The sequence below is a fragment of the Lactuca sativa genome, chromosome 6 (genome assembly GCF_002870075.4).
Source record: "Lactuca sativa cultivar Salinas chromosome 6, Lsat_Salinas_v11, whole genome shotgun sequence".
Classification (NCBI taxonomy): Eukaryota; Viridiplantae; Streptophyta; class Magnoliopsida; order Asterales; family Asteraceae; genus Lactuca; species Lactuca sativa.
Window position 1 is genome coordinate 98,466,208 of NC_056628.2, and position 144,179 is coordinate 98,610,386.

Here is a 144,179-nt window from a genome sequence, read left to right on the forward strand (position 1 = left end):
TCTACTATCTCTGTCTGAGATAATGGATAAGGGAACACCGTTCAGTCTTACAATATCCTTAATGTAAGTCCTTGTAAGCTTCTCCATCTTGTATGTTTCTTTGATCGGCAGGAAGTGTGCAGACTTGCTTAACCTATCGACGATGACCCATGTGGAATCAAGTCCACCCGTCGTCTTGGGCATCTTGGTTATGAAGTCCATAGTTCTCCGCTCCCACTTCCATTCTGGTATCTCCGGCTGTTGTAAAAGACCGGAGGGTTTCTAGTATTCGACCTTGACCTTTGTGCAAGTAAGGCATTTACTCACAAAGGTAGCAATCTCTGCTTTCATGTTAGGCCACCAGTATAACTTTTTGAGGTCCAGATACATCTTATCTGATCCCGGGTGCACGGAATAATGAGTGTTGTGCGCCTAGTTCATGACCAAGTCTCTGAAACCACCTAGGTTCGGGGTCCAGATCCGGTCCATGAAATAATAAGCTCCGCCACCCTTAACCTCCAATTTCTTATCCATCCCTCTTAGGGATTCACCCGCCACATTTTCAGGCTTCAAAGCGTCAAGCTGAGCTTCCTTAATTTGGGTGGACAAGTGTGAATGGATAGTCATAGTCAATGATTTGACTCTACGACCAAAATATTCCTTCCGACTCAGGGCGTCAGCTACTACGTTGGCTTTACCAGGATGATAACGAATTTCGCATTCGTAATCACTGGATAGCTCGACCCACCGTCGTTGTCTCATGTTGAGCTCCTTCTGGTCAAAGATGTGTTGTAAGCTCTTGTGGTCTGTAAAGATAGTGCTCTTCGTTCCGTACAAGTAATGTCTCCAGATCTTCAGAGCAAACACAACTGCTCCTAGTTCCAGATTGTGGGTTGTGTAGTTGACTTCATGTGTCTTTAGCTGTCTCGAGGCATAGGCGATGACCTTACCCCGTTGCATCAGAACACATGCGAGCCCTTGATTCGATGCATCGCAATAGACTACGAAGTCTTCTATTCCTTCGGGAAGGGATAGTATTGGTGTGATGCACAAGGCTCGTTTGAGCGTTTGGAACACTCTTTCCTGCTTCTCTTCCCAGTCAAAGGCCACACCCTTCTGGGTCATTGTTGTAAGAGGTTTTGCTATGCGGGAGAAGTTCTGAATGAACCTGCGATAGTAGCCAGCGAGGCCTAGAAATTGACGAATTTTCGTAGGCGTCTTCGGTGCTGACCAGTTCTCAATGACCTTGATTTTGGAAGGGTCCACGTGTATTCCCTCTTTGCTAACCACGTGCCCTAAGAATTCGACTCGTCGAATCCAAAATTCGCATTTCGAGAACTTTGCGTAGAGCTTCTCCGTCCGTAAAGTTTCGAGGACTTGTCGCAGATGTTGACTATGCTCCTCCTTACTACGAGAGTAGATAAGTATGTCATCAATGAAAACGATGACGAACTGATCCAAGTAAGGACGACACACCCGATTCATTAAGTCCATGAATATTGCGGGCGCGTTTGTTAATCCGAACGGCATCACTACGAGATCGTAGTGCCCATAACGAGTTCGGAAGGCTGTCTTCGGAACATCCTCCCCTAGCACTCGTAATTGGTGATATCCGGATCTGAAGTCAATTTTTGAAAAGAACCTCGCCCCTTGCAGTTGGTCAAAGAAATCGTCGATCCGAGGTAAAGGATAATGATTTTTGACCGTCAGCTTGTTGAGCTCCCTGTGGTCGACGCACATGCGAAACGATCCGTCTTTCTTCTTGACGAACAAGATTGGAGCTCCCCAGGATGAGAAGCTTGGTCTTATAAAGCCCTTGCTGAGTAGTTCGTTAGGTTGACCAGACAGTTCTTGCATCTCTGCAGGTGCTAGACGATAGGGCGATTTGGCTACTGGGGTAGCCCCTGGAACTAAGTCGATTCGGAACTCGACTTGACGTTGCGGAGGTAATCCTGGGAGTTCTTATGGAAAGATGTCGGGAAAGTCGTGTACTACTGGAATGTTCTGAATGTCCTTCGCTTCTTGTCTCACATCGACCACATGAGCAAGGAATGCTGTACATTCCTTTCGTAAGAATTTCTGAGCTTGGATACTCGAGATGACATGAAGGTTCGTGTCGGGTTTGTCGCCATAAACTACTAAGGTTTCGCCAGACAGCAGATTAAGGCGAACAACCTTTTCTTAACACATGATATCGGCACGATGAAGACTCATCCAATCCACGCCGATAATGACGTCAAAACTTTTAATTGAGCCCGGCATAGGATCGATAGAAAATGAATGGTTATCTAAAGTTAGGGTACACCCTATGAATATACTGCTAGTGCTCTCTGTCTTTCCATTAGCCATTTCCACAGTGAACGATTCATTAAGTGCTCGTGATTTTTGCCTAAGTAAGTGAGCAAATTTTCGGTTCACGAAACTCCTCTGCGCTCCACTATCAAATAGAATGCATGCATAAGAGTTATCGAGGAGGAACGTATCAGTGACCACTGTGGGGTCGGGAACCGCTTCCTCATGGCCTATGGCCAGAACTCTTGCCGCTCCACCGGTAAACCCTGCCTTTGGTCAGTTTCTCTTCAAGTGGCCTACCTCGCCACATCCGTAGCAAGTTTGGCCCACTCCAACACAAGGGGCTTGGTTGATTGGTTTCGCCGGAGCTTTACAGAAACGGGCTGTATGCCCCTTCCCGTTGCAGTTCAGACACTGCATCTCCCGGCAGGCACCAACATGATGGAAGTTGCACTTGTTGCACTTAGGCAAACTTCCAGCATACTGCTTTATCGGAGCAGCAGTGGCAGGTGTTATCGCAGCATGTACTGCCACGACCTGCCTCTTCTTGGCAGCCTTAGCCTTCTTCTTGTCATCCCAAAACTTCCGCTTGGAATTAGTGGTTCTTGCAGGTTCTGAGATGGACAGGGTAGTTGTTGCAGCCGGGGTACGAACCCCATGGTCTATGAGCCGCTATGCCAATCGCTTGGCACTATCAAATGTAGTGGGGTGTGATGCCAAAACATTTCCCTGGTATGGGGGCACCAGTCTCCATATGTATCTTTCGATTTTCTTTCCCTTTGAAGGAATCATGTTGGGACAGAGGGCCACCAGTTCACAGAATCTGGCGGTGTAGGCGACTACGTTGGAGCCCTTCATGGTTAGGCCCCATAGTTCTTTCTCCACATTTTGGATCTCGCCCCTCGGGTAGTATTCCTCAATCATGAGGTCTTTTAAAGATCCCCAGCCCATATCATTAGCCACTATTAGAGATAGTGACTTTACATGGCTATTCCACCATGTTAGGGCTTTAGTTTCGAAGGTGCAAGCAGCGTACTTCACCTTGCTATCCTCGGAAAAAGAGCAGATTTCGAAAACCGATTCAGTTATCTCGAACCATTGCGAGAGGGCAATGACTCCGCCAGTCCCATTGAAGGATAATGGATTGCAGTTCATGAAGTCCTTATAGGAGCACTCTCTTGAGCGCACATGAGCTTCAACTTGAACCGACTGAACAGGGGTTCCTCCTCCAGTGGAACCAGATGAATGATATTGGGCCATGGCTGAAGCCACAGCCGCAGCTACGACAACATTTAGAGTTGTCGTGTCGAACTGAGGAGTAGGTGGTTGTGGAGGTGGAGGAGGTGGTGTTTCGTTATTTGGGTTTCTCCTTGGATTTCTGCGAGGCAGCATCTTTGATCTATAAATTTATGAAGATGAAAGCATTGATAAGAATTCAATGGAAGAATTGATGAGAAAGACTCATGGACTAACTCCCCATAGCTGAACAATACGATTGAATGAAGACCTAAACTAATAGATGATCATATCTGGATAATAATTCCTCATAAGATTAGGTACCTGTCAATATTACTGGTATTACAGATGTAAAAAGTTCGGGAAAAATGGCCTACAGTAAGAGGCCTTACATCAACCAAAATGGGCAATTTTGACAAAATTACAACCTAACCAAGACCTAACAGGCCTATGATTTACAAGATAGGAAAATAGACCAAAGTTTTACATAAATAGGTTATATTCAAAAAGAGAAGTTGATAAGGATCTATCGGCGACAAGAACTGCCAGAGTGAGTCCTTGATCCTGACAGAAGGTGTTCTAGGTCCCTCATACACCTATCAGCCCTTGCTTGCTGAGCTTGAAGTTCTCTGACTTCAGCTCGCGTTTCAGTGAGTTCCCTCTGAAGAGTTGCATTATGGACCAGAGTCCTTTCATGAGTAGACTCTAGTTGGCGAATGTGGAAAGTGTTAACACTAGTGTTGGCATCAATCTCCAAGATTCGATTGATAGATGATTGACCCAGTATCATGTTCCGAGAAATCCTACGAACCATGATGGGTAGGACTCTGTCAACAGAACCTCCATTAATGAGGTTTTAGAAACTTCTGTCTCCATTGTAGGGAATGGGTTGACCCTGTTCATGGCTCCACGTATTCAAGTTTGTTGCCCACAGAGGTGTGGGTCCTTGAAATGCGGGTCGAGGGTTGTTATTCGGGGCTTGACCTACTTGAGGTAGGTTATTGACTTCGGGCTCGGAGTCAGATCCATCCGAGAAGCCTTCTACTTGATGGTCATCCAAAGGGATTTAATGCTCATCATCGGACTCTGCCTCAAGCCATCCAACATTTCCGTTGGGTGGAAAGTACAGGTCTCCGGGAATGTGGAATCCAGCCATTAAATCTACGCGAGAAGGGAGGTATAAGAATCTAGCACATAAGTAACTTATAGTAATTGTAAAATACTCCTATAGTATTTTAAGTTTAGTGTAATGTTCTAGTGTTCTCATTGTGGTATTGTTGGTAAGATTTTAGACTTGTTGCAACCACACAACCACACTTAGGCACATGCTAGTCAACCCTCGGATAATATAGTTTATTAGGCTACATCTTCCCAATTTTGACTATATGTCTCTAAGTCCACCTGTGTTGGTCAACAATCGTAATTCTTTTGTACTGTCCTAGTGACACTGATTTTAGTATGAACGCAGGAACGTATACTTAATTAAATATTTTATTATTTATAAGTATAAACTCATGGTCAGAGTATTTTAATCCCAATGTATTTATAGTTAGTATATCTTTTATTGGTTGATATACTCAATTCACTATAAACAATGCTCTGATACCAATCTGTCACACCCTAAAACCATGAATGGCAGAAACATTTTGGGGCGGAGGACGTCATGTACAGTATCAAAACAATGAGTAGTAGTAAAAAAGCTGTTGGAATAGTGTCTAAGGCTGCAACCATAGCAGCTTGACAAGATGATTTATTATGAGAAAATAAATATTATTAATATATTATAAGTATAATATAAGGAATAATAATATTATTGTTTGATTAATATAAGTCATAAATTAATTGGGAATTAATTTGGTGACTTAAAGAGATTACTTAAACAAAGGGGTATAAACTGTCAATTGTTTGATATTTACACTTTGGGCTGTAAATCCTTAAGGAATGAGGGTTGGACGATTTCTAGGCTAGGATAAGCCTCAAATTCGTCCAAGGCTTTTTCTTGGAAGGGATTTAGATTGCTTTGAGTAATAGTTATCCAGCCAAGGTTTTTGAGTGAAACTCAAAGAGCCTTACAAGTATAAATAGACCCCATGGGAAAGGGAATTCGATACCTTCTCTAAAGAAAGGAAACCCTGGCCGAATCTTCCCTCTCCTCTCTCTCAAATCATCCTCTTTGCTATTTGGTTTTTGTAAGCCATTAGAGGAGTGACAATTGTGACTCTAGAGCTCCAAGACAACAAGATCAAACAAGTGATTCAAAGGTAAACTTCCAGATCTGATTTTGTATTGTTCTTATATCTAATTAGCTATTATAAGTCTTGGATTCAAAGCATGTTTAATTAGAGAAACCTAGATCCAAGCATTAGGGTTTGCATGTGCACATAGGAATGTTCATATGGCCAAAACCCATCAGTGGTATTAGAGCCTAGTCTGGTTTCTATTAAATTATTGCTTGATTGTTTGTTTCTTGCTTGCAAATTTCGAATTTTGTGTTTCTGAGTCATGGACTCGGCGAGTCCCATGGTGGACTCGGCGAGTTGACCTGACTCGGCGAGTCCCATGGTACACTTAGCGAGTCCGAGCGTCAGGAAAGGATAAAAACGGGATTTTTTGGTATTTATCTTATGGAAACTTGCCTTAATCATATTAGATCAACCCTAATCCGATTTTTTGATATATATGACTATAATCTTGATCTAATTAATAAATTATTTAATTTCCTTATGTCATAATTAATTAATTATTTTGATTAAATATGGTAATTATCTTGCAAGAAATCTTAAATAAATCAAATATGGATAATTGTGGAATTAATTGTTAATTAAAATTATTTGTTATTTGATCCTCCATGTTTTAAATGTTTAAAACTTGTCCTCACGTTTTAAAATTTATGTTTTGTGATTAAAAGTTTAATTTAGAGAATTTAAATTTCAAACCCTAGAATTTTACAAGTTTAAAATACAACCCTATACTAATATAATATTACAAGATTAATATATATATATATATATATATATATATATATATATATATATATATATATATATATATATAACTAAAATGTTAGTCTTACCGTTAGTAGGCCTCATTCACGAAGCCGATCTATAAGGTGGGTATACGGTTGCAGCCTATAAAATGGCACTTAATGGGTGAACACTCTCACCCACCGCTTGCTTGATCGGTGGAGGGTCGTTAGCCGAACAGGTAGGATAGGGCAACCTCATCATCTGATTAAAAGTATAATAAGAAATATAAAGTAACTACATATTTTTAAAATTTCCTAATCTTAGTTACTTTAGGAAAAATGAATTGATGCAATCCCGTGAAATTACACTTTCCACCCTTGCTAAGAAGTTAATGGGGCGTGTGTGGTTTAGCAGCACACTAATTTGTTCTAAGCAAAGGTAGCAAAGGGTGATTCATTGTTTATCATAGTTCAATGGAGCGTGTGTGGTTTACCGGCACATCGAATAATTGATCGTTACAATGAAGGCACCATGTGAATTTGCATGGTAATTCACACTCGGTTTGTGATCCTCGGTATCCCAATCACAAACAAGAGGGGCATATCGAGATTTTAAACATGCCATTGAAAAGTTTCAATGAATCTCATCCAAACCTAGGAATTCTCAATGCATTTAGACTTAAACATAGGTTTTATGGTGCAGAATTAGTGAATCGTCATTCACTTACCTTCAAAATGTTTGCATGTTAGATTACGGTATCCCTTTTCTAATGTGTAAATATTGTTGTTGGATCCTAGCCCTAATTTTCTTATTGGGTGACCATTAGGGATTCAAATTGTAATCTATCTTTGTCCTTTCTATTTGTGGATGTCGAACGCAAACAATGATGCTGCTAGTTCATTCACTTTGATGAGCCTTTGTCAAAAGGTCACCTTCGATGGAACGAACTTTAGCGAATGGATACGATACATTCTCACGATTGCTCGCTATGAGGATAAGGAGTATGTCCTCGATGAGAAGCTCGAGAAGATCAACCCAGAAATCGCTACTCCGGCTGAAATGACCGCTTTTGAAACTCATGAGCGTGATGCAAAGAAGGTACATTGCATCATGATAGCCACTATGAACTCCGAATTCCAGAAGTCCTATGAGGACATGTATCCATACGAGATGCACCAAGACTTGTTGGAGAGATACCACCAAAACGCAAGATAAGAGCGTTACGAGATTTTCACTAACATGATTTCCGCTAAGATGGGTCATGGAGAGTCTCTTACCGTGCACCAACAAAAGATGCAAAGGTATGTCGACCATCTTCGCAAGTTGAATGTTGACTTTGGGGAAGACTTGGCGATCAACATGGTGCTTCACTCTTTGCCTCCAAGCTACAATCAATTTAGGATGACCGACCACGTGAACAAAGAGGAGGTCACCCTAAGCAAACTCCAAGGTCTCTTGAGGGTCGCTGAGAGCAACTTCAAGGACAAGTCTGTTGCACCAACTCCCAATCTACCCGCTGCTCCTATCTTGGCTATTGGATAAGGAAAGGGAAAGAAGAGGAAGGCTTCGTCTAAGAACTATCACAAGGTTAAAGCCCGAGATGGTGCCTCTTTTAGTGGAACCAAAGTTGATCCTGCTAAGCTCTGCCCTAACCCAAAGGAGGCAGAGTGCCACCACTGCCACAAGATAGGACATTGGAAGAGAAGCTGCCCAGAGTACCTGCAAGCCATCAAGGAAGGAAAGATCAAGCAGTCTTTCACAGGTATATACACAATTAAATCTAACGATTCATCTCATGCTATTTCTAGGGTTCTTGATACCGGTTGTGGTTACCACATTTGTTCTAATGTGCAGGGACTAAGAAGAAATGGGGATGTGGAGGCTGGAAGAATAAATCTAATCATGGGGAACAGAAGATCGTCGCCTGTGACCAAGATTGGAGTGTATTCTTTTGTGCTTAGGAATGGTTTTAAGTTTAGATTTAAACAATTGTTGCTATTCGCCAGAAATGGCTAGAAACATCATTTCATTTCATGGGTTGTTTAGACAAGGTTTTAGATTTTCTTATAATAATGAGAATGGTTCTATTTTGGCTTATCTAAATGGTGTCTTTTATTTTGAATCTATACCATGTAATGGAATCTATGAAACTGTCATGATTGTTGATAACTTAGGAAATGATGTTTTGAACATAGATTCTTCCAATAGTATGGATAAAGCATCCTTGTGGCATTGTCGCCTTGGACATGTCAACAAGAAACGCATAGCCCAACTCCAAAAGGATGGAGTGTTGGAGTCATTCGACCTTAGGGAAGATGACACATGCGAGTCTTGTTTGCTTGGAAAGATGACTAAGTCACCCTTTACTGGTTCTTGCGAAAGGGGTGAGGGTCTATTGGGCCTAATACATACCAATGTATGTGGACCGTTTAGATCAACCACGAAGGATGGGAGCCGCTTCTACGTGACTTTTACCAATGACTATAGTAGATATGGGTATATCTATTTAATCAAGCAAAAGTCAGAAACTTTTGAAAAGTTCAAAGAGTTCAACAATGAAGTGGAGAAAAAATTGGGCAGGAAAATCAAGATGCTTCGATCCGATCTAGGAGGAGAGTACCTAAGTCTTGAATTCCACGATTATCTCAAGGAGTGTGGAATAGTTTCACAATTGACGCCACTTAGGACACCATAATTGAATGGTGTGGCAAAAAGGCGTAATCGAACCTTGTTGGACATGGTTCGCTCTATGATCAGTCGTGCTTCACTATCAATCTCTTTTTGGGGGTATGCCTTAGAGACTGCCGCCCATATCCTTAACCAAGTCCCTACTAAGAAGGTTGCCAAAACACCTCACGAGATGTGGACAGGGAAATCTCCCTCGTTGGCACATATCAAGGTTTGGGGTTGTGAAGCTTTCGTAAGACAAGATACTCACGACAAACTTGAACCTCGATGTGAGCGATGTATTTTCATCGGCTACCCACAGAAATCCTTTGGATATCTCTTCTATAGACCGAAGGACAATGTAGTCTTCGTTGCGAGGAGAGGAGTTTTCCGAGAGCGAGAACTCATAAGCCAAGGAGACAGTGGGAGGCAAATCGAGCTTGAAGAGATTTAAGAGTCGATAGAGGCAGGAACCTTTACCACTGGCACTCAACCCGAGGAGGAAACTCCGGTTGAACCGATTGACGTATCGTTACCTCTTAGACGTTCCGAAAGAGTTAGATTTCAACCCCAGTTGTATGGTTTTCATATTACTACCGAAGGGGACACGTATATTAGTGATAGTACACTAATAAACCTTGATGAACCTAATGGCTTTAAGGAAGCCATGGCAGGCCCGGAGTCTGCAAAATGGAAAGAGGCAATGAATAGTGAGATCCAATCCATGTATGATAACCAAGTTTGGAATTTGGTTGATAATGTACCCGGACGTAATACCGTTGGGTGCAAAGGGATCTTTAAGAAGAAGACCGACGTGGATGGAAACGTACACACATATAAGGCGCGATTGGTTGCGAAGGGCTTTACTCAAACTCCTGGAGTTGACTATGATGAGACCTTCTCACCAGTTGCGAAGATAAAGTCTATTAGAGTGATGCTAGCTATTGCCGCATTTCATGATTATGAGATTTGGTAAATGGATGTCAAGACCGCTTTCCTTAACGGAAAGTTGGCATGGCTCAGCCAGAGGGGTTTGTGGATTTGAAGCATCCGAATAGAGTGTGTAAGCTTGAGAAGTCCATTTATGGACTTAAGCAAGCATCTCGCAGATGGAATCTTTGCTTCGATGAGAAAGTCAAAGAGTTTGGATTTGTACGAAGCGAAGATGAATCATGTGTATATGTCAAAGCCAGTGGGAGTATAGTTAGCTTTCTCGTTCTATATGTCGATGTCATATTATTCATAGGAAACGACATCCCGACTCTACAGGAGGTTAAGTCCTGGCTCGGGAAGTGCTTCGCTATGAAGGACCTCGAAGAGGCTTCCTATATTTTGGGAATAAGGATAGTAAGAGAGAGAAGTAAGAGACTAATAGGACTTAGTCAGAACACTTACTTAGAGAAAGTACTAAAACGTTTTAGTATGGAGAACTCGAAGAAGGGAGAATTATCGATACAAAGTAATGCCAAGTTGAGTAAGACTCAAAGTCCGAGTACCGAAGCTGAAATAGCATAAATGAGTCGAGTACCATACGCTTCCGCAGTTGGCTCAATCATGTACACTATGACTTGTACTCTCCCTGATGTAGCCTTTGCTTTGAGCATGATTAGCAGATATCAAGGGAATCCTGGCAGAGCTCATTGGAGTGCGGTGAAGAATATCCTTGAGTACCTTCGGAGGACGAAGGAATGGTTTTTAGTCCTTGGAGGGAGTGATAACTTGAAGGTGCGAGGGTATAGTAACGCCAGTTTTCAGACCGACAGGGACAACTCCCGTTCGCAGTAACTTGGAAAAGTTCCAACCAGGAAACCGTAGTTGATTCAACGTGCGGATCAGAGTACATTGCAGCGAGCGAAGCATCAAAGGAGGCAATATGGTTGAAGAACTTCATTAGTGATCTTGGAGTTGTACCTGCCATAAAGGAGCCCATGGAGATTTTCTGTGATAATGAAGGATCGGTTGCCTTGACCAAGGAACCGAGGGATCATGGTAGATCTCGTCATATCGATAGAAAATATCACTTTATTAGACATCGTGTAGAAGAAGGACAACTCGTCGTAAAGAGGATATCATCAGAAGATAACCCAACAGATCCGCTTACGAAGGGACTGAGTAGGGTTAAGCACTTGTAGCATGCTAGGAGTATTGGGCTGAAGGATGATATTAGCATAGATTAGATAGTATTAAAAACATGTAATAGATAAATGTAATTAACATTTGATGATTAAATAAAGGAGTTTTATTTATGAGTAATGTTACTGTCTAATGTTAATTGTTTCACTATTGTTTCTCTTTGCATGTTTTGACTTCCAGAATACTTGAGTTTATTAAGAATAATCGAATTATTCAAATTGTCCACAATCATTCATATGTCGGAAGTAGATATGAATGAAGATTGTCATGAATCGGTGCGTAGATTGTCTAAATGGTATTAGACATAGCAAAAGATTGCTGCGACGTTCATGAGTGCTTATGAACTGGTTTTGAGCATTGGAACAAACCCGCGCTTGCTGGAATCACCTTATGGAATATGATATAAAAGGGGTGATCGTAAGACGATAATATCATATAGTCTTAAAACCTAGATATATGGTTTGTTATTTGTTAATTGGTTGTACATTGATAATGCGAAAACGCATCAGTAACTCGGTGTTATAAAATGCATTGTTGTGTATAGTTGATTAATGAATAAGTAAATGCATATAAGTCGAAGTTTATCTGTGACTTTTATCCTAAGAGGTTAAAAGCGATATCTCGGCCGCTCGATGATTTGATTTGACTTATGTGCCGGGCTCGGTCAGAACTGAATTGATGTGTTCGATTAAGTTCTATGTCGAATAAATCGGAGACCGAGAAACCTGAATGCTTGACTAATTATTCCATAGAATTGTTAGCATGATATCTAACAGAGGACTGTACGATCCCTTATCTAAAGGACAAGATTTATCAGAGTTTGACAGCGTCTTTGAGAGCTACGATTGCAAATCGAATTGTACTTGTGCATATAGTTACTAGACTTATCCAAGTGTGAGACTGTTGGAATAGTGTCTAAGGTTGCAACTATATTAGGCAAGTAATTGACCCGATTGTGCATGGTCCTTTTGGGTTGCCTTCACCATAGCAACTTGACAAGATGATTTATTATGAGAGAATAAATATTATTAATATATTATAAGTATAATATAAGGAATAATAATATTATTGTTTGATTAATATAAGTCATAAATTAATTGGGAATTAATTTGGTGACTTAAAGAGATTAATTAAACAAAGGGGTATAAACTGTCAATTCTTTGATAGTTACACTTTCGGCTGTAAATCCTTAAGGAATGAGGGTTGGACAATTTCTAGGCTAGGATAAGCCTCAAGTTCGTCCAAGGCTTTATCTTGGAAGGGATTTAGATTGCTTTGAGTAATAGTTATCCAGCCAAGATTTTTGAGTGAAACTCAAAGAGCCTTACAAGTATAAATAGACCCCATGCGCAAGGGAATTTGATACCTTCTCTAAAGAAAGGAAACCCTGGCCGAATCTTCCCTCTCCTCTCTCAAATCATCCTCTTTGCTAGTTGGTGTTTGTAAGCCATTAGAGGAGTGACAATTATGACTCTAGAGCTCCAAGACAACAAGATCAAACAAGTGATTCAAAGGTAAACTTCCAGATCTGATTTTGTATTGTTCTTATATCTAATTAGCTATTAGAAGTCTTGGATTCAAAGCATGTTTAATTAGAGAAACCTAGATCCAAGCATTAGGGTTTGCATGTGCACATAGGAATGTCCAAATGGCCAAAACCCATCACAAGCAACAACATCATCCATTGCATTAATAATATAATTTCATACATGTGTGTTCTGTCAAAGTTATAGACACCAAAAATATACATATCAAAATAAAAGATGAGTCTTGAATGAACTCCATCTTCTCAAAAGCCTGGCACACGTACCTGTCTAGTGGTGACCTAAGAATACAAGTTATTTTGAAAGAGAGTATCAGCTTAATGCTGGTGAGATCATAAGTATATTAATGTCTGAGTTTGTATGAAAACGTTTGAAAGTTGTTTCTGTAAGATGTTTTGTACAATGTTTTGTATAATGTTTGAACTCTCCTAGAAAACCCAATGTTTCCTACTAATTGTAGCCTTCTACCAAGGCATCTCGTGTCCGTGTGTATGTCTCTTGTTAGAGTTTGTGTTTCGCAATTCGGACTATCATTAGCCAAAAATATAGTTACTACATTACCGTGCATCGTGTGAATATTCACGAAGTGAATGTATTGGGAAAATATTATCGTACCGTAGTATTTGTAATAAGTGACTACCGTGGTACTAACTATCTTAACACAAAAAGGTGTTCCAAATAACATGTGATCGACCTGTATCCTGCTACCGACTCTAGTAAAACGACGATGTAAGACGCCGTAAGAAATGACATTTGGCACCCGTAGACTTGCAAGTCCCACTGTAGCGAGCAGCAAGATGTAGGATAGTCAATCCAATATAGATATATACGCAAACTCATACGCTCTCCAATTAAGGAGATTCGGGATACAAGAGCAGGCATGGCAGGAAGTGCCATGACCCGCTCAATGGTTAACATAACTGCATGAATGTATATTTAATAAATGTGCTAACTGAAAGTGTAATCTTTCTCTGTCTAGCCTGTATGTGCTGAAATGTTCTGCGTGTGCTAGCTGTAATGCATGTTCTCTCTATCTAGCGTGTATATTAATGTACTGTGTGTACTAGTTGTAATGTATGTTATCTCTTTATCTAGCATGTATAGTAATGTATTGTGAGTACTACTCGAACTAATTCATGAATGAACTGACTATTTGTATGTTTCATTGTTCTAGTGATAGTATTAGTATCCTCCTGTGTTACCCCTATGGTAACTTACTACTGATGTAACTGGTACGTATGAACATGGAAGTATACCCTTGCTACCCAAGGGTACTGAATGAACTGGAAGGACCTTTATGACTATATATATACACATGATATATAACTAATATTTAAATGACCTTCGGACGGATACCCGATATCCCACCAGAACACATCTCAAGCGCGAAAAGGAAATAGGGCGGGCAGGCCTTCCTAAGCCTTTTAAACATTTCTTATATAACTATACATACATAGACATGCAATTGATAATAAGTATAAAAGAGTTTCAGTAAAAGTATTTCATAAGTAAAAGAGTTTGTAAAACAGTTTGAAGCAATACGGTTTGATAAACTGTTTGAACAGTACGAAATCACCGGTTTTGTAGTTATTAATCACATGTGATTGATGTAATAACTATAAGTATTTAACTTGTATTCCCCCCATAAAGCATTTAAAAACATTTAAATCATTGATTAAGGGGTATGAACTCACCTGTAGAGAGTGGTACAGATGAACTGAAGATGTAGGATCACTAGGTGACAAGTGAAGTCTTGAACACACTTTATAACCCTAGTTAACATATAATACCACATATATGTATCCAATTAGTCTTAGACAACTAATTGATAATGTTAAGACATCCTAGAACATAATAAACACTTTATATAAGTGTTATAAGCCCTAAGGATTGCATCTAAGTTGTTGTGGGACAAGGCTTGTGAGTTTAGCATTCTAAGGGACCAAATACATGAGTTTACTCTCCAATAAACCCCACACAAAGAGTTTACAGTCGTAAACCCTTGAGTTCACGGCTGTGAACTCCTAAGTTTAATGTTACTTGGTGTTTTGAAGTTCTAAATGATCCCTAGAAGCATTCCCACTTGGTGGATTAATTCTTGGAAGGGTTTAGGACACTTATACACTCCTTTGAGGAGTTCACGGCCCCAAGGCCAATTCCTTTTGAGTTTACTGCCGTGAACTCATATGAAGAGGGGTGTTTTTATTCTTTCAAGTCCCATGCTCATGTAGGATAGGTTCTAGACATTTATCTAAGGCTAATGAAGGCCTTAGGCACACTTTGGTGCCCTTCCTTGATGTTCACGGCCCAAAGACCATTTTCCTTAGAGATTACGGCTGTAATCTCTCATGTGGATGGGCATTTGATGATTTAAAGTCCCTTAATTCACTAGAAGTAAATCAAGGCTATTGTCCAAGGCTTTAGGAGTGATTAAGGCACTCTTTGTCCTTTCAGTTGGGAGTTCACGGTCCAGGAACTTCTTGGTCCGTGAACACCTAAATCTTGGTGTTCTTGGATGATTTCTAGTCTTAACAACACTAGCATAGAAGCCTAAGGTGGTTACATATCACGGGGAAAGGACTAGGCATCATTTAACCCTTGTAAAAGAGTTTACTCCCCAAGGTGTTCTTGGGCGGTAAACTCTCAAATCCTGTGGTTTTGTTATGATTTCTATGTTATTAAGCACTTAATAAGCTGTATAATACAACTAGAGAAAGGTACTCACGATTTAGGACGAAAACCCGAAGATCCGTGAGAGAGAAATGGCTTTTCTCTAGTTGGAAATGTAACTAATGAAATAATTTGGTTAAGAATCATATATATAGTCCTGGAATTTTTGGTAGAAAATATTTTTATTCACGCAATGAACTCTAATATCGAGTTCTCCCTCTTGTGAAAATATATAGTCCTAATGCATCCACTCTCCTGATATCTCCTTAAGTGTAAATCCTGAAATACTCAAACTTATACGGAAAAGTCTGAAAATTTACTGTGACTGTTCTAACTTCTATTGACTTGATAAAGTTCGTACATAATGGAAATTTCGGGTTGTCACATCGGCCTCCTCCCTGGCCTGTGTCTTGAGCTCGATCTCCCTCTTCTGAGCGTTTGCCTAAAGCTCGGAAAATGTCCATACACCGAGTTCGCCACGAACTCGCGAATGTCCCTGCTCAGAATACTCAGGTATCAACTCATGTGTGCCTGATCTGTGGACACCTGCTCGGGGCAAGACATCGCCCTCTTGTGAAACATTCTGGTAATCTTGGTAACAAACTTAGTACCCTCCTTGAGGGTCAAGAACTCCTGGGCCAGTCATTCCCTTTCCACCGGGGGAACGTACTCATCTCAAAACATAGCGGTAAACCTCTCCCAGGTCACTGCAACAAGCTCTGCAGAAGTGAAGTGTGCTGTCACGAACTTCCACGAATCCTTCGCCCCCAAGCGAAGCTGATTCAAAGCGAACCATACCCTCAGATGCTCTAAACATGAACATGTGTACAAGCACCCCACAATATCAGAGATCCACCTCATCGTGGCTATCGGATCCTGAGTTCCATCGAACTCTGGTGGCTTCGTGTTGCTGAACTCCCAGTACAGCAACGTGTCACCTCCCTGAAGCCTGGCAGCAACAACGGCTGCAGTGGCTACAACAACAACAACATCAGTAAGAGAAGCGTACCGCTCATCAAAAGTCTCAATCAGAGTGGTCTTGATAGACCTCAACATCTCTGGAATCTCAGCTCGGATGGCAGTAGCCGCCTCATCATGAATGATCTGGCGGAGCTCCACATCGCTCGCAAGCCCCTCGCTAGTCCCTGGCCTGTGGCGTGTCCCAACCATGATGTCTTTGAAACACAACAAAAAAATTATCAAAGACTCGCTCAAGCATACTCGCACTCGATAACTCAACCCTACTTGCTCCCCAGCATCCTAAGGATTCCTACTTGGACTATTCACTGACCCGGTGTTTCCAGTAGTACGGGTCCTATACTACCTTCCAAACTGCATTAGTATTCATTCCAAGTTCCCCTCCACGGATCTCATATGACAAGTACTCTATCTCTTGCTTCATACACAAGCTACTCTCACTGCTAGCTACTCTCTCTCAAGCATCTCATAGCAGTAATCTCCCTAATCAGACAACTCTAGTCCTAATAAGAATACTTAGCCTACTCTAGCGTCCATATTAATCATAACATATCTCATGACACATAATATGAGGGTAATTTTGGGAAATCACCGTTTGGGCGCTGAATGATCGTACACATTGTTTTCCTCTATTTTATTCTCAATCTTTTTACTCTTAGGAAAAATCATTTATTTTATGAAAACTTTCTCAAATCCTCAGTTTGAGTTCGAATACACCCGAAGGTGGATCTGAATCCCTCAAACCAAGGGTCTGATTCCAAATTGTAACACCGTGAAATTTCAAAACAATTTTTCATTTCAAATTAATAAAAATACTCCAATCACATATTCTCAAAAACGTGTATCATTGGTTTTTCACTAAAGATAAGTAAGAATCACAATCCCCAAAATCCGAAAACGTCGTCACTGCAAGTGTGTATTGATCATGTCGGCGCGTTCCCACGATCATCACTAGTACCTGAAACACATACACAAAACACTGTAAGCATAAATGCTTAGTGAGTTCCTTAAAAATACCACGTAGACACATATCAGCCACTCAAGGCTATAACTCTGATGACCCTCTAGTCGAATATCTCTGTGGGACCCTCTTGGTCCCATAACTCTGTGGACCCACTGGTCCTAACTCTGTAAAGTCTGAATCATGCATATCAGATATCACATAGAAATCACAACACATAAATAGCATACAAGATACACTTTCACATAACTCTGATTACCACTCTAGGTGAAGTATAGCAAGAAGACTCACCTCAAAGATGTCGGATAATCACTCGCGCTCAATCCTCCGAACTAGCTTCCTCCTATAGCATAAATACATCTCTAATTAATACCTTCCTGAATTAGTTTGACTAATTCCCTTAAGTCAACACAAGTCAACTATGGTCAATGTTGGTCAATTGCCACCCTTTTAACCCAACTTCTCGAGTCAGGCACTGACTCAGCGAGTTTAGACGTGAACTCAAGTCCCCTAAATCCCCCTCTAACTCATTGAGTCACTCTCCCAACTCGGCGAGTCATCAATTGTGTGAGTCACAGGACAACCCGGTCCGACTTGTCGAGTCTACTCATGGACTCGGCGAGTTCATTCAATGCTCAAATTCAAAAGACCTTCTGAGGTCAAATCTGTTCCTCTAATCCATAGATCCGACCTTCCTAAGCTCATTGAACACGTAAAGGTTCAATCTTGATACTCATGCAACATCTAAACAACCCTATTTGATGAATTAGCCCCAAATGCAAAATCCTATGTCGATTTCTTCCATAACTCATCATAAAGAAAGATGGATAAAACTATCTGGACCACTATGGGTCCATATCCGAAGTCTAAACATGATAAGGGACCATTTATCCAACAAATAATCCCAATAAAGGGGTATAGAAAACCCTAGGTCCATGGATTCTTCCACAAAACAAAAAAGAATCGATATGCTACCTCACGGATGATCTCCTTTGCTTGAGATCCACAGATATGCAACCTCCTTGGTCTCCTCTAAGCTGGAACCACCTTCGTCTTCCAAAACCAACCCACAAAGATCAAATAATGGCTTATTTCCTCTCACAAACGCTCAAGCACTCTTAGGGCTTCTCTCAAGGGTCTGGTAGCCACAAATGGTGGCTATAAGGGTCCTTAAATAGGTCCCAAACCCGAGAAATTAGGGTTTCTTTCGTCAGCTCTGAGTCGGCGAGTGTATTCCCCTGACGCGTCGAGTCTAATCATTTTCCATGTCACCCATTCGCGACCTGACTCGTCGAGTCTAAGCACCAACTCGTCGATTCACTCAACACAACTCAAATTATAATATAAATTAATGTACATGGGAACCCGGGTGTTATAGGATGAGGAGATGAGAAAGACCCGGTACCACGACATGTTGTGGCATGACATCAGGAAGCATGTCAGCTACATGGCATGTCCCACCTTGGATGGCATGATTACAAGGGTGAGAGAGCGGAATCTTGATTTGGAGCACATTGGGAAGAGGATGGCAGATTAGCTGCATACCTTGGATGGCCCCAGGAAGAGACCCAAAACTTCTGACTAGCATTCAATAGGCCAGCAGAACCAGAGTCAGTGCAGCACCTGTGAAAAACTGCACTAGTGTGTTTGTCATTCCAGAGGTTAAGCCTGCTACAAGTGTGGCAGTGTGGGTCACATCAGCAAGGATTGCCCCCAAGAGGCGATCCTATTGTGTTTTCACTACGATCAAATGGGCCACGAGAAAGCTGACTGCCCGATGATGAAGGGAGGAACAAGGAGTGCCTCTGTCGTGGTTACTTTGAGGATTACTGATGGACGATAAGGTAGGGATTTTGTTGTGAAATCGAGGGAGATTAGGATTCTAGCAGGACAGGTGGTAGGAATGTATCTTTTACTCAGTTTGGTACTATTTGTATTCAGAAATTTCGTTTTTCGCATTTGTTGAGGGTAGTGTATATATGGGTTATCTCTCTCTACTTGTATATGGATTATATATTCAAGAAATTTCATATGCCTATTGAATGCCGAGAATCGTTAGTAGCTAGTGTAACATCATTTCCTTTATACTAGTTCGGAAGTGTTCAGTATCATCATGGTTACTGTCTAGAACAGTTATGGGGAATTACGTGACTATCTGTGTAAAGGATTTAGTAGTGTGGTTATCCATAATCGTTCGGATTCGGTGAGGTTTAATCTTTGTGCTCGTGTTAGCTTTTGGAAGTGCCAAGAGAATTAGTCTATCAATAAAGAAGTTACTCTGAGCATCGACTAGTTGGACATTAAGTTTGAGGGGGGACGCCAGGTTAAGCATATGGGGCCTTCAATATTGGGATTCAGAAAGCGTTCATATAGTTTTCAGTAATGGTGCGGTCTTTGGGGTGGGCAAGTAATGGATCACTATCCAATTTAAAACATCAGTAGTCAACGGGTCTATCGCATGAGGAAAGGAGAAATGGGAATCCTTTAATTCTCGCGTGCCATGAATAATAAGTTGAATCTAAGTGGGGGAGAAATGATCATGTATTTAGAAGCAGGGGTGGTTTTGGAACTGGGATAAGTTTTGCAACCTTGTCAGGAAGAGAGACAAATCAAGCGGCTGTAAATATTGAGGGCAGTGTAAGTTGGAAGTTTGGGAGACTTTCCAACATTAGGATTGAGTTCTTGTAATGGTTGATAGCAGGTATAAGGAATCAGGTTGGAGATTCCAGTCAGGACATGAGTTGATTATGGGATGTTGAATGTGTAAGTGCTTCACCTTGGATGTGTTCGGATTAGAGATCAGTGGTAAGACAATCATTTCCTTATGAGGTAGCATGGGAAGTGTTGTCAGACTGCGGGATAGACGTATCATTCATCGGCAGCCAGATAGCATGAGGAATGTGAAGGGACTGCAGGGTGGCCCGTAGCATTCATTAATTAGTAGGTAGTGTAGAAGTGGTGTAAGACTGCAGGGTGGTTCATAGTATTCACCAGTTGGAAGATGAAGTAGAGCGTATAGTAAAACTGTGGGGTAGACAATAACATTCATTAGTGGTTGGTTAGTATGGAAGTGTAAGACTGTGGGATGGCCGTAGTAATCACCGATCCTATTCGGCAAAGAGAATGTGATAGATTCATAATTCAGTCACAGTTTCCTCTAGAAGATTTAGGCCAGGGTGGGTCAGTCACACGAAGGTAAGTAGGCTAAGGTATTGTTGGATTTGGGAAGCGATAGGTCGATGGAGACCGAGAGTGCTGTAAGACTATAGTGGTTCAAGTAGCATTCATATTTGTATTAGGTTCGGTGACGATGTGTAGTCAGACGGTATAATGGAGAGGATCAGCAGGAATAATGGAGCCATGAGTGGCAATATGGTAGGGCAGATTCTGATAGTCGAAGTTCCCTTTGAAAGTTGCAGGGAGTGACCATGAGCTAGTTATTGGGCTCGCCAACCAGGTGGGGAATCCGGTATCCTAGATGGGTGGCAGATAAGTTAGGACTAGGTTGGTCTTGGTTCGTTTAGAGAGTCGGCAAGAGGCAGCATGATGTTCATACATAATTTGTGAAGTGCGGATTCTCGTATGGGAAATAGCTTGTCGATCGAAGATGCTAAGTCACTTACAAATGGATTGAATAATCCCAGATTAATGAATTTGACTATGTCGTGCAGCTCTCATTTGAGTCTAAACGTTTCACGGATGACTCTTCTACGCGAAGGATCATGTGAGCCTCCTTGCATGTATGAGTATTCTATAGATAGTTATGTACAGGGATTTCGTTTCTGTGGGTGGCTTCAAGATAATCAGGATTGGAGGTGTGTGTGTTTGGTTGGGTAATCGATGAGGTTTTACTATGGTAGTTTTTGGAGCATAGGTGGTCCACCAGGTAGACAGACCATTATAGGTTACAGATCTTAGAAAGATAGTACACACTCTTCGTATGACAGTAAGGATTTATTCCTCATCAGGATGGGAATATCTGAGTAGTTAGCTTTGGTTACCTTAGGAGGCTATTGATTGCGCGGGATGACGATTGTACCTATAAGATGGCGGGTGTTAGCACCGTGGGAATCACCAGTTGGTTCAAGGCAAGTAGGAGGAAACCGCAGGTACAACATGTGAGATGTTTGCGGGTTAGGTGACTGTAGCAGACTTCGAGGATGAAGTCTAGTTTAAATGGGGGAGAATTGTAACACCCGGAAACCAGAAGGCCAATAAAGGAAAGAAAAACCCTAAATCAAGAAGGGAACACGTCGAGTTGAGGCAGAAGAACTCGACGAGTAGGAACGAATTTGGGAAACGGGTTCGGAAACCTACTCGACGAGTTAGAGGGACCAACTCGACAAGTTGGTATGCGTTTGGGAAACCCTAAATGTGGGGTTTAGCACTATATTTAAGCATCTTAACCTCCACATATCAACCTCCTTTGCAGCCTCCATCATCCCAAATCCTATCCACGAAACCTTAATACATTTTGAGTGTTTTGAGCCATTCTTGGTGCTTTCTTGAAGTTTTGAAGATGAGGGGACTTGAGGAAAGAGCAAGGAAGTAAAGGAGAAGAGTAGATCTGGAAATAGATCTTCATTTCTGGTTCACCTAAGATATAAAGCTATTATCTTGCTTACTCAGTGTTTAGATCTAGTTTTAGGGCTTTTTCTTCATATTTTGGTTCTATAATGGTGGCCTTTGGGATTTAGATGTCCCCTGTGGAAGCAACCTTCAGATCTAGAGCCATTGATGTAACGACCCAAAAATCAAGGGTAAAAATTTCATTTCTAATATAGCTAAAACATTGATACGATTTATTTCAAACATTTCAAATCATCATTAAGTAAAACATTTATCAAATTTCATCCCAAAATCATTCATTGCGGAAATCATAGGTGTGTGCACTATGATCAATCCGAGATCTTCTTTATTAAATCGATGATACCTGAGATAAAAACTATAAACTATAAGCACAAAGCTTAGTGATTCTCCTAGAGCATGCCCCACACACAATCCACATAACACATACCATATTAGCTATAAAAGCTACATATATCACATAATCCATGCATACAAACATATTGGTTGCCATGAAACCCTCCAAGGTCTTATACCATGTGCCATGAGAACCCCCACATGCTGACAATCCACTGCCACAGGAACCCCTCGGTGTATCTACTACCAAATACAAATCATGCAAAATAAACATATTGGGATACCATGGAAACCTTCCAGGGTCTTATACCATGTGCCATGGGAACCCCCACATGGTCACAATCCACTACCACGAGAACCTCCTGGGGTCTTGCATGCAAGCATTACAAAGACAACTAGCATATCAAATACCACACAGTCAACAAGCATACCACATATAACTAATTGCCATGGGAACCCCCACATGGTCACATACATAGTACATAATGTATCGATAGCACATTCATAATAATCATCACAACTAAAAAAAATTGGACGGCCTTGGTGCCTTAGACCCATTGGTTTGGGGAGAAGACTCACCTCGCACTGTAGAAGCTTCCCACATGAATTCCTTAGCTGCAGCCCCACCAGCTTCCCGAGCTGTCACTACCAATCAATATACCTAATTAGCAATTAGGTCCCATACCATAAACCTTAATCCATGCATGGGGTAAATTGACCATTTTACCCCTAGCCCAGTATGATCCAAAACAAAGTCCCAAACCCAAAACAAAAGGAAAATGTCCACAAAACCATCAATGGCCCAATTTTCCAAATTAGGACAGGACCTTTCTAATGGACCTTATACTAAATCCCAATATTCTCCTTAGTCAATAATCATACCCCCAATTGGACCACGAAGGCCCATAACAATCTAATCCAAGGATTGGCCCAAACCGAGGCACACAAATGTGAAATCCATTTCTATATTGGGCCATAAGGCCCATTTGGCCCAACTATTCCAATATTGGCCCACGATACATTCAGACCCAACAAACCGCAAAACCATTAGCGCCCAAATTTCCGAAGTCCACTATGGCCCAAGTCCTCCTGAGACCGTAAGCCCATCATACTTCTTCTCTACACTTAGCGTACTGGGAAAATGGAGTGTATAGGCAACGTACTACATAGTACTCCTAAATATGAGCTATACTTAACGTCAAAACCCATAAAGTCACTAAATTGGTGACTTTGCATGCCCCAAACAAACCCAAACTCCAAAAAAGTCATTCTACTACCACAAATAGCATCAAGGGTTGCAATCCCAAGTCTAAGAATTGAATTTGAACCATAAAGCTTCATCCTTGGGACCAAAAAGGAACCAAAACCCAAAAATGGTAGATCTATGAGATGAATGATGAAGTTCAAAGCTTTATACATTCATAAAGCTGAGAATGAGTCCTAAAAGCTAGATCTATAAGCTCCTCCTTGATTCCCATATTTGCATCAAACTCTATCTTCTTGAAAATGGATTAAACACCCCAAAAATGGACTCCATAAGCTTAAAATGCCACCATGGATGATATATGATGATTTCTAGGGTTTAGAAGGGTGGAGGTTGAAGATGTTAGCGTTAGGTTATGAGATAAGGGGCTTAAATATGGTCTAAGACCCTAAAATAGGGTTCTTCTGACTGGAGTACGCCCAACGTACATATGGTACGCCCAGCATACTCAGGGGGACATTCACAACCATCCTAGTTAGTACGCCCAGCGTACTACCTTCTTTACCAGTATGCCCTGCATTCTCTTTGTGTATGCCCTATATACTCGGCTAAGCCAGAAAACCACAAAACTTCTGAAGGCCATAACATCTTCATTATAAGCCTGATTCTGACGATCCTTATATCCACAGAAAGTTGAGGATAAGCCCTACACTTCTAACAAATCAAAACCTTTCTCAAGACCTTCCGAACAAAAATCCATTTTCCACAAAAGCCTAAACTGCCACTTTACAAAAATACCTTGATGCTCCAAAACACGAACCAAACACCCAGTTCACTTCTAATACATCACCCGCACCCAAAGGGGCCTAGATTTTACCTTCCCAAAATCCATAATCCTTATAATGACCTACCTTCATGACACAACCTCAGACTAGGAGTCAATTCGGAACAGAGCATTACAGTTGTGGGACTCCATGGCATAAAGGTGTGAACTTTATGGCGATGGGTGTCCCATGCAACTTGTGAATCACTTTTTAGGGCCTTTTGAGCTAAGTAACCCATGCATAGATGTAAAGTTAGTACCTTTACATGATCTATCGACCCTAGGGGACCAGATCAAAGATTTGGAAGCATTGAACCTAATTGAAAATGGTTGAATGGATTTGGAGTATGGGGAATTCGATAAGTTGTTCATACAACTCGGCGAGTTGGGTCTTGGTTCCCCCAAACTTTTCTATTATCGACCAACTCATTGTGCCTAGGATATGACTCAACAAGTAGGACATAGTTCCTGGAGTTTTGAAACTTGAAGAACTCAACGATTTCAAGGAAGAAATCAGTGAGTAATGAGTAAAAAGTCACGACTCTGTATTAGGAGGAAGTCGGTGAGTTCATGAAAGAACTGGACGAGTTGGATTGAGATTTACAGGGTTTTATCAATCATGGAATTCAGCGAGTTGATGGACCAACTCGGCAAGTTGAGTTAACCAGAATGTTGACTTTGACCAAGATGTTGACATTGACTTTGAAATTGACCAACGTTCACCTTGTAGGGGTAAGAAGTAATGAATGGGTTCAAAGGGTTGAGTAGAGTCCATATATGGAAAAGTGTATGTGAGGGGCATAATGGTATTCTACCCTAGTAAGGACTTATGCTTAAGTTTTGAGAATCCATAACTTAATTAGTTTATATAATGACTAGTAGCTCGGGGAGCTGAAGGATCAGCAGTTCGAGGAGTGTCAGCTAGTGACTAGAGGATTATCCATAGGACTTCAGCAGCGCAAGGTGAGTCTCCTCATTGTGTGTATGGGTCTAAGGCACTAATGCTGGCCCATTTAGTTTATGAATGGTCGGAAGACCCGGGGGATAGCCCTATCCATCATGCATGAAAGACCAGGGTGTGGCTCCTTGCACACAATATGCTATTTGTATGATAGGAAGACCCAAGGATTAGCCATAGGTAATAGGTATGAAAGACCATGAGGTGGCTCCTGGCACACTGGATGCTAAGTAACTATGTAGAGTAGTATGTATGCTAGTTTTCTTTGTGATTGCTTGCATGGAAGACCTTAAGGTGGCTCCTGGCACTTGTCACTAAGACCTAGGGGCTGGGCCCCGACTAGGAGAGAAAGACCACGTGGCGGCCCGTGGCATAACGACAAGACTATTTGCGGCATATAATATCTTATTTGATTATGGACATGTTTGATATGTATGGATTAGTAGATACGTATGGTATGTGGTATTTTTGGGAACTCACTAAGCTTCGTGCTTACTGTTTATAGTTTTGGTTTCAGGTACTTCGTTTTCAAAGAAAAGGAGCTCAGGACGATCGCAACACATTTACGCATGTTATTGCGCTTTATGTGATCTTTGGGAATTCTACTTTGATAATACTTTTCTATAACATTCTTTAGTTATTTAAAATAATTGTTTTTTATTATGCAATGAGTTAACACTATGGGTTTCAGACTACTAGTTTTATACTTAACTGAAAATGATTTTTTTTGGTCTTGAATTTTGGGATGTTACAGAAGTGTGATTGGAATTTTATGCTACAGTTCGGTTTATAGGATGAAGTGATGCTTTTGATAGGGAAAACCTAACGTTTTTTAGGTGGGGAGAAACAGGAGTGTATTGTTGCAGATTTGGCTTGGAGATTGGATCTATAAAATAGATCGAAGGTAACGGCCGAGGCTTTTGATATCTTGCTTGACACCTGTCACACGGAAAATCTAAAAGTTGTAAATGGGGAGAATTGGTTGACCACTATCGCCAATGGTGTTCACATTCCATCGGTGGCTCAAAAAGGTGACACTCGATCACCTATTCATCGCCTCATTCACTGTTTTATCTCGAGTACTATCTGATGGGTTTTGAGCATTCTAACACTTCCTAAGTGTACATGCAACCCTAATAACCATGGACCTATGTTTGTCTAATTATCATGCAAAGTTGATTTCCAAGGTTACGATCCTATCTAGCATACATGGGGAGCAATTTTAACTTGAATAAAAGATAGAAATACATACCTTGTTGTTGTTTTTGATCCTTGAAACCTTGTGAGCCTAGCACCCCAAGTGTGATGCCTCAAATGCTTCACACAACACCAAATGCTATGGAGTAAACTTGGAGAGAAAGTATAACACTCTAAAAATCGGCTCTAGCCCTCAAGTATGCATGCATAGCTGATTTTGGGAGAAACATGAGCTTGATATAGTGTTGACACATCTAGGGTTACACCATGTAAACCCTAATGTGTCATGACTCTTCATTTCCATGACCCATGGATTTGTAACTCCCATGGAGCCTCCATGGAGGATCCAATGGGTTTAACCCAACTTGATTATCCATGGAGCCTCTTAGCCCACTATACAAGATATGGATGATTTACATAATCAACCCATATGTTTAATTAGCTATCTTTTGATCAGTTAATTAATTCTAAATTAATTCTTGATCAAACTAATTAAATAATATTATTAATATATTAGAACTTATAATATATTAATAACCACAAGTGTTATTTCTCTCATTTAGTTTATCCAATTGCATGGTGCCATGCAACCTAAATGGACCATGTCGGATCGGGTCAAGTACTTACCAGAAATAGTTATGGACTTAGAGACCTTATCCAACAGTCTCCCACTTGGATAAGTCTAATAACTATAACTGTAATACTTCAGGAACCGATCAGCAATCGTAGCTCTTTTCAAGGTTTCTCGGAACTGAGAAGATGATGGTACGCCATTTTAGATAAGGGATCATATAATCCTCTGTTCTAGATATCAACCGGACAAATACATGGAACATGGTCTTACTTTTTGTCTAGCAGTTTGTTTCCCAATTTCTGATTTGTTTGACATAGAACTTAATTGAACACATCAACTTAGTTTTGACCGGGCCCGGTGCATAGGTCAAAACAAAATCATCGAGGGGCCTAGATATCAGCTTCTAATCCAAGAAGGAACAGATAAACTTCGACTCATATGCTTGTTCTACTACTTGTTAAATTACACACAAACGCACGTTTTATAACATCGAGTTACCAATGCGGTTTCGCACGATCAATGCATAATTAACTCATAGTTAACAAGTCATATCTCTAGGTTTGAAGACTTATATGATATTACCATCTCCCAATCACTCGAGATAAATTCCATGATGTGATACCAGTGAGCGTGGGTTGAATCCAATACTCAGAACTTATGAGCACTCATGAGTGTTGAGGTCATGTCCAACATCTTAGACCTCTATAACCAACTCATAACAGTCGTACTTCATATCTACTTCCAACATATGACTGACTGTGGATAATTTGAATAATATGTAAAACAACATAAATATTCAGGAAGTCAAAACATGCAAAAGAAATAATAGTAAACGATTGACAAGGGATAACAACACTTTTACTCATAAATAAACACACCTTTTATTCATCATTAAATGTCAATTACATTTTACAAATTTCAAAATTATCTAACTACTAAGACTAATATCATCCTTCAGCCCAATGCTCCTAGCATGCTGGAGATGCTTAACCCTACCCAGTCCCTTCATGAGGGGATTTGTCGGGTTCTCATCCGATGATACCCTCTTTGCTACGATGTGACAACTGCCAATTCAGGTCATTCTCGGACTCATGCATCTTTATAAAAACCATTCATGCACAACATGCCATGACCTAGTAGTATAAATTAGGTCAAAAATCTTGCATAAACTAGGATCCAACTAAGGTCTAGGACTAATATATTTGATACTTACATTTCTAGTAAGTTGCTTAGCTACAATAGGAAATGCCAATACTATAATTAGAATAAAGCTTCAAGCTTTGTCATAATTGAAATAGGGTATAAAACCCTAAAAATAAATTAAAACATTCTAATTATACTTCAACATGTTGTTGAATATCAAACAATATTCCAAAAACCCTAAAGAGCCAAAAATCCAAAGTTATAAATTATAAAGCTTAAAAACCTTATAAAATTTGGCTATAAACTTCCTAATATCAAATTGTTATTAATAAAATTATGAATTATAGTCAATGAAATAGAAATTAAATTACCAAGTATTAATCATAATTTATTTGTTGAAAACAAGATTTTTAAATAAATCAAATTGCTTAATAAGCATTTTTATAAAAAAAAAAAAATGAATGTTTTTATATAAATAATGGAGGTGAAGTTTATAAAGTTTAAAATTTTGGAGAGAGGAGGCCTAAAGGCATGTAAGAACCGGCCATCTCCCCTCCCCATACACTCTCTCTTCCCAAAACACAATCATTAAGTCAAAACCCTCACTCCACCTCTTCTTTCTTCACTCTCTTACACTCCACTCTTCACACACTTCACTCTCTTCTTCCCTCTCTCTAAACCCACGAAAATCCTCTCATTCCTCTGCAAAATTTCGAGATTGTGAAGCCCTTGAAGTGTTCTTACTTCCCTCAAGATCATAACAAAGGTAAACAACATCATCTTCTTCCATAGTTACATGATTCTACTTCTTTTCTTTCTTAGTTTTCTCTTCTTTTCGGATTCTATGCCATTCCATGGCTAGAAATCTTTATATTTTCCCTTGTGGTTTGTAGATTCTCACCATAACACAATGCATGTGTTAGAGATGGTGAAAATCCGGGATCAAACCCATGCAAGGAGTGAAAAAGATGCACATATGATCATGTGACATCAAAACCTACTATTTCATGTTCTTCTCCATTTCTTTTGTGTTCATGCATGACCAAAAGCATTTAAACCATTTCTAGTACATCTTGGATGCTCATTCATTCCATGCATGTGTTAGAAATCGGGCCTTACCAAAGACATGCATGATGTTCTTGTTGAAATACCCTAATAATGCACACAAGCAAACATGCAATCTGCCAGATTACTTTGTTCGACTTTGAATGGCCATAACTCAGACCTTTCATAACCAAATCATGATATTATTTTTGTATTGGTTAGTTCCACGAGTTAGCTTTCAAACCCAACTGGTCTTACTGTAAAATATTAAATATCCGATTTTTGGCAATTTTTACAAAATGGTTGTGCATACAGCTCTTTTTCTGTGATCACTATTTTTGTCTTGCATAATCAATGGCCTTAAACCCAACCATAAATCTGAGGAAAAATAACTTAGAAACTTAACATATCTAGCGAATGATGGTTTAAATTTCGTGGCTTATAACCTCACTGAATGGGCTACACAAATTCATGAACTTCAGCCACATCTACACTTCATGCATTATTGCATGCAACTTTTCTTAAATTGTTTGGAATCATTACCCTCATTTCTCTTCTGAATAAATTTTTTTACATTTTTCCTTTTGAAAGCCCTTGCATGCATGAGATAATCTGGGAAATTTCAAGAGCTTTTGTTATTTCTTTGATTTATTAGAGTTTTTGCTAAAACCAAGGACATAAATCCTATAAAATACTTCCAGAGGTCAATAAATCCTAAATAAGTTCATGGATGATCCTTATGGGGAATAATGACCCCTCACCAAATTTCAGCAATTTTTGTTACTGTTTAATACGATTTCTAATTTTCTTTTGTTTAGGACATGATAAATTACAAAACGACTTTAGATGATATGAAAATTGTATCTAACAATTTACGAATACCTTAACTGTGATGGGTAACTCCAGAAAATAATTTCAAGATTTTTCAGCATATCTTACTATTTTTCCCAATTTTTGGTAATTATAATGGTCTAAAAATGGGAAAAATAGTTCTGTTTATCCAAAATTCATGAACATTTACCAGGATATCATATTATACAGTAGGAGGTTACATAAAACTTTTGAGGATTTTTCTCTACTGTAAACTATTTTTCTCTTATTTTCTAAAGTTAATTGCATTAAAATGCACTTAAATACACATAAATACTCAAAACCCGTTTATACATTATGAAAACCACTTTTGATATTTTTCCCAGGATATTTATACTGTAAATGATGTGACAAAAATTTATGGTGATTTATTTTAACTATTTAATATTATTTCTTCAATTAATGACTATTTAAAGGAATAAAACAAGGAAAAATAGAAATACACACTGAAAAATATCTTTTATATTTTTCCCAGCATATTTTTGTACCATAACAGTTAATTAAAAATTTTGGGTAATTTTGGAAACTTTTTTCTATTTATTTCAATTTTTATTGGAATAAATGCTCAAAAATCATAAAATATAATTAAACAGCTTGGAAATCCATTTTTATAATTTTCCCAGATTAGTATTGTGTAATAACAGTTAAATAAAAAGTTTGAGAATTTTTATCCTTTGAATGCTATTTTCATGAATTTATGTTGTAATAAGGACTTAAAAATTTGGAAAATTTATATTCCAATGTTGTAATTAATCGCCCGATATGTAGAATTTCATTACTTCAGAAAAACTGCAACTAATTGATATAAAATCCAATACTAAAACATAAATTGGCATTTCCCTATATGTAGAGTTTAGTATATTAGCATAAGATATCGACATGGAAACTCACTAGTGTGTGTGTTTGATGTTGTAGGATCCCGGTAGTAAAACGTTGGTGCATCTCGAAGTACCGCTTGTGCCTACACAAAACATCGTGAGTATTCACCAATCCCCTATTTTCGATTATTAAATGTTTTGGGGTGGAAAAGCATGTCCTAAACTACTTATGTTCGTTGTATTTATTTGACTCGTATCAACTTGATTACTATATTTTTCATATTGTGAGTATTCACGCACTCCCCTATTTTCAGTTTTATGTTTTGGGGTGGAAAAGCATGTCCACAAAAACTATTATTTGTATGTTGTATTTAAATTGATTTGTATCAAACACGATTGCTATTGTATTGCTATGTTTCTTTATGTATGTCTATGCAACATGGAACATGAGAACTTATCGTACTAAGGCCCTTCCCTTATCTCTAACCATTAACTCTTTGAGCCAATGGTCATTATGGATAGCGCTATTAGGAATTGACAACTCCTCACTCGCCCGAATCGCTGGAGTGCATGATACCATATTCATCTATGGAACGATAAGTATGTCATCCACATACAACACCAAAAAGCTAACTATACTCCCACTAACCTTGACATATACACAAGACTCATCATCACTCCTTAAAAATCCAAACTCTTTGACCTTCTCATCAAAGCAAAGATTCCATCTGCGAGGTGCTTACTTTAATCCATAGATAGATTTCTCAAGCTTACACACTCTATTAGGGTACTCTGTGCTAACAAAACCCTCTTGCTGATTCATGTAAACATCCTCAGCCAACTTTCCATTAAGGAAAGCGGTTTTGACATCCATTTGCCATATTTCATAGTCATGAAATGCAGCTATAGCTAACAATACCCTAATAGACTTAATCTTGGCTACTGGTTAAAAGGTCTCATCATAATCAACTCCTGGAGTTTGAGAAAAGTCCTTTGCAACCAGTCGTGCCTTATAAGTGTGTACATTACCATCCATGTCGGTCTTCTTCTTGAAGATCCATTTGCAGCCAACTGTCTTACGACCTGGCACATTGTCAACCAAGTCCTAGACCTGATTGTCATACATGGATTGTATCTCGCTATCCATTGCCTCATTCCATTTAAGAGACTCGGGGCCTTCCATAGCTTCCGCATAGCTGTTAGGTTCATCCAGACTTACTAGTGTCCAATCACTGATAAGTGTCTCACCTTCCGCAGTAATATGGAAACAATAGTAATGATCAGGTTCATTCCTAACCTTTGTGGAACACCTTAGAGGTATAATTGGAGGTATAATTGGATCAACAGGAGGTTCCTCCTCAGGTTGACTGCTAGGGTTTGAGGTTCCTTCACCACTTGACTCTTGAAGTTCTTCAAGGTCAATTAGCCTCCCACTGTCTCCTTGGCTTATGAACTCTCTCTCTCTCTCTCTCTCTCTCTCTCTCTCTCTCGAAAGACAACCCTCCTTCCTACAAAGACCACATTCTCACTAGATTTGTAGAAGAGGTAACCAAAGGATTTTTGTGGGTAGCCGATGAAAATACACCTCTCACTTCGAGGTTCGAGCATGTCATGAGTCTCGCATCTCACGAAAGCCTCGCAACCCCAAACCTTAATATGGGCTAGACTAGGAACTTTTCCAGTCCACATCTCGTGAGGTGTTTTGGCAACCTTCTTTGTAGGGACCAGATTAAGGATAAGGGTGGCAGTCTCTAAGGCATACCCCCAAAATGAGATTGGTAGCGTAGGTCGACTCATCATGGAATGAACCATGTCTAACAAGGTTCAATTACGCCTCTCAGCTACACCATTCAATTGTGGTGTCCTGGGAGGTGTCAATTGTGAGACAATCCCACATTCCCTTAGATAGTCGAGGAACTCAGTACTAAGATACTCACCACCACGATCGGATCGAAGCATCTTAATGTTCCTGCCCAATTGATTCTCGACTTCCTGTTTAAATTCCTTAAACCTCTCGAAAGTCTCTGACTTATGCTTGATTAAGTAGACATATCCATATCTACTGTAATCATCAGTAAAAGTCACATAATAATGATTAGCATCCCTTGTGGCATGTTTGAATGTTCTACACACATCCGTGTGTACAAGAGCCAACAAACCTTCACCCCTCTCACAAGAACCTGTGAAGGGAGACTTTGTCATTTTTCCAAGTAAGCATGATTCACAACTATCATCTGACTTTAGGTAAAATGACTCCAAGACTCCATCCTTTTGGAGTTGGCCTATGCGTTTCTTGCTTATATGTCCAAGACGACAATGCCATAATGATGCTTTATCCAAGTTATTATCATTAGTAGAATCAATACAGAACACATTATTTCCTAAATTACAACAGACACAACTTCATACACACCATCACAAGGTAATGCTATAAAATAAAACACATTATTAAAGAAAGCATTTATTCCACCAATTGCATTATTAAAGGAAAAGGTAAAACCTTGTTTATACAAAGTAAGAAAGGAAATAACATTTCTTCCCATTTCTGGCGAATAACAACATTTATTCAAATCTAAACTAAATCCACTACTAAGCAACAAAGTATAAACTCCAATCTTGGTGACATGTGAAAATTTCCTATTCCCCATGATCAAGTTTATCTTTCCATGCTCCATATTCTCACTTCTTCTTAGTCCCTGCAATTCAGAAGAAATATGAATACCGCAACCGGTATCAAGGACCCAAGAGTTAGTCCCTAGCGGTAAGACGACTTTGATCTTATACATATATATATATATATATATATATATATATATATATATATATATATATATATATATTATTAACTTATAATATTATTAGTATAAGGGTTGAATTTTAACTTTTAAAATTCTAAGGGTTGGGACTAAAGTTTTAATCAAGACTTTACTTGTTCCAAAATGTGAGGGCAAGTTTTGTAAACTTTCAAAGCTTTTCATTTCTTGTAACTTATGATTTAATAGAGTATTAAAAATGAAGACTCTTCATTTTTATAACTCTTGTGTTATTTTAATGGCTTTTAACAAAGTCACTTTTGGTTTTCCATAACTTGAGGACAAATTATGGACTCGATTAAAACACATAATGATCATGAATTAATCTACCACATAGGTTACAAAAAATTCCTATGATCATCTAAACATCATAAGAACAAGAACATGAATATGAACACTTTCATGAATCAAAAATTACACTTAAAACATGTAATTTTTGATAATTGTCATTGAAAATGTATTAGCATAAAGATTACACTATCTAAAACATGTTTACAAAAACCAAAACAATTTAGGGTAATGTTTCTAGTCCATTTCTAGCAACTAAAATCGAAATTCTGAAAACTGCAGCTTCTACTCGTCGAGTGCAAGAACAAACTCGACGAGTAGCTTGCATTTGGTCATGGACTCGTCGAGTCCCCCCATGGACTCAGCGAGTTCATACGAGCAGAAAACAGAAAAAACGATTTTTACAACAGTTTACACAAATAATCAACAAACGATTTCCACTGATGGGTTTTGAGAATTCTAACACTTTCTAACTATACATGCAACCCTAATAACCTTGGATCTATGTTTGTCTAATTATCATGCGAAGTTTATTTCCAAGGTTATGATCCTATCTAGCATACACGGGGAACAATTTTAACTTGAATAAGAGATTGAACTACATACCTTGTTGTTGTTTTTGATCCTTGAAACCTTGTGAGCCTAGTACCCCAAGTGTGATGCCTCAAATGCTTCACACAACACCAAATGCTATGGAGTAAACTTGGAGAGAAAGTATAACACTCTAAAAATCGACTCTAGCCCTTAAGTATGCATGTGTAGCCGATTTTGGGAGAAACATGAGCTTTATATAGTGTTGACACATCTAGGGTTACACCATGTAAACCCTAATGTGTCATGACTCTTCATTTCCATGACCCATGGGTTTGTAACTCCCATGGAGCCTCCATGTAGCATCCAAAGGGTTTAACCCAACTTGATTATCCATGGAGCCTCTTAGCCCACTATACAAGATATGGATGATTTACATAATGAACCCATATGTTTAATTATTTATCTTTTGATCACTTAATTAATTCTAAATTAATTCATGATCAAAATAATTAAATAATATTATTAATATATTAGAACTTATAATATATTAATAACCATAAGTGTTATTTCTCTCATTTAGTCTATCCAATTACATGGTACCATGCAACCCAAATGGACCATGCCGGATCGGGTCAAGTACTTACTAGAAATAGTTATGGACTTAGACACCTTATCTAACACTATCAACATGAGGAAGGATGTTCATAAGGTTCCCAACCATGATTTATTTTCCTTACAGAGCATTCTAACACCCGGGGTTTTCTACAACATACCTTATTATCTGGAAAATTACTTGGCAGAGAGGGAGGCTAAGAATATAAAAGGGGCACCAATCTATGGTCGTATTTTGGTGACAAAATTGGCTAGATATTATGGGTTGTTTGAAAGAGGGTCGGAAAAATTCTTGACTTTGATGCCGACACGTCCCTTGAACGTCCTTCTCCACAAGTGAGTAACGATTATACAAGACAATGGAGGGAATAATTATTTTATTCCTAATAACGATGGGGTAGTGCAACCAGAGCAGGTAGAGAGACGGGTGAAGCCGCGCCCCGATGACGTTCACGAGGAGCCCTCATTAATCCCCGTGGAAGATGAGATGCACATGGACTTGTATAATCCAGCAATGGTTAGGTGTCAAAACAATATGGGTCGGGGGCTTAACTATGAAAACATGCCCATATATCTCCTTTTCCATTACTTGCAAATCTCACGATCGGATGGCTATCCTACTTCTTATCCTCACATCCCTAGTTGGGATGAATTATGGAGCGAGATGCAGTGTGGAGATGGTGGGAGTGGAGCCGAAAGAGATGATGACGATTGACTATTCTTTTTTCAATCTTAGTTTATTTGAAGTTGATTGAAACTATTTTTATTGTCTTTATTTGTGTGTGTTTGATTGTTCTAAACTTATAGTTTATTAGGATTAATGTAGGATCTTTAATTTAGTTTTTGTTTTCCTTTCCATTACGTAGTGTTGTTTTTATTTCTGCAGAATTAGGTTTAGAAATGAGTGATTATTTAAAGCGTGAGAGGAACCAAGTGACGGGTCGAGTCTTTGATGAGAAAAAGAAGATTTTGAGTGAAATTTTGATCCTGATGATTATAATTGCCGAAGGGGACCATGTTACAGAAGATATAGAAAGGTGAATTGCCTTAATACCCTTTTTAACCATGAATCATCGTTGAAGCAGAAAAGAGTAAAAATCATGAAATGACCTTCAAACACGCCATGGTCATAACCAAACACATCATGTTCTAGTGAAAAAAATATGATTTCTGTCTGAGGAACAATTCAACACGACGGGTTTCCCCTTACAAACTTGGTGTGTTTAAGCTTCAATCAACTTGTTCAAGTCGTTGATTAGTGCCTACTCAAGGTAGGCACTGTCCACATTTCTTATGTCCATTCCAAGGCACTCCAACATGCTTTTTCTAGTTATATTACAAGATTTCAGCCACATGAAACATATGACAACCAAGGCATGGATGAGTTCCCATGCCAAAGGCAGCTGAAAAAGGAGCGAAAGAAGAAAATCAACATTGTCACTTCTATCCCAGGGGAGTCTGTTCCTTTTCTTCCTTTCACCTATTCTTTATTTTGCATAGCATGCAATGGGGACATTGCATGAAATAAGTGTGGGGTAGGGGGTTGGTTACATTAGGTACATTAGAATCCAGGTATAGTTATGAAAAAAAATTGCATAAAAATTGCTAGGTTAATTTATAACATCATGGTAAAAGCAATTAGGATTTCATGGTATTATTGTGTTTGATGATCCAATGTGGACCTAAATGTTTAGTTGAGAGAACATACATTATAGTTCATTTATGGCCTCCTTATCCTAGTGAAATTATGGAACAAAAATGTAACCTTGCTTAGTTTGAAGGACGCAATATGTTTAGCATCGTGTACTTAAAATGTATCCAGGAAAGCTAGAGTACTCATTGCACATGAGACTAATACCTTTAATCAGTAAATGTTGAAGTTAAATCTCCTTGCGTAAGCATATGTTTTTTCTAGAATTTTTAGTTTTGAGTGAAAAAAGGGAGTACGAAAAAAAAAGAGTGTTGCAATGTTTGAAAGAATCTACAAAATATGAAGACATGAAGAAGAGCTAAAAATTATCAAAAATTCAATGCAAAAGTTGTTATTTTATTTTATTTGTACTTTTATTTTCTAGGTTATTTTTCTATATGTATGCTTGGAGGTTTAATGAAATATACCTTGAGGTTAAGAAAGTTTTATGCGGATGGATACGGAAGGATGCATAAAATGAGTGTTGTTTGGAAAAATTGGGTGAGTGTTAATGAAGATTGTAAGTATTTAGGATTATGGAGGTTCTTAGGAAAAATTAGTCACAAATACATGTGTTCCGGTCTTGACATAATGGTTGGGTTCAATTTGGATTGTCTTATGTGTTATTATTGTGCTAAAATTCAGTTTTGCTTGGGGGCAAGCAAAAGTCAAGTGTAGGCTATTTTGATATTGGCATATTTAATCATTTAATTCAAGCATTATCTTATAATTTTATGTTATATATGTTTCAAATATCGAATAAAAAGTACTTAATTCGTTTAAAATTTCTTTTTCAACAACAAAGACATGCTCGGAAGGAAAAGGAAGTGGAATTGGCAATTGGAAGCTTGGATCTACGATTTTGAAGAAAAAGAAGAAATCGAAGAAGAACATGTCGTGTTATCTCTAAACACACTGTGTTGAGATGGAAAATCCCAATGGAGTAGTGCCTTCTCGTACACGCGTTTTTAATGAATAACACAGTGTGTTGGCTCCTAACGCACTCTGTGTTGCATCATTTTTCAGAATCTACTTGAGGATAATTTCTTTTCGTAAACCTAACTAATACTAGGGGTTTTTTTATCGATGTTAGGAGGCCAGAGACATCCCTAAGCAGTTGTGAATTACACAATTTCTGAGCGTAAATAAAACACCTTTTTTTAAACACCATATTGATTACTCATTATCGTTTGTTTAATGTTTCGGATAATCAACTTGACACTTGAATTTCAACAATAGTTGCCCCATGTACCAGGCATGCACACTATGTTTCCTATGGTCCATGCTTTGTGAAATAGATCAATTGAAAACTTTTCCAATGATGCTCATTTCACAATTCCTAATCCTCATTATTAGTGTAAGAATACAAAATTCTTTCCACTATCAGAATACATTAGATTCTAACTTTTTATGCAATGATCCTTTCGTAATGTCATGTCACGAAGTCACCAAGACTTGGCCAATGAAATTACAAGGTTCACTATCAGAAATTGTTACAAAAAAATTATATAGATGTGTTGTCTCTCACTCAAAGTACGTTCCTTTGGACATCCTTTTTGCATAAAATTTTCTAATCTATACATAAATTCTTAATTTATAACTTCCAAATATGGTAACATTCCATATTTGCCATATGACAAATCATTCTAAATAGAATCTTATCTATTCATAATAATGTCGATATGATCCATCCAGTACTATACTTCCAACTACTCACAAGCGACTAATCCTCAGCGAACTTTGGATCGTCCTTTGATAGTTGTTTAATTATTTTAGTCAAAACCGATTCTAGTCCCTTTTCCCTCTTAATGTGCTAGGCATTTGGAAAATCTTAGAATGGTCAAATATTATAGCATATGCAATCGATCCTATACCCGATGCATAATGTCTCACATAAAAACGTGATACTTTATCATCCTTCTGCCATAATATTTTATGTGTCATGTTCTCACAATTTGAACTATGAAGAGGGATGTCGTAATCATAATCAAATTTTGTTAATTCACTATGTATCCTTGACCAAATTTATTAACATTTCTTGATCTAAGCTTTAGATTTTTGAAACAAAGTATAATATTTTCTCCCTTAATTATAGCAAAACAACTTTTCAACCCTTGCAACTTTACAAATTGAATCTTTGTTTTTCTATAATTAATATTTCTATCATGCAATACTTCAAATAATAATCATGCTCCCACTAACACAATCGTTATTTCCTTATTAGCATAACACTTATCATCTCAGTAGCTTTGACATGTATTTAGAAAACAATTGACCTTCCAAAAGACAATGCTTATTGAATTCCTTAAGTTCATGTTTCTAATACCTGATGCTTTGATAAGCCTTTATCTAAGCTTCTTAAACTCATACACCTTTGTCTTAGAAAGCTCACATGTGTGTCTAAACAAATTCAGAACTTATGTTACTAAGTCCCAAATGTTCAGACTAATTGCCCAATCTAACAATTCAAACTATGAAGAGTGATGTCGTAATCATAATCGAAAGAATACTATTTACACAATTTGTATCTCCTTAAAATCTCTCTTAGTGAAAGCATTTCCTCTCAATCATTTTCATGAAGTAGGGAAACCTTATGTCACTTAGATTTTATAGTGTATGTGTTCCTATCCATATGAATTTTTTCAAAACCAAGTTTTACGACAAATTCAAGATCACATGGAGTGATGAACGTGCATTGTCTTTATGCCTTCAAATGAGAACTCATAGAACTCACATGCATAATTAACTCAATTGGAATGGCACAGAAATAAGAGTATGAGAGGTTATAAACCTCAAGTCACGTGCTAGTGATGATCAACTAGGCTTACTCTTGATTTGTTCCTGAACCTTTTCAAGACCATTAAGACTCCCATTGACTCCTTGACATGTAAGATTCTCTTGTCATAAACATTCCTTGACAAAACAAATATTCAAGAGTTAGTGTAGCTTCTTATCAAGTTTAACACTTCACTCAATTGGTCTTAGTTGCTCTTTGTCTTATCCAAGACATCACAACTTACCAATTTAAAATGTACAAGAATAAGAAACTTTCTTATTCTACAGTTGATAAGTGTTACAAACCTACTTAAGACTTCTCACTCAAGTCAAAATCTTGGAGTATGACTCTAAGACTTGATTTTTGGAACGAAGTATGGTTGACTTCTTTATTTAACCATTTCCATAATTCTCGATTCCTCTTCAAATGCCCTCAGACTAACTTAGAGGATCAATTGTGATATGGTTCTCAATTATTAAGACGATCACAAAACACAATAAAAAGACTCTCCCTTCTTCTTAGAATAGAGAAACTTTTATCTTTCTACCTACTTGATTTTTCTTATTCGCTCTGCTATTCATTGAAACTCTTCCAATCAACTCAGAATTACACTTATTCTTATAAGTATAATCATATTTACAAAAATTTAGTAAATCATGATGAATGTCTTTATCACTCTTGTGGTGAACTTGATCAACATACAACCTAGTGTACCTTTTCTCCTTCACTTTGTCAAAGAATTAGTCTAATTTCCAAATATGAAAGTTTTTCATTCATCATACAATACATGTTACATGGTTCGAAGTTTCTGTCCAATTGAAACTTGAGGGATGAGAATCTTGCCTTATTTGGTAAATTTTCGACATTTCCACAAATAGCAAAACAAGAATCATATCCAACTCAACATTGCTATAATACAAACATCCATTTTCACACATGCCATTGCAAGGATAAATAATTAAGATAAAACTCAAAAATAATTTTATTGTGGAAAAACTTGTCCTTACAATGCAATTCAATTGAAAACTATGCGATTACACATTCCTAAGCAATTTATTCTAACTCTAAAGTAGCAGCTCAAAAATCTGATCTTTGAATCTATGTGATTGAAATCCATTTCTTCATGATCAGATTCAACACACTTCTTTCTTAAGCTTCCTTTCTTTTCTTCAATCTTGCAAAACATCAAAATGTAATCTTATCACATCATGTATTAAGAATCTAGAATAGGAACTTAAAAGGAGCTGGACAATGGGTTTGACCTGAAGTAGAGCCATATGCCATGACTCTCCCATCTCTTAGATCTCTCAGTAGTTTGGGCAGCTTCGTCTCCAATGCCCCTTCTCTTGTCAATAAAAGAAAATGGACTCCTTTGGCACATTACATGGTACAATCTCATACTTAGTCCTTTCTGGACTTCCAATGTTGCCAGTATCCATTAAATCTTGGGAGTTTGATTCACCAGACAAATTTGCTTGACCAGCATGCCAAATCATTGTTGATTCAGCAACTATAAGCAAATAGGTGAGATCAATTAAGGTCACGCCATGTTCCATCATATAGTACTCTCTTACGAATTCACTATATGATTCAGGAAGTGACTGAAGAACCCAGTCAACAGCTAACTCACCTGAAATCTCGACACCCAAATGTGTGACATCATCTTTAAGATGTGTGCACACACATGTTTTCCATCTTCATGTTTACTTACCAAAAGGGCTTGAGTGATTTTTAACTTTTCAAGCCTTCAAACTTGTGGGTTAGGGAGATTAATTGGAGGAGGTGGAGGAAGTAAAGCATGATCTCTTGTTTCTCGATCATATCGTGGAATGTCATCTTCAAAGAATTCAGGAAGACCATGATTGTCAGAACTAGACATCTACAAAACGGGAAAAATTCAAGTTAAATTGATTGAGTCCTTAATAAAACACCCAAATGTGATATTAAGGCTAGGATCAAACACAATACTCTACAACCTAGAAGAGGGATACCGAAATCTAGTTGTAGAATATTCAAAGGTAGGTAAATGACAATTTACCAATTTCCACCATGAAAAACGAAAATCAGATTTAAGTTTTAAATTAATTGAAACCCCTAGATCTTTTGAGATTCATTGAACTTTTGAATGACATGTTTAATCTCGATTATGTCTTTCAAGTTTGTGACTAGGATGCCGAGGATCACAAACAAGGTGTGAATAACCATACGAATCTACGTGGTGCACTCAATGCTACTATCACCTAATCAATGTGTCGGTTAGCCACACACACTCCATGGATCTATGATAAACATCGAGCCACCCTTCGCCACTAATGTCAATCCTAAATTAGTGTGTCGGTTAACCACACACGCTCCACTAACATTTGACAAGGGTACGATGTGTAATTTCATGGGAATTTGTAAAAGCATTTAGTTACTTTGTACTTCATTATACTTATAATGGAAGGTTTCGTCCTATCCAACCCATTCGGCTAACGACCCTCCACTAGTCAAGAGTGCGGTGGTTAAGAGTGGATACCCATTCATTCGCCATTTTATAGGCAATTTCCTTAAACACCCTTATAAAACAGCTTCGTGAATGAGGCCTACTAACGGCAAGACTTACTGTTTACTCATATATATATATATATATATATATATATATATATATATATATATATATATATATATATATATATATATATATATATTCATATATATATATATATATATATATATATATATATATACTAGACTTCTAATGTTATATGTAGTATAGAGTGTATTTTACACTTCTAAAATTCTAGGTGGTCTAATTTAATAAATTATACTTTTAATTTAATTAAATATAAACCAAAACTTTATGGGTTTATTAAATCTCTTTTAAATATACACCTTAATTAACTTAATAATACGATAAGGGTGTAATTTGAACTTTTCAAAATACTAGGGTTTTAGAATTTAATATTTCAAAATTAAAACTATTAATAAAAAATTTAAATTCCAAAACTTGACGACAAGTTTTTGAACTTTTTCAAAACATTATAAGTTTAGAATTTTAATCTTTCAAAGTAAAACTTTTAATTAAAATTTTAAATTCAAAAACACATAAGATCAAACTGCAAATAATTTAAAATTAAACAATTAATTTATGCTTATCTAATTTTACCTTAAATTTATTTTCATAAGATAATTCAAATCTAAATTACAAATAGTCAATCTTTATCTAATAAAACAAATGATTATCTAAAATTTGACCATTATCTTCTATTTTGGCAAGGATAATCTCCAAATATGTATAAAATTCAGATTTTAGTAATAAGAAACGCTTTAGGTAATTATCCACAGCCAAAATAGGTTAAAATCCCAAACTCAACTCCATCAGACCCTCTGACTCGTCGAGTTCACTATGGACTCGGCGAGTCACTCAGTAGACTCGGCGAGTCAAGTCGAAAAACTTCAAAATTTTCGATTTTCAGCCAATTTTCGATCAAATAAGCATCAAATTCACTAAAAAACAACCCTAGTCTCTGATATCACTGATGGGTTTCAAGCAATACATCATTCCTATGGTGTACATGCAAACCCTAATAGCTTTTGGATCTACTTTCTCTAATGAGCATGCAATTGAATATCCAAAGCCATAAACCCTAGATCTAACATATTATGAACTGAAATAAGGTTTAGAGATTACCTTTGATTATTATATAGCAACGACAACCAATTCCTTGGCTTCAGAAAGCTTAGTGCCTCAAGTGTTGCACCTTTAATGGAGTCACAAACACCACTAAGCAACTAGATAAAGAAGAAGGAGAGAGGAGGTACCAAAAACAACTAGAAACCCTAAAGAATTCATTCCCCACGTTTTTGGGGCCTTAGGGGTCTTTATATACTTAGGCTACTAGGGTTTTGAACTTAGAAAGCCAAATTTGACTTCTTAGGCCCTAAGCAGTCCACTGACTCCTTTAATTATATCGCTTGGATGACGAATTCATTATGGGCTTCCCATAGAATTCGTCCAACGTATATTGTGTAACGCCCTGTTCTAAAATATTCATTTTTGGAATTTCAGAGGCCAAGGCCAGGGGTGTTTTAGTCCTTTATTAAATTTACATGTATTATTTGAGAAGTATTCGGGCCGGGATGTGTTGTTAGAAGCGTAGGATTTCTCGCCACCTTTTCGTGGATATAAAGTTCATCAGAAATGGATCTAGAATGAAGGAGTTATGACACTTTGAAGATTCGGCAAGAATGGCCCTTATAGAGAAAAGTTTGCATGGAAGGCCATGCATTCATGTTTGGAACACGCGTTGGTACGCCCAGCATAATGAGGCAACTTGGTTGTGGATGTCCAAGGTGTACGCCCAACATACCAGGAGGTATGCCTAACTGACGCTAAAAGTTATGAAACCCTAATTTCCGATTGAGCACTATATAAAGGACATTATGGTTCCAACCCTAGCCCCCATACCAGCCTCCCCAACCTCATAGGAAACCCTAGAATGTCCCTACCTTCATTTTTGAGATCTTGACCTTGGAGAACCCATTTTGGTGGATTAAAGCTTGGAAGCAAAGAGAAGAAGGTTAGCAAGGAGGAACCTTTTAAGCTAGAGCTTGTAGATCTGGGATAAGTGGTTCATTTTGGACCTCTGCAAGGTAAAAAGTCTTGAGATTGATGATTAACCTCTTAAATCTCCTTAGTACAAGTTTATGGACCTTTTTGGTCCCAAGATTGAGACTTTATGACTTAAGCTCGTTTCTAAGACCAGGGTTGCCTCCCTTAGAGTCATATGAGTCCCATAAGCAGTAAAGTTCCGATCTTTATGGTCCCAATGAGCTCATGCATGAGATCTAGCCTTGGTTTTTGAAGTATATGGTCACCTTTTGAGTTCGAGTGTATTTGGTGGATTGCAAGTCACCAAGTTAGTGACTTTATGCACTAAGACATCAGTATGGACTTGGATCTGAGTTAGTAGCCTCTGGATGGGGATATTAAGCACTTAATGGAAAAGTGTCTTAACAGGATGGTTACGCCGAGCGTAAGTGAAGGTACGCCCCGCGTACTCCCCAACAGGCCAGTACGCTTAGTGTACAATGGAGTACGCCCAGCGTACACAGCAAAGTTGGGCTTTGTGCATATTGGGCCTCGGTGTGGGCTGAGTTTCAGACTTAGGGTCCTTGGGCCTTAATGGTCCATCAGAATTCAGTTGCTAAGGACCATGGATTTAGCATTGGTCTTGGGTAAGGCCCAATAAAGGGCTTTAGGCCCAATATAGCAAGTTGGGCCATTAATGGGCCAATAGTAAGCTTGGAAAGTCTATATTGTTGTTGGATCTCCAGAAGTTAGATAATTGGGCCAAGATTATTGTGGGCTGGTAGGGACCATGCGAGGACATATGCCCAATTCAGAAAATTGGGCTATTAGTGGGCCTATAGTGGGGCTATGGATGGACTTGGAAGGAATTGAGGGTTTGGGCTATATTGTGACCCATGCCATAGCAGGGGTAAAATGGTCATTTTACCCATCAAAAGATTCCCCTTTTGATTTAGTGTTTGACTTGTCATGACAGTCGGAGAGCAGTCGGGGATCTTTCACTCGAGTTTTCAGCAGTCAGCATTCCAAGATGAGTTTCCTTCCAGTAGGAACGGGTCTAAGGCCACAATGCCGGCCCGTTTAGCTAGCAATAGTTTCCAGACTTCGGTCTGATGCAATAGTTAGTATGTTTGATGCCTTCGTGGCTCAGACAGGATTTATGTGTTATGTGTTCCAGCCTATGGCCCGATGCAGTATGCAATATATGTGTGTTAATGCTAGTTGATATGTTTATGTTATGCTTTGTTCAGTTAGTTCCAGACTTCGGTCTGATGCAGTTAGTCCGGACTCCGGTCCGATGCAGGGGACAAGGTCCCAGTCAGTTTCCGGACTTCGGTCTGATGCAGGGGGCAAGGCCCTAGTTAGCCCAGACTTCGGTCCGATGTAGGGGACAAGGTCCCAGTCAGTTTCTGGACTTCGGTCTGATGCAGGGGGCAAGGCCCCAGTTAGTCCGGACCTCGATCCGATGCAGTGGGCAAGGCCCAGTATGTGGTTTATATGTTATTATATGGTATGTGGTAGATTGGGGGAGCTCAATAAGCTTTGTGCTTACGGTTTCAGTTTTTGGTTTCAAGTACTCAGTTTTCAAAAGAGGAGCTCGGTGAGGTTACAATGCACACACCATAGTCAGTTAGCCTGGGAGTGTTTTACTCTGATAATAAGATTATGTTTTTAATTAAAACTCGAAAATTATGTTATGACTTATGATACGGTTTTTATAAATATGGTTTCAAGTAATGTTTTAGAAGAAATTTTTAGTCGTGATTTTTGGGTCGTTTCATATTGTTAGGTGATCCATAGCCCAATTGCAATTATCTTATAATTACAAATCCAGTCCCCTAAGTTTAATTAATCTCTTTTAGCCACAAAATTAATTCTTAATTAATTCTTGACTAGTATTAATTAAACTATATGATTTATCCTTTACTATATCATTCTCATAATATATTAATAAATCATAATTAAAACTTTCTCTCCTTAATTCATCCTACATATTGCTATGGTGAAGGCATTCCAAAAGGACCATGCTCATAATCGGGTCAAGTACATACCAAAATAGTTATGGACTTAGACACTAATCCAATAAAAGTTGCACTCAGCAATAGGACAACATGGACTATTGACCATTGACCAGTGACTTTGACTTTGACTGGGGATTGTCTTGTGGCTTCCAACAAAATTTTAGTAATTTAAGTATTTATGAGGTGGGTCACTAATGAGTACAGGCAAGGTTGTTGGAGCTATATCTGGAGGAGTGGACTGTATTATTCTGAGCAGCTAGCGAGGTGAGTTATCCTCACTATATCACTAGGGTCTAAGGCACCAAGGTCGGCCCTTTAGGTTGTTATTCTAATTATAGTATGTTATATGTGGTGATGATCTGTTAGATCGGTATCTGAATAGACAAGATGTTGTTATGCATTGTGAATCATTAGGATCGGTATGTTAGTGACCTAGTTTGGTCAGTATTCTATTTATAAGTGATTTTTATGATAAGATTATCTGTGTGATAGTCATATCTGATATATGTATGCCAGTTTATGTCATTTATGTTCCCATGATTATTTGTTTAATGATTGGGTTGAAGCGGTCCTACTTTGTGTTGAAGGCAAACACACCCGAAAAGCGGTCCGGATAGACTGTGGGCCCTGCTTGACGGTCCAGTCATATCGAAGGCTCGGGATAGATGTAGTTAGACTGTAGGCCGTGCAAGGTGGTCCGTAATGACTAAAGGTCAAGTATGCATGTTGTTGTTATTTGTTATCGACATGGTATTATTGGGTAGTATTGGTATTTTGGGGGTATCTCACTAAGCTCTCGAGCTTACAGTTTTAGTTTATTGTTTTAGGTACATCATGAAATTGTGGCAAGGCAAAGGCATGACTATACCGCTCCTCATCCTTATGATTTCGTTTATGGGACACTCTGATGAATAATATTTTGAAAACAATTTTACTACACTATTTGGTTTTAATGGTTGGAAAAGTTTAAATTTTGCTTAAAATTTTGGATGTTACAAGTTGGTATCAGAGCCTTGGTTTGAGTGAATTGGAGGAACACTCGTCTGAATCCAGTCTCAAAAAAAAGAAATTTTTCAAAAGATAAATTCTAAAATGGTTTTCAAAATAAAGGATGGATGATGCGAAGTGTATGATCAGCAGGAGCCAGTTAGTAGACCCCAGAATACCATATAGTTACTTGATATTATGATATGTTCGAACAGCATGCTAGTACTAAGCTAGGGATCTTCAGGGATCGCATGATAGAAATTTCCTGATTACTTGATGCCTGCTAGCCTAGGGTATTCTTCGTAGGAGATTTACATCATTACTATGTTTCCTTGTGTATGTATCATGGTAGTATATAATTAATATCTTATAGCCTGAGAATGTTAGATTAGGTCTTATGATTAGGGTCAGGTTGGATATTTGAAAGTCGATGAGGTCTAGCGTTATGTATAACTAACATACAATACTGCTACAGGGTTGATGAATGTATCATGGATGGTGGAGTTATGAAGGGTTAGTAGATTAGTAGTGAGATGTTTAGTATTCCTCTAGAAGTGAGGATGGGGAGTTCATTATGATTATCTATATTATTAAGGTTTGTAATGATACTTGGGACAAATATGGGTAGGTGTGGAAGGTAGTATGTGTGACAACCGGGAACTTCTATCTTGTACAATTGGTCCATTCTATCAATGTTACACTCGATTCTGTCACCTTCTAACACTGTTTAAGGGTTTGTTAAAGTATTCTAAGCCTAGTACAATCAAATTTTGGGTTCTAGATCGAGTAATACCAAGTGTTAGCACAACATTCGGGCCATACACCCTCATGGGAGGAGTGTACGGCCATACACATGGGTGTGCGGCTGCAAACCCACCCCATAACCACACACTCGGGGTGGTGGGTCACCTACTGTGACAACCCTATATTTTCCAAAAGCATTGTAACACTCGAAAGCTAAGTACAACGAAATTAACCTCGAAAATAAAGCGTTCAAGTATAAAGGTTGGGCTGCATCAAATATTAGATATCATGCCAAGGTTTCCAAAAACATAAAGAACGCTCAAAACCGAGTTATATTGAAGAAATTATAACCACTCATATATTTACGACACGACGTTAAAACATTATTTGACGTAAAAAGTAGAATCTCAATAAAATGCATTTTAGCCTTAAGAATCTAAACAAAAGTCGTAGATCTCGTTGAAAGGTGAGTGTACATAAAAAGATCGCCCAAATTGGACCTCGTATGAAGAAGTTACGTATTTTCAAAGTTTTGTAACAGTAGTAGAGGGCTAAAAACTCAAATTGAAGATCGAGTGTTATTTAGCTATCGCCACCTAAACGGAAGTTGAAGGTCCCCACAGTAGTAATAAAACGATAAAAAGACAAACGAAAACGGACGTCGAATAAAGAACCTATGAATTTTTAACGAACTTTAGGAGGCCCGGCCTATTAAAAATATATCATTAAAAATAAAGTCAAAACTAGCCGACGGAGTCTAAATGAAAGTTGTAGAGCATAATCTCACCTACGCGTGGATATAAAGAACACGAAAAACGGAGCTCGTACGCGAAAGTTACGGAATTTAGAAGAGGATAGGCCGGATTACGCCCCGCGTTCTCTAGGAGTACGCCCCGCGTACTAGACCCAGAGTCGAGTCCCATCGGCCCGCCCAAGCTATGTTTAGCTAGCCAGGAGTCGTAAGCCATGACGCCATATTACGCCCAGCGTAACGACGTACGCGTCGTGTACGTGAGTACGCCCAGCGTACTTCAAAATTACGCCCCGCATACTCACTCTTCCAGCACTATAAATAGATGGCATCAGCTGCGAGTTTAAGCACACATTCACAAATCTCCAGATACTCTGACACCCTTCCAAGCACAAGAAGCTGTGCCGACGACCTTGGTTTCCGCACTCGAGCCCCCGACGAAAGATTTACGCTGCAGAGACCCCCGAAGAACCCGACGACGCAACCATCCGCGGTCGAAGTTCTGCTCAACTCTAGCCTCTCTCTTCAAAACATAACGAGTGAGTTCATACCCCTACTTTTCAATTCTTTTCATGTTTTAGGGGGGGGAATACAAGTACATTATAAGTCAAAGTATCGTTTTTATAAACATCTTTATGCTTAGAGGGCTATTATATCACCAAGTTATTCTTACTAAATGGAAACATACTTTTGAGAAGCTATAACGAGCATAGCTAACAAGTTATTCATACATTTTACATATACATCTTGACAAATGAAATACTTTCAAATGAAGTAAAGTCTTTATCATCGTATATCTATTTATACCAAGTAATGTGAGACATTCAAACTTCAACGTACTCGTATGTATGCATTTCAAGTCCTGTATTATATACCATAATCTCTTGGAGGGAGAGCGTGATACTTGTGTATAGATCTATACGGGATTGACAATCCCACACCTAAGCTGTTAGCTACAGCTAGGCCGGCAGGCCTGGGGTGACAAACGTCATAACAGTTCCAACGCCTGAAGAACATTGTTACAGGCCATCAGTGTCAATAGCATGGTTATAAAACTCACATAAAAGTATAAAAACAAGTTTGCTTTACGAGATTCATATATGCATTTCAGTTTTCCATTTTATTGTTAATGCAAATTTTATCACTATTATTCAAGCATGGAAAACACTAATGCACTCCAACACGGGAAACTTTTCAAATCATCTATAGAAAATATTGGATTTTCTGAAAACCTCGTTCATCGAGTTACTATCAAAAAGGACATACTTTTCAATGCAAAACACTTATGAACTCACCAACTTAATTGTTGACACTTTTTCGAAACCACTTGTATTTCTCAGGGAATCAGTAATACAGGTAACCACCAGCTTTTGGAGAAAGGAACACTAAGGATGTTTTATTATTGAACATTTATCATCTCATTGTAATATTCTTTTGCTAAAATGTATAACGCAACAACATACGTTTTCATTATATATGTGATGGTTGTGTTACTTTCTTTACAATATTCAATGGTTGTGATACTACGTGAAGTCATCCACCCCCGAATGTTTCCGCCATTCTGGTTTGGGGGTGTGACAGATTGGTATCAGAGCATTGTTTATAGTGAACTAAGTATATCGAACCACATATGATATACAAACTATAAATGCAAAGGGGACCAAAAACCCTCTGACGAAACATTTTCATGAACAAAATACTTTCTTTTAAAGATATACATTTTTACAAGCATGCATTAATCTCGTACCATAACAAGTTTTACTAAAAAGTATTAAGGCAAGTTAGGACACTACGATTGAGCCCCGGGGTATGTAATCAGGTCGAGAATAAATATAGCCTGATCAATTATATTTATCCTGGATTTGACCAACGTACGTCGAGGAATGGTCGTAGTGGACAACAAGCCAAGAACTTACCAAATACAAATTATTTTAGTTTCGCCAAATTGAAATATTATAGGAGTATTATTAAAAATAGTTATACAAATTATAGTTAAAAATAGTAAGTCGTTAAATAGAATTTTCTTTTCTTATAAAAGTTCTCATACATCTATCCTAGTACAGACAAATGGCCGGATTCCATTTACCAGGAGATCCCTACTACCCAAACCAAGGCAACGGCGGTTGGATAGATGAAGACCCGGAGGAAGACCCAGAGGAAATCGAAGAAGAGGTCGAGGAAGAACCCGAAGGGGTTATCGAGGGAGAATTCGAAGTCGACGAAGAGATCGAGGAGATTTCTAGCGGGACAGACTCCGAGCCAGAAGTGTTCGACCCTCCCATCCCTCAACCTCCCGAAATCAGACCATATCAACCGGGACCCATTCCCATGTGGGGAAGTCACCTCTACTACTGGAGCCGCCAGCAAGGTGTACGCCCTCCTTTCGGCATGTGCCGAGATTTTTAAAATGTCAGTGGGGGAAGCTCAGCTGATCGAGCACTTCCTGTTATTGTGAATGCTATAGCTACCCAGAACTACGAGACGGACAGACAAGCAGCCAGAGTTCGCGAGGTCAATGCTGCTACCCAAGGTAACGCCGCTGACATCCGCCGTTTGGAAGGACTACATGAGAATACCCAAATCTACACGGGGACACTTCAGAACCAAATGATAACGGCTCTGGCAGATATAAGAGAGATGAAGGAACAACAAGCAGATCTTGAGAGGCGACTGATGGGAGTCAAACGGTCGGATGCCGAATCTAGCTCCAAACGCCGCAAGTAGAACTTGTTCGAGCCCCAACAATTTTGTTATAGATTAGGATTTCGGATAAAAGTTTTCCCCTTATTTCCCTTGTTTTCCCTGTTGTATCCGTAATCGGAGATCACTAGGAGGATCAAATTTTCCAAACAAAAACATGTAATGTAACACACCTCAGGTGTGATCTATATGTATGAATATGAAGTATTTCTTATTATATACCTCTCAAAAATTACGAGTTTTAAATTTCTATGCCTACCTTGAAACCATAAACTAAAGTCAAAACAAATTACAAGATACAACTAACACACGATTGTCAAAACATTAGAAACTTATAGTATTCATTCTTATTTTCTTTTTCTACCAGAACATGCCTCCTCGTAGATCAACACGCAGAAACTCAACTTCAACACCACCTCCACCACCTCCTCCAATTATGGACACCGTTATGTTCCAGATTGCTGTAACCGCTGCTGTAACTGCAGCAATGGCACAAATGAGCAACAACGGATCGGGGGGAGGAACAAACAGTTTTACAAATGGCCAAGGTCAAAACCGTTCAGGGGTATGCACTTACAAAGACTTCACCAACGGAAAACCTATTCCCTTTTACGGGACTGGGGGAGTATTGGCTCTATCTCAATGGATAGAGAAAACGGAAGCTATATTTGAAATCTGTGCATGTCCTGAAGAAAGCAAAGTAAAGTTTGCCGCTTTTACTTTCTCCGAACGCGCCCTGACATGGTTGAACGGCCACGTCCAAACACTAACCCTGGTGGTGGCAAACTCCATGGGTTGGGAAAACCTGAAAATAATGCTCCTTCGAGAATACTGCCCAAGAGGCGAGATTCAGAAGCTTGAACAGGAATTGTGGAACCTCTCGATGGTAGGATCGGACATAGCTGGTTACACCAACAGGTTCAGTGACTTAATAACACTTTGCCCAGGAATGTTAACCCTGGAGAGCCAAAAGGTCGAGAGATACATCTGGGGACTTTCACCCCAACTTCGAGGAAGTGTGCTAGCTTCCAGACCTTTGACTTTCGCCAGCGCCAAGGAACTAGCGCAATCTCTTGTTGATCATGGTGTCTGTCAAGGAGTCGCGGCTAGTATGGCTGAACCAACCAAAGGGAACAGCAACAATGAGATCAATGCCAACAACAACAACAAGAAGAAATTTTGGAACAAAAGGAAGGGGCAAACTTTGCAAGAACCTTCAAAGAAGCAAATGGTTGCGGTTCATGCTGCTACTACCCCCACCACAACTCCTGCTACCTCTGCGCCAACAAAACCATATGCATGGAATCTGCCCAAGTGCAGCAAGTGCAACTACCATCACCATGGTATTTGTCGTGAGATGCACTGCAAGAACTGTGACAGGAAGGGGCACATAGCCCGTTTCTGTAAAGCACCGGCACGACCAATCACTCAAGTTTCTGGCACTAGAGTAAGTCGGGCGTGTTATGGGTGCGGGGAGACTGGACACTTCAAGAGGGATTGTCCCAAGGAAAGGAATATTGGCAGTGTGGGGAGAGTGCTGGCAGTAGGACAGAATGAAGCAATAGCGGACCCTACGGTGGTTACGGGTACGTTCCTACTCAACAACACTTATGCATGCATACTTTTTGACTGCGGTGCGGAGAGAAGTTTTGTGAGTCATAAATTCAAACACCTACTTAATCAAAAACCCCAACCACTCAATTAAATATTCACTGTAGAAATGGCAAACGGTAAAACAGAACACGCAAACGATTTGTACGTAGGGTGCACACTAAATTTAAACGAGCGCTTGTTTCGAGTCGATCTTATGCCCATTTCCATAAGAAGTTTCGATGTCATCATCGGTATGGACTGGTTGAGCCTTCACCATGCCGATATCCTTTGCCACGAAAGGGCTGTTCGCCTAAATCTGCCAAACGGCGAAACTCTTGTCATTTATGGCGACAAACCTAGTTCAAGTTTACAAATCATTTCCTGTATTAAAGCACAAAAGTATCTTCGTAAGGAATATCATGCCTTTCTAGCCCACGTAGTAGACAAGAAACGAGAATCGAAAAACATTAAAGATATTTCGGAAGTCTGCAACTTCCCGGATATTTTCCCAGAAGATCTTCCAGGAATCCCACCGGAACGTCAAGTCGAGTTCAGAATCGACTTAATCCCCGGAACTACCCCTGTAGCAAAGTCACCTTACCGTTTAGCCCCAGCCGAGATGCAGGAACTATCCAGTCAATTAAACGAGCTGCTGAGCAAGGGATTCATCAGACCGAGCTTCTCACCATGGGGAGCGCCAGTCCTATTCGTGAAAAAGATGGACGGATCCTTTCGCATGTGCATCGATTATCGGGAACTAAACAAACTCACGATCAAGAACCGATATCCCTTACCGCGCATAGACGATCTATTTGACCAACTACAGGGAGCAAGCTACTTCTCAAAGATCGATCTAAAATCTGGTTATCACCAACTGCGAGTACTGGAGGGAGACATCCCCAAAACAGCATTCCGAACACGTTATGGTCACTACGAATTTGTAGTAATGCCCTTCGGATTGACGAATGCTCCAGCAGTGTTCATGGACTTGATGAACCGAGTATGTCGTCCTTTCCTGGATAAATTCGTGATCGTCTTCATAGATGATATACTCATCTATTCAAGAAGCCAGGAAGAACACAGCAAACATCTCCGCCAAGTACTGGAAACATTAAGGGCAGAGAAACTTTACGCAAAATTTTCCAAGTGCGAGTTTTGGATACGGGAAGTGGATTTCCTAGGACATGTTGTAAGCAAAGAAGGAATACACGTGGACCCTTCCAAGATAAAGGCAATAGATAATTGGACTACTCCAAGAACCCCTACAGAAATCCGGCAATTTTTGGGACTCGCCGGGTATTACCGAAGATTCATACCGAACTTTTCAAAGATTGCCAAGCCACTTACCACCCTAACCCAGAAGAATGTGACCTTCGACTGGGGAGAAAAACAAGACAGCGCATTTCAAACACTAAAGCGAGCCTTATGTAGTGCGCCCATCCTAACCTTGCCAGAGGGAACGGAGGACTTCGTGGTCTATTGTGATGCATCAAACCAAGGACTTGGGTGTGTCTTAATGCAAAGAGGGAAGGTCATCGCTTACGCCTCAAGGCAACTAAAGACGCACGAAGTGAACTACACAACGCACGATCTTGAGCTAGGAGCAGTCGTCTTTGCTCTGAAGATATGGCGACACTATCTCTACGGCACAAAATGTACCATCTTTACTGATCATAAAAGCCTCCAACATATCCTCAATCAGAAGGAACTCAACATGAGACAAAGACGATGGGTAGAACTACTAAGTGATTACGAGTGCGAAATTCGATATCACCCTGGAAAGGCTAATGTAGTGGCTGATGCACTCAGTCAGAAGGAATACTCAGGCCGCCGGGTGAAGTCCCTAACTATGACGATCCATTCACACCTGTCCACGCAAATCAAGGAAGCCCAACTAGAAGCGTTGAAATCCGAAAACGTGACAGGAGAAGCCCTAAGAGGAATGGATAAGAACCTTGAAGCCAAGAGCGACGAAGTTCATTATTTCATGGATCGAATATGGACACCGAAGTTTGGTGGGTTCAGAGAAATCGTCATGGACGAAGCCCATAAAACACGATACTCCATACATCCCGGCTCCGATAAGATGTATCTCGATCTCCAGAAGTTGTACTGGTGGCCGAACATGAAAGCCGATATTGCTACCTACGTGAGCAAATGCCTGACATGTGCCAAAGTCAAGGTGGAATACCAGAAGCCTTCGGGTTTATTACAACAACCAGAAATACCCGAATGGAAGTGGGAGCGGATAACCATGGATTTCATAACAAAATTACCCAAGACAACGAGCGGACTCGACACCATTTGCGTAATTGTCGACATGTTAACTAAGTCAGCGCATTTCCTACCGATCAAAGAGACGGATAAATTGGAGAAGTTAACAAGGACATACCTCAGAGAAATTGTACGACTACATGGTGTACCCATATCCATTATCTCGGACCGAGATAGTAGATTCACCTCAAGGTTCTGGCAGTCGCTACAAAAAGCTTTGGGGACAAGACTAGACATGAGTACCGCTTATCACCCACAAACCGACGGCCAGAGCGAGAGAACTATACAAACCCTAGAAGACATGCTGAGAGCTTGCGTAATCGATTTTGGAAAAGCATGGGACACACATCTACCATTGGTCGAGTTCTCGTACAACAATAGCTACCACACCAGTATCAAAGTTGCCCTGTTCGAAGCCCTCTATGGCCGCAAATGCAGGTCACCTTTGTGCTGGGCCGAAGTGGGGGACACGCAACTAGCAAAAGGACAAGCAACTGACAACACGCTCACTGGACCAGAAATCATAAGGGAGACTACGGAGAAGATTGTTCAAATCCGAGAACGTCTAAAAGCATCAAGGGATAGACAAAAGAGTTACGCAGATAAGAGACGCAAACCCTTGGAATTCCAAGTTGGAGACCATGTCCTACTCAAAGTCTCACCTTGGAAAGGTTTAATACGCTTCGGAAAACATGGAAAACTGAACCCTAGATACATCGGACCATTCGAGATCCTTGCCAGGATCGGTCCAGTGGCCTACAAACTTAGACTGCCTCAGGAACTCCACAACGTACACCCTACCTTTCACATATCAAATCTAAAGAAGTGCTTATCCGACGAGACCCTTGTCGTCCCTCTAGACGAAATTGCAATAAATGAAAACCTCCAGTTTGTGGAGGAACCAGTAGAAATCATGGATCGGGAAATCAAAAGGACTAAACAAAGCCGAATACCCATTGTAAAGGTCCGCTGGAACGCCAAGCGAGGACCTGAATACACCTGGGAACGCGAAGATCAGATGAAACAAAAGTACCCGCATCTTTTTTTTCCTAAAACTATAAACACTATCTTAGATTAAATTTCGGGACGAAATTCCCTTGACAAGGGGATGATGTGACAACCCTATATTTTCCAAAAGCATTGTAACACTCGAAAGCTAAGTACAACGAAATTAACCTCGAAAATAAAGCGTTCAAGTATCAAGGTTGGGCTGCATCAAATATTAGATATCATGCCAAGGTTTCCAAAAACATAAAGAACGCTCAAAACCGAGTTATATTGAAGAAATTATAACCACTCATATATTTACGACACGACGTTAAAACATTATTTGACGTAAAAAGTAGAATCTCAATAAAATGCATTTTAGCCTTAAGTATCTAAACAAAAGTCGTAGATCTCGTTGAAAGGTGAGTGTACATAAAAAGATCGCCCAAATTGGACCTCGTATGAAGAAGTTACGGATTTTCAAAGTTTTGTAACAGTAGTAGAGGGCTAAAAACTCAAATTGAAGATCGAGTGTTATTTAGCTATCGCCATCTAAATGGAAGTTGAAGGTCTCCACAGTAGTAATAAAACGATAAAAAGACAAACGAAAACGGACGTCGAATAAAGAACCTATGAATTTTTAACGAACTTTAGGAGGCCCGGCCTATTAAAAATATATCATTAAAAATAAAGTCAAAACTAGCCGACGGAGTCTAAATGAAAGTTGTAGAGCATAATCTCACCTACGCGTGGATATAAAGAACACGAAAAACGGAGCTCGTACGCGAAAGTTACGGAATTTAGAAGAGGATAGGCCGGATTACGCCCCGCGTTCTCTGGGAGTACGCCCCGCGTACTAGACCCAGAGTCGAGTCCCATCGGCCCGCCCAAGCTATGTTTAGCTAGCCAGGAGTCGTAAGCCATGACGCCATATTACGCCCAGCGTAACGACGTACGCGTCGTGTACGTGCGTACGCCCAGCGTACTTCAAAATTACGCCCCGCATACTCACTCTTTCAGCACTATAAATAGATGGCATCAGCTGCGAGTTTAAGCACACATTCACAAATCTCCAGATACTCTCACACCCTTCCAAGTACAAGAAGCTGTCCCGACGACCTTGGTTTCCGCACTCGAGCCCCCGACGAAAGATTTACGCTGCAGAGACCCCCGAAGAACCCGACGACGCAACCATCCGCGGTCGAAGTTCTGCTCAACTCTAGCCTCTCTCTTCAAAACTTAACGAGTGAGTTCATACCCCTACTTTTCAATTCTTTTCATGTTTTAGGGGGGGAATACAAGTACATTATAAGTCAAAGTATCGTTTTTATAAACATCTTTATGCTTAGAGGGCTATTATATCACCAAGTTATTCTTACTAAATGGAAACATACTTTTGAGAAGCTATAACGAGCATAGCTAACAAGTTATTCATACATTTTACATATACATCTTGACAAATGAAATACTTTCAAATGAAGTAAAGTCTTTATCATCGTATATCTGTTTATACCAAGTAATGTGAGACATTCAAACTTCAACGTACTCGTATGTATGCATTTCAAGTCCTGTATTATATACCATAATCTCTTGGAGGGAGAGCGTGATACTTGTGTATAGATCTATACGGGATTGACAATCCCACACCTAAGCTGTTAGCTACAGCTAGGCCGGCAGGCCTGGGGTGACAAATGTCATAACAGTTCCAATGCCTAAAGAACGTTGTTACAGGCCATCAGTGTTAATAGCATTGTTCTAAAACTCACATAAAAGTATAAAAACAAGTTTGATTTACGAGATTCATATATGCATTTCAGTTTTCCATTTTATTGTTAACGTAAATTTTATCACTATTATTCAAGCATGGAAAACACTAATGCACTCCAACACGGGAAACTTTTCAAATCATCTATAGAAAATATTGGATTTTCTGAAAACCTCGTTCATCGAGTTACTATCAAAAAGGACATACTTTTCAATGCAAAACACTTATGAACTCACCAACTTAATTGTTGACACTTTTTCGAAACCACTTGTATTTCTCAGGGAATCAGTAATACAGGTAACCACCAGCTTTTGGAGAAAGGAACACTAAGGATGTTTTATTATTGAACATTTATCATCTCATTGTAATATTCTTTTGCTAATATGTATAATGCAACAACATACGTTTTCATTATATATGTGATGGTTGTGTTACTTTCTTTACAATATTCAATGGTTGTGATACTACGTGAAGTCATCCACCCCCGAATGTTTCCGCCATTCTGGTTTGGGGGTGTGATACCTACCCCTATAAATATGAGGATACCCCCTCTCTTTCACCCTTTTCTTCATTTGGCTGCACTCTACCACTTTCTCTCTCTAGATCCTTCATCACAGAACCCTCCAAAGGCTTCAAAAACGTAAGAAATTCATCCCCTAACTAGTTAGATCTCTTGATTCTTCATATTCAGCCTGGATCTTCATCCTTTGAAAGTGTACAGCCGTAGACCTTCATAAGGCCGGCCATACACACCTTAAAGGCTCTCCAAAGTGAGAGTTTGGCCCCTATTTTCTAGTTGGACTTGGTATTAGCCTTAGTGAGCCTCAAAATCAACATCTTAGGCATGAACATGGAGAGTGTATAGCCGCACACCCCTTTGTATGGCCGCACACCCCTTTGTACGGGCGCACACACAACCTCAGGGTCGTACACCCACTTTGATTTTCATATTTGGCCTTAAAACTTGCAAAACCACTATGTATGGGACCTAGAACACTCCTTGTATGCTTGTAGAACCTTGGAAACACCTCAAAACCACTTCCCATCATGAGTGTATGGCCGTGCACTCATGGGCCGTACACCCATTGCCGTATACATACCCAAAGGGTGGCCGTACACCCCCCTCATTCAATCATATATGGTTCCGACACTTAGATGAAGCGTTTCCAGGTCATTAGAGTGGTTTCCTATGGCGTCTAGTCATGAAATACCCTAATCTAATACATATATGTGTTAATATATGTTAATAGGATCCAATTTCATTTGAACCTTCAGTTGACACTTAGCATCCATACCAATATTACACTCGAATCCTACGTCAAACAGTGAGTTCATACCCCTACACTTTTAATGTTTTTAAATGTTTTTAGTGGGAAATACAAGCCAAACACAAAGATTTTTGTGAACTAAAAAAGAAATGTTTTCAACAAGTAAAACTTATGCAATTGATACAGTTTAATGGATTTTCATAAATCATTTAGATATTTTATCCCTTTTGTAACATGTGGAGCATGAGGGTCGCTTCTTAATCAAAATTGCATAGTTTTTAGCACATATCACGAACATAACTTTTAGTCAAACTATAATAGGTATAGTTTGGGAATTTCCCTACCGGTTTTACAAATACAAACTACTTACATGGTTGATCAGATAAACTATGACAAATTTAGTTTATGACACATTACAAGAGTACAACAGTTAATAACTATTTAAGTATAATTATTTCTACTCTAAAAAAAATTAACTCGAGTTCAAGTACAAAAGAACATTACATCTTTCATATTATTACTTGTAAAGTCGTTAACATATATGGGAGACACGTCCTTGGGCGCTTACAACGTTAACTAAATGAAGGACTACCATTATGAACCATAGTTTCTTGGAGGGAAAGCGTGGATTTTGTGTATAGATTTATACAGGACTGACTATCCCTCACCTGGCTGCTTGCTACAGTTGGATTGGCAGGTCTACGGGTGACAAATGTCATAAATGATATCGGCATCCATTTCACGTCGTATCAAGTACAAGTATGGTCATAAAACTCGCTAATAGTATGACATATTTATGTAATAATACATCTCTTATGAACCATTTCTTTAATCACATAAATATGGAATATATTTATGCCTTACCATTTCGGGAACATTAAAGCAACAACAAACACAAGGGAAAATAATGGATTTTCCCAATTGAAACATACTTTACATACTGGCGGTAGCCAAGGTTTGCAAATGAAACATAGTTTACATACTAGTGGTAGCCCGGGTTTTCAAATGAAACATACTTTACATACTGGTGGTAGCCAGGACTTTCAAACAAAACACACTTTACATAGTGGTGGTAGCCAGAGTTTTCAAACGAAACATACATTGCATACACCAGGGTTTTGATACGAATCACACTTTACATATAATTAAAATTTATCATTTATACAAGTTCAGTGACTAGTTTTCATTACAAAAACATTCTTATGAACTCACCAACTTTATGCTGATACGTTTTCAAAACCGCTTGTATTCTCAGGACAACAATAGACAGGTACTCATGCCAGCTTTTGGAGAAGATGCAGCATTTTTGAAGTCTTGTCTTTATCTTTTTCTTCTTTTGATATATATAAAAATTTGTACTAAACAATCAATATAAATATTCTTATAATGTAATGGTTGTGTTTACTTTGATTACTATGATGCAATTGTTATGATACTACATATGACGTCATCCACCTCCGAACATTTCTGTAGTTTGTTTGACGGTTCGGGGGTGTGACAGTACGAGCCCGTACTACTGAAAGCACAGGCCCCATACGCATAGCAAGGATGCCATAACCCATATAGTTTGTGGGAATCGGTCTCCCGATATTATGTTGTTTATCTGATGTCTTTGTTATATTTTTAGTATGGTGGTGACGAGATGTTTTGTGATTGGATCCGAGTCAGGATCAGGATCAAGATCAGGAGACGGAGTTCAGGGTGTGCCCGTAGCACCTGAGCCGATGGTGCAGATAGGGACAGAGGAGTTGGATGCTAGGATGCAAGGAATGATGCATGATGAGAATGTTGTGGCATTTTGAGGGCAACTACCAGAGATGTTTGGGTCAATTAAGACCGATATGGTCGAGTACTTTGATGAGCGCTATTCAGCCTTAGTAGAGACAGTCGTCGGTGCAGCCACATCAGCTCTAACCGCGGTAGGGGGTGGAGGAGGAGCCATCCGGGCTTTTCAGTACCGGGACTTTGATAATACGAAGCCCCCGACATTTGATGGTACCCAGGATACGATCAGGGCTATGAGGTGGTTATCTAACATGGAGGGCTATTTTTTCATGTTCTTATGTCCTAGTGACCAGAAGGTCAGGTGCACACTGAACCTGATGATGCTTGGGGCCAAGGACTGGTGGGCTGACGACTGGGTCGTACACTGATGATCAGAGAGCTGTTATTACTTGGGAGCAGCTCAGGGATATGTTCCGCGCTCGCTACGCTCCACGCGTGGAACAAAAGCAGCTTGCTCAAGAGTTTTTGACTTTGAAACTGAATGGAGAGTCGGTGATGGAGATCACCCGCATATTCACATAGAGCGCTATGTTTTTCCCAAAGATTGCTTCCAAGCCGTCACAGATGACTCGTTATCTGAGCATGCTCAACACCAATATCTGTTAGTTTTTTGCCACACAACATTGTGATACTCTTGTGGATCTTCAGGAAGCCGCTAGGCGGCCTGAGTTGGAGATAGAGTTGCAGTTGAAGGAGCAGCGTCAGGTTCCGGCACAGTCTCAGCCGACACCGAAGCGGTCTAAGACCACTGATTCTAGGACCGGGGGTCAGCAGATCCACTCTTGTGGAATGTGTGGCAGGGGTCATTCAGGGGTTTGTCGAGCAGGTGGTGGGTGACACAAATGTGGTAAGGAGGGGCACTATGCCAGGGATTGTAGCCAGTCCGCCCCTCCAGCAAATATGAGGATATTTTATCATTGTCATCAAGTTGGTCATGTGAAGACCAACTCTCCGCATCACACCGCCAAACCGGCGCGCATTTCCACACTAGCTACTTTTAGGATTGCAGAGGGGAGGCCGTTCAAGGCGGAGCCTCCAAAGGCATAAGGGCGTGCTTTCCAGCTCACGGCCAAGGAGGCCAAGGCAACACCAGATGTGGTTGTTGGTAAGTTTCTATCTCTTATTTCAGTCATTATATATGTGATATGCTTATCTGTTATACCTATTTTAGGTATGTTTTTAATCAACTCCTTGCCTGCATTGGTTTTATTCGACTCGGGGGCGAGTCGGTTGTTCGTATCTCAAACTTTCAGTAGGGGGTTCAGTGTGACAGTAGGCAAGCTTGAGTTTCTGTTGCGAGTTTCTATCACCAATGAACATTGGGTTTCTGCTTCTTTGGTCTATCGGGGATGTGAATTGGAGATTTTCGGGATATCTTTCCTGATAGATTTGATTCCTATTCCCATGGGGGAAGTATGTGTGATTGTAGGGATGGATTGGCTCAGTCATTTTGGCGCCATGATTGATTGTGAAGGGTAGCGGGTTGTAATTCGAACCCCAAGTGGGGGTCAACTAGTGGTATATGGTGAGGGAACCACAGTAGGATCTGGGTTTTGTTCAGGAGCTTGGGCTTAGCAGTATATGTTGTGTTTTGAGCATTCTAACACCCCTAAGTGTACATGAAACCCTAAATACATTTGATCTATGTTTTTCTCTATTATATATGCAAATATGAACTTTCCAAGGTATTCATCCTAACTAGCATAATAACATTGATTCATATGAATATCTCAAGTTAGAATTACATACCTCTTTGATGTAGAATGTCTTCATGCAGCTTGAGTGCCTAGTGATGGGTTTTAGCCATAAGAACATCCTATCTGCTCATGCAACCCTAATGCTTGGATCTAGGTTTCTCTATTGTACATGCTATTCATCCAAGACTTTAAACCCTATATCTAACATATGATAATCAATATTAACATAAAAATGAGGTTTAAGTTATTACCTTGATTGTTATGTAGCAATAACGATCTCAAATCCTCCTTGTAATGACTTTAGAAAGCTTAGAGTCACAAATGTCACTCCTCTAATGGCTCACAAGCACTAATGTGCCATCACTAAATCATCAAGGGACCCAAAGATATCGCTTTTATCCTACTTTGGATCAAAGGAACAAATAAACTTTGACTCAATACTTGCTTGCACTTACTCACCGAATTACACACAATAATATGTTTTATAACACCAAGTTACTGGTGCGTTTACATATTATCAATGTGCAACTGACTCGCAAGATACAACTCACACATCTCGGTTTCAAGAATATAAGATATTATCGTCTCACCAATCACTCATGATAAAATCCAGGGAGTGATCCAAGTGAGTGTGGGTTTAATCCAATGCTCAAATCATATTCATAAGCACTCATGAACATTGCAACAAACAATTGCTTATGTCTAATACACTTTAGACAATCTACACACCAATTCACGACAGTCTTCATTCATACCTACTTCCAACATATGAACGACTGTGGTCCGTTCAAATAATTGGACTGTTCTGAACCAATTAAATTATTCAGGAAGTCAAAACATGCAAAGTGAAACACAAGAATAATACTAATCCCATATGGCCTCAAACCTTTGAGTATAAATAAAACACCTTTTATTTATCATCATATCGATTACTCATTATTTGTTGTTTCGGGTAATCAACTTCTTACTTGAATTATAACTATACTTGTCCCATGCTCTTAGCATGCACACAATGTTTATCTACGGTCCTTACTTTGTGAAATAGATCAAATGAACACATTTCCTATCATACTCATTTCACAACTCCTAATCCTTTTTCACAAGTGTAAGAATATCAAATTCTTGCCACTTATAGAATACGTTAGATTTTAACATTTTATGTAGTAATCCTTTTGTAATGTCACTGCACTAAGGTCACAATGTAACGCCCGTGTTTTTGGGCTTTCCATTTTTAGCAATGTAATAGTGTAGGTTAACCTTTGTAACCCAATTTGAAATAATAAAAACATATTATTTGAGTATTACATGTTTCGTGCTTAATTGCTTAATTATGTGATATGATTAATTAAGAATAAAATGAGCGTCAAAATTTAAGTGTAAAATAAACTTGATATCTTTGGATAATGTTGTAGTAGTTGAAACGAGGTTTCTGAATATATATAGAACGCCCAAATCTGACTTCGTATCAGGAAGTTATGATTTTCTGAAGTTTCCACTTGGCAGTATGCAGCCCGAATACTCGATTTGAGATCGAGCGGTTTTTAGCCGAAACAATCTAAACGAGAATCGAAGATCTCGTTGTTAGTAGCGAAATGATGAAAAGCTAGGCGAGAACGGACGTCCGACGAAGAAGTTATGAAATGAAATCATATTTCTTTATGAAACGTTTTGATAAATATCTATTTTATCATGTTTTGTTTTTGGGAACAAATTTTGCATCTCTTTTAAAATTAAATGGATTTACTCTGAAAATGTTTAAAAAGCATAAATGAAATCGGTCTTTTCTGGCCGAGATTTTGGGGATGTCACAGTTGGTATCAGAGCATTAGTTTAAGCGAACTAGGAATTTGTAGGATTTCTAAACTTAAACTTAGGATGCTAAGTGGAGATTGTGAGATGTGTGTCTGATAAATTTTAGACACGAGCACTAGTCTATTTTAGGAAAGTTGCCTAAAATGCTTTTACGTGCTAAATGTTATATGTTGCCGTATATGATATTATTTGTTCGGATCTACGGTTTGTTGCCAACCGGATCTGAAGGTTTGTATGTTTAGGATTCTAAGCGTATGTCTACGTCATTAGATCTAGCATGTAATCGTTTCGAAGTGATAAGGATGATTTGAATATCTATTGTGAACGAAGATCTAAATTTCATCTTATTCGGTGTATACATAAAAAATGGTGAGAACAAGAAGCAGAATTGGAAATGATGATGAAAACAGGAATCAACCGCCTGTAATTCAACAAGTACCTATTGTAGCTGCTGCACCTGAGCCGATAACAATGGCTGGTGGACAAATGATGATGTGAACGATGTTGGATCGTCAGATGGAAGAAACAAGACGTCTACTTAGGCAGAATCGTGAAGAACCGTCAATTCAAGTAGAAGAGCCCGAGGAGAATGGAGGACAGTCTGAAGGAGAAAACTTTAGTGGGATCATTGGTCAAGACAACCCACCAATGGTTAGACGCAATAACCAGTATGGAGGAAATGATGGGCGTGGGTGTAAGTACAAGGATTTCATGGCGTCTAAACCACCATGTCTATCTGGAAGGCCGACGCCGGTGCAAGTTATGGACTGGATCTCCGAAATGGAGACTATGTTTGAAAGTTACGAATGCATCAACAGCCAGAAGACTGCTCTTGCGATACCTCTGCTAAAATCTGCTGTATTGAGTTGGTGGAAGTTGTTAGGTGACTCTATGCCCAAGGGAGAAGCAAGCAAAATGTCTTGGGAAGACTTTGTGGAACAACAAAAACTGCAATACTGCTCCAAGCAGGACCTTCTGGAAATCAGTAATGAGTTTCAGAATTTGAAGAAGGGGAAATTGAGCGTTACTGAATACGCTGCAAGTTTCATAGAAAAGATGAAGTTTATCCCATATTTGGTACCAACAGAACGCTCTAAGGTCAACAAGTTTGCCCTTGGACTACCAGCGAACTATGGTCCAATGGTTAAGCAAGCAACCACATTGAAAGCCGCCATCTGGGCTGCTAGACATGTTGAGACCCAGATCAGGGAATAAGGTCTAGAAAGGTCAGAGGTGGGTGAAAAGAGGAAAATCAATGGATTTTCAGGATCCAGCAAGAAAAGTAAATTCTCGAAATCTAGTTTGAGAGGAAGTGGAGGAAAGGTAGAGGCGAAATGGTGCGACAAGTGCAAGAAGAAGCATCATGGGAAGTGTGGCGGGGAAACCACATACTTCAAATGTGGAAAGCTAGGGCTTTATGCCAACGACTGCACCTTCACCAAGAATGTTTGTTATGGTTGTGGTGAGGAGGGGCACATCTCAAGGGATTGTCCGAAAAAGAAGGAAACAGCAAGACCTAACATTCTGCCAAAGCCAAAGGCGACAGCATTCCAAATGACACTGGAAGCTGCCAAGGATAAAGCAGATGTCGCTTCAGGTACCTTTCTCGTTAACAAATTGCCTGCCCAAATTTTATTTGATTCTGGAGCCAACTACTCCTTTATATCGCATGAATTTGGTAGAAAACTAGCTTTACCTGTTGTTAGACTAGATAATGCTTTATTAGTCGAAGTTGCTAGTGGCAAGTTTGTACCTGTTAACCATCGTATGAAAACATCTTAATTGATCTGAATGGGAATAAGTTCCACAAGGAATTATTGCCTATCGAACTTAACGGTTTCGACATCGTTTTGGGAATGGATTGGCTTAGGGCCAATGATGCTGAAATTTTATGCAAGAAGAAAATAGTGAAAGTGAATCCGTCTGGGAATGAATCGTTTATGGTGTACGGAGATAAACGCAGAGTAAATTCTGGAATCATTTCTCTAATGAAAGCCAGAAAATGTTTGACCAAGGGGTGTACATCATACTTAGCATTCGTGATCGATGCTAAGAAGGAAAAGAAGGTGATGCAGAATATTCCCGTTGTGTGTGATTATCCGGAAGTATTTCCCGAAGATCTTCCTGGATTACCGCCTGATCGACAAGTGGAATTTCGTATTGACTTGTTTCCCAGAACAACGCCGATTGCAAAAGCACCTTATCGATTAGCACCGACAAAGATGAAGCAACTGGTGATGCAACTTCGGGAGTTACTGGACAAGGGTTTCATTAGACCTAGTTCATCACCTTGGGGAGCTTCGGTGTTATTCATAAAGAAGAAAGATGGAAGCATGAGGACGTGCATTGATTACCGAGAGCTGAATAAGGCAACAATAAAGAATAGATATCCGTTGCCGAGGATTGATGACCTATTTTTCAAAGATCGATCTAAGTTCGGGAATCATCAGCTAAAGGTAAAAGAGCAGGATATCGAGAAGAATGCATTCAGAAGGCGATATAGACATTATGAGTTCTTGGTTATGTCGTTTGGACTAACCAATGCTCTAGCAGCATTCATGGATTTAATGAACAGAGTTTGTAACCCGTTCCTTGATAAATCTGTAATAGTGTTCATAGATGACATTCTGATTTATTCGAAAAGCCAAGAAGAGCATGGCAGACACTTGCGAGAAGTTTTGGAAGTCTTGAAGAAGGAGAAGTTGTATGCGAAGTTCTCCAAATGTGATTTTTGGATTTGTGAAGTCCAATTCTTGGGTCACGAGGTCAACCAAGAAGGGATAATGGTTGATCCAGCGAAGATCGAAGCTATGATGAAGTGGGAACAACCGAAAAGTCCCACAGAGATCCGAAGCTTTTTAGGATTAGCCGGATATTACCGAAGGTCTATCCAAGGCTTTTCTTCGATCGCTAGTCCATTAACAGCTTTGACCCACAAAGGAGCTACTTATGCTTAGAGTGATAAGCATAAAGAAGCATTCGAGAACTAAAGAAGAAATTATGCGAGGCACCGATACTTTCTCTACCCGATGGAGTTGAAGACTTCGTTGTTTATAGCGATGCGTCAGGTGTTGGATTGGGTTGTGTTTTGACCCAAAGAGATAAGGTGATCGCGTATGCATCTCGACAGCTGAAAGAGCATGAAAAGAACTACCCGATTCATGATTTGGAGTTGGTAGCGGTAGTTTTCGCTCTGAAAATATGGAGGCATTACCTCTATGGCACGAAGTGCAAACTTTTCAATGATCATAAGAGTCTCCAATATCTCTTTGGTCAGAAGGAATTGAATATGAGGCAACGACGATGGCTGAAGTTACATAAGGACTACGACTGCGAGATACTTTACCACCCCGGTAAAGCAAATGTTGTTGCTGATGCTCTCAGTCGAAAATTCAATCTTGAAAAGAGAAGGCCAAGAGCGTTGAGAATTGAAGTTGTCTCGACTATTATGGAAAGTATAAAGAAAGCTCAAAGCGAAGCTTCTAAGAAGAATGATTGAAAGGAGGAACGTTTGGGCAAAACGTTGGTGTTCGGTGTAAACAGTCATGGACTGAAGGTGTTCCAGGATCAGATTTGGATACCTAAGTCAGGAGGAATAAGAGATCTTCTGATGGAAGAAGCTCACAAAACCATGTACTCCATTAATCCCGGTAGCACAAAAATGTATACGGACCTGAAACCCTACTACTGGTGGCTGACGATGAAGCTTGATGTTGCAAAGTATGTGGCCGAGTGTGTGACTTGTGTGAGAGTCAAGACACAACATCAGAAACCGTATGGGAGTTTAGAACCATTGCCTGTGCCTATGGGCAAGTGGGAAGACATTGCTATGGATTTTGTCATTAAACTGCCCAGAACAAAGAATGGTCACGACATGATTTGGGTGGTCGTTGATCGATTCACTAAGAGTGCGCATTTCATAGTAGCCAAGGAGAAATGGTCTATGGAAAAGCTTGCGAATTCTTAAGTGAAGGAAATTTTGAGACTTCACGGTGTTCCGCTAACAATTGTGTCGGATCGTGATAGTCGTTTTACCTCACGATTTTGGAAAAGTCTACAAGAGGAATTGGGTACCAAACTGTGTTTAAGTATAGCTTACCATGCGCAGACTGATGGTCAGAGCGAACGGACGATACAAACACTTGAAGATATGTTGAGAGCATGTACCTTGAAATTCCTAGGTAATTGGGATGAACATTTACCATTGGTAGAATTTTCCTACAATAATAGTTTTCACTCGAGCATTAAGATGGCACCTTATCAAGCTTTGTACGGACAGAAGTGTCGTACGCCGTCTTGTTGGCTTGAGGATGGCGAAAAGCATTTTATGGGACCAAAGATAGTACATCAAACTGCTGAAAAGTTGAAAATAATTAGGGAAAGAATGTTAGCAGCTCAGGATCGTCAAAAAAGCTATGCTGACAAAAAGCGAAGAATGATGACTTTTGAAGTTGGAGATTCGGTTTTGCTTAAAGTCTCGCCGTGGAAGGGACTTATGTGACAACCCGATATTTCGAGATAATGTAATGTAAAACCAATCAAATTTAGGTCAAAATGTAACTTTCCTAAAATCTTATTTGGGTTAAATAAAGTAGTAGGAATCGTGTCAAGGTTTCCAAACATATAAAGAACCCTAAAATCCGAGTTATAACGAAGAAGTTATGACCAACCGAAGATTCTCGGCAAAACCGACATCAGCGATTAAACGTAAAACGCGAAATTTCGATGCCATAGTTTTTAGCCTTAAGTATCTAAATGAAAGTTATAGACAACCTCAATCTATGATCGTACATAAAAAGAACGTCCAAATCTGACTTCGGATGTAAAGTTATGAATTTTTGAAGAAATTCCTTAATCGCGTCATTTTATTAAATAAATAAATAAAATAACTTTGGAATTTGCCAACGGATTCTAAACGAAAGTTGTAGATCTTGGTCTCACCTTCGCATGGATATAAAGAACGTCAAAAACGGAGTTCGTATGAGGGAGATATGAATTTTAGAAGTTTAATTAAAATAAATATAAATTTAATTATAAACTCCCGGTATTATCCGAAGGGGAGTCATCGGATAGGACCGAAGTACGCCCTGCGTACCTTCGTACGCCCCGCGTACTGAGATCAAGGGCCTCGGATCATCCACGTCGCCCTATCCGAGGTGTCCGACCCGTCTGACCCATCCGAAGCGTCCGACCCGTCCGACCCGCTGTCCCGTCCGACCCGCCGTCCCATCCGACCCGCGTACCCAACAACCCGTCCCATCCGAAGCCGAGGCAGTCGAGGCTTCGGTCATGCATGACGTACGCGTACGCGCTGCGTACGAGCGTACGCCCCGCGTACCGAGGCGGTTCAGCCTTCCTATAAATAGGATGCGAGGCTTTCCGAATTATTTGCTCAATTCTCCTCTTTTCTCTTGCGTCTTGCCTCGTTTTCCGTGCCCGTTCAAACCCGAAGCTTTGGCCTTTTTGCTCAAGTCCCAAGGGTCGATTTTACTCCCGAGATTCCCGAGAATCCCGAGAAAAATCCGTTTCCCGAGACGAAACTCTGTCAGGTTTTCCATCTCGCTATCTTCAAGCTTTCAAGTGAGTTCATACCCCTTAAATAATGTTTTAAACTACTTTTAAATGGTTTATGGGGGGGGATACAAGTAGAATCATGCTAGTATTACATCAATCACATGTGATTATTATACAACATTCAAAAGATTTGGCTACTCATTAGCCGTTTTACCAAACAGTTTCCTTCAAATGATTTTTATAAACATTTTATATATTTTAAACTCCTTATTTCACTGTACCTCTTACTCCGTTTATAATATTTCAAACTCATTTACAACTGTGTTTCAAACAAATGTTCCTTATACTTATATCGTTTTATCAAACTTATGCCTTCAAATTGTTTTATAGATTGACATCAAGTCGATCTTTCCTTAAACTAATATTTATGTTTCAAATGTTTTACCAAACTTATTTATGCTTTTATATTATAAATTGCATGCCTCTATATGTATAGTTATATAAGAAATGTTTAAAAGACTTAGGAAGGCTATCCACCCTATTTCCTTTTTCTCGATTTGGATGTGGTCTGGTGGGATATTGGATACTCGTCCGAAGGTCGTTTAAAGATTAGTTATATATCATGTGTACATATAAAGTCATAAAAGGTCCTTCCAGTTCATCCTATGCCCTTGGGTAACAAGGGTATACATCCACGTCCATACATACCACTTAGATTACTAGTAAGCTACCATATGGGTAGTTCAGAAAGATACCAGAACCATTACTAGAATGCGATATCATACAATGAGTCAGTTCATTCATGAGTCAATACTTTCTAAAACATTACTATACATTACATGTACAAACTATATTAGGACGAGAACATATACATCTATACTAGGACGAGAACACACATTACAGCTAGCAGCACGTAGAACTTTACCGTACTACTATAATATTTACATTACTATACTTATAGGAGTACTTGTGCATAGATACATCAGTAGGAGTCCTATTACATTTTATATGTATCGACTCCGTTATTAAATCCGTGTTCTTACCTTTTCCTTGTGATAAGATCACATAATCGACGAGATAGAATAGATTATTATCCTAGTACCAGAGGATGCGAGTTGGGGGATTGACCATTCCTAGAATCTCTGTTAGCTACAGAGGTAAAAGTACATCTACGGATGTCAAACGGTTGGTACCTTTTCAGATGCACGATTAAGGGATTAACTATTCCTATACCCAGCTGTTAGCAACAGACGTAAAGAGTACGTCTACAGATGGCTTAAAGTTAACGTTTACAGTACCAAAGGGTATGATTCAGGTTAGTTATATTATTACCCATAATTGTGACTCATTCACATAACCAATGAGGTAAAATTATATTAAGGTATCCTTGTACCAAAGGATAAAATTTCTTATAATGAAAATAATAGTAACACAATTAGGTCCTGGTAGAAGACTACAAAGAGCACAGTTAAGTCTTGGTAGAAGACTCCTTTTGTTATTAATAGGAATCATAGGGATTCTAGGGCTTCAAACATTTACAGCTGATCTACAAACATTGTCATACTTTTATGAGATTTCTTTCAAAACAATGTCAAGTCTTAAAAGTTATAAGTTTTTTTCAAATTAAGACACATTAAAACTTATGATCTCACCAGCTTTATAGCTGATACTCGCTTTCAAAATTACTTGTATCCTCAAGTCATCTTAGATAGGTACTGATGCAAGAAGAAAGGAAGATGGAGCTTATTCAAGACTTATCTTTCATTTTGATTTATGCTTTAGTGTTTATCAAAATTTGACAGAATACAATTGTATAATAATTATTTTATTAATGCAATGGATGATGTTGTTTCTTGTTTACTACTTTACATTGTTGTTGATATTATACATGACGTCCTCCGCCCCCGAACGTTTCCACCGTTCTGGTTTGGGGGTGCGACATATTGGTATCAGAGCCTTGTTTATAGTGAATTAAGTATATCAACCCATAAAAGATATACTAACTATAAATACATAAGGGATTAAAAATACTCTGACCAAGAGTTTATATTTTAAATAGTAAAATATTTAAGTAGGTATACGTGTTGCATTCATACAAAAATCAGTGTCACTAGGACAGTACAAAAGAATTACGATTGTTGGGCAACATAAGTGGGCTTAGTGACATATGGTCAAAACTGGGAAGATATAGCCTGATCGCCTATATTATCCGAGGGTTGACTAGCATGTGCCTAAGTTTAAGTGTGTGGTTGCAACAATGCTAAAATCTTACCAACCCTACCACAATGAGAACAATAGAACATAACATTAAAATTAAAATACTATAGGAGTATTTGGTGTTACTATAAGTACTTTATACTTGAGAATTAAAACGGGATCTTCATTATTAAGTTGATAGTTGGTAAGTGGATACACTGAGGCTATATGTAATTAGGATGTTATAGACTTAGAATTTGTGAAAACTTTGCCTTACCCCTATTCTGTGTGAATTTGGAACTAAGGTCACTCATTCGAAGGTCTATCCTGTTTAGATTACACATAGCTGGTATACACTTCACAAATAGCGATGTAACTAATGAAGGTTTTCTAAATAATTATCTAGATAGTTCGTCTAATAATTATCCACTTACCCTAAGTTCTCGCATAGAAATCATAGTTGGACTCCATCCCCTTGACAACCAGTATCTTCTGAATGAAGTCATAGCTGGTTGGTTTGGAGAAGAACCAGAGAATGATCATCCTATCCCCTTGGATGATCACCATGATGAAGACTTTTCGTATGATGCTAACTCCGAACCAGAGGTTGAGAACCTACCCCGAGCAGCTCCCGTTTCAATTCCTAACCCTCGTCCAGCTTTTTCATGGCCCGACCCTGAGTGAGTGGAATGCTTGGAAATATGGAGCCAAGGACAAGATCAGTCTATGCTATTTGATAGCGATCGAAGCTTTTACGACCTGAGCAATGGGGGCTCAGAAGATAGATTCTTGCCAATCTTGGTCCGCAGAAAGGCCCGAAATGAGATTCAAGGCAGGACAGCCCTACATCAGATTGCAGAAGTAGGCGCCTATGCTAGAATGCATACCCTCCACACCATTCATCTAGAGGATGCTCACGAGAGATCAGAGAGAAACCATGAAACCCTACTGCAAGCACTGACTGAATCATGAGCCGAAGTCATAAGGCTCCAAGTACGCCAGATGGAGTGCGAAAGACACCTACGTGACATGGAACGTCAATTGGCTGAACTAAGCGTTCACCAGAGGGATGATCGTCGCCAGTAGTAGACGCTTTACTTTATTTCCTTATAAAGAGGAATCGTATTTTTCTGTCTATGCCTGATGTGGCATTTTCTATGAAATTATCTTGTACCTTAAGTACTTTAGTTAGGTCTTTATGCTGTCAGGAACTATCTTCTGTGGATATGATGTGAGACCTTTACAAGGTCATTTTCCAGAATCCTTACATCGTGAATATCAAAGATATTGACAGCCGGCTAACTTCTGTGTCATTCTTCATTCAAGTACTTTTATCTTACTTTCATTAGAGTATATCGAAATCATGCTTTAGTCAAGTCATTGGACTATGGTGATTTATCTCCGGAGACATTTCCAAGTCTCTTTCAATGGTTGGATCTTGTTATTCACTAACCCCGATACCTCAGCTCGAACATCAAACGTCTTGAGACCATTCTACGAACTTACTTTTACTCATTACTAGGACTGCATCATAGGGATGTAGGTCAAACCTTCGTAATCATACCTCCAATCAGTTCTAGGATTGCATCATAGGGATGTAGGTCAAACTCTCGAGAACATACTTCTATTCTTTTCTTAAACAGTCAAATTAACTCTAGTTTCAACCATGCTCACTCACAAATTCATTTTTTTTCCGTAAAACAGAATCATGTCGCCAAAGAAGGACGAGCAACCCATCAACCAAGCACCAACCCTCCAGATTGATGCAGCTACCGTTCAAGCTGCAGTCTCGGCTGCCGTGTCAGCTTTTCTGACGCACCTTAACGCTAACAATGCGAATGTTAGCGGGATTTTTAGCAACAATTCCAATCCAAGTAACAATCAAATACCGCAACGAGCAGCAAACTACCACGACACCCCGAGTTCCAAGACGAAGAGTAACAAAAGGAAGTTTTGGGATAGAAAGAAGGACAAATCGCGTAAAGGGACGAACAAGAAACAACCACGGGTAACGACCTTCACAACTACGACATCTATACCTCCTACCACCATCCCTTCGAAAACACCAGTTGTCCCAAACCCAGCCCGACAATATGCTGGGAATCTCCCTAATTGCATCAAATGTAATTATCACCACCTTGGACCGTGTCGGGGGAAGCAGTGCTCAAACTGCAACAAAAAGAGGCACACCAAACGATACCGCAAGAGCTTATCAGGATCGACCAATAACTCACCCAACGCCGAGGGAAACCAGACTTGTCATCACTGTGGTGAGTTTGGTCACTATAAAAGAGAATGCCCGAAAAAGGAAAGAACCCGCGTCCCCATAACTCCTACTCGACGTTTCACTACCACCACCAATGTGGGTGCTGTCCATCTATGTCACCAATGCGGTGAAATTGGACACCTCCAGAAGGATTGCCCGATAACACAGAATTCTGGCGCAGATGGGAAGATTCTCAGGATCACAGCTGCAGGAGAGCCTACTCCGGAACCACGTTAAATGTAATTTGGGCGTTCGTTGTAACAGACTTATAAACTATCTAGAATTAGTGCAACTAGAGTCTTACCTTTTGCGAGATCCTATCAGTATAGGAATGCTCGTGCTGCGTATACTTGTCTTTTGTAGTATATCCTATTCGCAGCAATAGTCTTGTGGTAAATCTAAAGTACGGTAACTCTGTTCATGGTTGCATAGTTGTGTTTTGTCTGTAATCGTCTATGTTTAATTCTAATGTCTTTAAAGTTTCTGTATGATTCCGACATTATCATACAATCATATTCAATTTGATCTATGCTAAAACAGCTTCATACGTACATCTCTTTCTTCTGGATCGTTTTTTTCCAGCGAAGCCGTCATATCAGAACACCGAAGTACTCATTCCAGGAGTACCTCTTAGTTATTTTCTTCCCAAAGAAATCCCCGAGGTACCACTCGTGCAGTACGTCAAGTTCAATCCAGGGATTCATGCAGATGATCTATCACTGAGGAAGGTATACATAAGAGTGTTATATAATCAAGGTTCTACAGGTTTAGAATTGATGATTCCGCCTTAACTTTTTTCCTCCTTGGGATGTGAGGGTAAGGAAGAATCAGTTATTCGACTACCTTTTCAATCTTAATTATATACGACTCGTATACACGAAATTGTGATCGTGAAGCCCTGTATGAATTCTAAAATGGACTTCAGGACGGAGAAACTGCCTAAGTATACGAGTAATCACATCGTCATGTGAATAGACTTAGAACCCAGCACAACTCCCGAAAACAGATCACCCTATAGTTTAAACACCCACGGAGATACAAGAACAGCACGAGCAACTTGGCGAACCACACAGAAATAGAATTAGAAGACTAGGTTTCTCACCCTAGAGAACCCCGGTCAGATTCTTCCAGAGATCGATGGATCGCATCGTATGTGCCTCGGTTATCGAGGAATCCGTCAAGATTTTCATAGAAATCGTTATCTCTGCCTCACATAGACAAAATGGTTGAGCAAACGTAAGGAAAGAATCTACTTTTAGAAATGGACCTGAGATCCGAATATCACCAGTTCGATGTGTTAGGGAAGGATGTCTGGAAGACTATCTTCCGAACCCGATACGGACACTTCGAGTTCGTAGTGATACCTTTCGGATACGACCAATACGCCCATGGTTTTCATGAGTTAAATGATTAGGGTTACGTCTTTCTTACTTGGATCAATTCGTCATTTCCCCTGAAATGACTTACTTATCTACCCTCGTAGTAAGAAGAAAGCCCATGGTAACATTCCTACAGAGGAACTCTTAGCAAAGTTCTCTAGGCATGAGTTTTGAAATTGAAGAGTCAAATTTCTAGGACACACTGATAGTAATGTGAGAAATTTTGAGTACCCTCTCAATTTGTCGAAACCATTGAGCATTTATCAACACCAGAGACGCCGACAGTTTTTCGCCAGATTCTAGGTCTTACCGACCTACCGCCTTAGTTCATTCAGAACTCCTCGCAAGCTACAGAAACTCGTACGACTTTGACCCAGCAAGGGGTGGCCTTTGACTGGGAAGTTACGTAAGAAAAGGAACTTTTGAGATTCCAAGTGAGTGACCAAGTTCTTTAGGATAACTCACTCTGGGAATGGCTTAATACGCTTCGTAAAGCGTGGAAAGCTAAATCCAAGTTAGACAGGACCTCCGAGATTCTTATCAGAATCAGTCATGTGCCTCACACAAACTAGACTTACTCCGCGAACTCAGTAACATACTTTCTACTCTTCGCATCTCGATCATGAAACCATACCTTTCCGTTAGTACTCTTGCAAGTCCACTCTTCAAGATCCTCAACTTCGTATTAGAACCGTAGTGACCCTCGACCGAGAGGTCAAGCGGACGAAGAAACGCCATCGCTAGTTAGTGAAGGTTCGTTGGGATGCCAACCGAAAACCCGTTATCAATTAGATGCACTAGAACCAATCAATTAGGAAGTTTCCTCCTCGCGACTCGACCATTCGTGCATACTTCCTTTCTGAAATTCTAATTTCGGGACGAAATTCCTTCTAACGGGGGGATGATGTGACAACCCGATATTTCGAGACAATGTAATGTAAAACCAATCAAATTTAGGTCAAAATATAACTTTCCTAAAATCTTATTTGGGTTAAATAAAGTAGTAGGAATCGTGTCAAGGTTTCCAAACATATAAAGAACCCTAAAATCCGAGTTATAACGAAGAAGTTATGACCAACCGAAGATTCTCGGCAAAGCCGGCATCAGCGATTAAACGTAAAACGCGAAATTTCGATGCCATAGTTTTTAGCCTTAAGTATCTAAATGAAAGTTATAGACAACCTCAATCTATGATCGTACATAAAAAGAACGTCCAAATCTGACTTCGGATGTGAAAGTTATGAATTTTTGAAGAAATTCCTTAATCGCGTCATTTTATTAAATAAATAATAAAAATAACTTTGGAATTTGCCAACGGATTCTAAATGAAAGTTGTAGATCTTGGTCTCACCTTCGTGTGGATATAAAGAACGTCAAAAACGTAGTTCGTATGAGGGAGATATGAATTTTAGAAGTTTAATTAAAATAAATATAAATTTAATTATAAACTCCCGGTATTATCCGAAGGGGAGTCATCGGATAGGACCGAAGTACGCCCTGCGTACCTTCGTACGCCCTGCGTATTGAGATCAAGGGCCTCGGATCGTCCACGTCGCCCTATCCGAGGTGTCCGACCCGTCCGACCCGCTGTCCCGTCCGACCCGCCGTCCCATCCGACCCGCGTACCCAGCAACCTGTCCCATCCGAAGCCGAGGCAGTCGAGGCTTCGGTCATGCATGACGTACACGTACGCGCTGCATACGAGCGTACGCCCCGCGTACCGAGGCGGTTCAGCCTTCCTATAAATAGGATGCGAGGCTTTCTGAATTATTTGCTCAATTCTCCTCTTTTCTCTTGCGTCTTGCCTCGTTTTCCGTGCCCGTTCAAACCCGAAACTCTGGCCTTTCTGCTCAAGTCCCGAGGGTCGATTTTACTCCCGAGATTCCCGAGAATCACGAGAAAAATCCGTTTCCCGAGACGAAACTCTGCCCGGTTTTCCATCTCGCTATCTTCAAGCTTTCAAGTGAGTTCATACCCCTTAAATAATGTTTTAAACTACTTTTAAATGGTTTATGGGGGGGGGATACAAGTAGAATCATGCTAGTATTACATCAATCACATGTGATTATTATACAACATTCAAAAGATTTGGCTACTCATTAGCCGTTTTACCAAATAGTTTCCTTCAAATGATTTTTATAAACATTTTATATGTTTTAAACTCCTTATTTCACTGTACCTCTTACTCCATTTATCATATTTCAAACTCATTTACAACTGTGTTTCAAACAAATGTTCCTTATACTTATATCGTTTTATCAAACTTATGCCTTCAAATTGTTTTATAGATTGACATCAAGTCGATCTTTCCTTAAACTAATATTTATGTTTCAAATGTTTTACCAAACTTATTTATGCTTTTATATTATAAATTGCATGCCTCTATATGTATAGTTATATAAGAAATGTTTAAAAGACTTAGGAAGGCTATCCACCCTATTTCCTTTTTCTCGATTTGGATGTGGTCTGGTGGGATATTGGATACTCGTCCGAAGGTCGTTTAAATATTAGTTATATATCATGTGTACATATAAAGTCATAAAAGGTCCTTCCAGTTCATCCTATGCCCTTGGGTAACAAGGGTATACATCCACGTCCATACATACCACTTAGATTACTAGTAAGCTACCATATGGGTAGTTCAGAAAGATACCAGAACCATTACTAGAATGCGATATCATACAATGAGTCAGTTCATTCATGAGTCAATACTTTCTAAAACATTACTATACATTACATGTATAAACTATACTAGGACGAGAACATATACATCTATACTAGAACGTTTATATTACTATACTTGCTAGATAGAGAGAACACACATTACAGCTAACAGCATGTAGAACTTTACCGTACTACTATAATATTTACATTACTATACTTATAGGAGTACTTGTGCATAGATACATCAGTAGGAGTCCTATTACATTTTATATGTATCGACTCCGTTATTAAATCCGTGTTCTTACCTTTTCCTTGTGATAAGATCACATAATCGACGAGATAGAATAGATTATTATCCTAGTACCAGAGGATGCGAGTTGGGGGATTGACCATTCCTAGAATCTCTGTTAGCTACAGAGGTAAAAGTACATCTACGGATGTCAAACGGTTGGTACCTTTTCAGGTGCACGATTAAGGGATTAACTATTCCTATACCCAGCTGTTAGCAACAGAGGTAAAGAGTACGTCTACGGATGGCTTAAAGTTAACGTTTACAGTACCAAAGGGTATGATTCAGGTTAGTTATATTATTACCCATAATTGTGACTCATTCACATAACCAATGAGGTAAAATTATATTAAGGTATCCTTGTACCAAAGGATAAAATTTCTTATAATGAAAATAATAGTAACACAATTAGGTCTTGGTAGAAGACTACAAAGAGCACAGTTAAGTCTTGGTAGAAGACTCCTTTTGTTATTAATAGGAATCATAGGGATTCTAGGGCTTCAAACATTTACAGCTGATCTACAAACATTTTCATACTTTTATGAGTTTTCTTTCAAAACAATGTCAAGTCTTAAAAGTTATAAGTTTTTTTCAAATTAAGACACATTAAAACTTATGATCTCACCAGCTTTATAGCTGATACTCGCTTTCAAAATTACTTGTATCCTCAGGTCATCTTAGATAGGTACCGATGCAAGAAGAAAGGAAGATGGAGCTTATTCAAGACTTATCTTTCATTTTGATTTATGCTTTAGTGTTTATCAAAATTTGACAGAATACAATTGTATAATAATTATTTTATTAATGCAATGGATGATGTTGTTTCTTGTTTACTACTTTACATTGTTGTTGATATTATACATGACGTCCTCCGCCCCCGAACGTTTCCGCCGTTCTGGTTTGGGGGTGCGACAACTTATAAGATTTGGTAAAAGGGGAAAATTAAGTCCAAGGTTTATTGGACCGTTTAAAGTTGTTCAGAGGATTGGGAATCAAGCTTACAAGCTCGAACTACCCAAAGAACTAAATGGAATTCATAACACTTTTCATGTGTGTTGCTTGTGGAAGTTCACGGGAGAAGTTCCTGACATAATTCCACTTTCGGAGTTAAGAATCGATGAGAACAAAATGTTGATTGAAGAACCAGAGGCAATCGTTGACCGAAAGACTAATAAATTGCGGCGTAAGATGGTTGAGTTAGTGCTTGTCCGATGAAAACACGTGAATGGGCCGAATCTCACCTGGGAGACGGAGAGTGACATGATGAGTCGCTACCTGCATTTGTTTGTTGATGTGTGATTCCGGGGACGGAATCAGTCTAAGGTGGGGAGAATTGTAACGCCCGTGGTTCTGGGCTTGCCATTTTTAGCAATGTAATAGTCTAGGTTAACCTTTGTAACCCAATTTGAAATAATAAAAACGTATTATTTGAGTATTATATGTTTTGTGCTTAATTACTTAATTATGTGATATGATTAATTAAGAATAAAATGAGCGTCAAAATTTAAGTGTAAAATAAACTCGATATCTTTGGATAATGTTGTAGTAGTTGAAACGAGGTTTCCGAATATATATCGAACGCCCAAATCTGACTTCGTATGACGATGTTATGATTTTCTGAAGTTTCAAGTTGGTAGTATGCAACCCGAATACTCGATTTGAGATCGAGCGGTTTTTAGCCGAAACAATCTAAACGATAATCGAAGATCTTGTTGCTAGTAGCGAAACGATGAAAAGCTAGGTGAGAATGGACGTTGGACGAAGAAGTTATGAAACCGACTCGCAAAATACAACTCACACATCTCGGTTTCAAGAATATAAGATATGATCGTCTCACCAATCACTCGTGATAAAATCTAGGGAGTGATCCAATTGAGCGTGGGTTTCATCCAATGCTCAAATCATATTCATAAGCACTCATGAACGTTGCAGCAAACAATTGCTTATGTCTAATACACTTTAGACAATCCACACACCAATTCACGACAGTCTTCATTCGTACCTACTTCCAACATATGAACGACTGTGGTCCGTTCAAATAATTGGACTGTTCTGAACCAATTAAATTATTCAGGAAGTCAAAGCATGCAAAGTGAAACATAAGAATAATAGTAATCCCATATGGCCTCAAACCTTTGAGTATAAATAAAACACCTTTTATTTATCATCATATCGATTACTCATTATTTGTTGTTTCGGGTAATCAACTTCTTACTTAAATTATAACTATACTTGTCCCGTGCTCTTTGCATGCACACAATGTTTATCTACGGTCCTTATTTTGTGAAATAGATCAAATGAACACATTTCCTATCATACTCATTTCACAACTCCTAATCCTTTTTCACAAGTGTAGGAATATGTTATGCAATAATCCTTTTGTAATGTCACTGCACTAAGGTCACAATGTAACACCCGTGTTTCTGGGCTTGCTATTTTTAGCAATGTAATAGTCTAGGTTAACCTTTGTAACCTAATTTGAAATAATAAAAACATATTATTTGAGTATTATGTGTTTCGTGTTTAATTGCTTAATTATGTGATATGATTAATTAAGAATAAAATGAGCGTCAAAATTTAAGTGTAAAATAAACTCGATATCTTTGGATAATGTTGTAGTAGTTGAAACGAGGTTTCCGAATATATATAGAACGCCCAAATCTGACTTCGTATGAGGAAGTTATGATTTTCTGAAGTTTCGACTTGGCAGTATGCAGCCTGAATACTCGATTTGAGATTGAGCGGTTTTGAGCTGAAACAATCTAAATGAGAATCGAAGATCTCGTTGTTAGTAGCAAAACGATGAAAAGCTAGGCGAGAACGGACGTCGGACGAAGAAGTTATGAATTTATAAAGAAATTTTTCTGTCCCGGCCTACTAAAAAGAAATAATAAAAATACAATCAAAATTAGCCGACGGAGTCTAAACGAAAGTTGTAGAGCGTAGTCTCACCTACGCGTGGATATAAAGAACGTCGAAAACAGAGTTGGTCTGAGGGAGATATGAATTTTTGAAGTTTATTAAATAATTAATATTTAACTTTATTTATTATATCCGATATTATCCGAAGAGGAGTCACCGGACTCATCCGAAGTACGCCCAGTGTACTGGTGTATGCCCAGTGTACCACTCGAGTGTTCGGAGTTCGTATGCGATGACGTAGAGGAACGATGACATAAGCGTTGACGACAACCGAGGCGTACACCCCGCGTACCCCGAAGTTACGCCCAGCGTAACACCGAGGATCAGACCCTGTAAAAGGGGATGCGAAGCCAGCTTCTTCCTTTTACAACTTCTTCCTTTTTTTCTCATCTTTTGCCTCGTTTAGCGTGCCATTTATACCCTAAAGCACCGGTAATATTCCCGAGCCCCGAAGCAAGATCCGAAGCCTCGAAGATCCCGAAGAGCGTTATTCCCGAGCCGAAGCCCTGCCCGCGAGGAGCCCGGTTTTTGTGAAGATCTTCCAGATCTACGGAGAAACACCTCTTCTGCAAGCCGTAGCACTGCCCGATCATCTTCTGATCAAGTTAGTGTGTAGTTATTTTCATTCCAACGCAATATTATGAAGTATTTTATATAAAATACGTGTCATGTGTATATATTTTGTTGTTATACATGTGAGTGTATATTCACTCTCTTCTATCTCATAGATCTGACTTATTCTCTATGAAATACGTGTTATATGTGTGTGCCTCATCTGTTATGTGGAATATGTATTGATTAAAGCATGCGATACAGGTTTTCAAACTATGTATAAAAATGTATATTTTTTTATCTACTAATATGTTGGGTAGAACATGGGTAGATAGTTGGTGTGTAATAAACAGATGAGAGGCCTCGATGTTGTTGGTGTTATTCTAGTCATTCAGCAGAGTATGGATGACAACCACGGACTATTCTAGACTGTCCTGTGGAACACTAGCAGGCTCATAACCTGTAGGTGTTGTGAACGACGTGTTCACCGGTGTACTCTATCCCCCACATGGTTGCCTTTAGGACACTTATTGTTGAGGAAGCCCCTCTACAGTAATGTTCGTCCCGATGAAAATCCTGAATTAGGTTCCTTATAATAGATGTTATTTTTAGGGACGTAAAGTGAGGATAACAGGAACAAGTAATCGGGTTGAAAACCCTATATGCTCATCATGCTCCCAAGCCTGACCCACTCAGTTTATTTGTATTACAGGAAGTGGCGCAAGAGCTTAAGATGGACGAATCATCAAGTTGTTTTGTTTACAAGTCTGTATATGTATATATTTGTTGAATGACTTGTAATGCTATCGTTTATGCTTTATGATCTGTATCGGAACATGGCATCCCGACTTTTGATTATGAAATGAAATCATATTTCTTTATGAAATGTTTTGATAAATATCTATTTTATCATGTTTTGTTTTTGGGAACAAATTCCACATCTCTTTTAAAATTAAAAGGATTTACTCTGAAAATGTTTAAAAAGCATAAATGAAATCGGTCTTTTCTGGCCGAGATTTTTGGGATGTCACACACAATGACTATTGCCAATGAATTACAAAACTCTTTATCGGAAATTGTTACAAGACAATTCCATAGATGTGATGTCTCTCACTCAAAGTACATAACTTTGAACATCCTTTTGCATAAAAGTTTCTAATCTAGACATAGATTCTTAATATCCAACTCCCAATATGGAAACCTTTCCATACTTACCATATGACAACTCATTCTTAATAGAATTTTATCTATTCATAATAATGTCGATATGCTCCATCCAATATCATACTTCCAACTACTCACAAGCGACCAATCCTCAGCGAGCTTTGGATCGCCCTTTAATAGTTGTTTAATTATCTTAGTCAAAACCGATTCTAGTCCTTTTTCCCTCTAAATGCGCTAGACATTTGGAAAATTTTAGAATGGTCAAATATTATAGCATTTGCAATCAATCCTATACCCGAAGCGTATGTGACACGATGCATAATGTCTTACACAAAGATATGATACTTTGCCATAATATTTTTTGTGTCTCGTTCTTACAATTCGAACTATGAAGAGGGATATTGTAATCATAATCGAAATTTAAGAACACACTATGTATCCTTGACTAAATTTATTAACATTCCACAACCTAAGCCTTTAGATTTGAAATGAAGCATAATATTCTCTCCCTTAATTATAGCAAAACAACTATTCAACTTTTATGACTTTGCAAAGGATAACTCTTGTTTTCTAATACTTAATGCTTTGATAATATTTTATCTAAGCTTCTCATACACCTTTGTCTAAGTTAGCTCATATGTGTGTCTAAACAATTCAGACTAATTGCCAAATCTCACAATTCAAATTATGGAAAGGGATACCGTAACCATAATCGAATTCGAGAATACAATTTCACAATCGCTATCTTCTTAAAATCTTTCTTAGTGAAAGCATTTCCTCACATCCATCTTCATTAAGAAGGAAATCTTATGACACTTAGATTTTAACGGTGTATGTGTTCTTATCCATGCGAATTGTCAAAAACAAAGTTTGCGACAAATCCAAACTCTTATGGACCGAACTTTCTTAATCTTGAACTCTTGCCTTATGGTAACACGGCTGCCCACCATGTCTTCCAAGTAGTTAAGCATCTCACCCTTTCTTATTAATGTACTTTTCATTGATCAAGGTGCTTTCCTTTTATGCGTTCAAATGAGAACTCATACAACTCGTATGCATAATTAAATCGATTGGAACGGCACAGAAACGAGATAGTGTCAACACGATAGGTTGTAAACCTCAACTCGTGTGCTAGTGATGATCGATAAGGTTTATTTTGATTTGTTCTTGAAACCTTTCAAGACCATTAAGACTCCCACTGACTCCTTGACATATAAGATTCTCTTGTCAATAACCATTTCTTGACAAACAAATATTCAAGAGTTAGTGTAGCTTTTATCAAAACACTTCATAAAATTGGTCCTAGTTGGTCTTTGTCTTATCCAAGACATCACAACTTTCCACATTTGATGAATGTTGTATACCTTATTAAGACTTGTCACTCAATGTCACAATCTTAACTCTAAGATTTGTTTTTGGAACGAAGTATGATTGGCTTCTTGATTTAACCATTTCTTCAATTATCGATTCCTCTTCTTAGACATACAATTGCACTAAGACTCACTTAGAGGATCAATTGAGATATGGTTCTTAATCATTAAGACCTATCATAATAAAAGGTACTCTTCGTTCTTCTTAGAATAGAGAAACTTTTATCTTTCTGCCTACTTGATTCTTCTTATTCGTTCTGCTGTTGATTTAAACTCTTTCAATCAATTTAGAATTACACTTAATCTTATAAGTATAATCATATTTACTTAACCTTAGTAAATCATGACGAATATCTTTGTTACTCTTGTGGTGGACTTGATCAACACATAACATTGTGTACTCGATCTCCTAGTCCTTCACTTGACACTTTGTCAACGAATTAGTCTAATTTTCAAATATGAAACTTCTCATTCATCATACAATACTTGTTGCATGATTCCAAGTCTCTATCCAACTGAAACTTGGGCGATGAGAAACTTTCCCTATTTGGTAAATTCTTGACCTTTCCATAATTAAGAATCACATCCATTCGTTGTACAAATATGCAAATATCAATTTTTCATAACGATTTCATTGCAAGGAAATAAATAAATAAATAAATACATCAAACAAAATTTATTTTATTCATAAAAGCAGCGAAAACATTTGTCCTTGCAATGCAAAATCAACTGAAAAACTATGTAATCAAATATTCCTAACAACTCTATCATAACTTTCTAAGCTCAAAAATCTAATCTTCGAATCCATGTGATCGAGATCCATCTCTTTGTGATCAGACTCATCTTGCTTTTCCATCAGGCTTCCTCTCTTTTCACTGATCCTGCAAAACATTCAAATGCAATCTTATCACATTATGTATTAAGAATAAATGAATAGGAACTTAATGGAGTTAAATAGTGGATTTTACCTAAAGCACATCCATACTCTTTGACTCTCCCATCTTCTGGATTCTTCAGGCTCTTAGGGCAGACTTATATCCAACGCCCTTTCACTTGGCAACAAACGCAGGTCGGTTCTCCTAGAACGTCCTCGGAAGCATGGTTGGTTGACTTTCCCAACAAATATGCTCCATTGCTTTGCCAAATCATTTCTGATTCAGCAGCAATGAGCATGTAAGTTAGGTCAATGAGGTTTGCGTCATGATCCATCATATAATACATTCTTTTGAACTTATTATATGATTCAGGGAGTGACTATAGAACCCAGTCTACAGCCAACTTATCAGGGAATGACGCACCCAACATAATCAGCCTATCGATGTGTGATTTCATTCCTAGAACGTGGGCACACACGGACTTACCATCTTCATGTTTCATTGCCAATAGGGCTTTAGTGACATTGAATCTTTCAATTCTTCGATCTTGTGGGTTAGGGAGAATAACGGGAGGAGGAGGAGGAATTGGAATCAACCTAATCCACTTAGATTCTTCACTTGAATAGCGGAACAACTTAATTTTAGTAGGAACACCTTTTCCTTGAAATCTGGAAAGACCATGATTGTCATACTTTGACATCTACAAAACGGGAGAAAATGAATTCAAGTTAGTTGATTTATTGAGTCCTTAGTAAATCACCCAAATGATATACTAAGGCTAGGACCCAACACAATATTCCACAACTTGGGAGAGGGATGCCGTAACCCAAATTGCAGAACATTTGAAGGTAAGTGAATGATGATTCACTAATTTTCCACCATGAAAAACGAAATACATATTAAGTTTTAAATGTATTGAAAACTCCTAGATCTTTTGAGATTCATTGAACTTTTCAATGGCATGTTTAAATCTCAATATGCCCCTCTAGTTTGTGACTGGGATGCCGAGGATCACAAAGCGGGTGTGAATAACCATGCAAATCTATATAGTGCCCCCACATGTTACAATCACCAATTCGATGTGCCGGTTAACCACACACGCTCCACCGAACTATGACAAACATTGAGTCACCCTTTGCTACCTTTGCTTAGAACCATTTAGTGTGCCAGTTAACCACACATGCTCCACTAACGTCTTTGCAAGGGTACAAAGTGTAATTTCATGGAATTGCATCAATTCACTTTTGCCTAAAGTAACTAAGATTGGGAATTTTATGAAAGCATTTAGTTACTTTTATACTTCATTATGCTTGTAATGGAAGGTTTCTGTCCTATCCTACCCGTTCGGCTAACGACCCTCCACTAGTCAAAAGTGCGGTGGGTAAGAGTGGATACCCATTCAATAGCCATTTTATAGGCAATTTCCTTAAACACCCCTTATAGACCAGCTTCGTCAATGAGGCCTACTAACGGTAAGACTTGACACTTTACTCATATATAATATTAGACTTTTAATGATATATATAGTATAGGGTGTATTTTATACTTTTAAAATACTAGATGTTGTAATTTAATAATTATACTTTTAATTTAATTAAATTGTACACCGAAACTTTATGGATTTATTAAATCTCCTTTAATTATACACCTTCATTAATTAATAAAACCATAAGGGTGTGATTTGAACTTTTCAAAACTATACTTGGCTTTTAGAATTTAACATTTCTAAATTAAACTTTTAATCAACTTTTGAATTCCAAAACTTGAGGGCAAGTTTTGAAACATTTCAAAACATTAGGGTTTAGAATTTAAATATTTCAATATCAAAACTTTTTAATCAAAATTTAAATTCCAAGACTTGAGGGCAAGTTTGAAACTTTTCAAAACACAAAGGATCAAATAGCAAATAATTTAAATTAAAAAATTAATTTAATGATTATCTAAATTTGACCTAAAATCAATTTCTTGCAAGATAAGTTACCCAATTAATACAAATAATCAAACTTTAATCATATAAGGAAGTTATTATCTAATCAATTGGTAATTATATTTTGTTTAATCAAGGATATACTCAAAAATATGTTAAAAATCGGATTTTAATGACCCAAAATAGTTAAGGCAAGTATCCATGAGTAAAACAGCAAGAAATCCCGAAATCCCCTCATTCAGACGCTCGAACTTGCCGAGTTCCTCTATGGACTCGTCGAGTAGGAGCCAACTCGCCGATTCCACATTGGAACTCACGAGTTCACCAGTCAGAAAGCCAAAATTTCGATTTTGCAACAAGAATGAACATGCAAGGCATCAATACAATAGAAACCAATCAAGGCTCTGATAGCACTGATGGGTTTTAGCCATAAGAACATCCTATGTGCTCATGCAACCCTAATGCTTGGATCTAGGTTTCTCTATTCTACATGCTATTCATCCAAGACTGTAAACCCTATATTTAGCATACGATAATCAATATTAACATAAGAATGAGGTTTAAGTTAATACCTTGATTGTTATGTAGCAATAACAATCTCAAATCCTCCATGTAATGACTTTAGAAAGCTTAGAGTCACAAATGTCACTCCTCTAATGGCTCATAAACACCAAGAGCAAGATGATGAAGAATAATGAGAGAGGAGGCTACCCAAAACGTATGGAAACCTTAGAGAACAATTTCACCACGTTTTTTGGGGCTTAAGGGTCCTTTAAATGTGAGGCTATTAGGGTTATCTAACAAGGAAACCCTAATTTGGATGCTTAAGCCCTAGGCAACCCATGGACTCCTTTCTTAAGGGCCTAGGATGATTTCTAATGGGTTTCCCCATAGAATTCACCCAATCCTTTAATATGGAGTCCATTAGCCCAATATTCAACTTCACACAATTGACAGTTCTAGTCCCTTATGTTTAATTAATGTCTTTTAGCCACAAACTTAATTCTTATTAATTCTTGACTAATATTAATTAAACAATATGATTTCTCCTTTAATATATTATTCTCATAATATATTAATAAATCATAATTAATCATTTCTCTCCATAATGCATCCTATCAAGTTGCTTTGGTGAAGGCAACCCAAAAGGACCATGCACCATCGGGTCAAGTACATACCAAAATAGTTATGGACTTAGACACTAATCCAATACCTAGTGCCCCAAGTGAGACACCTCAAATATTTAACACAACACCAAATACACTTGGAATAACTTGAGAGAACATACACACTTCATGAAAATCGGCTAGCCCTTTCATGTATACTCTAGTGGCCGATTTTGTCAACAATAAGATGCTTATATAGATAGTGACAATTAGGGTAAACCCTAATTGTCATGGCTTTCCATTGCCTTGGATCCATGGGTTCAAATATACCACGGAGCATCTTATGATTTTAGCCCAACTTGACAATCCATGGAGCATTAGCCTAGTATACAAGTATGGATAATTTCCACGATCAACCCATATATTTAATTAGTCTTCTTTTAATCACATAATTAATTCTAGATTAATTCTTGATCAATACTAATTAAATAATCTTATTAATATATTAGAACTTATAATATATTAACAAACCTTAAGTGTTATTTCTCTCATTATAGTCAATCCAAATGCATGATGCCATGCAACCCAAATAGACCATTGCGGGTCGGGTCAAGTCTTACCACTTATAGTTATGGACTTAGACATTAATCCAACAGTCTCCCACTTGGATAAGTTTAAAACTATTATTGCATATGACCTCAGGAACCGATCAGCAATCGTAGCTCTCAAAAGCTTCTGTCGAACTCTGACCTTTGTCAATGACTTGTCCATTAGATAAAGGATCATATATTCCTCCATTCTAGATATCATATGGACTGAGACATGGATTGTCATCATTTTCTATGTCCATCAGTTGTTTCCCGATTTCTAATTCATGACGACTGACTGATTGAACAAATCAAAATAGTCCTGGTTTGTCCTAGCACTCACATGTATCATCATTAAATCATCGAGGGGCCCACATATATCGCTTTTATCCCGAAGGTAAAAGGAATGGATAAACTTTGACTCATATGTCTTGTTCTGCTACTTGTTGAATCATACACAAAGGCATGTTTTATAACATCGAGTTACCAATGCGGTTTTGTAGCACTTGGTTCCTGGTACGTTTGATTATCTGTGTATTTTTGTATTATTTGGCCTGGGACTCGGCAAGTTGGAGGCCCGACTCGCCGAGTAGAGACGAGACTTGCGACGTGGTTAAGTTGGTGACTCGGCAAGTCCATATTATGGACTCGGCGAGTCCGCGCTGTCTGATGAAACCCTAATTTCCACGGGTTTGCACCCTATTTAAACGACCATTTGTGCCCCAACTCTGCCCCCTTCACCCTCAGAAGCCTTCCATACGTCCTAGCCCTTGTTCTTGTGAGTTTGAGGCTTATTAGTGTGTTTCCTTGAAGATTTTGAGAAGGAAGAGGAGTAAGTCAACAGGAAGGGAAGGAAGCCAAGCATCTCTGTGTTCTCTCAGTAATTTCCTTGAGGTATAACTCATTTTCCCTCTGTTTCTATGCTTATTACTCCATTAAAGTCCCTCTTGAACCGTGTACCAAGCTTGGGTGTGCATTGTTGGTTGATTCAAGTTGTTAGCCTTTAGATCTAGACCCCATTCAGTCCCTGGAACATGGATCTACCGCCTTTATGGACCCATGTTGCTTGTAAACCCTAGATTTACCCCTTTTGGTGCATTTTGAACCCTAAAACTTTCATTGAGGAATATTTACACGTAAAGTTGGAAACTTTACGTGTTATTCATGCTCTAGGAACCCATATCTGTGAATGGCATGGACTGGAATCGAGCAACATCGCGTATATAGTGAGTGCATGGTAACGACTCGGCGAGCCGTTCATCTGAGTCGGCGAGTCTGCTCGCGAGGTGTGAATCAATGAGTCGGAAGCCGAACTCACCCATGATGGAACTCGGCGAGTCATTTCCATGACTCGGCGAGTTCAAGGCAATCTCCTTAGATCAAGAACAGACTCGGCGAGTTGTTCATACAACTCGGCGAGTCGCAGCATAAGTGTTCATCGGATGAAGATGAACTCGGCAAGTTGTTCATACAACTCGGCGAGTAGGATGAAGGACTTGAACCTCAGTTTAGAAGGAGAACTCGTTGAGTCAACGTCTAACTCGACGAGTAGGGGCGGGATCCAGGGCAGTCGATTGAGTAGGGACTCGGCGAGTAGGCGAGCCAACTCGGCGAGTCGAGTCAACTGAAAGTTGATTATGACTTTGACTTATGACATGATCAGGGGTAAAATGGTCATTTTACCCAAAGGACAATTAGCAGTGATTGATTGAGTATGTTGTGGGAACTACAGCCGGAGGATTTCCGGAGCAGCTACAGCAGCAGACAGGCAAGTCCTACACAGACCAACAACTATTTTGAGGTGAGTTTCCTTTCCAGTAGGAACAGGTCTAAGGCACCAAGGCCGACCCGTGTAGAGAAGATGTTAGTACTAGAGTGTGGGCCAAAACCGTATCTCTTGGTTTAGTCAAGTATGATATATGTGTCGGTACGATAGAGTTGTCTATACTTGTTGTCTGTGTGATACTTGTATAATATGAGTTGGTGGTTGAGTGTGGGCAAGGCCCGTATCTCTCCGAGAGTGGAGTGTGGGCAGGGCCCGTATCTCCCAGATAGTAGAATGTGGGTGAGGCCCGTATCTCCTAGCTAGAAAAGTGTGGGCAGGGCCCGTATCTTCCCGAGTGTGGGCGAGGCCCGTATCTCTCGGCTAGCGAAGTGTGGGCAGGGCCCGTATCTTCCCGAGTGTGGGCGAGGCCCGTAACTCCTAGCTGAATGTTGTTGTTATATGCTTGCATGGTATGAGGCATTATGGGGGAACTCACTAAGCTTTGTGCTTACAGTTTACAGTTTTGGTTTCAGGTACCTCTTCATCGAAGGGGAAGGAGCTGGCGTGGTAGCGGCACATCATGCACACACACTGGTTTCCGCATTTACGAGATTTCTCTAGGATTTATACTCTGATATTTGATTGGTTGTATGATTTGGCTTTTAGACACGGTATACGTTGTGACGTGAGTTGATCAAACAATGTTTTTAATTATTAATGTTTTCTAAAGTATTGTTTTAAAAACGAAATTTTTGGACGCGAAAATTGGGTTGTTACAACTTGGTATCAGAGCCTTGGTTTGAGGGATTCGGACACACCTTCGGGGATGTCTGAACTCAAATCAAGGGATTAAAAGATTTTCTAAAAGAAAATGTTTCTAAAATCGAGGAAGGAGTTTTGAGGAAGAACGGAGTGTGTGATGTGCGCGACCGACCGAGCTCAAGTAAGTATTCCCCAAAGTACCCATACAAGTTTGTGTTATGTTTATCAGCTTTTATAGAACATCATGCTAGAATAGGACTAAGGATCTAGGAGTGATGCCCTATGTGCCTGCTATATGTGTTCTAGTTGTATGAGAATTGCATGCTAGTATTAAGTAGACAGCGAGTAGGATAGCCTGATTAGGTTATGGATGGTAATATGAGCTTAGCATTGTATGCTAGTACAGTTCCTATAAGCAGATAGAGTTGATTGAGATTGTTACCCTTGTCTAAATGTTGCTTGCTTCGTGCTTTGTAGGACTCTGAATAATGAGAGTTAGCCACTAGGCGAATACGTCACGTCACATGTGATCAGGGTTGAATAAACTTAGAGTGTCGGATTTGATCCCACTGCGTAGCTCTTGTTTGAGTCCAACCGTTGTAGGGACGAGTCGGGTACTCGAAGGATTATCTGAGCCTCATCACATTTGATGGTATTCGGGTGGTGGCTAATTGGCATTACAAGGAGGCCTGCAACAGCTGAGGACTGGATAGAGTAGAGTCGAAGATTTCCCTAGGGCAAGCCTAGGATGAGCATAGCAGTGATCAACAATAGTGAAAGGGACCTGGTGGAGTCAAGGCATTCCTTGAAGAAGGTACGGATAGATGTGGAAGGTAGTATGGGCCCGTACTATTTAAAGCAGAGGATCCGTACCCGAACCAAGGGAGGCCAAGATGAGGCCAGGGAACTTGTGGTAGATATGATCCCTCAAGAAGTATCAGTATCACTAAGGATTGTTATTTATGTATTGCAGAATGGTGGTACTACGATCGAGGCCGATAGATGGAGGTTCAGGAGAGGGGTCAGGTTCGGGATTAGGTTCCGAGCCAGTAGATGAGGGACTACGCGAGTTCATCGCGTCAGAGATCACCAGGGGTATCCTTGATTCAACCCCCATTATCTTCGGGTCGATCAAGGAGGGGATCATCGAGTTGATGGAAGATCGCCTTCGAGCGTTCAGGAGCGACATGGCATCTGGCCAGTCGGGACCTCGCACACTGTCCTTTAAGGACATCAGGGGCAGTGGTGCGCCGGATTTCCACGGGGTGAAGGACCCCATTGCTGCAAGGCGATGGATTGCAGACATCGAGTCTGCACAGTTGACTAGCTTCTGCCCCGAGCGGTCGAAGGTGAGGTATGCAGCAGGGTGTTTACGAGACCAAGCTCGAGATTGGTGGGAGTTAGTGGGTGACTCGTTGGGAGCCTCAGCTATCGAGGCTATGACCTGGTCGGACTTTGTGACCAGGTTCAGGGCAGAGTTTGCGCCGGCTGTCGAGCTTCAGCAGCTGGCCAGGGAGTTTTTGGACATGAGGCAGACGACGGAGACTGTGGCGGAGATCACCACCAAGTTCCGGGAGAGGGCTTTGTTGGTTCCCCAGTATGCGGGCGACGAGGATATGAGGAGGACCCATTATAATCACATGCTGCGGGCTGACATCCGGGAGCATTTTAGTTTTTCAGCTTGCCCTACCCTGGAGTCCATGATCGCCAGGGCAAGGGAAAGGGAGATTGATTTAGAGCACATTTGGAAGAGGAAAGCAGAGGCGGGGCAGGTGATTGGGGCTTCAGGAAAGAAGCCCCGAGATCAGATGGGAGGCCGAAAGGCCAAGGGGGACCTGGCCGCTGTGGGAAATGCGGCAGGACGCATGAGGGAGCATGTAGGATGGGATCAGCAGGCTGCTACAAGTGCGGCAAGGCAGGGAACTTTAGCATGGATTGTACTACTCCAGTTTCAGCTATTCAAACATCGGAGTTTTTGTGTTTTCACTGCAACCAGAGGGGCCACAAGAAGGCCAATTGCCCCCAGTTGACAGCATCTGCGCCAGTGAAGGCAGCAGCTCCAGCAACCTTGCGGATCACTGATGGCTGGCAAGGCAGGGCAGAGACTCCGGTGGTGAGGAGCCGGGCATTTCAGCTGACTACCGAGGAGGCATGCGCCGCACCCGATGTGGTGACGGGTATGATTCTTTCCCTCTACTTTATTTTATGATGTTATGATATTGATATGTGCTCTGTGTGTATATGTATGCATTAGGATCGTTCCATGTGAACGACATTCCAGTTCAGGTGTTGTTCGACTCGGGTGCCTCCCGATCATTTGTTTCCCTTGCGCTTAGCAATAAGTTTCATGAGTCTTCAGGCATATTGGATTGCCCTTTAGAGGTAGAGATTGCTGACTATCGATCGGTGCGAGCATCGATGGTGTTTCGAGATTGCGTATTGTGGTTGTTTGAGGAGCGCTATTTGGTAGACTTGGTTCCCATTCCGTTGCGCGGGAACAAGGTGATTATAGGCATGGATTGGTTGAGCCCTAATGGGGCGGTGATAGATTGCGCGCAGCAGCTAGTGCGAGTCAGGACCCCGGGTGGGGGAGTGTTAGTGATTCATGGCGAGAGGCCACATTGCGGACCCGCTGTATGTTCAGCAGCAAGGAGTAGACGCTATCTTCAGCAGGGATGCGCAGGATATGTCATGTATGTGACAGATACCTGGGAGGCGGGTAAGGCGACAGTGAGCGAGGTTTCGGTGGTTCGAGATTTCACGGATGTTTTTCCAGAGGAGCTTCCTGGGATACCTCCGGAGCGTCAGGTGGCGTTCAAGATTGATCTCGTTCCTGGTGCAGCTCCGATAGCCAAGGCACCGTATCGGTTGGCTCCTCCTGAGATGCAGGAGTTGTCTACACAGCTGCAGGAGCTGTTAGACAAGGGATTCATTCGACCGAGCAGTTCACCCTGGGGAGCCCCGATTCTGTTTGTGAAGAAGAAAGACGGGTCGCATCGGATGTGTATAGATTATCGGGAGCTGAACAAGGTAACGGTGAAGAACCGTTACCCACTCCTGAGGATTGATGATCTGTTTGACCAACTTCAGGGAGCATCTTTGTTCTCCAAGATTGATTTGCGTTCGGGTTACCATTAGATGAGGGTCAGGGAAGAGGATACACAGAAGACCGCGTTTCGGACGCGCTATGTCCATTATGAGTTTGTAGTGATGCTGTTTGGGCTCACCAACGTTCCTGCCGCGTTCATGGACCTCAGTAACCGCGTATGCATACCGATGTTGGATCGGTCTGTGATAGTCTTTATCGAGGACATCTTGGTTTATTCCAAGACGCAGGTGGAGAATGAGGAGCATCTGAGAGAGGTATTGGAGACCCTGAGGAGGTAGAGCTTGTATGCCAAGTTCTCCAAGTGTGAGTTTCGGTTGTGCGAGGTGCAATTTCTCGGACACCTTGTCAACCAGAACGGGATTCTGGTCGACCCGGCCAAGGTCGAGCCCGTGATGAGATGGGAGGTTCCAAAGTCTCCATCTGAGATTCGGAGTTTCCTAGGATTGGCGGGCTATTATCAGAGATTCATTCAGGACTTGTCCAAGATAGCTGTACCCCTGACGCGGCTGACGAAGAAAGTCGTGGTCTTTCGGTGGGGACCCGAGCATCAGGCTGCATTTGAGACACTGAGACAGAGATTGTGCGATGCGCCAATCTTAGCCCTACCAGAGGGCGTAGAGGATTTTGTGGTTTATTGTGACGCGTCCATTTCAGGGTTGGGCGCGGTATTGATGCAGAGGGGACATGTCATTGCCTACGCTTCGAGGCAGCTCAAGTCTCACGAGGCAAACTACCCGATGCATGATTTGGAGTTGGGGGTGGTGGTTTTTGCCCTCAAGGTTTGGCGACATTACCTCTACGGGGTTCGGTGTACCATCTACACGGACCACAAAAGTTTGAGGTACCTCATGGATCAGCCGAATCTGAACATGAGGCAGCGTCGGTGGTTGGACGTGGTAAAGGATTATGATTGTGAGATCCTCTACCACCCAGGGAAGGCCAATCTGGTGGTCGATGCGCTTAGCCGTAAGGCGGCGCCGATCAGGGACGTTTGCATGAGGATGACCGTAATGACTCCCCTATTGGAGCGAATTCGGGAAGCTCAACAGGAGGCTATCAAGGAGGAACATCGAAAGAGAGAGCGTGTGGTGGGACAGGTTTCCTCCTTCGATTATGATAGCCAAGGACTATTGACACTACACCGTAGGGTGTGGGTGCCGTATCACGGAGGCGTGCACCAGATCTTGATGGAGGAGGCGCACAAGTCCCGATTCTCTATTCATCCCGGGGTGCACCAGATCTTGATGGAGGAGGCGTGCACCAGATCTTGATGGAGGAGGCGCACCGCCTTTCACCTGCAGACAGATGGTAAGAGCGAGCAGACCATCCAGACTTTGGAGGATATGTTGCGGGCATGCGTGCTAGATTTCGGTGGTAGTTGGGATACCTATCTTCCCTTGGCTGAGTTCTCGTACTACAACAGCTACCACGCGAGTATCGACCGCCCTCTTTTCGATATGTTGTACGGATGGAGGTGCAGGACCCCGATATGCTGGGGAGAGGTTGGACAGAGGGCCATGGGGAGCACCGAAGTGGTGCTCAAGACTACGAGAGGATTCCACCGGTTCTTAGCAGGCTTCAGTCCGCACAGAGTTGGCAGAAAAGTTACGCCGACAAGCGCCGATCCGACCTGGAATTCCAGGTTAGGGATATGGTCTCCTAAAGGTGTCGCCTTGGAAGGGCGTCATTCGATTCAGGAAGCGGGGCAAGTTGGGCCCGAGGTATATTGGGCCGTTCAGGGTTGTAGCCAGGGTGGGGAAGGTGGCGTATAGGCTGGATCTGCTAGCCGAGCTCAGCCAGATCCACAACAGTTTCCATGTTTCTCCGCTACGGAAGTGCCTAGTGGACGATTCAGCAGTAGTGTCGTTAGAGGATATACAGGTTGACGACAACGTGAATTACATTGAGCGTCCAGTTGCAATCCTCGACAGGAAGTTGAAGGATATGAGGAAAAAGCGAGTGGAACTCGTGAAGGTGCAATGGCAGCACCGGAAGGGATCGGAGTGGACTTGGGAGCCGGTGGAAGAGATGATAGAGCATTACCCCGAGCTGTTCCAGGATCGAGCAGCAGACTTCGAGGATGAAGTCTAAAATAAGTGGGGGAGATTTGTAGCACCTGGTTCCTGGTACGTATGATTATCTGTGTATTTTTGTATTATTTGGCCTGGGACTCGGCGAGTTGGAGGCCCGACTCACCGAGTAGAGACGAGACTTGGGACGTAGTTAAGTTGGTGACTCGGCGAGTCCATATTATGGACTCGGCGAGTCCATATTATGGATTCAGCGAGTCAGTGTTGTCCGATGAAACCCTAATTTCCACGGGTTTTCACCCTATTTAAACAACCATTTGTGCCCCAACTCCGTCCCCTTCAACCTCAGAAGCCTTTCATACGTCCTAGCCCTTGTTCTTGTGTGTTTGAGGCTTATTAGTGTGTTTCCTTGAAGATTTTGAGAAGGAAGAGGAGTAAGTCAACAGGGAGGGAAGGAAGCCAAGCATCTCTGTGTTCTCTCAGTAATTTCCTTGAGGTATAACTCGTTTTCCCTCTGTTTCTATGCTTATTACTCCATTAAAGTTCCTCTTGAACCATGTCCCAAGCTTGGGTGTGCATTGTTGGTTGATTCAAGTTGTTAGCCTTTAGATCTAGACCCCATTCAATCCCTAGAACTTGGATCTACCGCCTTTATGGACCCATGTTGCTTGTACACCCTAGATCTACCCCTTTTGGTGCATTTTGAACCCTAAAACTTTCATTGAGGAATATTTACACGTAAAGTTGGAAACTTTACGTGTTATTCATGCTCTAGGAACCCAGATCTGTGAATGGCATGGACTGGAATCGAGCAACATCGCGTATATAGTGAGTGCATGGTAACGACTCGGCGAGCCGTTCATCTGACTCGGCGAGTCTGCTCGTGAGTCTCCGAGTTGTTCCCTTTTCGTTGTGTCAAGTGAGAGCAGTGAGTCACGGGGTGTGACACAGTGAGTCAGAAGCCGAACTCACGCATGAAGGAAGTCGGCGAGTCATTGCCATGACTCGGCGAGTTCAACGCAATCTCCTTAGATCAAGAACAGACTCGGCGAGTTGTTCATACAACTCGGCAAGTCGCAGCATAAGTGTTCATCGGATGAAGATGAACTCGGTGAGTTATTCATACAACTCGGCGAGCAGGATGAAGGACTTGAACCTTAGTTTAGAAGGAGAACTCGTCGAGTCAACGTCTAACTCGACGAGTAGGTGCGGGATCCAGGGCAATCGATTGAGTAGGGACTCGGCGAGTTGGGGAGCCAACTCGGCGAGTCGGGTCAACTGAAAATTGAGTATGACTTTGACTTATGACATGATCAGGGGTAAAATGGTCATTTTACCCAAAGGACAGTTAGCAGTGATTGATTGAGTATGTTGTGGGAATTACAGCCGGGGGATTTCCGGAGCAGCTATAGCAGCAGACAGTCGAGTCCCACACAGACCAACAACTATTTTGAGGTGAGTTTCCTTTCCAGTAGGAACGGGTCTAAGGCACCATGGCCGACCCGTGTAGACGAGATGTTAGTACTAGAGTGTGGGCTGAGCCCGTATCTCTTGGTTTATTCAAGTATGATTTCGGTATGATAGAGTTGTCTATACTTGTTGTCTGTGTGATACTTGTATAATATGAGTTGGCGGTTGAGTGTGGGCAAGGCCCGTATCTCTCCGAGAGTGGAGTGTGGGCAGGGCCCGTATCTCCCAGATAGTAGAGTGTGGGCGAGGCCCGTATCTCCCGGCTAGCGAAGTGTGGGCAGGGCCCGTATCTTCCTGTGTGTGGGCGAGGCCTGTATCTCCCGGCTAGCGAAGTGTGGGCAGGGCCCGTATCTTCCCGAGTGTGGGCGAGGCCCGTAACTCCTGGCTGAATGTTGTTGTTATATGCTTGCATGGTATATGGCATTATGGGGGAACTCACTAAGCTTTGTGCTTACAGTTTACAGTTTTGGTTTCAGGTACCTCTTCATCGATGGGGAAGGAACTGGTGCGGTAGCGGCACATCATGCACACACACTGGTTTCCGCATTTACGAGATTTCTCTGGGATTTATACTATAATATTTGATTGGTTGTATGATTTGGCTTTTAGACATGGTATACGTTGTGACGTGAGTTGATCAAACAATGCTTTTAATTATTAATGTTTTTGTAAAGTATTGTTTTAAAAACGAAATTTTTGGACGTGAAAATTGGGTTGTTACAGGTTTCGTGCAATCAATGTACAACCAACTCATAGTAAGAACTCATATCTCTAGGTTTGAGGAATATAAGATTTTATCGTCTCATGATCAATCGTGATAAAATCCATGAAGTGATTCCAATGAGCGCGGCTTGAATCCAATACTCAAAGCTTATGAGCACTCATGAGTGTTGTAGCACCACTTTGTCCAACATCCTAGATCTCTACAAGCGAACCCATGACAATCTTGATTCACATCTACTTCCAACGTATGACCAACGGTGGATGGTTTGAATAATTCAGTCATTCAAATAACCTAGTTTATTTTGGAAGTCAAAACATGCAAAATGAAGCACAAGAATAATTGAATCCAGTATGGTATCAAAAACTATGAATATAAATAAAACACCTTTTATTTGTCACCACATTGATCACTCATTATTCATTGTTTCGGTTTAATCAACTTAATACTTGAATTAAAACACTAGTTGTCCCATGCTCCAAGCATGTACCCTATGTTTTTCTTAACACTAGTCATGCCATACACCAAGTATGCATACTAAGTTTATTTATGATCTTTACTTTGTGAACTAGATCGATTGAACATAATTTCAATGATTCTCTTTTCACACTCCCAAATCGAAATTTGTTAGATATTAAACTTAAAAGCACTACCCTCTTGCAATGAATGTGTACAAAGTCATAAAGACTTGTCAACAACCATTACAGGGTATTCTAATGAAGACCTACTCCATGGACACAAAGCCTTATGTTCAAAGTAGGCATTGCTTTGAACATGCTTATTGCACTAAGTTTTTCGAATCATACACAGATTGCTTCTATCTATGGAGACAACTCCATATTCCCATTTTGACTATCACTTCTAAACAAGAGTTGCCTTTTTTCAGAATATGTCAATACGGTCCTTCCAAAAATTAACACTATACTTCCAATTGTCCATGAGCAACCAATCTTTGGTAAACCTTAGATTGTCCTTGAAAATTGCTTAATCCTTTTAGTCAAATCCAATTCTAGACCTTTTCCCTTCTTAATGCCCCAGACATTTGGAAAGTTTTAGAAATGATGAATATCATAGCACATGCAATCGATCCTATATTTCAAGCATATGGGACTTAATTCATGATGTCTAACGTAAAGACATGATACTAGACAAGGCCTTTTGCTACAATATTTTTATTTGCCAAGTTCTAATAATTCAGATTATGAAAAGGGATGCCGTAATCATAATCGAATTTTAGGACACAAATAATAGACCCATATATAGAATTTCGTTATGTTGAGCCATTCCAACACAAAATCCATATATATCTTTGACTAAAGATGATTAAAATCTTAATTTAAGCTTTTAGAATTGAAATGAAGTATAATTTCCTCTCCTTTAATTATAGCAAAACTTTTGTTTTCTATAATTAACATTGCTAACTTGCAATACTTATCATAATTATCATGCTCCCACTAACATGATGATTATTAGCATAACACTTATGCTCCCACTAGATTTGACATGTACTCATAAATTATCTAGACTTCTAGAAGTCAATACTTTACTGACTTTCTTACCAAAGTTTAGATTTCTGATACTAGATCGCTTTGATAAGACTATCAAAATCATACACCTCTCATAGGTAGCTCACAGGTGTGTCTAAATAAATTCAGAACTGTGAAAAGGGATTCAATAATCATAGTCTCAATTGTTTCGACCTTTTCTATTTCTCATAAGTCCATGTTAGTGTGCCAGTTAACCATGCATGCTCCACTAACGACTTTGAGAATGCAAAGATTTCTATCTACTTAAAATCTACTTGCTAAAAGTATTTCCTCACCATCATTTTCATGAATCGGAGAGAAACCTTATGACCCTTAGATTTTATGGTGTGTATGTTCTTATCCATGTGAATTTGTCAAAACCATAACCACAAGACCAGGTTAGGGAAAAATCCAAACTCACATGGATTGAACTTGTACAATCTTAACTTCTTGCCACCTTGCAGTATAAGGGCCTGCCATTGTTTCCAAGTTGTTATGCAACTAATTGAGAACTCTAAGAACTCGTATATAAAGCCAACTTTAACTGGAATGCACACAGAATATGTCAACACGATAAGTTATAAACCTCAAGTCGTGTGCTAGTGAAGAACTTTAGGTTTTATTCTTGATTAGTTCTTCAGAATTTCAAGACCTTTAAGACTCACACTGTCCTCTTGACATATACGACTATCTTGCTAAATATTCTAGAGATAGTGTAGATTCTTTATCAAGACAAACAGTTCACACAATTGGCCTGAGTTGGTCTTTGTTTTATCCACAACATCATAACTTACCAATTTTAAATGTACAAGAGTAGGACACACTTTACTCTTACATTTGACTAGTGTTAATAAACCTTCCTTTAAAGTATGTAACTCATGTTACAATCTTGGAGTATGACTCTAAGAATTTTTTTGGAACGAGATATGAATCATCTTCTTGATTTGACCACTTCAACAATTCATAACTCCTCTTCTTAGCTATCAGAATGCACTTAGAAGATGACTTGTGATAAGGTCTCTTAATCATTAAGATGATCACATAACATGATACTAAAGTACTCTCCCATCTTTTCAGATTTGAGAAACTTTTATACTTCTGCCTAATTTGATTATTCTCATTCATTCTTCCATACATCGAAAATTTTCCAATGTATCAGAATTACACTTAAACTTGTAAGTGTAACCATATTTACTAAACTTTAGTAAAACATCACAAATAGTCTTATAGATCTTTTGTGGTGGACTTGATCAGTGCACAAAAATGTGTACTCAATCCCTTAGTACTTCACTTGACTCATATATAAATGTGAACAAGTAACTAGTCTTAATTTTTTCAAATCTGAAAGTTCTCATTCATCATACTGTACAACTTGTATGATTCCAAGTTTCTATCCAACTGAAAACTTCGGTGATGAGAATCTTTCCTTATTTGGTAAATTTAGACACTACTACAAATGAAAGAATCAAATTCATATTGCTAGAAACATACAAACATCAAGTTTTCATAAATGTCGTTGCAAGGAGATATAAAATAAAGTAAAACAAACTTTTATTTATTTATAAAATGCAGAAAAAACATGTCCTTATAGTGAAACTTTAATTGAAAACTATACTATTACATGTTTCCTTGCAATCTATCATAACTCCTAAGAGTAGCTCAAGAATCCGATCTTCAATAAAGCGATAGAAATCCATCTTCGCGATAAGATTCAACATACTCTTTCTTTAAGTTTCCTTCACTTTTCCTTTTATTCTTAAAACATCAACATGTGACCTAGTCACATCATGTAGTACGAATTTTAGAATAGAAACTTAATCGAGTTAGACAATAGATTTTACCTTAAATAGAGTCAAACTTATTGACTTTACCAACCTTATGATCGTTCAGGTACATTTGGTAGCTTCGCAACCAATGCCCTTTCCTTTTGGCAATAGAACCATATGGGACCTTTGGAAATGGTACATGGGACACTCTCAGACTTAGCCTTTCTCTTTACCATTTGGTCAACCGAGTTGACTATGGCCAATCCCTTTCAATTGGGAAGAGAGTGCTTTTACTGGGTATCCAATGCAACCATTGTCAATGTCCATTAAAGGTTTAAGAAGTTGATCTACTAATCAAATTTGCTTTACCAAAGCTCCAAATCATTGTTGATTCAACATTACTAAGCAAATAGATAAGATCATTGAGGGTCATGTCATAGTCTATTTCATAGTAGTCCTAAAGGTAACTCACTATGTGACTTAGAAAGTGAATGAACATCCAACTTTCTTAAGACTTTGACACCCAACTCTCCTGGCTTGTCAATACGTGACTTCATCTCCAAGATGTGAGCACACATACTCTTTGCTTGCCAATAGGACTTGAGTGACCTTGAACTTGTGGGTTAGTCAGAATAATTGGAGTAGGTGGAGGAAGTGAAGTTCCAAGACATTTGGGAAGATCATAGATGTCTAAACTAGACATCTTTTAGGAGATATTCAACATAGTTGATCTAAAGTCCTTAATATAACACCCAATCTAAAGTATTAAGGCTAGGACCCAACAAACTATATTATAACTTGAAAGAGGGATGCCGTAATCCAAGCTATAAAATATTTGAAGGTAGGTGAATGATGATTCACCAATTTCCACAAAGATAAACAAAATGTATTAATAGGTTTTAATTGGTTTTGAAACTCCTAGATTTTTTTGAGATTCATTAAACTTCTCAATGGCATGTTTCAATATCGAGTGTGCCCTTCAAGTTTTGTGATTGGGTTGCCGAGGATCACAAAACAAGGTGTGAAGTAACCATGCAAATATGCTTGGTAACCTTAATATTTACCCCTCAATCGATGTGCCGGTTAACCACACACGCTCCACCGATACTATGATAAACAGTAAGTTACCTTTTGCCTACCTTGTTAAATACGAGTTAGTGTGCCAGTTAACCATACACGCTCAACTAACCGACTTAAACAAAGGGCAAAGTGTAATTTCATGGATTAGCACCATACACGCTCCACACACAATACTAAGATTGAGTATTACTAAGATTTTAGTTACTTAGTATTTATCATTAATACCTTTAATGAAGGGAGAATTATAGTCCTTGTCCTGCCTGTTCGGCTAACGACCCTTCACTAGTCAAGGAAGCGGTGGGTGAGAGTGGGCACACATTAAACTGCAATTTAATAGGCAGTAACCTTATACCCCCCCCCCCCCCCCCCCCCCTTATAGACCGACTTCATGAATGAGGCCTAATAATGGTAAGACAACTTGCTCTTATATATATATATATATATATATATATATATATATATATATATATATATATATATATATATTATTAACTTATAATATTATAAAGTATAAGGGTTGAATTTTAACTTTTAAAATTCTAAGGGCTTAGCTTGGAATTAAAGTATTAATGGGAAAACATTAAAAATTCCACAACTTGAGGGCAAGTTTTGAAACTATTCAAAACTATTTAATTCCATAACTTATGTTTTTAAAGTAGTTTTAATTAAGAAAATTCTTCAAGTTCCATAATTTGAGGACAAGTTATGGAAGACTTTAAACCATTAAAGAATGTAAATCTTCTTTTTTAATAACTTATGGAACTAATTAAGGCTATAAATTCTTATTATTTAATGAGGAGACTCTTGAACCTCCATAACTCGAGGACAAGTTATGGAGTCATAAAACCATTTAATGAGGACAAGACTCTTCATTTTGTAACATTTGCCAACTTTTATGAGTTTTATGAAACTTAAATGTGACCTTTCATGTAACTTGATGACAAGTTACACAAACACATTTTAGAATCAACTCTTAGATTAAAATGGATTGAAAACACATAATCAATTAACTTATCTTTTAATCTAAGCAGCTCATAAAGATAATTCACATCAAACTTTTTCATGTTATTAGCATAACACTTAAACTAATATATAAGATAAATCTATTGATAATTATCTTTGAAATTGGATTAGAATGAACATTACCACATCAAAAACCAATTTATAAGTCCAAAAACAGCTTACGGTAATGGTCCTAGTCCAATTCCATCCAAAACATTTGAATATGTGCTATCAGGGGGTCCAACTCGTCGAGTGCATGAACCAACCCTGTGAGTTGGATGCTTTTTTCCTTGGACTCGTCGAGTCCCTTCATGGATTCGGTGAGTCTGTTGTGCAAACTGCAACAAAATTCGATTTTCAGCCAATTTTTGCAAGTATAACAAGAAAAAAAGCCTAGGCTCTTATACCACTGTTGGGTTTTGAGCATTCTAACACTCCTAAGTGTACAGGCAACCCTAAATAACTTGGATCAATGTTTTTCTCTATTATACATGCAAATATGAACTTTCCAAGGTATTCATACTAACTAGCATAATAATATTGATTCATATGAATATGTCAAGTTAGAACTACATACCTCTTTGATGTAGAATGTCTTCATGAAGCTTGAGTGCCTAGTGCCCCAAGTGTGACACCTCAAATGGTTCACACAACACCAAATACACTTGGAATAACTTGAGAGAATATACAAACTTCATGAAAATCGGCTAGCCCTTTCACATATACTCTAATGGCCGGTTTTGTCAACAATAAGATGCTTATATAGTTAGTGATGATTAGGGTAAACCCTAATAGTCATGGCTTTCCATTTTCTTGGATCCGTGGGTTCAAATATAGCACGGAGCATCTAATGGGTTTTAGCTCAACTTGACAATCCATGGAGCATTAGCCCACTATACAAGTATGGATGATTTACACAATCAACCCATAAATTTAATTAGTCTTGTTTTGACCACTTAACTAATTCTAGATTAATTTTTTATCAATACTAATTAAATAATCTTATTATTATATTAAAACTTATAATATATTAACACATATTAAGTGTTATTTCTCTCATTATAGTCAATCCAAATGCATGATGCCATGGAACCCAAATGGACCATGCCGGGTCGAGTCAAGTCTTACCAATTATAGTTATGGACTTAGACATTAATCCAACAGTATATTCATCACGGGTGCTCCGGTTACTTAGCGTATGCGGTAGATACGCGGGTCAGGGGCCAAACTTCAGAGGTACCGGTGGTTAGAGAATTTTCTGACGTGTTTCCGGAGGAGTTACCCAGAGTGCCTCCGGAGAGACAGGTTGAGTTTATGATTGATCTTGTGCCAGGTTTGGCCCTTATCGCTAACGCTCCATATCGTTTGGCACCGCTAGAGATGGAAAAGTTGTTATCTCACTTGCAAGAGCTACTGGCTAAGCAGTTTATTCGTCCGAGTAGTTCTCCATGGGTAGCACCGATCCTTTTCATCAGGAAGAAGGACAGTTCGCACCGGATGTGCATCGATTATTGGGAGTTGAACAAGTTAACGGTGAAAAACTGTTATCCACTCTCGGGGATAGATGATCTCTTCGATCAGTTGCAGGGTGCATCTTGGTTTTCCAATATCGACTTGAGGTCCGAATATCACTAGGTCAGGGTGAGAGAGGAATACGTGGAGAACACCACGTTTCAGACTCGCTATGGTCATTACGAGTTCGTGGTGATGTCATTTTGGCTCACCAACGTGCTAGTAGTGTTTATGGGTCTGATCAACTGAGTCTGCAGTCCGATGCTCGATCGATCGGTTATTATATTCATAGATGATATCTTGGTGTATTCCAATACCATGGATCAGCAGAAAGAACATCTACGGCAGTTATTGGGATTTTTGACGTGAGAACTACTTTATGCCAAGTTCTCGAAGTGTGAGTTTTGGTTGCAAGAGGTCCAATTCCTTAGACACCTTATTTACCAGGTGGGGATTTTGGTCGATCCAACCAAAATTGAGGCGGTAAAGTAGTGTGAGATTCTGAAATCTCCCTCAGATATCAGAAGCTTCTTGGGATTGGTAGGGTACTACCGGAGGGTTATACAAGATTTTTTAGAAGATTGCGGTAGAGGGCGTTTGAGACCCTCAAGAAGCGGTTGTGTGAAGCTCTAGTGTTGACCCTCCCTGAAGGAGTTGAAGACTTTGTGGTATTCTGTGATGCGTCCATCATATGGTTGGGAGCGGTCCTCATGTAGAGGGGACGGGTGATTGCATACGCATCGTGGCAGTTAAAGCCGAATGAGACTCGGTATCCTACCCTTGATTTGGAGTTGGGGGCCGTGGTTTTTTCCCTCATGTTATGGAGACATTATCTATAGGAGGTCCGTTATACCATATATATGGATCACAAGAGTTTGAGGCACATCATGGACCAGCCCAACCTGAACATGAGGCAGCGCAGGTGGCTGAATGTAGTCAAGGACTATGATTGTGAGATCCTTTACCACCCTGGTAAAGCGAATGTGGTAGCAGACACTTTGAGCCGCAAGGTAGTGGGGTCTTCTACCACAACGAGATGTATGAGGATAGCCATGGATCCTCCAATTATGAGTTTGATCAGGGACGCACATGTTGACGCTATGAGACCAGAGAATTGTAAGAAGGAAAGGATTAAGGCTGCAAGCAATCGCTTTGTGCAGGATGAACGGGGACTGATGACTCGTTATGGTCGTGTATGGATCCCGATGTCTGGGCAAGTTAGACAGAACGTTTTGGGGGAGGCTCATAAGTCTCATTTCTCCATTCACACAGGGGCCACCAAGATGTTAAGACACCTGAGTTTGAGTTATTGGTGGCCGTGTATGAAGCAAGAAATCGTTGGCTATGTCGAGAAGTGCTTGACTTGTAGGATGGTCAAGGCCGAGCATCAAAGACCGCTTGGTCTGTTACAGCCCTTGGATATTCCCATATGGAAATGGGAGCAAATCTCGATGGATTTCAATACTATGTTGTTGAAGAAAGTGAAGGGATTTGATGATATACGGGTTATTGTTGATCGATTAACCAAGAGTGCTCACTGCTTGGCTATTCGGGAAAGTTCTTCAGCCGAGAAATTGGCCGATGTGTATGTCCGACAGATCGTTGCTTGGCACGGGGTACCAGTTTCCATTGTTTCCGACTGGGATGTCAGGTTTACTACTCATTTCAAATATTGAAAAAAGGTACTTAATTGGTTTAAAAATTCTTTTTCAACAACAAAGACATGCTCGGAAGAAAAAGGAAGCAGAACTGGCAATTGGAAGCTTGGATCTTGGATTTTGAAGAAAAAGAAGAAATCAAAGAAAAACATGTTGTGTTATCTCTAAACACAGCGTGTTGGCTCCTAACGCACTCCGTGTTGCATCATTTTTCAAAATCTATTTGAGGATCATTTCTTTTCGTAAAGATAACTGATGCTAGGGCTATTTTGGAGGCCAAAGACATCCCCAAGCAGTTGTGAATTACAGAATTTGACTACAATCTTGTTATTGAAGAGATTAAATGCAAATTATCATTAATTTACTTAATTCTCTTGTTCACATTATGATTGAAATGTTGAATTTCATTTTATGATTAATTTAGCTGAAGTCATGGGCTAGAAGCCCTATTTTCATTGAGAGTAAAGGATGTTATGATTACGAGTTGATTTTTTGGTTTTGAATTATGTTGAATTGATTATTTATCATGCTAAGCTTGATAAAAGAACCTTATATATTAATAATGGTTCCTTTTCTATTAATTACTAAGTTTATTGAGATTGTATGAACATTTTCTTGATTGCTTGCTTCTTATGTGTAAGCTATATACAATGACACACCATATATGAGTTAATTTAACCAACAAATTTAATTAACCACCATTACAAGTCTTGCATGATTCGAACTTAATACTAGTAAACCTTTTAGTTCAATAAAGTGATCATTGCTTGAACTGATTTGTTTGCGAAAGGATTAGTAATAGTGAACATGAACCTAATCACATTAGAAATTGGTAATTGATGATACATTAATACATTGCACATGCCATGAAATCAACCATAAAAGTAGGTGAATCGTATCTAAATGGAAGTCTCTTTAATATTCTTGAATTAAGTCATATTTTTTCCTTCAATTAGTTGTTAATTGTTTTGTTGTTAAATGATAAATTGATCGTATAAGTTTCTAGTCTTGCAAAACTACAGAAAACCACCTCTTTAATCATTGCTTAATTTAGTTAACATTAGTAGTATTTTTAATTTTTTTTTACTGTTCCCTGTGTTTAATACCTTACTTACCTACGCTAAACTACTATTCGATTAGGTACACTACCTATGGTGTTGTAACATCCCAAAATTCAAGACCAAAAATTTTGTTTTTAATTAAGTTGTTATGAAAACCAACATTATAAAAACGTCCATAAAACATACCATGTCAAAACCGAAGTGTCAATAATCAAAACATATTATCATAAAACAATATCAGAGTGTTATCCTAAAGATCTCATGTGCGGAAAACATAGTGTGATGTGTTGCGATCGAGACGACTCGTTTCCTTTGAAAACGAAGTACCTGAAACCAAAACTGAAATCCATAAGCACGAAGCTTAGTGAGTTCCCCCATCATACTGTTGGGTTTTAGCCATAAGAACATCCTATGTGCTCATGCAAACCCTAATGCTTGGATCTCGATTTCTCTATTGTACATGCAATTCATCCAAGACTTTAAACCCTAGGTCTACCATACTATTAATCATATTAACATAAGAATGGGGTTTAGATCTTACCTTGATTGTTATGTAGCAATAACAATCTCAAATCCTCCTTGTAATGGCTTTAGAAAGCTTAGAGTCACAAGTGTCACTCCTTTAATGGCTCACAAACACCAAGAGCTAGAGGATGAAGAATAAGGAGAGAGGAGGCTACCCAAAAACGTCCAGAAACCCTAGTGGAACTCTTAGCCGCATTTTTGGGGTTTAAGGGTACTATATGTACATGTAGGCAATTGGGGTTTTCAACTAGGAAACCCTAATTTGACTGCTTATGCCCTAAGCAACCCATGGACCCTTTTAGAATATCCATTGGACAATTTCTAATGGGTTTCCCCATAGAATTCGTCCAACCTATTATTCCAAGATGATCCATAGCCCAAATGCAATTATCTTATAATTACAGTTCTAATCTCTTAAGTTTAATTAATCTCTTTTAGCCACAAAATTAATTATCAATTAATTCTTGACTAATAATAATTAAATGATATGATTTCTCTTTTAATATATTATTCTCATAATATATTAATAAATCATAATTAAACCTTTCTCTCCATAATTCATCCTATAAAGTTGCTTTGGTGAAGGCAACCCAAATGGACCATGCACAATTGGGTCAAGTACATACCAAAATAGTTATGGACTTAGACACTAATTCAACAGTCTCCCACTTGGATAAGTCTAATAACTATTCTGCATATGACTTCAGATTCTGATATGAAATCGTAGCTTTCAAAAACCACAGTCAACTCTGATCCTATCAGAAGCGTGTCCTTTAGATAAGGGATCATTGTGACAACCTGAAATCTTCATTCGGTAAAACCCTAGAGTCATTCATTTCAAATTATAAATCAAGTTCACTTTTATTGGTTTTTAAAAAAATTTAAAGTTTGTTTGATTATTTTAATAATTAATCTTTAAATGAATGGGTGAAAGGATGTGCTGACTCGAATCTTGAAATTTCAAAACCGCGAATGCCACGTAGCTTAGAAGTTCATGGAGGAATATATGATCCCTTATCTAAAGGACACACGTATCTGATAGGATCAGAGTTGACAGCGGCTTTGGAAAGCTATGATTGCAGATCAGGATCTGAAGTCATACGCAGAATAGTTATTAGACTTATCCAAGTGGGAGACTGTTGGATTAGTGTCTAAGTCCATAACTATTTTGGTATGTACTTGACCCGATGGTGCTTGGTCCTTTTGGGTTGCCTTCACCAAAGCAACTTGATAGGATGAATTATGGACAGAAAGGATTAAATATGATTTATTAATATATTATGAGAATTATATATTAAAGAAGAAATCATATTGTTTAATTAATATTGGTCCATAATTAATTAGTAATTAGTTTTGTGACTACAAGAGATTAATTAAACTTAAGGGTCTGGAATTGTATTTATAAGATAATTGCAATTTGGGCCATGGATTGCCTTATATAATGAGGTGGACGAATTCTATGGGAAACCCATTAAGAAATCGTCCAAGGCCTTAAGGAATCGAGTCCATGGGTTGCTTAGGGCTTAAGCAACAAGTTTAGGGTTTCCTTGTTAGATAACCCTAATAGCTCCTATATATAGAGATCCCTTATGACTCAAAAACGTGGCTAAGACTAATTCTGGGGTTTCACACATTTTAGGGCAGCCTCCATCCTCTCTCCTCTTCATCATCTTGCTCTTGGTGTTTGTGAGCCATTAGATGAGTGACACTTGCGACTCTCAGCTTTCTAAAGTCAATACAAGGAGGAATTGGGATTGTTATTGCTACATAACAATCAAGGTATTATCTTAAACCTAATTATATGTTAATATCGATTTCCATATGCTAGAATTAGGGTTTATAGTCTTGGATTCAAAGCCTGTACAATAGAGAAACCTAGATCCAAGCTTTAGGGTTTGCATGAGCACATATGATGTTTTTATGACCAAAACCCATCAATTATATGGTAACTAGGATCATAGAGTGTGTTCAAGACTTCACTTGACACCTAGCAATCCTACATCTTCAGTTCATCCGTACCATTCACTATAGGTGAGTTCATACCCCTTAATCAATGTTTTAAATGTTTTTAAATGTTTTATGGGGGGGGATGCAAGTAGAATCATGCTAGTTATTATATCAATCACATGTGATTAATAAGCAGCATTCAAATGATTTACTACTCATTAACTGTTTTACCAAACAGTTTCTTCCAATGATTTTCATAAACGTTTTATATGTTTAAAACTCCTTATTAAACTGTCCTTTATACACAATATGTTTCATTTCAATCTCATTTACAATTTCATTTCAAATAAATGTTTCTTTATATTTAAACTGTTTATCAAGCAAATACTTCCAAACCATTTTTATAGGCTGACATCAAGTCGACATTTACTTAGATAGGATTCATGTTCAAAAGTGTTACAAAACTTATTTTATGCTTTTATACTTATCAAATACATTTACTTAAGCTCTGCTATATTTATTATCAATTGCATGTCTATGTATGTATAGTTATATAAGCAATGTTTAAAAGGCTGAAGAAGGCCTTCCCGCCCTATTTCCTTTTCGCGCTTGAGATGTGGTCTGGTGGGATATCGGGTACCCGTCCGAAGGTCGTTTAAATATTAGTTATATATCATGTGTACATATATAGTCATAAAGGTTCTTCTAGTTCATTCAGTACCCTTGGGTAGCAAGGGTATACTTCCATGTTCATACGTACCAGTTATGTCACTAGTAAGTTACATTAGGGGTTGCACAGGAGGATACTAATACTATTACTAGAACAATGAAACATACAACGAGTCAGTTCATTCATTAGTCTATACATGCAAGATAGAGATGGAACACACTATACCGCTAGTACATATAGTACATTACTATACATGCTAGATAGAGAGAGAACACACATTACAACTAGTAGATACAGTACATTACTATACATGCTAGATAGAGAGAGAAAACACGTTATAGCTAGTACACACAGTACATTACTATACATGCTAGATAGAGAAAGAACACATGTTACAGCTAGCACACGCAGAACATTTCAGTACACTACTATACTATTACATGATTACGCTTACATGAGTACGTTTACATAGATACATTTACATGAGTGTGTTTACATATACGATAATAGAACAGACATCACTAGGTGATATAGCATGGAAGATTTTAGGATCTAACTATACCAATGAATCATAACGCATTGTGATAGTTATATTGGGTATACGCAATCATAGTAATGTGACGGCTTGCAGATATGCAGGGGTCGTGTATGGGTCCCAAAATCTCTTTGACAGGAGAGCGTGTAGTATGGGATCTAGCCATCACATTATGCCTTATCCCTCAAATAAGGCAAATTAGTACAGAAGTAGTCACTTATTACAAATAGTGCAGTACTTACAAAATTACCATAGACTTAAGGTAATTAGTACGGATGTAGTTCAATACTACACCATAGTACTATTTCATTTTCCTATTACATCCACTTCGTGAACATTCACACGATGCACGGTAATGTAGAAACTGTATTTTTGGTTAATCATAGTCAGATTGGGAAAATACACACTCTTACAAGAGACACACACACAGACACTAGATGCCTTGATTGAAGGCTACCCTCAGTAGGAAGCATAGGGCTTTCCAGGATGTTCAAAACGTTTTTATACTTACATTTCACATACGTATAAATACATACATTTCATATATGTACAAATACTTACATTTCAAATACATACAAGTACTTACATATAAATTAAGTCACTAAAATGCTTATGATCTCACCAGCTTTAAAGTTGATAGTCTCTTTTAAAATAACTTGTATCCTCAGGTCAACAGTAGACAGGTACCGATGCAAGGTTAAGAGAAGATGGAGCTCGTTCAAGCCTCATCTTTCATTTTGATTTATACTTTAGTGTTTATTATAATTTGATAGAACACACTTGTATTAAAATTATATTATTAATGCAATGGATGATGTTGTTGCTTGTTTACTACTTTTCATTGTTGTGATATTGTACATGACGTCCTCCGCCCCAGAATGTTTCCGCCGTTCATGGTTTTGGGGTGTGACAGATTGGTGTCAGAGCATTTTTTATAGTGAATTAAGTATATCAACCCATAAAAGATATACTAACTATAAATACAATGGGATTAAAAATACTCTGACCAAGAGTTTATACTTTAAATAATAAAATATTTACTTAAGTATATGTGCCTACATTCATACTAAAATCAGTGTCACTAGGACAGTACAAAAGAATTACGATTGTTGGGCAACATAGGTGGACTTAGAGACATATAGTCAAAACTGGGAAGATATAGCCTGATCACCTATACTATCCAAGGGTTGACTAGCATGTGCCTAAGTGTAGTTGTGTGGTTGCAACAAGTCTAAAATCTTACCAACAATACCACAATGAGAACAATAGAACATAACATTAAACTTAAAATACTATAGGAGTATGTAGTGTTACTATAAGTACTTTATACTTGAGAACTAAAACGGGATCTTCATTACCAAGTTGATAGTTGCTAAGTGGATACACTAAGGTTGTATGTAATTAGGATGTTATAGACTTAGAACCTATGAAAATTTTACTTTACCCCTATTCTGTGTGAATTTGGAGTTAAGGTCACTCATTCGAAGGCCTATCTTGTTTCAATTACATATAACTGGTATGCACTTCACAAATAGTGATGTAACTAATGAAGATTTTCTAAATAATTATCTAGATAGTTCGTCTAATAATTATTTTCTTACCCTAATTCTCGCGTTTATAACATGGCTGGACTCCATCCCCACGGCAACCAGTACATTCCGAACGAAGTCATTGCTGGATGGTTTGGAGAAGAACCAGAGAATGATCATCCTATGCCTGGACAGATCATTTGATTCCTTTGAATGATCACCATGATGAAGACCTTTCGGATGGTGCTAAATCCGAACCCGAGGTTGAGAACCTACCCCAGGCAGCTCCCGTTCCAATTCCTAACCCTCGTCCGGCTTTTCATGGCCCGATGCCTCCATGGGTTGAATGTTTGAAAGCATGGAGCGAAGATCAATATCAACCTATGTCGTTTAATGGAGACCGAAGCTTCTACAACGTAAATGAAGAGAGCACAGCAGATCGAGTTCTACCAATCCTGATCCGTAGAGTTGCCCGAAACGAAATTCAGGGCAAGACAACTCTACATTGTATTGCGGAAGTTGACACCAATGGAGGGATGCATATCCTTCGCACCAACAACCTTGAACATGCTCGTTAGAGATCTGAGAGGGACCACGAAACCCTGCTGCAAGCACTAGCTGAAACCTGAGCCGAAGTCATAGAGCTCCGATTACGTCAGAGGGTATACGAAAGATACCTGCTTGATATGGAACGTCAACTGGCTGAACTGAGGATTCACCAGAGGGATGACCGTCGCCAGTAGTAGATGCTTTACTTTACTTTTCCTTATTAAAAAGGAATCGTTTTTCTGTCTATGCCCGATGTGGCATTTTCTATGAAACTATCTTGTACTGTGAGTACTTTTGGTTAAGTCTTTATGCTGTCCAGGACTATCTTCTCTGGATATGATGTAAGACCTTTTAGAAGGTCATTTTCCCAAAGTTTTACGTCATGAATATCAAAGATATCGACAATCGGCTAACTTCTGTGTCATTTTCTTTATTCAAATACTCTCATCATACTTCACGTGAGTATACCTGAAACATGCTTTAGTCAAGTCATTGGACTATAGCAATTTAGCTCCAAAGACATTTCCAAGTCTCTTTTAGTGGTTGGATCATGTTATTCAGCAACCAACAATACCTCGGCTTGAACGAAAAACGTCTTGAGAACATTTCACGAACTCACTTCCACTCATTACTAGGACTGCATCATAGGGATGTAGGTCAACCCTTCACGAACTCACCCTCACTCAGTACTAGGACTGTATCATGGGGATGTAGGTCAAACCTTCGCGAACATACTTCCAATCCGTATTAGGACTGCATCATAGGGATGTAGGTCAACCCTTCCTAGAACATACTCTTACTCTTTGATTGAGCAATCGAAGTACACCTAGGGTAAACCAGAATCGATCACAAAATCCTTATCTTTTGTGTTACAGAATCATGTCGCCAAAGAAAAATGACCAACCTATCAACCAAGCACCGATTCTTCAGATTGATGCAGCTACCTTTCAAGCTGCAGTCTTGGCTGCCGTGTTAGCTATTCTGACCCACCTTAACGCTAACAACGCAAATGTTAGTGGGATTGTTAACAACAATTCCAACCCGGGTAACAATCAAACACCTCAACGAACAGCAAACTACCACGACACCCTGAGTTCCGAGACCAAGAGAAACAAACAGAAGTTTTGGGCCAAAAGGAAGGACAAAACGCTTCGAGGGGCAAACAAGAAACAATCGCCGGTAACAACCCTCACAGCCACGACATAGGCACCTCCTACTACCATCCCTTTGAGTATACCAGTTATCCCTAACCCAGCCAGACAATATGTTGGGAATCTTCCAAAATGCATCAAATGCAATTATCACCACCATGGACCCTGTCGAGAGATACAATGCTCAAACTGCAACAAAAAGGGGCATACCATACGTTACTGCAAGAAACTAGTAAGGTCCATCAAACAGGTGCCCAACACCGGTGTGAACCAGGCTTGCTACGGTTGTGGCAATCTGGGTCACTACAAAAGGAACTGCCCAGAGGCAGCAAATGCTGGCACAGACGGAAGTATGCTACCGACCACTGCCGCGGGAGAGAATACCCCGGACCCACGTTAATGTAATTTAGGTGTTTCATTGTAACAGACTTATAAACTATCCAGAACTAGTGCAACTAGAGTCTTATCTTTTGCGAGATCATGTCTGTATAGGGATGCTCGTGCTGCGTATACTTGTCTTTTGTAGTATACCTTATTCGCAACAATAGTCTTGTAGTAAATCTAAAGTATTGTAACTCTGTTCATGGTTGCACGGTTGTGTTTTGTGTGTAAACGTCTTATGTTCAAATCTAATGTCTTTAAGTTTCTGTATGATTCCAACATTATCATACAACTAGATTCAATTTGATCCACACCATACCAGCTTCATACATACATCTCCTTCTTCGAAATCGCCTTCCCAGCGAAGCCGTCATATCAGAACACCGAAGTACTCATGTGTGGAGTACCTCTTAGTTCTTCTATTTTCCGAAGAAATCCCCGAAGTACCACTTGTAAAGTACGTCAAGTTCAATCCAAAGATCCATATGGTTGATCTGTCGCTGAAGAATGTATACATAGGGGCGATATATAATCAAGGTTCTATAGGTTTAGAATTGATGATTCCGCTTTAACTTCTTTTCCTCGATAGGATGTGAGCTTAAAGAAGAATCATTTATTCGACTATCTTTTCAATCTTAATTATATACGACTCGTATACTCGAGATGGTGATTGTTAAACCAAGTATAGATTCTAAAATGAACTTCAGGATGGACAACTACCCAAGACCACGAGTAATCGCATCATCATGTGAACAAACTTAGAATCCAGTATGACTCCTGTAAACATATCGCCCTACAGTCTAAACACCTACGGAGATACAAGAACAGCCCGGACAACTTAGCGAACTCCACAGAAATAGAATTAGAAGACTAGGCTTCTCACCCTGGAGAACTCCGATCATATTCTTTCAGAGATCGATGGATTGCATCGTATGTACCACAGATATCGAGGACTCCGTCAGGATTTTTCCATTAGAAATCGTTGTCTCTGCCTCGCATAGATGAAGCGGTTGAGCAAACGTAAGGAGATAATTACTTTCAGAAATGGATCTGAGATCCAAATATCACCAGTTTGAGTGTTAGGGAAGGATGTCCGGAAGACTATCTTCCGAACTCGATGTGGACACTTCGAGTCCGTAGTGATACCCTTCGGATAGGACCAATACACCCATAGTATTCATGAGCTAAATGAGTAGGGTACGTCTTTCTTACTTGGATCAGTTCGTCATTTCTCCATGAAATGACTTACTTCTCTACTCTCATAGTAAGGAGGAACCCATAGAAACATTACTCTCAGAGGGACTTTCACGAAGTTCTCTAAGCACGAGTTTTGAAATTGAAGAGTCAAATTTCTATGACACACTATTAGTGTTGTGGGAAATTTTGAGTACTCTTACAATTTGTCAAAACCGTTGAGAATTTGTCGACACCAAAGACGCCGACAGAAATTCGCCAAATTCTAGGTCTTACAAACCTACTGTCATAGTTCACCCATAACTCCTCGCAAATCACAGAAACCTTTACGACTTTGACCCAGCAAGGGGTGGCCCTTGACTAGGAAGTTAAACAAGAAAAAGAAACCTTGGAGATTCCAAGTGAGTGACCAAGTTCTTTAGGAAAACTCACTCTGGGAATGCTTAATGTGCTTCTCAACACGCGGAAAGCTAAATCCAAGATAGTCGGGACCTCCGAGATTTTTACCAGAATCGGTCCTGTACCTCGCAGACTAAACCTACTCCGCGAACTCGGTAACGTACATTATACCCTGCGCGTCTTGATTTTGAAACCATAACTTTCCGTTAGGACTCTTGTAAGTCCACTAGTAGAGATCCACTCCTTCGTATTAGAACCGTAGTGACCCTCAACCGAGAGGTCAAGCGGACGAAGCAACACCGTCGCCAGTTAGTGAAGGTTCACTGGGATACCAACCAAGGACCCGATTTCACTTAGGAGCGTGAGAACCAATCGATTAGGAAGTTCCCACCTCATGACTCGATCATTCATACCTACTTCCTTACCTAAATTCTAATTTCGGGACGAAATTCCCTTTAACAGGGGGATGATGTGACAACTCGAAGTTTCCATTCTGTACAAACCATATCAAGTCAATAGAAGATAGAACAGTTACAGTTAAGTTCCAGACTCTTGGGTATAAGTTTGACAGTTTTGCAGGATTTACACTTAAGGAGATATCAGGAGAGTGGATGCACTAGGGTTTTGTGCAACACCGTTATTCCAAAACTCTAGGATATTAGGGTTCGATTTTGGAATAAAAATATTTTCTGCCAAAAATCCCAGGACAATATATAGAAATATGAACCATATTCATTCATTAGTTACATTTCCAACTAGAGAAAAGCCAATTTCTCTCTCACGGATCTTCGGGTTTTCATCCCAAATCGTGAGTACTTCTATCTAGTTGTAATATATAGCTTAGATTGTGCCTAATAACATCAAAATCGAATCAAAACCCCAAGATTTGAGAGTTTACCGCCCAAGAACACTTGGAGAGTAAACGCTTTTATAAGGGCCAAAGTGTGCCCAATGTCCCTTGAAACCTTGGAAATGAACCTTGAGACTACCCATAGCTTATTTAGACATCCAAAACATTAAGAATCTAGGGTTGAAAGTGAGTTCACGGCCAAGGAAGTTCTTGGGCCGTGAACTCCATTTTAAGGTGTCAAAATGCCCTAAAAGCCTTCCTTAAGCCAAGAGACTAATTTAGACATGTACCCTAATGAGTTTAGGACTAGCAAACACCATTAGAACACCAAGAGTAATGTGTTCATAGCCCAAGAAGTTCCAGGGCCATGAACTCCAAACAATAGTGCCAAATGGTGCTATAAACTCTTCTAAAGCCTTGTACACTAGCATAGTTTAGTTCCTAGTTAAATTAGGGACTTGAAAACACCACAAACACCCATCCAAGGGAGATTACGGCCGTAATCTCCATGATTTGGTCCATGGGCCGTGAACTCCTCAAAGGAGTCAAAAAGCAGCCCAAACACTTGTTTAAGCCTAGAAGCACTTCACCACTTAAGTTGTAATAACTTTAAGCTCCATCTAGTTACCCAATAGAGAGTTTACGGCCAGGAGTTTACTCCCCTGGGCCGTAACTCCAACACACATGGTGTTTTGACCATAAACTTCCATATGAGGTCTTCCACTCCTTTGTTGCAACCCATTAGCCTCCTAGCACTTGACCAAAGTGCTATCCTCACATTAGGATGTTTATACATGTTTAATTAGTGTTATAATCACTAATTTTTTATATACATATGTCTTCATATGTAATTAGGACCATTGTGTGTGTCTAAAGTATTCACTTGACACCTAGCAGTCCTACCTCTTCAGTTCATCCGTATCACCCACAACAGGTGAGTTCATACCCCTTAATCAATGTTTTAACTGTTTTTAAATGTTTTATGGGGGGGGGGGATACAAGTAGAATCATGTTAGTTACTATATCAATCACATGTGATTAGTAAGTAGCATTCAAATGATTGGCTACTCATTAGCCGTTTTACCAAACAGTTTTCCTTCAACTGTTTTTCATAAACACTTTATATGTTTAAAACTCCTTATTAAACTGTAGATTTTACTCTGTATGTTTCATTTCAAACTCATTTACAATTGTGTTTCAAACAAATTTTTCCTTATACTTAAACTGTTTTACCAAACCAATGCTTCCAACCCGTTTATAGATTGACATCAAGTCGATCTTTTCTTAGATATTAATTTTGTTCAAAGGTTTTAGAAAACTTATTTTATGCTTTTATACTATAAATTGCATGCCTATATATGTATAGTTATATAATAAATGTTTAAAAGACTTAGGAAGGCTATCCACCCTATTGTTGGAATAGTGTCTAAGGCTGCAACTATATTTGGCTAGTATTTGACCCGGTTGTTCATGGTCCTTTTGGGTTGCCTTCACCATAGCAACTTGACAGGATGATTTGTAATGAGAGAAGAAATATTATTAATATATTATGAGAATAATATAAGGAATAATAATATTGTTATTTGATTAATATAAGTCATAAATTAATTAAGAATTAATTTGGTGACTTAAAGAGATTAATTGAATAAAGGGGCATAAACTTTCAATTGTGTGATAGTTGTACTTTGGGCTATGTTTCCTTATGAATAAGGGAGTGGACGATTTTAGGGTTAGGAAAGGCCTAGAAATCGTCCAAGGGCTTATCAATAAGGAGATTGGATTGCTTAGGGCCTAAGTTATCCAATTAAGGTTTTAAGGGTGAAACCCTAGAAGGCTCACTAGTATAAATAGACCTATGGGGTTAAGAAAATCGGCACCCTTGGTATTGGAGGAACCCTGGCCGACTTTTCTTACCCTTCTCTCTCTCTCTCTCTCTAATCATCCTCTTGCTAAGTTGGTGTTTGTAAGACATTAGAGGAGTGACATTTGTGACTCTAAGCTCTAAGGACAAGAAGATTCTTGCAAGTAATTCAAGGTAATCTTTCAGATCTGATTTCTTAGTTTATTATACAAGATCTATCAATTAAAGTCTTGGAATTATTGCATGTTCAATTAGAGAAACCTAGATCCAAGCATTAGGGTTTGTATGTGCACATAGGAATGTTCTTATGGCTCAAACCCATTACCTATTTCCTTTTCGCGCTTGAGATGTGGTCTGGTGGGACATCGGGTATTCGTCCGAAGGTTGTTTAAATATTAGTTATATATCATATGTACATATTGTCGGGTTATGGGCATTCTAACACTCCTAAGTGTACATGAAACCCTAAATACCTTGGATCTATGTTTTCTCTATTATACATGCAAATAAGAACTTCCAAGGTATTATCCTAATCTAGCATACAAAACAATGAATGTAACAAGATAGAATACATACCTCTTGATGTAGAAAGCCTTCATGAAGCTTGAGTGCTTAGTGCCCCAAGTGTGACACCTCAAATGGAATCACAATCATCAAAACACTTAGAATGACTTGAGAGAATTCTACACGCACCAAAATCGGCTAGCCCTTTCTTGAATACTACTAGTGGCCGATTTTTCCTCAATAATAAGATGCTTATATAGTTACACAATTAGGGTAAACTCTTAATTGTCATGGCTTTCCATTTCCTTGGATCCATGGGTACAAATACACCATGGAGCATCCATGGACCATCCTATGGGTTTTAGCCCAACTTGATTATCCATGGAGCATTAGCCCACTATACAAGTATGGATGATTTACACAATCAACCCATATATTTAATTAGTCTTCTTTTGATCACTTAATTAATCCTAGATTAATTCTTGATCAATACTAATTAAATAATCTTATTATTCTTATTATTAATATACTAGAACTTATAATATATTAATAACCATAAGTGTCTTATTTCTCTCATTATAGTCTATCCAAGTGCATGATGGTATGCAACCCAAATGGACCATGCCGGGTCGGGTCAAGTCTTACCAAATATAGTTATGGACTTAGACATTAATCCAACAGTCTCCCACTTGGATAAGTCTAAAACTATTATTGCGTATGACTTCAGGAACCAACTGGCAATCGTAGCTCTCAAAAGCTTCTGTCGAACTCTGACCTTGTAGATGAACTCTGACCTTTGTCAGTGACTTGTCCATTAGATAAGGGATCATATATTCCTCTATTCTAGATATCATATGGACTGAGACATGGATTATAATCATTTTCTCTGTCCATTTGTTGTTTCCCGATTTCCGATTTATGACAACTGACTAATTGAACAAATCAAATCAGTCCTGGCCCGGCCGAGCACTTCCATTTGTCATCATCAAATCATCGAGGGGCCCACAGATATCGCTTTTATCCCGAAGGTAAAAGGAACGGATAAACTTCGACTCATATGGCTTGTTCTACTACTTGTTGAATCATACACAAAGGCACGTTTTATAGCACCGAGTTACCAAATGCGTTTTCGTGCTATCAATGTACTATCAACTCATAGTAACAACTCATATCTCTAGGTTTGAAGAATATAAGATATTATCGTCTCATGATCACTCGTGATAAAATCCATGAAGTGATTCCAATGAGCGCGGGTTGAATCCAATACTCAGAACTTATGAGCACTCATGATTGTTGTAGCCTTGTCCAACACCTTAGACCTCTACAACCCATCATGACAGTCTTAATTCATATCTACTTCCAAAATATGACTGACTGTGGATGGTTTGAATAACTTAGTCATTCCGGAAGAATAACCCAGTTTATTCGGGAAGTCAAAACATGCAAAGTGAAACACAATAATAATTGAATCCAATATGGTATCAACCCTTTGAACATAAATAAAACACCTTTTATTTATCACCATATGATTACACATTATTCATTGTACACTGTTTCAGCTATCAACTTTATTCTTGAATTTAAAACAATAGTTGTCCCATGCTCCAAGCATGTACACTATGTTTTCTTAAACACTAGTCATGCCACACACCAAGTATGCATACTATGTTTGTCTATGATCCTTACTTTGTGAACTAGATCAATTGAACATAACTTCAATGATTCTCTTTTCACACTCCCAAATCCTTACTGCAAATGCAAGAATTCCAAATTCATGCCATTTACTGAAATCTGTTAGATTCTAAACTTATATGCATTGATCCTCTCGTAATGATTATGCACAAAGTCAGAAAGACTTGACAACAATCATTACAGAGTATTCCAAAGGAGATCAGCTCCTTGGAAACATCCTTCTTGCATTAAGCTTCCTTAATCTTACACAGATTGAAAATTCTAACTTTGAAACATTTCCAGATTCCATTTTGACTATCACTTCTGAACAAGAGTTGCCTCCTTACAGATTATGTCAATATGGTCCTTCCAGAATTATCACTATACTTCTAACTGTCCTTGAGCAACCAATCTTTGGTAAACCTTAGATTGTTCTCGACAATTGTTTAATCCTTTTAGTTATATCCAGTTCTAAACCTTTTTCCCTTCTTAATGCCCCAGGCATTTGGAAAATTTTAGAACGGATGAATATAGCACATGTAATCGATCCTATATCCGAAGCATATGGGACACGATTCATGATGTCTCACATAAAGACTAAACCAGTCTTTTGCTATAATATTTCCATTTCAATTTGCCAAGTTCTCATAATTCAGATTATGAAAAGGGATGCCGTAATCATAATCGAATTTTAGAACGCAAATAATGGACCCGTATACAGAATTTCCTTATGTTGAGCCATTCCAACATGAAATTCATATATATCCTTGACTAAATGATTAAAACCTCACGATCTAAGCTTATAGATTTGAGATGAAGCATAATTTCCTCTCCCTTAATTATAGCAAAACAACTTTTTCCCAATTGAAACTTTTGTTTTCTATAATTAACATTGCTAACTTGAAATACTTATCATAATTATCATGCTCCCACTAACATGATGATTATTAGCATAACACTTATGCTCCCACTAGCTTTGACATGTACTCAGAAATCAGCTGGACTTCTAGAAATCAATACTTCATTGACCAAAGTTCAGATTTCTAATGCTAGATTGTTTTGATAAAGTTGTATCAAAATCATACACCTTCCCTTAGATAGCACACTTGTGAGTCTAAACAATTATGAAGAGGTATGCCGTAATCATAATGGTTAGACCTTTTTGCCACTTCTCACAAGTCCAGGTTAGTGTGCCGGTTAACCACACGCGCTCCACTAACGACTTTGAGAATGCAAATATCACAATTGCTATCTAGATAAAATCTACTTAGTGAAAGTGTTTCCTCACCATCATTTTCATGAATCGGAGAGAAACCTTATGACACTTAGATTTATATGGTGTATGAGTTCCTACCCATATGAATTTGTCAAACCATAATCACAAGACAAAGATAATGACAAATCCAAAAGCATATGGATTGAACTGTTCAAATCCAAAACCATATGGATTGAACTCAATCTTAACTTCTTGCCACCTGGCAGCTCAAGGGCCTGCCATTGCTTCCAAGTTGTTATGCAACAAACTGAGAACTCTAAGAACTCATATGCAAAGCCAACTTTAACTGGAATGGGCACAGATATGTCAACACGATAGGTTATAAACCTCAAGTCGTGTGCTAGTGAAGAACTTGAGGTTTTATTCTTGATTATTTCTTGAGACTTTCAAGACCTTTAAGACTCCCACTGTCCTCTTGACATATAAGACTCCCTTGTCAAACATCCAAGAGATAGTGCGGATTCTAATCAAGAAAAACACTTTACCCAATTGGCCGAAGTTGGTCTTTGTTTTATCCAAAACATCACAACTTACCAATTTCAAATGTACAAGAGTAGAAAACTTTTACACTTACATTTGACAAGTGTTTTAAACCTTCTTTAAGACATGTCACTCAAATGACAATCTTGGAGTATGACTCTAAGACTTGTATTGGAACGAAGTATGACTCATCATTAAGATGATCACAAAACTGATACTAAGTACTCTCCCATCTTTTCAGATTTGAGAAACTTTTATCCTTCTGCCTTATTTGATTCTTCATATCGATCTTTTGTGGTGGACTTAATCAGTGCACAAGAATGTGTACTCGATCCCTAAGTCCTTTACTTGACTCACACATCCATGTGAACAAGTAATTAGTCTTAATTTTCCAAAACTTGAAAATTCTCATTCATCATGCTATACAACTTGCATGATTCCAAGTTCCGGTCCAATTGAACCTTGGGTGATGAGAATCTTTCCTTATTTGGTAAATTTAGACATTACCACAAATGAAAGAATCAATTTCATACTTCCACTCTTGCTACTAATGGAATCTTATAAGCAACAAAAATTTCCACAGATGCCATTGTAAGGATATTTTAAAATAAATAAAATCAAAAATTTCCTTTTATTTTAAAACTTTGCGGAAAAACTATCCTTACAATCCATATGAAAACTTGTTGTTATCTATTCCTTAAGCAATATCTCATAACTCCTAAGAAGTAGCTCAAGAATCCGATTTTTCAAACTACGCGATAGAAATCCATCTATGCGATCAGATTCAGCATATTCTTTCTTTAAGTTTCTTCACCTTTCTTTCATTCTTAAAACATCACCATGTGACCCAGTCACATCATGTATCAAGAATCTCAGAATAGAAACTTAACAGAGTTAGATAGTGGATTTTACCTAAAGTAGAGTCAAACTTATTGACTTTAACATCCTTAGGTAAATTTGGCAGCTTCGTAACCAATGCCCCTTTCTTTGGCAATATAAACATATGGACCCTTTGATAAAGATACACAGGACTATCACAGACTTAGCTTTTCTCTTTACCATTTGGTCAACCGAGTTGACTATGGCCGATCCCTTTCCATTGGGAAGAGAATGCTTTTCTGGATTTCCTGTGTCACTATTGTCAATGTCCATCAAGTTTTAAGGAAGTTGATCTTAACAAATAGATAAGATCATTAAGGGTCTTGTCATAGTCTGTTTCATAGGTGTTCCAAAAGAACTCACTATGTGACTTAGAAAGTAGTTGAACCACCAACTTTCTCAAGACTTTGACACCCAACTCTCCCGGCTTGTCAATATGTGCCTACATCTCCAAGATGTGTCCACACCTAGACCTTGCCTTGCCAATAGGGCTTGAGTGACCTTAAACTTTTTTCAAGAACTTGTGGGTTGGGGAGAATAATTGGAGGAGGAGAAATAAGTATGATATCCATGGAACATCATCTTCATTAGGAAACCTTGTTTCAAGAGATTTGGGTAGATCATAGGTGTCTATTACAGACATCTTTTGGGAGATATTCAAGATAGTTGATTTAAAGTCCTTAATATGACACCCAATATGAAATATTAAGGCTAGGACCCAACAAACTATTTTATAACTTAGAAGAGGTATGCCGTAATCCAAGCTATAAAATATTTGAAGGTAGGTGAATGACGATTCACCAATTTCCACCAAGATAAACGAAATGTATTATTAGGTTTTAATTGGTTTTTGAAACTCCTAGATCTTTGAGATTCATTGAACTTTTCAAAGGCATGTTTCAATCTCGAGTGTGCCCTTCAGGTTTTGTGACTGGGATGCCGAGGATCACAAAACAAGGTGTGAAGTAACCATGCAAATCACTTGGTACCCTTAATAAATTACCCCTCAATCGATGTGCCGGTTAACCACACACGCTCCATCGATACTATGATAAATATTAAGTCACCCTTTACCTACCTTGTTAAGTCCAAGTTAGTGTGCCGGTTAACCACACACGCTCCACTAACGACTTAGACAAAGTGTAAAGTGCAATTTCATGGATTAGCACCTTATTCACATTTTTCCTAAGTAACTAAGATTGGGTATTATTAAGAGTTTAGTTACTTAGTATTTTTCATTAATACTTTTAATGAAGGGAGAATTCTAGTCCTGTCAAACCCGTTCGGCTAACGACCCTCCACCAGTCAAGCAAGCGGTGGGTGAGAGTGGACACCCATTAAGTTGCCATTTTATAGGCAACAACCTTATACCCACCTTATAGACCGGCTTCGTTAATGAGGCGTACTAGCGGTAAGACTGACTTTACTCTTATACATATATATATTATTAACTTATAATATTATAAAGTATAAGGGTTGAATTTTAACTTTTAAAATTCTAAGGGCTAACTTGGAATTAAAGTATTCATTAGAGAAAACTTTACAAATTCCAAAACTTGAGGGCAAGTTTTGAAACTATTCAAAACTAATTAATTCCATAACTTATGTGTTTAAAGTAGTTTTAATCCAAAAACTCTTCAAGTTCCATAACTTGAGGACAAGTTATGGAAGACTTTAAACTAATAAAAGAATTAACTTTTCTTTATTTTATAACTTATGGAATTAATTAAGGTTACACCTTTTTTTTATTTTTTTTTATTTTATTAAATGAAGAGACTCTTGGTCCTCCATAACTTGAGGACAAGTTATGGAGTCATAAAACCATTTAATTAGAACTAGACTCTTCATTTTTGTAACCTTTGCCAATTTTTATGAGTTTTATGATTCTTAAATGTGACTTTTCATATAACTTGAGGACAAGTTACAAAAACACATTTTAGAATCAATTCTTAGATTAATTTGGATTAAAACCAACTATCACATAATTTTATTCATTAATCTAAATTCACTCATAAAACAAAGTAACACAAAAAACTTTTGGTGATCCATAACTTATTCTTAAGTTATGGAATCCTTTAAAACATTAACACCAAATTTTTTGTAACTCCATAAAACTTTGAATCAATTTTTTTTTTTTAAAACCTTTTCATATCCATAACTTATGGAGGTTTCAAAAAATAAAACTCTTTAGATCAAACTTTTAAAACTAATAAAATAATCATATTATTTTATCTTTTATTAAATTTGACCTAATTCAACTCATAAAGCAAATTATTCAAATTTTACAAATAATTAGTTTTTCCAAGAACAAGTAATTATCTTAAAATTTGACGAACTTCATGTTTTTTTTTCTTTTTTTTTTCTTTGAAAATAAAATATTTGCATCAATATAACAGAAAACAACCCGTGGCTCTGATACCACTGTCGGGTTATGGGCATTCTAACACTCCTAAGTGTACATGAAACCCTAAATACCTTGGATCTATGTTTTCTCTATTATACATGCAAATAAGAACTTCCAAGGTATTATCCTAATCTAGCATACAAAACAATGAATGTAACAAGATAGAATACATACCTCTTGATGTAGAAAGCCTTCATGAAGCTTGAGTGCTTAGTGCCCCAAGTGTGACACCTCAAATGGAATCACAATCATCAAAACACTTAGAATGACTTGAGAGAATTCTACACTCACCAAAATCGGCTAGCCCTTTCTTGAATACTACTAGTGGCCGATTTTTCCTCAATAATAAGATGCTTATATAGTTACACAATTAGGGTAAACTCTTAATTGTCATGGCTTTCCATTTCCTTGGATCCATGGGTACAAATACACCATGGAGCATCCATGGACCATCCTATGGGTTTTAGCCCAACTTGATTATCCATGGAGCATTAGCCCACTATACAAGTATGGATGATTTACACAATCAACCCATATATTTAATTAGTCTTCTTTTGATCACTTAATTAATCCTAGATTAATTCTTGATCAATACTAATTAAATAATCTTATTATTCTTATTATTAATATACTAGAACTTATAATATATTAATAACCATAAGTGTCTTATTTCTCTCATTATAGTCTATCCAAGTGCATGATGGTATGCAACCCAAATGGACCATGCCGGGTCGGGTCAAGTCTTACCAAATATAGTTATGGACTTAGACATTAATCCAACACATATATATTCATAAAGGTCCTTCCAGTTCATTCAATACCCTTGGGTAGCAAGGGTATACATCCAGGTTCATACGTACCAGTTACATTACTAGTAAGCTACCATAGGGGTAGCTTCGGAAGATACTAGAACTATTACTAGAACACGATATCATACAATGAGTCAGTTCATTCATGAGTCAATACTTGCTAGATAGAGAGAACATACATTACAGCTAGAACATTACAGTACATTAATATTCTTGCTAGATAGAGAGAGAACACACATTACAGCTACCACACGTAGAACATTTCAGTACATTGCATATACATGAATACGTTGACATAATTGTGATCCACTGTGTTGGAGCATGCCTTCAATGTCATGGACCGAGTTGTAGCCATAGTCTCTTGGAGGGAGAGTGTGAGTTTGCGTATAGATCTATACTGGATTGACTATCCTACACCTTGCTGCTAGCTACAGCCGGACCTACAGGTCTGCGGGTGCCAAAAGTCATACCTTTTTACGACCTACATTTGTCGTTGTTACCCAGTCGATAGTATGGTACAATTAATCACATGATACCTTAATTTAAATCCGGTTTAAGGTAGTTAGTACATCAGTAGTTCCTATAGCACTACACCACAGTACTACATTAATTTTCCCTTTACATATATCTACTATCTTTTCACTTAAATATTAAATGTAAAAACAATATTTTTGTTAATGATAGTTACACTTGGGAAAATTACACACTTTTACAAGAAACGAACATTTAGAACAGTTAAGTCTTGGTAGAAGGCTACATTCAGAGCAGTTAGGTCTTGGTAGAAGACACCCTTATATATTAGTAGGAATCATAGGGATTTCTAGGGTTTTTACATTTACAGTTGTTTACAAAACATTTTCATACTTACAGTTCATATACATTTTCAATACTTACAATTAGTATACCTACAAATACTTACATACAAATTAAGACACTAAAATACTTATGATCTCACCAGCTTTAAAGCTGATACTCTTTCAAAATAACTTGTATCCTCAAGTCAACCGTAGACAGGTACCGATGCAAGGTTTAGAGAAGATGGAGCTCGTTCAAGACTCATCTTTCATTTTGTTTATACTTTAGTGTCTATTATAATTTGACAAAACACACTTGTATTAAAATTATATTATTAATGCAATGGATTATGTTGTTGCTTGTTTATTACTTTTCATTGTTGTGATACTGTACATGACGTCCTCCGCCCCATAACGTTTTCGTCGTTGATGGTTTTGGGGTGTGACAGCTTTTCCTATGGATGCCACTACTTTTCAAACCGCGGTTACAGCTGCCGTGATGGCTGCCATGACAGCTGCCCTTGCGCATCGTAGCGCTATCTGCGAAATCAATGCGCCAGCGTCCCCATAACTCCTGCTAAACACTTCACTTCCACTACCGATGCTGGCACTAGCCAGATATGTCATTTATGTGGAGAGATGGGACATCTCAAGACGGTCTGTCCAATAACAAAGAACTCGGGCACAGACGGGAAGATTCTCAGGATCACAGGTGCAGGAGAACATACTCTGGACCTACATTAATGAAATTAAGGGGTTTCGTTGTAACAGACTTATAAACCATCCAAAACTAGTGCAACTAGAGTCTTATCTTTTGCGAGATCACGTCATGTAAAGGGATGTTCGTGCTGCGTATACTTATCTTTTGTAGTATACCTTATTCGCAGCCATAGTCTTGTAGTAAGTCTAAAGTACTTTAACTCAGTTGATGGTTGCACGGTTGTGTTTTTCTGTAACGCCTTTTGTTCAAATTTAATGTCTTTAAGTTTCCATATTATCCCGACATTATCATACGTCTATACTTAATTTGATCCACACAAAACCAGTTTCATATGTACATCTCTTTCTTCGAAATCGCCTTTCTAGCGAAGCCGTCATATCAGAACAACGAAGTACTCATGCATGGAGTACCTCATAGTTCTTTTCCTTCCTGAAGAAATCCCCGAAGTACCACTCGTACAGTACGTCAAGTTCAATCCAAAGATCTATACAGTTGATCTGTCGCTGAAGAATGTATACATAGGGGTGATATATAATCAAGGTTCTACAGGTTTAGAATTGATGATTCCCCTTTAACTTCTTTTTCCTCGATAGGATGTGAGCTTAAAGAAGAATCAGTAATTCGATTATCTTTTCAATCTTAATTATATATGACTCGTATACATGAGATGGTGATCGTTGAACCATATATTAATTCTAATATGAACTTCAGGATAGAGAACTGCCCAAGACTACAAGTAATCGCATCGTCATCTGAACAAACTTAGAAACCAGTATGACTTCTGTAACAATATCACCCTACAGTCTAAACGCCTACAGAGATACAAGAACAGTCCGGAAAACTTAGCGAACTACTCAACAATAGAATTGGGAGACCAGGCTTCTCACCCTGGAGAGCTCTGGTCTTATTCTTCCAGAAGTCTACAGATTGCATCATATGTACCTCGGCTATCGAGAACTCCGTCAAGAATTTCGTTAGAAATCATTACCTCCGCCTCGCATAGATGAATCGGTTGAGAAAACGCAAGGAACGAGTTACCTTTCAGAAATGGACCGAGATCCGAATATCAGCAGTTTTCAGTGTTAGCGAAGGATGTCTCGAAGACTACCTTCCGAACTCTATGCGGACACTTCGAGTTCGTAGTGATACCCCACATATATGACCAGTATGCCCATAATATTCATGAGCTTAATGAGTAGGGTACGCCATTCTTACTTGGATCAGTTCGTCATTCTCCTTGATATGACCAGTATGCCCATAATATTCATGATCGGTACTATATCTCACAAACTAGACCTACTCCGTGAGCGAAGTAACGTACATTTTACCCTTCGCGTCTTGATTTTGAAACCGTACCTTTCCGTTAGGACTCTCGTAGGTCCACTCGACGATATCGAAATTCACGAGACCCTCGCCTTCGTAGAAGAACCGTAGTGACCCCCGACCGAGAGGTCAAGCGGACGAAGCAGCGCGACATCCTTTTAGTGAAGGTTCGTTAGGATACCAACCAAGGACCCAAATTCACTTATAAGCGTGAGAACCAATCGATTAGGAAGTTTTACCACCTCATGACTTGATAATTCATGCCTACTTCCTTACCTAAATTCTAATCTTGGGACGAAATTCCTTCTAACGGGGGGATGATGTGACAACCCGAAATCTTCATTCGGTAAAACCCTATAGTCAATCATTTCAAATTATAAATCAAGTTCACTTTTATTGGTTTTTAAAAAAATTTAATGTTCGTTTGATTATTTTAATAATTAATCTTTAAACGAACGGGTGAAAGGATGTGCCAACTCGAGTCTTGAAATTTCAAAACCACGAATACCACGTAGCTTAGAAGTTCACAGCCAAAATTTTATGTTTGGTTCGTAAACTCCCCTAAAAACTGTAAACTCATGCCTTAAGCATGAGTTTACTCCCCAATGTGCCTCATTCTTTCTTGCAACCTAAAGAGTAAACTCCAAACTCTCTCAAGTATCATCCCGGTTTTCGCCCGATTTCCCGAAAACGTAAGTGTTTCTTGACTTGATTAGTTGATATAACATAACATCTAGTGATTATACATCCTTTAATCCATCCACTTATGTGTTTTGACTAGTTTTCCAAAACACCAAGAACACACACTAGTGTTCTTGGACTTTTAGTTCATTTCAAGCTTCCACAAAGTAAGTACTTCTATCCTAGGGTCATTTAAAGCTTGCTATACATATTAATATCAAGGAAAATTCCCAAGAACACCAAGAACAAGGTGTTCATAGTTTTGGGAGGCTCCCAAAACCGTAAACACCAAGTATAGTGCCAAAGGGTGCTTTAGGGTGTCTAGATGCTTCACAATGCCTTAGGGACTTTTCTAGATCTATCCTTGATGTGTTTATCACCTAAAAGAAAAAGAAAACAATCAGTTAGATGTGTTTGCAGTTTGGGGATCTCCCAAAACCGTTAACACCCCAAAAGGTGTTTAAATGGCCCATGTTCCTTCCTTATGCCTTGAATCAAGCCTAGACTTTTACCATGAAGTGTTTTGGACTTGAAAACATCAAAATACCTTAGTCCATGAGAGTTTACGGTAGTAAACTCATGGAGAAATGGTCCACACACCGTAAACTCCATTTAGGAGTGTTTTGATGCCACACAACACTTCCTAAGGCTTAAACATGAAGTAGGAATGCTTGGATTGGCTTAGAAAGCTTCAAAGATCAAATGGTCACAAAGGGGGTGAGCTTACGATCGTAAACCCAAGGGTTTACAACCGTAAACCCTTTTGCTAGTGACCATAAAACCATAAACTCCTTAAAGGAGTATTCCTTGAACCCCAAACACACTAGCCTTTCCCTACAACACTTAGATGCAACCCTTGAGACTTATAACACTTGTATAAGGTGTTTAGCATGTCCTAGGGTGTCTTAACTTTGGTTATTAGTTTTTTAAAGACTAATTGTATACATATATGTGATATTATATGGTAACTAGGATCATAGAGTGTGTTCAAGACTTCACTTGACACCTAGCAATCCTACATCTTCAGTTCATCCGTACCACTCACTACAGGTGAGTTCATACCCCTTAATCAATATTTTAAATGTTTTTAAATGTTTTATGGGGGGAATACAAGTAGAATCATGCTTGTTATTATATCAATCACATGTGATTAATAAGCAACATTCAAATGATTTACTACTCATTAACTGTTTTACCAAACAGTTTCTTCCAATGATTTTCATAAACATTTTATATGTTTAAAACTCCATATTAAACTGTTCTTTATACACAATATGTTTCATTTCAATCTCATTTACAATTGCGTTTCAAATAAATGTTTATTTATATTTAAACTCTTTATCAAGCAAATACTTCCAATCCATTTTTATAGGCTGACATCAAGTCGACATTTACTTAGGTAGGATTCATGTTCAAAAGTGTTACAAAACTTATTTTATGCTTTTATACTTATCAAATAGATTTACTTAAGCTATGTTATATTTATTATCAATTGCATGTCTATGTATGTATAGTTATATAAGCAATGTTTAAAAGGCTGAAGAAGGCCTGCCCGCCCTATTTCCTTTTCGCCCTTGAGATGTGGTCTGGTGGGATATCGGGTACCCGTACAAAGGTCGTTTAAATATTAGTTATATATCATGTGTACATATATAGTCATAAAGGTTCTTCTAGTTCATTTAGTACCCTTGGGTAGCAACGGTATACTTCCATGTTCATACGTACCAGTTACATCACTAGTAAGTTACCATAGGGGTTGCACAGGAGGATACTAATACTATTACTAGAACAATGAAACACACAACGAGTCAGTTCATTCATTAGTCTATACATGCTAGATAGAGAGGAAACACACATTACAACTAGTAAATATAGTACATTACTATACATGCTAGATACAGAGAGAACACACATTACAGCTAGTACATACAGTACATTACTATACATGCTAGTTAGAGAGAGAACACACGTTACAGCTAGCACACACAGTACATTACTATACATGCTAGATAGAGAGAGAACACACATTACAACTAGCACACGCAGAACATTTCAGTAAACTACTATACTATTACATGATTACGCTTACATGAGTACGTTTACATAGATACGTTTACGTGAGTGCGTTTACATATACGATAATAGAACACACATCACTAGGTGCTATACCATGGAACAATTTCAGGATCTAACTACACCAATGAATCACAACGCATTGTGATAGTTATATTGGGTATACGCGATCATAGTAATGTGGATGTTCACGGCTTGCAGATATGCAGGGGTCATGTATGGGTCCCAAAATCTCTTTGACAGGAGAGCGTCTAGCCTGGGATCTAGCCATCACATTATGCCTTATCCCTCAAATAAGGCAAAATATTACAGAAGTGTTCACTTATTACAAATACTACAGTACTTACAAAATTACCATAGACTTAAGGTGATTAATACGGTTGTAGTTCGATACTATACCATAGTACTATTTCATTTTCCCATTACATTCACTTTGTGAACATTCACACGATGCACGGTAATGTAGAAACTATATTTTTGGTTAATGATAGTCAGATTGGGAAAATACACACTCTTACAAGAGACACACACACAGACACCAGATGCCTTGATAGAAGGCTACCTTCGGTAGGAAGCATAGGGCTTCCTAGGATGTTCAAAACGTTTTCATACTTACATTTCACATACGTGTAAATACATACATTTCATATACGTACAAATACTTACATTTCAAATACATACAAGTACTTACATATAAATTAAGACACTAAAATGCTTATAATCTCACCCTTATATACTAGTAGGAATCATAGGGATTTCTAGGCTTTTTCAAACATTTACAGTTGTTTTACAAAACATTTTCATACTTACAGTTCATATACATTTTCAATACTTACAATTCGTATACATACAAATACTTACATACCAATTAAGACACTAAAATACATATGATCTCACCAGCTTTAAAGCTGATACTCTCTTTCAAAATAACTTGTATCCTCAGGTCAACCGTAGACAGGTACCGATGCAAGGTTTAGAGAAGATGGAGCTCATTCAAGATTCATCTTTCATTTTGATTTACACTTTAGTGTTTATTATAATTTGATAGAACACACTTGTATTAAAATTATATTTTTAATGCAATGGATGATGTTGTTGCTTGTTTACTACTTTTCATTGTTGTGATACTATACATGACGTCCTCCGCCCCAGAACGTTTCTGCCGTTCATAGTTTTGGGGTGTGAAAATCATATATTCCTCCATTCTAGATATTGTCACACCCCCAAACCAGAACGGAGGAAACGTTCGGGGGCGGATGACTTCATGTGGTAACGTAAAAAATGAATACCTAGTAAAGAAAGCAATACAACCATCATATATATAATTGAAAGTTTACATTTGTCAAAAGTTACATGTTCAAAACCAATTACAAGATGATGTCAAAATATGAGATTAAACTGGCGCCGCATGAAACGACCGAAAAATACAACCAATTTTAAATTTTTCAAAAACATCTCGATTCCATTAAATCTTTACAAAAAGATTTTCAATACAAAACATTTAACGTGTTCCCAGAATCACAATACTATGAAATCATGAGGAGTGCTACGATCACGCCTTCACCTTGCCACAGTCTCCTGAAGAACTTGAAAAACATGAAACCACAACTGTAAGCCCGAAAGCTTAGTGAGATATCCCCAAAATACCAACCACAAATACCATACACGGATAACATGCCATAACATATCCGATCACAGAACAGCCATGCACTTCGGGTCTACTGTGTGACTGGTCTGCCGCACCGGCCTACAGTCCACCTGGTCCACCCTCTGAGTCTATCCACATACATCATGTCTGCAGTGTGATTGGTCCGCCCGCTCCCGGGCCTTCAATCCACCTGGTCCACTCTCTGAGTCTACAGTGTGACTGGTCTGCCCGCACCGGGCCTTCAGTCTATCTGGTCCACTCTCCGAGCCTTCGGCATGTCTGGTCCGCCCTTTTGGGGCCTACAGCCTATCCGGACCGCTTGCTGGGCCTTCGGGACAACCGGTCCGCCCTGGGTATCTTGGCCTACAGCACACAGCAGGACCCACCTAAACCCAACTCCAGTCCAACAACCATGTGCACATATCCATACAATCATACAACATTTCACAGTCAACAAGCAGATCAAACAGATCACATAACATATCATCATCCTAACCAGGTTACCGACCTAACAGGTCACTAGCATAGCATCTCCCTAACTCTCATGATATCGATCTCAATCAGGTCTCTATATACCATCCTAGCTCTCAGGATGCAAACATATCATAGCAACAACATAACAACAACTACCCGGATCTCAATCCGATAAGGGCCGGCCTTGGTGCCTTAGACCCTGTTGATATAGTGAGGATAACTCACCTCGAAACTGCCGACTGAACAGATAACCCAAGCTGCTCCGATCACTGATACGATCTCCACCACTGGACAACCACCAATGCACTGAACTCAAAACAATAATCAACAATTACCAAAATGCCCCTGGAAACTACTGGTCGACCCTTGGTCAAAGACAATGTCAAAGTCAACCCCTGACTGACTCTACTCGCCGAGTCAACCCGATGACTCGCCGAGTCCCCATACTCAGAACTTCCCTCAATCCGCGACCTAACTCGCCGAGTCACCCCGAGACTCGTCGAGTTCAACAACTCTGAGTCCACTCACGCACAACTCACCGAGTCATCCCTTGACTCACCGATTCTCGACTCGACCAGAAAATATTGGGACTCTTCGACAAGACTCGCCGAGCCCAAGAACAGACTCGCCGAGTCTAAGGCTATCTTCAACCTACTCGCCGAGTTATTCATACAACTCGCCGAGTTCTAGGCCATCTTCATCCAACTCGCCGAGTTGTTCTTCCAACTCGTCGAGTTCCAGCTCATCTTCAAGCAACTCGTCGAGTACACCCATGTGACTCGCCGAGTACCACCGGTCTGAATCCATTCAGAAGCATTCCATGCCATGCAATTGCTCCAAAACATAGATCTAGCCTCCTACAACTCATCCATCACGTAAAGTGGCAAACTTTACGTGAATCCAAAGAGATCTATGCATTTTGCACATTAGGGCTAAGGTTTGGGACATGATAGCTTCATCCAACACTCAACACAGGGACTCTCATCCATTCCAACTCTTCTCCTTTCCAGATCTGAGGTAGCAACCTTAGATCTAACCTCAAAACTCCAACACATCCAAATATAATCTCTAATACCCCCAAAATGATGCATCAAGGAAATAGCAGCTCAAAGACGAGATATTACCTCAAAAGAATGCCCAAACTGCAATCAAACTTGAATCCAAGCAAAGCCCCTTGCTCCAAGCCTCTCCTTCTCTAAGATCTCTTCAATAAGCACCTCTCCAAGCTCTAATTTGCACAACAATGGTGCTTTTCCACGATTTTAGGGTTTCTGGGACTCAAGGGGGAATAAAGAGGCTGGGAGGAAAACATAATGTTCTTTATATAGGGCTCAACCCCGAGAATTAGGGTTTTCTCCACTCAGCGCCTACTCGCCGAGTCCACCTCATTAACTCGCCGAGTCGGCTACTTAACACACGACCAAATCGCGTCTCTACTCGTCGAGTCCATCCATGGACTCGCCGAGTCACTCTTTCCCAATTTACTCTTTTAGCCCTTCCACTCTACTCTTGATATTTCGGGATGTTACAATTCTCCCCCACTTAAATTAGGCTTCGTCCTCGAAGCCTACAGCAATTCAATCCCAAAGATACTCCCACAACGCGCCACCTGGCGTTAACCGGGCCAAGTCCCTCAAGGCATACCCATCGAAACTCAAACACACTTTCTCTTTCCTTACGGTGTCCTGATCAGCGTCTCGAGCCGGGCACCAGCTATACCCTCTGATAATCACACTCAACAACCGAGAATTACCCATGAAGCATCACTGCCTCAAATCCCAACAATCACTCGACCCATAAGGGCTAAAAGTCCATGAACCATCGGATCCCCGATCCGAATCCCACTCTATCCATTCCGTGACGACGGAAAGATCCATTCTCAATCTCAGAGCAACTCCCACGAGTTCTCCTCTTGCAATCACATACACATGTGGAACTTTCTCCAGCACCCTCAGGTTGGGAAAACATGATACACTGATGATATCCTCCAACACCCCCCAGGATGAACCACTAATACATAACCAATACCCTGATCAGAATCACACTGAGAGCCCAAGACTCTCTCCCTGCATCCCTTCCGAGTCTCTTGGCTCTACATCTGCGGAATTCCTCCGCAACCTCAGCAGACATCCCAAACCGGATGAGCTTCTATTCCACTGCCGCAAACACGCTGCTCAAAAACCATACTCGAATTACTCTAATCATAACTCTACTCTGCCGCTTTCACTTCCGTGAACTTGCACTCCCTCTCATAGTTACACACCTCTCTCACTTCCTTTTCCAAGGAATCCAGTTGGCCATATTGCCACTCCAATAAGTGCCATGGTGCTCACCCAATGCTACACCACCCTTTTTAGCGTATCCGCTATCCATCCAACACACATACTCTGACTCTCAAACCCCTGCACTATCTCCACTAATCAAGATCACTACCCAGGGCCAGACCTGTTGGATAAGGTGTCTAAGTCCATAACTTATTTGGTATATACTTGACTCGACCCGGCATGGTCCATTTGGGTTGCATTTCATCCAAACTATTTATGGATAATTTTATGAGAGTTATACACATATGTTTATTAATATATTATAAGTTATAATATATTAATATGAAGTCATGTTATTTAAATAGTCTTAGTCTTAAATTAATTATGAATTAATTTAGAGATTAAAAGGAAGACTAAATAAATTGTGGGCTATTGTTTTATATGGTGTGGGCTAACACTCATTTGTTAATGGGCTAGGCTTATATGGAAGTCCATGGATGATCCATGGAGCTTTTAACCCATGGATCCTTGGAAAGGAAAATACATGGGTTATTAGGGTTTCACGCTAATCATGTACACTATATAAGCATGCTTATGTTGCATGAAATAGCCACTGGTGGCACTAGTGTGTGTGTTTGTGTGTGACCGATTTTATAAGTGTGTATACACACTCTCAAAGTTTTCCAAGAGTTTGTGGTGATTTGTGATTCCATTTGAGCCATTCACACTATTGGTGCTTGGCCCTCAAACTCCTTAGGAATTGAACTCATCATCAAAAGGTATGTAATCTCATCTAATTCTTTTATGTTTAAAGTACCCCATGCCATGTTAGATAGGTTATGAACCTTGGAAAAATTATTATTTTGCATGTATTTAGACAAACATAGATCCAAGGTTTATTAGGGTTGCATGCACACTTAGGAAGTGTTAGATTGCTCAAAACCCAACAGTAGTATCAGAGCCTAGGCTTGCTTGTTTGAATACTTGATGCAAATTGCTGAAAATCGAAGATTTTATGTTGTCTGCACAGCTGACTCGCCGAGTCCATGAAGGGACTCGATGAGTCCAAGGCAAAACTCATCCAACTCGGCGAGTTGGTTCATGCACTCGACGAGTTGGACCCCCAGACATCATATCTTTGAGTTTTGGTGTTGGAATTGGTCTAGAATCATTACCTTAAACTGTTTTGGACTCATAAAACCTGTTTTTGATGTGGTAATGATGCTGGTGGACCAATTTCAAAGTTATAATCAAAATTCCATGATTTTATGTGTTCATATAATTCTTGAAATTTTGATGATCATGTTCATGTTCTTATGAATTTAGAAGATGATAGGAATTATTCGCTGAATTGTTTAGAATTAATTCTTGATCATTTATGTGTTTTAATGGAGTCCATAATTTTTCCTCAAGTTATGGATATCCAAAGGTCACTTTTATTTAACATACACTTAAAACACATAAGTTACATGAAAATGAACAGTCTTCATTTTTATGAACCTTTAATTCATAAGTTATGAAATGAAAAGTCTTGGATGGTTACAAAAGATGAAGAGTCTTGTCCTTAAGTTATGGAGGTTCAAGAGTCACTTCACTAATAAATATATAAATAAAGTGTAACCTTAATTAATTCCATAAGTTATAAAATAAAGAAAAGTAATTCTTTTATTATTTTAAAGTCTTCCATAACTTGTCCTTAAGTTATGGAACTTGAAGAGTTTTTGGATTAAAACTACTTTAAACACATAAATCATGGAATTAATTAGTTTTGAATAGTTTCAAAACTTGCCCTCAAGTTTTGGAATTTGTAAAGTTTCACACACTTTAATAAACTTTAATTCCAACCCTTAGAGTTTTAATAGTTAAAATTCAACCCTTATACTATTTATAACATTAATGGTTAATTATTATATATGTATAAGAATAAGTCGTTTAACGGTTAGTAGGCCTCATTCACGAAGCCGGTCTATAAGGTGGGTATAAGGTTGTTGCCTATAAAATGGCGACTTAATGAGTGTCCACTCTCACCCACCGCTTGCTTGATCGGTGGAGGGTCGTTAGCCGAACGGGTAGGACAATGACTTTAAATCCTTATTAAAAGTATAATGATTATTATAAAGTAACTAAATATTTTTTTATTTAATTCCCAATCTTAGTTACTTTAGGAAAACTGTGAATTTGGTGCTAGCCCATGGAATTCACACTTTGTACCTTACCAAGTCGTTGGTGGAGCATGTGTGGTTAACTGGCACACTAAGTTGGACTAGTAAGGATCACGAAGGGTGACTTAATGTTTGTCATAGATCAATGGAGCGTGTGTGCTTAACCGGCACATTGATTAGGTGATAATATTAAGGGTACCAAGTGAATTGGTATGGTTATTCACACCTTGTTTTGTGATCCTCGGCATCCCAGTCTCAAAATTTGAGAGGGCACACTCGAGATTGAAACATGCCATTGAAAAGTTCAATGAATCTCAAAAGATCTAGGAATTTCAAATCCAATTAAAACCTAATAAATTATTTCGTTTTTCATGGTGGAAATTGGTGAATCGTCATTCGCCTACCTTCAAATATTTTTATAGCTTGGATTACGGCATCCCTCTTCCAAATTATAAAATATTGTGTGGGGTCCTAGCATTAATATTTCATATTGGGTGTTATATTAACGACTTTGAATCAACTAACTTGATTTTCTCCCATTATAGATGTTTGGTTAAGACAACTATGATCTTCCTAAATCTCTTGAAGATGGTGTCCCTCAACATCATGCTTCACTTCCTCTACCTCCTCCAATTATTCTCCCTCACCCACAAGTTCTTGAAAAGTTTAAAGTCACTCAATGCCTATTGACAAGCATAGTCTATGTGGACTCACATCTTGGAGATAAAGTCACATATTGACAAGCCGAGAGAGTTGGGTGTCAAAGTCTCGTGAAAGTTGGATGTTCAATCACTTTCTTAATAACATAGTGAGTCTCTTTGGGACTACTATGAGACAGACTATGACATGATGCTCCATGATGTTATCTATTTGCTTGGTGTTGTGGAATCAGCAATGATTTGGAGCACTAGTAAAGCAAATTTGATTAAAAGAACAACTTCCCAAGTTTACATAGACATTGACAATGGTAGCATTGGATATCTAGAAAAGGATTTCTCTTCCCAATGGAACGGGATCGGCTATAGTCAACTCGGTTGACCAAATAGTAAAGAGAAAGGCAAATTCTGAGATAGTCTCATGTGCCATTACCAAAGGTTCCATGTGTTTTGTTGCCAAAGGAAGGGGCATTGGTTGCGAAGCTGCCCTATTCACCTGAAAGGTCATAAGGTTGATCAAGTCAAGAGGTTTGACTCTACTTCGGGTAAAGTCCACTATCTAACTCTATTAAGTTCCTATTTGTAGATTCTTATTACATAATGTGAATGGGTCACATGCTGATGTTCTTAAGAATCAAAGAAAAGATAGGAAGCTTAAAGTAAGTATATGTTGATTCTGATTGCGAAGGTGGGTTTCGATCGCATGATTCGGTAATCAGAATTTTGAGTTGTTGCTTAAGAGTTATAATATATTGCTTATGAATAGATAACAACAAGGTTTTCATGTGGATTGTAAGGATAAGTTTTTCCGCAAAGTTTTAAAATAAAAGGAAAAAAAGAGTTTTAATTTTATTTATTTTAAAAAATATCCTTACAATGGCATCTGTGGAAAATTGTTGCTTATATGTTTCCAGTAATAGCAATATTGGAAAGTGGATTTGATTCTTTCATTTGTGGTAGTGTCTGAATTTACCAAATGAAGAAAGTTTTTCATCACCCAAGTTTCAATTGGATAGAAACTTGGAATCATACAAGTTGTATTGTATGATGAATGAGAATTTTCATATTTGAAAATTAAGACTAATTCTTTCATCACATGTATATGTGAGTCAATTGAAGGACTAAGGAATTAGGTACACTGGGTGTGCGCTGGTCAAGGTCCACCACAAAGATTGATTTGACATGATTTACTAAAGATTAGTAAATATGATTATACTTATGAGGTTAAGTATAATTGGAAAGGTTACAATGTATGACAAAACAAATGAGAAGAATCAAATTAGGCAGAAAGATAAAAGTTTTTCAAATCTGAAAGGATGGGAGACTACTTTAGTATCGTATTTCATGATCATCTTAATGATTATGAAACGATATCACAAATTCATACTCTAAGGACGTCTTAGTGCATTGTTATGGCTAAGAAGAGAGGTAATGAATTGTTGGATTGGTTAAGATCGAGAAGATTAGTCATACTTCGTTCCAAAACAATTCTTAGAGTCATACTCCAAGATTGTAACTTTGAGTGACATAAATGAAGATTTATTAACACTAGTCAAATGTAAGAGTAAAATGTTTTCTACTCTTGTACATTTGAGATTGGTAAGTTGTGATGTCTTGGATGAGACAAAGACCAACTAAGACCAATTGTGTGAAGTGTTAGTCTTGATAAGAATCCGCACTATCCCTTGAATATTTGTTTTGTCAAGGAATGGTTCTTGACTGGGGAAACTTATATGTCAAAGGGACAGTGGGAGCCTTAAATATCCTGAAAGAGTTTCAAGATTTAATCAAGAGTAAAACCTGTAATTTATCACTGGCACACGACTTAAGGTTTGCAACCTATCGTGTTGACATAATTCTTATTTCTGTACCTACATCAAATAATTTGACTTTGCATATGACTTATCAGAGTTCAACTTGGAAGCATTGGTGGGCCTTGTGCTACCAAGGTGACAAGAAACTAAAATTGAACAAGTTTAATCCATGTAAGGCTGAATTTGTCACTAACCTTATCTTGTGATTATGGTTTTGACAAATTCACATGGATAGGAACTCATACACTATAAAATCTAAGTGTCATAAGGTTTCTCTTCGATTCATGAAAATGATGGTGAGGAAACGCTTTCACTAAGTAGATTTTACATAGATATCAATTGTGTTATTTGCATTTTCAAAAGTCGTTAGTGGAGCGCGTGTGGTTAACCGGCACACTAACATGGACTTGTGAGAAATGGCAAATGCCTAAGCAATTGAGACTATGATTACGGTATCCTTTTTCAAATTTCTGAAAACTGTTTAGACACACATGTGAGCTATCTAAGAAAGGGTGTATGAATCCAAATTTCAGAAGTCCAGCAGATTTCTGGAAATATGTCAGAGCTAGTGGGAGCATAAGTGTTATGCTGATAATCATCATGTTAGTAGGAGCATGATTATTACGTTTAGTGTTGCAAGTTAGCAATGCTAATTATAGAAAACAAAGTTTCAATTCGTGAAGTTGCAGGGGTTGCAAAGTTGTTTTGCTATAATTAAGGGAGAGGAAATTATACTTCGTTTCAATTCCAAAGCTTAGATTGAGATTTTAATCAACTTTAGTCAAGGACATATATATGAATTTTATGTCTGAATGGTTCGACTTAAGGAAATTCTATATATATTGCGTTTTCAAAATTTGATTATGATTACGGCATCCCTCTTCATAGTTAAATTTTGAAAATATGGCAAATAAAAAAATATATTGTAGCAAAAGACTTGTCTAGTATCATGTCTTTATGTCAAACATCATGAATCGTCTCCCATATGCTTCGGATATAGGATCGATTGCATGTGCTATAATATTCATCTTT